This window comes from Zingiber officinale, chromosome 9B (assembly GCF_018446385.1).
Source record: "Zingiber officinale cultivar Zhangliang chromosome 9B, Zo_v1.1, whole genome shotgun sequence".
In the NCBI taxonomy this organism is placed as follows: domain Eukaryota; kingdom Viridiplantae; phylum Streptophyta; class Magnoliopsida; order Zingiberales; family Zingiberaceae; genus Zingiber; species Zingiber officinale.
The window spans coordinates 99,535,264-99,679,442 of record NC_056003.1 but is presented as its reverse complement, the minus strand read 5'-3'; the positions used below and the strand labels follow the sequence as shown (position 1 = coordinate 99,679,442).

The following is a 144,179-nucleotide window of genomic DNA, read 5'->3' as shown; positions in this document are numbered from 1 at the left end:
ATCACAATAAATTGTGATGATTTTGGGCAAACCAGGAATCACATCTTAGTCCATTAGAAAGTTCCTGAGCCATACTGCTTCTTTAGCTGCCTCAGAGGCTGCTACATATTCAGCTTCCATGGTTGAGTCTGAAACGCATTACTGCTTAACACTCCTCCATGAAATGGCTCCACCTCCTAAAGTAAACACATAGCCTGATGTAGACTTACTGTTATCCCTATCTGATTGAAAATCTGAATCTGTGTAACCCACAGGGAGCAGATCGTCTGCTTGGTAAACTAGCATATAATCTCTAGTCCTTCTCAGGTACTTCAATATATGCTTTACCGCAGTCCAATGTCCTTGTCGAGTTACTCGATATCATTGACCATGCCCGCAGCAGTCTGTCGGTCATGTAGCATTGCATACATTAGGCTTCCTTCAGAAGCATAAGGAACCTGCTTCATGTCCTCTATCTCTTTCGTCCTTGGAGACATCTCTTTAGATAGAGCTACTCCATGTCTAAAAGGTAAGAAACCTTCTGGAATCCTGCATACTAAAAACGAGCAGGATTGTATATCTATATAAGCTTGGGAAGACACAACATTCTTTTCTTCGATCCCTTATAACTTTGATCCCAAGAATGTGTGCACAATCTCCTAAGTCCTTCATATCAAATTGTTTGGACAACCATACCCTTACGCGCTCGATAATACCTTGACATTGTTGCCAATTAACAAAATATCATATAGTACAAGAAATACCACCACGTTTCCATCAACTTATATACACAAGACTCATCCGGACTTTGAATAAATCCATATGACTGGATTACTTCATTAAACCAAGATGTTCAAGCTTGCTTTGGTCCATAAATGGACCGATTGAGCTTGCACACTAGATGCTCTTTGCCTTTTCAATGAACCCTTTGGTGCTTCATATGGATGTTCTCTTCAAGACTTCCATTAAGGAAAATCTTGACATCCATTTGCCAAATCTCATAATCCATATAGAAGAATGGATAAGTAGTCTGGATAGACTTAAGCATGGCTCGGTGGAAAGGTTTTCTCATAATCGATTTCTTTCGAGTGTACCCTCAATAAGCCTAGCTTTGAAGGTTTCTACCTTCCGTCCATCCCTCTTTTCTTTTGTAGATCCACTTGCATCCAACGGCTTTTACACCATTGGTTCTACAAGCTCCCGGACCTTATTAGAGTACATAGACTCTATTGATTCATCGCGCTTTTGCCAAGATGCATCTATATCTTGGAGTGCTCATGACTGGGATCAGTTCCATGTTTACCGGGATCAAGTCCGACTCTCCCAAAACATGAATCTCAGTTTCCCACTACGAGCATCATCAGTGTATCATGTGTGACGTGTAGCTCTTGTGGTACTTCATCTTGTCTTGTTGGTCTGAAGTAGGCGTGTCCTCTCTAAGTTCTTCTAAAATAATTTTACTGGGCTTGTGATCCATTATATAGTCTTCTTCTAAAAGCGGGCATTGGTGCTAACAATGACCTTGGTCTTAGGACTATAAAATAAACCTCCTTTCGTTCCTTTGGGATATCCCACAAACACATGAACTTCTGTACTAACTTATCAACATCTGGTTTCAGACATGTGCTGGACTACCAAATCCGAATATGTCTTAGACGGGTTTCGCCCATTCCACAATTCTATGGGAGTAGAAGAAACTGATTTAGAAGGTACTAAGTTCGAACGTCTACTGCTGTTTCCCCAAAACGAATTTGGTAATTCTGAATAACTCATCATTGATCTAACCATCTCCATAAGAGTCCTATTCCTTCATTCTGCTACACCATTCTATTGGGGTGTTCCGGTGCAGACAATTGGGATTGAATCCGGCCTTCGATAAGTAATTCCTAAACTCTCCTAAGAGGTATTCGCCACCACGATCGGATCGTAGTGTCTTGATACTTTTACCTAATCGTTTTCCACATCAGCCTTGTATTCTTTGAACTTATCAAAGCACTCGGACTTCTGCGCATTAGGTAAATATATCCATATCTTGAATAATCATCTATAAAGAGAAAAATATTCAAAACCTCCTCTTGCACGGACGGACATAGGACCACACAAATCGAGTGAACTAATTCTAACACTTCTTTGGCTCTATACCCTTGGCCTTGAGCGGCCTCTTGGTCATTTTACCTTCTAAGTAAGATTCACAAGTTGGAAAATTTTCCAACTCTAATGAACAAAGTCCATCGGCTATAAGCCTCAATCCTACTTAAGTTAATATGACCAAGCTTTAGATGCCAAAGATATACTTGGTTCATTTTCAAGGTTCTTTTCTCTTATTAGAATTAAAAGATGAATTATAAATTTCCATGTTTTGCTTTGTGGAAGAATTTGGATTTAAAATATACAAATTGCCAACTAATGCACCGTAACAGATAATCACTTTATTTCTTTTAATAACTACATCGTTCTTGAAAGAAACTGAATATCCATCTAAAAGCAGTTTAGAAACTGAAATTAAATTCTTTCTAAAACTGGGTACATAAAGACAATTTCTTAAAACCAAATTTCTATTTCTACTAAAATATAAGTAGACGTCTCCCACTGCAACACCGCCACCTTAGTAGCATTGCCCATGTAGACGGAATCTCTCCTTCAGATAGTCGTCGGGTTTTGGAACCCCTGCAAGGAATTGCAAACATGATCAGTGGCTCCGTATCTACACAACGGTGCTGGTAGATAACACGCTAAACATGTTTCAACAACTAGAGCATGAGATATACCTTTGTTTTGGTTCCTACGAGGATCCGCCCAATGTCGTCTTTTGCGGAGATGAAGCATTGCCCTTGACTTCTTCACTCCGACTTTAAATCCTGTACTGAGATTTATTCACTTTGTGAGCGACTTGTTTCTTCTTCTTCTTCCTCTCGGTTTAGAAGTAGAACCATTTAAAGAAAGTGAATTTGAGAATGTGACGAAATAATCCTTCTTTGCTTGAAGTTCTCATCGGTGGTTCCCTAATGAATAAATCCTTTTATTCATATTATAGTTCGGTGGAATCGCTCAAAACTTCTAGGTAGCTTTTGGAGAATCATATCGATCCTGTCCAGAGCCAGCGCTTTGACCTGGCGGCACGCAGTCGATGGGGTGAATCTCCTACAGTCGAGCGAAGCTCCGACGATCTCAGACGAAAGTCTAGCCGGAAGGGGTTCCGGCGGCGACCCTCCGGCCAAGTCAGGTAAGTAGTGGAGAAAGTGGGCCAAATTTGTATTATGCGTACCTTTGGTGAAGTAATAGCCTCTTTATATAGGACGGAGAAGGACCTGATGCCGCCTACGAGGTGCGTACGTGTCAACGACCCATACCACGGTATGCACTTGTCGAGAGAGCTTACCACCACACCATGCACCGGCATGTTCTTTGATGGGATGGCGAACCACCGTTGTCGGACTAGAAGTATGGCATAGCCATACGACTTGCTCGGAAGATGTCCTCGCCTTTACCCACCGTTGTGGGTGTCGCCGGCGACGATGAACGTCGTCGGGCGGCCTTGATTTTCTGCGTCGGCGGCACCTCCTTCCGCTGTCATTACGCCGCTTTATTTGGCCGAACGACTCGGTCCTCAGTCTTTTACTATCAATTTCCTTTCGAGTCACCGGTCGGCTCGCCCTTTTCCCGTGGCCGAACTAACCTCCTCTCGTTGACTCCTTCTTGGGGTTCCGAATTTTACCGCCGGATCACTTGCCTTCTCGAGTCTAGTCGGAGGCAAAGTCCGACCGACCATCGCCCGAACAATGATCATTGCCTTAGGCCACTCGGCCAGCATAAAGATGCTCATCCCATGCGGCGATCATGCGATCGATACTTTGTCCATTGCTTGTACTTTACGGGAATCGATGTCGTTCTCCCCACCATCACGTGCTCGCGCAAGGTAGGGAGCTCATTAAATGCGGTTAGTAACGTCGACACGTGGCGGTCGGCATTTGTCGGTATGGCGGTTGCGTCACTTCCGACGGGACAGCCGCCGTTCGAAACGGACGATCCGATGACAACCTCGATATCGACGACCTGGATCGGACGGTGGAGATCGTTTCCGGGCGGCGATATAAGATCCTTGCCTCCGTTTCCGCCGCATTTCGTCTTCTTCGTTTCCAGACTCCTGTCATTCCCCCTCTCGCCGGCGACCTTGTTCTCAGACTTTCCGACGATCACACGGCTTCTTCCGGTCATCTTCCTCGCTTGTAAGAGCCTTTTTCTCGCTTCAGACGCATTCTTCTTTCTGTTAATAATCCTTTTCAGCCGGTTTTCTTCCATTGCTTGAACCATCCTCTCCTATCCCGCGTTCTGGCCTCTCGATCATGACCAGTACCTCGCAGCCGACCGACGGTGCTCCGGGTCTTTGGTACTCGAACATGGAAAGTCGGTTCGACGAGGAAGACGCCATGCGCCTCACTCGAGCATATGACCTACCGATCGACCACGAAATAGTGTTAGCCACGCCTTCCGATCGGCCTAACGATCCTCCGCCCGGCACTGTTGTCTTCTTCCGGGATCAATTCCTGGCCGGACTACGTTTTCCTCCTCATAAGTTTTTCTTAGAAGTTTGCAACTATTTCCACATTCCGCTCGGCCAAGTAGTTCCCAATTCTATTAGGTTGCTGACCGGAGTGGTAGTTTTGTTCAAACTGAACGGCATTCCCTTAACCCCAAAAATCTTCCACTATTTCTACTATCCCAAGCAAGCCGAGTGGGGCACCTTTGTTTTCCAATCTAGGATAGGCTCCTTTTCGATAATATCCGAGCTCAACAAACACCGGAAGGAGCATTTTTCTCGCTTAGTGGGCCCACTTTCCACCAAGTGGCGGACGGCACTCGGGAGCTCTCGGCAAGTTTAGAGGTGACGACTATCTCCATGCACAACAGCTAGTCGTCGGTGCTATCACATTGACAAGATGCTTCTCGTGAGTAATGCATATATTCGCTTGTCTTCACACCACCGATCGCCTTGTAGCATGAGTAAGCTTCCCTATCTTCCCTTTATTTTGTTCTAACGATTTATTCTCCTCCCCTGGTGGGGTCATGTGGCGGGCAGCCACCGAGAAGGTCAATCAAGGCCGCCTCGATTGAGGCGGTGTGAGGAGCAGGAGGTGGCCTTGCTCTCCCGATCGCCTGCGAAGGTGAGGGGACGCCAACGGTCCCAAAAGCCCCGGACGCCCCTGCCCCTCCCGATGAGGCCACGGGCAATATAGAACCTGCGAGTGAAGTGGAGGGCCGTTCGGCCGATGATGTCCGCTAGGAAACGCCGGCGACCAATCCGCACCTACCTCTACACTTGATGAGCCACAGAGCGAGTGCAGGTGCGTGTCATGGGGCGCCTCGAGTACCCCGACCTAGATTCTCGAGGGCAAGCGCCGCCCTTCCGCCGGACTCGGCCCGACGGCCTTAGCTGAGCTACCCACCTCTTTCCGCGGGCCATCTCGAGGCGGGCCGAGCCGGCTGCCAAAATCGCTGCGCCTTCCCTCGAGGTGTATATATCCGCCGATCAGCCGATGTTTCTGACAGATGATCACCCTGACGGGCCCTCTCGCACAAGCTTGGATAGATGCTCGAGTCGGATACCGTGCAGCTCGGCGACAGCAACCTTCAATCACCACCGGGTATAGCCCTTCCCCCTTCTCTCTCTTATTTGAAGTTTTTACCCTGTTCGTGTTTGCTAGCGGAACTGGGTGGAGCAGATCGCCAGCGGGGGGCGCTAGGTAGTCGACGGCCGCTCTGGAGAAGGCCAAGAAATCGCTAGAAGCCGAACGGAAACGAGCCACTGATCTGGCGAGCAAGGTCGTTCGGCTTGAAACAATGATTAAGCAGCGAGACAAGGAGATCCAGACGGCGACCACTCGGAAGCAACAGGCCATCAACGACATGGACCACATGAAGGTGGAGATCCGGGGGCTGGAGCAACGCATCAAGGACCTGGATGCTCTGCTGGCCACCGAAAAAGAGAGCCGCTCGGCTGATCTCTAAAGATTCGATGGAGACTTGAAGGATCTCCAAGATGCTAGCGACGCTGCCCATGCCGCGCTCAAGGAATATCAAGAGGGGGAGTCGGCCCGCTCGGACGAAGTGAGGAAGGCGTTCCTCCGCTCGGAAGACTTCGGAGAGAAGTTTACCGATAAGATATCCTTCACGTTCGAGGAGGCAATCAAGGCGGCGGTGGGCTATCTGAAGACCAAAGGTCACCTGTCTGCCGAGCTGACCATCCCCCCCGAGGATCTGGCGAGCGTTATGGACGCCATCCCCGACGCTCTTTTTGATTTTGAGGTGAGGCGTTCGTTAAACTTTTGAATTCCCGCCGTTCGCCCCGCTTATGTAATGACTTTTTGAATTGCATATTAGATAATCTTCGCCTTTTTAATTCCGCTTAACCATCTGCCGCTTCAGCCTCGCCTCAAAGGGGTTTTTGCCGGATTTAAGGCCTCCAGCGTGGGCGTATAGATCGGCTCGTCCCTTGATGTTTATCGTTTGAGCGCTCGATATTCCTTGCCGATTATTTACGCCGGCGTTTCTCGACATTTATCGCTCGAGCCTCGATAACTATTTACAGCCGGCCCATCTCGATTTTATTTTCAACGACGGCTCCTGGATTATTTATAGACGCCGTCCTCGATATTTATCGACGCCATTTTGCCTCTCTGGATATTTATAGAATTTCTCGACGGCCTCGATATTTTAACGACCGGCCTGGGTTTCGTCATTCACGCGATTATATAGCCGCAGCCGCCTCTATATTTATATTATCGTCTTCTCGATTATAGCGACGGCTCACCGGCGTCATTTTAACCGGGCCTCGATATTTTTACTTGCCTCTCGGATTTATCGCCGTCGGCGCGATATTTATAGACGCCCGCCGGGTCTCGATTTTCTATTATAAGCGACGGGGCTCTGGCCGGTTCGGTTCACCGGATTATTTATACGCCCGCACCCTCGATATTTATCGCCGGAGTTCGATGCTGGATATTTATAGCCGCCGCTGCCTCGATTTTTAACGACGGGCTCGGCCGGTTCATTCGCTCGATTAGTTTATAGACGCCGCTCGCTCTCTCGATATTTATCGCCGGAGCTCGACGGCGTGGATATTTATAGCCGGTCGGGGCTCTCGATTTTAACGGCGGGCTCACGTCGCCCGTCTTCGATGATTATAGACCCGGCCGAGATAGCTCACGAGCGCTGGATATTTATAGCCGGTCGGCGCGCTCGATTTTAACGACGGCCCGCCGGTTCGTCCGCCGGATTAGCTTATAGACGCCCGCCTCGATATTCATCACGCCGGAGCTGACGGATATTTATAGCCGGCCGGCGACTTTCGATTTAACGACGGCCTGGGCCGGTTCGTCCGGATTATTTAGGCGAGACGCCGCTCGCCTCTATTTATCGTGGGAGTCGACGCGCGAGGCTGCAACCGTCGGCGCGTTTCGACAACAAGGCCTTCGTCCGCCGGATTATTTATGACGCCGCTCGCCTCTCGATATTTATCGCTCGAGTTCGACGCGATATTTATAAATTAGCCGGGCGCTGCTCTCATTTTACGACGGGCCTCACGGTTCGTCTGCTCGGCCGGCTCGATTATATATATCGCTTCCCGAGCTCGCCTTCGACATTTATCACTTGAGTTCGTATTTGAAATTTATAGCCGGTCAAGTGTTTCATTTGGAACCCGGCTCGCCGGTTCGTCCGCTGATTATTTATAAGTCTGCTCGCTATTTATCGGCCGAGCTCGACGGGATATTTATAGCGATCTGGCCGCTCGATTTTTTATAGACGCGTTCGCCTCGATTATATAGACGCCCGCCTGCCCGATATTTTCGGATCGACGGCGCCACGACATATTTACGCCTTCGGCCTGCTCGATTTTTAACGTCTTCACGGGCTCGTCGTTCGGCGAGACGACACCGTCAACTGCCGGGTTGCTCAGCGCTTGGCTTGGAAAGCCATATACCCGGTCGACCGGCTCGAGCCTTCTCATCGAGCGCTTGGCTTGTATATAATCCTCCCCGAGGTAGTCTCGGCTAAAATATACCTGGCCGAGCGGCTCAGGCCTTCGCTCCACGCAATAACCTCCCTTTATCATCCTGAACAATGTAGGGTTTTGGTTTCCTTCCTGCCACACTAGTATGCAGCCCGGCCGAACAGCTCGGGGTCTTCGAGTTCGAACGCAACTTATATTCTATACGCAGCCCGGCCGAACGGCCTGGGGTCTTCGGGTTACGACGATAATGCCTTATATTCGCTTTTTTAACTTTTCATTTCTGCATTTCAAGTATTTAGTCGAAAAAAGTACACAAGATGATTTACATAGGCACACCTTTCACCCTGCCCGGTAAGGCTGGAGGTGGTTCGCGCTCCACGGCCTATCTAGCTGGCGACCTTCCTCATCTTCCAAATAAGCCGACCTGGAACGCTCTAGGAATGACGCGCCGGTTGTAGTTTTGCTTCATCCACTGACGGTACGCCATCAGCCGAACGGACGCCTTTGCCCTCTCCTCTTCTACCAAGTCCAGCTCCATGTTTCTTCGTTCGGTGTTGTCATCATCATAGCTCTGGATCCTGGCTGACTCAACGCCGACTTCGACCAGTATGACAGCCTTCACCGCCATATACCAAATGGAACGGTGTGACTCCCGTCCCTTCTTTTGGCGTCGTTCGGATAGCCCACAAGACGCTCGGCACCGCAAAATACGAAGAATTTCCCGGTTGGCGACTTCACTTGACCGTTGCTCGAGGATAGGCCACGGATGTGAAATGTTGCTCAATGCCGTAGCTTTTGCACCAATCCTCTAACATCTTCCCTGTGAACTGTCGCCCGTTGTCGGACACTAGTCGGCGAGGGATGCCGAACCGACAAATGATGTGTTGCCGGATGAATTTTTAACCATTTGTTCAGTGATCTGCTCGGCCTCCACCCACTTGGAGAAATAGTCTACCGCCACTAAAATTTCCTCTGCCGGTCGCCATCGGAAATGGACCCACAATATCCATTCTCCATTGATCGAATGGACATGAGATGGTTGATGCCTTCATCTCCTCGCAGGTCGGTGGGAGAAGTTGTGATACTGCATGAAAGGCATGTAGATACCGTCAGCATCTGCTTGTAAAGTTGGCCAAAAGTATCCGGCCAAGAGAATCTTCTTGGCCAACAAGCGTCCGCCCGGATGACCTCCGCATGATCCTTGATGTACTTCCCGGAGGATGTAAGCTGAGTCCTCCGAGCTTACACATTTCAGCAAAGGGCGCGAGAAAGCTTTCTTGTAAAGTTGATCTCCGATTAGTGTAAACCGACCGGCTCTTCTTCTGAGGAGCCGGGCTGCATATTCATCTGATGGTGTGGTGCCCGAACGGAGGAATTCTATAATAGGTGTCCTCTAGTCATTTGAAAACGCGAGGCCTTGCATCCGGTCGACATGCTCAATTGGTTGCTGAATGGCGACCAGCGTTATTGAGCTCGCGAGTTTGGCTAACTCATCGGCCTCCTGGTTCTCCGTTCGGGGAATCTTCTGAATAAGCACCTCTCGGAAAGCAGCTTTGAGTTTTTCAAAAGCCTCAGCGTAGAGTTTGAGCCGAACACTGTTGATTTCAAAGGTGCCGGAAAGTTGCTGAGCGGCCAACTGTGAGTCCGAGTGAAGTGTTACCCGACCGGCTCCCACATGCCGTGCTGCCGCAATCCGGCTATGAGGGCCTCATACCGCTTCATTGTTAGTAGCTTTGTAATCTAGCCGACGGATAGGTGCATCTTTTCTTCCCGAGGTGAGAGTAGTAATATTCCGATCCCACTTAAGCCGAGTGGAGGATCCATCCACATATATTCTCCACATAGCTTCCGGCCTTTGCACTTCGGTCACAAAATCAGCCAAGGATTGGGCTTTAATAGCCGAACGGGGCTGATATTGGATGTCAAATTCACTTAATTCTGTCGTCCACTTGATAAGCCGTCCAGATGCTTCTGGATTCAACAGCACTCTTCCGAGTGGACTGTTCGTCCGGACAATGATGGTGTGAGCCAAGAAATACGGTCGAAGGCGCCGAGCGGCTAGAACCAAAGCAAAGGCCAACTTCTCGAGCCCGGTGTAACGAGATTCAGCATCTTTTAAAATGTGGCTTAGAAAATACACCGGCTGCTCTTCGCCGCTCGAGCCTTACAAGTGCCATATACAGTGACTCACCCCCAATCGGCTTGGCCAGTACAGGCAGAGAATTTAGATATGTTTTCAACTCTTCAAATGCTCGGTCACACTCTTCATCCCATTGGAACTTAGTAGCCTTGCGCAGGATCTTGAAGAATGGCAGGCTTCGGTCGGCGATTTTGGAGATAAATCTGGACAAAGCAGTTATCCGCCCGGTTAACCGTTGCACTTCCCTTGTGTTTCTAGGAGGAAGCATGTCTTGCAGAGCTTTCACCTTGCTGGGGTTTACCTCGCTCGGTCACTATATATCCCAAGAAACGCCTCCTCTTTGTGCCGAACAGGCACTTGCTTGGATTCATATTTGCACAGCGTTCGGAAGGTTTCTTCCGTGTCCTGAAGAGATCCTCGGACGGACTTAATAAGAATGTCGTCTACATAAACTTCCAGATTCCGCCTGATAATACCTTGTTCATCAAGCGCTGATAGTAGCCGCATTCTTCAATCCGAACGACATCACGTTGAGCAATAAGTGTCGTCACTGCTTACTTTTCTTGATCTTCCCAAGGCAGACTTGGTGATATCCTCGTAGGCGCCAAGCATGCAAATTAATTCACAACCGGCGAGTCCACCAACTGATCTATCCGAGGCAAGGGATAAAAATCTTTGGGGCATGCTTTAGTCCCGGAAGTCGATGCAGACCCTCCACTTGCCGTCCGGCTGAGACTAATACCACGTTAGCCACCACCGGAACCGACTTCTCGATGTGGCCGGCCTCCGAGTTTCTACTCCGGATGATTGCATTCGCCGCACCGAAATCCCTTCTCCGCTCACAGCCGAGCGTCCCGACGTGCAACTAAAAATTCCGGCAATTCACTGTCGATTTAACACATCATGATTTCGGAGGCATTGGATCAGCCCTCCTCGCTTCTCCTCCATCGAGGCAACAAAGTCGTGGCCTCCGATCGGCCGATGAATCTGCACCTCCTCTTTTCCTCATAAATTAAGGCGGCTTTTCGGTGATAGCATTTACCTCGATTCGAGGCGCCTTCCTAGTGGAGTTGGATTCCGGACCATCTCTATGTAACACCGCCGAGCTGCTAACTGGTCTCCCTGCACCTCTCCCACCTTGTCTTCGACGGGAACTTCATCTTCTGGTGGAAGGTTGAGACGACCGCTCGGAATTTAGCGCCGGTCGTCCCAAAATGACGTTGTAGGACGATGGAGAGTCGACCACCACGAAGTTTATTGTCCCGGTCCTCCGACTGGCGCCTCCCAGAGGTACCGGGTCCGACCGTTTTGTTGCGAAACCCGTGAGCGGGCCATGGAAGCTCGGCTCGATCAATGTGATCGAACGCCTTCTTAAATATGATGTTGACCGAGCTCCCTGTGTCAAAAAATATGCGGTGAATGGTGTAATTTGCTATTACCGCTTTAATGAGCAACGCGTCGTCGTGGGGCACTTCTACTCCTTCTAAGTCCCCGGGTCCGAAAGTGATTTCCGGTCCACTTGCCCGCTCTTGGCTACAGCGGATCGCACGCCTTTCTGGCTCGATTGGAGTCTCCTCCGGTCGGCCCACCAGCAATAACGTTGATCTCACCCCGGGAAGTATTGCTCCTATTTTCCTCCTCCCGAGTGGACGATCGGGACCGTTCTCTGGATGCCCGGCGATTTTCCTGCCTTGGGGATCGGTGCCGATCGGGCGTCTGGTGATGTCGCCTCGACGCGGGTCGTCCGCCATGGGTCCTTTGTCTTGTCGGTGGGAGACGCTGGCTCGCTTTCCGAACGGATTAGCCACGAAGGAAAACTTCGATACCCCTCGTGTTGTGCGATCCGACCGTGGAAGGAGCGTAACATAGGGGTCCACCTCTTCTTTGGTTTGGGCCGATCGACTACGTGCGATCGGGCGTGAGGAGATCGAATTGCTTCCCCTCGGTCCTCCTGGGTGGTGGCGGTCTTTCTTTCCGGATGAATGCAGTGCCCGCTCGGAGCTTCCTTTTTCGGCTTATGCTTCTTCCACATTTATATATTCTTTGGCCCGATGTAGCATGTGATCATAATCTCGGGTTTAGGATGAGCGACCGGAAGAAGTCCCCATCCACAAGGCCTTGCGTGAAGGCATTCATCATTGTCTCCGATGTGGCTGTGGGGATATCCATCGCCACTTGGTTGAATCACTGAATCTAAGCGATTCTCTCGGCTCTTGCTTGATGGCGCAGACACTTGTCTTTGATAACGCCCGACCATCGCGAAGTGGTGGAGGAAGGCCGTCGAAGTCCTGAAGAGATCCATCCGAACCTCCCAACCACCGCTGAGCCGATCCCAGAGGGTGGTAAGGAAGACTCTACACTTTACTCCATCTGTATACTAACTTACCCGGATGATCATCCGGGTCCGTTGTTCCATTGTATTCGCCGATCGTTGGAGGCACGAGTGCTTGGGCAGGGTCTCGTAGGATAGCCTCCGAAAATTGGCGATTGATCCGCTCGGGAGGAGTCCGCCTTCCCCTTCCTGTCATCCCGCCTTGGCATTTCATCCGAGGAAGATCCTCTATCTCTTCGAGCTAGGGGGTGCGAAACAAGGCTCGATGGAATGCGACGGTGGCGCTCGGCCACCGACGCAGATGTTGCTTGTTGCTTCGCCTGCTTTTGTTCCACAAGTTTGGCGGCCCTTATCTCGACAGAGCTTCCGAGTTCTTCCAAAGTTCGTGGTCCTCGTCCTCTTCAGGGGCTCCTCTCCGAGCGACACGGCCAATTTGATCTGTCCGAGAGGCTGGAGCTGGGCACGTGGCACGCCCTAGTCGATGGGGTGAATCTCCGGCTGGTCGAACGAAGCTCCCGATCCTCAAGATGAAAGTCTAGCCGGAAGGGGTTCCCACGACCTCCGACGCCAAGTCGTAAGTAGTGAGAAAGTGGTCGCCAAATTTGTATTACGTACTTTGTAACAGCCTCTTTATATAGGACGAGAAGGAACTGATGCACGCCGAGGTGCGTGACGTCAAATGACCCATACCACGGCATGCACTTGTCGAGAGCTTACCCCACCATGCCGCCACATCCGAGCATGTTCTTTGATGGGACGGCAGAACCCCTTGTCGGACTAGAGTATGGCATAGCCATACGACTTGATGGCTGTCGAAGATGTCCCCGCCTTTTACCCACCGTCACTGGGTGTCCGGCTCCGACGATGAACGTCGTCCGGACGGCCTTGATTCTTTGCCGACCTCCTTCCGCCGGCATTACGCACCGCTTATTTGAGCGTTGAACCTGGTCCTCTGGGTGCCTTTTACTATCAAATTTCCCTTTCTTCTGAGTCCGGTCGGCTCGCCCTTTTCCGGCGAGCCACTGGACCCTTTAACCTCCTCTCAGCGTTGACTCCTTCTTATGGGGTTCCGGATTTTTACCGTCGGATCAATATCGATCTGGGTTTCCCCATTAATTTCTCCTCCAAGGATCTGTATCTCGTTCAGATAAGCCATCATCTTTAGGATATGATCCCTTACAGGAGTACCCTCTTGCATGGTGGCAGTCATTATCTTTCTCATGGCTTCTTGCCTAGAAGCCCTATCCTGATGACCAAAGAGTTCCTTGAGATTGTTCATAATATCATAAGCTGTTGGTAAATCTTTATGCTGATGTTGCAATACATTTGACATTGAAGCCAAAATGTAACACCGCGCCATCTCATCTGCCTTTACCCATCTCTTATGATATTCAATCTCCTCTTGGGTAGATTCACCAGTGGGTTCAGTCAAGACAAATTTATAGCTTTCAGCAGTCAGAACAATGTCCAGGTTTCTTTTCCAATCTATGTAATTTGGTCCAGTAAGTCTATTTTGTTGAAGTATGATGGACAGTGGGTTGAAAGTCATCCTAAGAATCACAAATAACTTTTGGTCAGAACTCTAAATATAGAATAATATTGATTCCTCAAACAATACTATTTTAAATTAACCAACACCTCATAACACCGTGAATTTTGTATGCCACGTTAGTGTGGACGTATACAATTTCATCATTTGTAAAAGGAGGGTTTTAACCCATTAATTTTATTATCTTGTCAACCTAACTTTTTGACAAATAAAATTAATAGTTGATATTATTTGGTCACACAAATAATAGCAATGATCCGCTTGGGAGGATACTATTAGATGTGTCTAAGTGTACACCATTACTTGACACTAAGTCCATTAATAAGATTATGCCCTTCCGTTGGGGAAGATCACACGCCTTAATTAACTTCCTATAGTCATCCAAAATGGAAGTCTTCTAGTGATCCGCAAACAAGCTCATCCGTTATGGAGGAAGGCACTGAGAGCCAGCGCAAGCTTGTTCGCATCACTTACAAACCAAGAATGGAGACCATGGGATTTACTTAAAATCTCTCTCCCACTTAGTTGTTTATAAATGAGGAATTTTAACTATGCTAGCCTACTAAACTTGTAACTAACATGCACACACAATATAAAAGCAATAAATAGAAAATCTAATTTTCAACTATTATGGCTTTTATCTTTAATTGTCCTTCGTGTGTTGTCATCCAAGTTGCTGCCATATTTGGCCACCGCCACCGGGTCTAACTATCGCATCCATCTTGCTCCTAGTTCCGCTGCCCTCTGGTCCTTAGAAGGTTCCACGCTTTGCAAGATTCGATCCATGACATAAATAGAATTTTACATTTTGATCCTATATTCCATAAAAGGAATGTACATGTATCTAGATCAAAAATAAAATCCTAATAAAACTAAACTCCTGCTGTATTTTAATACAATCATGCACACACATATAAATGCCCTTGACATGTCCAAGGTCCAATCACACACATAATAACTAAAAGTCATAATAGTTGATCCTGCGATCCACAAAGTTAGCACATCCTACTATTAACCCGCCTAAATTATGTATGACATGTATAATTAAACTAAATACCAAATACATAGAGACAAAACCCTAGCTCGATACCAATTGTTGGTTGCTACTCGAAAACCTATAGGTTCCACTGTAAAAATTTTGTACAAAGGTTCGAACCTTTTCCTAGCTACCATGTGTTCTTTTAAATTAAATTTTGATCGCCATGAACTTAACACGCTTGATCCAAAACTTAATCTATTTGTTCTTTAGGTTTTGACTTGGATCTCCGGAACTTAACACGCTCGACCCAAGTCTCCTTGTTATTAATTCCATTAAATATTAATTTCCATAAAGGTTCCCAAGATCGACGTGGCGAGGCACATGGCCTTCTTGGATATGGGAGCAACCACCACCGACTAGACAAAACCTTTAATAGAAAGCTAATATTTAATTTCCTAAAATAACTTTAGGTTAACCAAAGAGAACAATCAAATCACAAGGAAAAAAAAAACAAAAGAACACAACTTCGAAAAAACATATTCAAAATTCTAGAACATAAGCCTCTTGTATTTGGTATTATTTCCATAAATAACTAGCATGATGCGGAAATAGAAATTACTAGTTATACCTTGTAGAAAAACCTCTTGATCTTCTACCGTATTCCTCTTCTAACCTCGAACGTTGTGTGGGCAACGATCAACCGAGATGAGAAACCACCAACCACCTTCTTCTCCTCCAAGCAAGGTTCGGCCACAAAAGAAAAGCTTCACCAAGGAGAAAAACCAAAATACTAACCAAGCTCCAAGAGATACTAGCTTTCTCTCCTTCTTCTTCTTCTTCTCCAAGTAGTATCCAGCCACCACAAGAGCTCCAAGGAAGGGAGAGAGGTTCGGCCACCACAAGAGGAAGAGAGGGAGAGGATGGCCGGCCACACCAAGGAACAAGAGAGGGAGAGGAATAATAGATGTTGTGTCTCTTGAAGGCACCCTCACCCCTTCTTTTATATTCCTTGGCCTAGGCAAATTAGGAAATTTAATTACAATAAAATTTCCTTAATTTTCCTTGACATGAATTAATTGAGAAAAATAAAAAAAAATTTCCCAATTAACTTGAGATGGTGGCCACATCATTGGAAACAAAAGAGGACAAGTTTTAATCAACAATTAAAACTTCCTAATTTGTTTCGTAAATTTTAAAAATAAAATTTCTCTTTAAAATCTCTTCATGGTTAATAAAAGAAATTTCTATAATTTTAATTTTATCAACATGTGAATAATTTTTAAAGAAAAATAAAACATCTCTCCAATCTACAAATAAGGAAAGAGATCTAATCTCTTTCTTTAATCTTTGTAGATCTTTTACAAGAGAGATATTTTAATTTTAATTCTTTAAAATATATCTTTCACATAATAATAAAAATTAAAATTAAATTTCTTTATTTATTTTGCCGGCCCTACTAGCTTGGGTTCAAGCTAGGGGCGGCCACCAAATCGCATACCTAGGGCGGCCCTAGCTTGATCCCAAGGTAGCATGGCCGGCCCCTAATGGTGGGTATGAAGGTGGGTATAGGTGGGTATAGAACTCTATAAATAAGAGGCTACGATAGGGACCGAGAGGAGGAATTGGTTTTGGTCTCCGATAAAATTAAGCATCCCGTGTCCCGAACACACAACTTAATTTTATCAATGATAATTCATTCCACTAGAGAACTATCATTGAACTACCGCACCAATCCCAAATTACATTTTTGGGCTCCTTCTTATTATGAGTGTGTTAGTCTCCCTGTGTTTAAGATATCGAATGTCCACTAATTAAGTGAGTTACTAACAACTCATTTAATTAATATCTAAGTCCAAGAGTAGTACCACTCAACCTTATTATCATGTCGGACTAAGTCCACCTGCAGGGTTTAACATGACAATCTTTATGAGCTCATCTTGAGGACATTATCAACCTAGTATCTCTAGGACACAGTTTCCTTCTATAATCAACAACACACACTATAAGTGATACCATTTCCCAACTTATCGAGTTTATTGATTCATCGAACTAAATCTCACCCATTGATAAATTAAAGAAATAAATATCAAACATATGTGCTTGTTATTATATTAGGATTAAGAGCACACACTTCCATAATAACTGAGGTCTTTGTTCCTTTATAAAGTCAGTATAAAAGAAACGACCTCTAATGGTCCTACTCAATACACTCTGAGTGTACTAGTGTAATTGTATAGTCAAGATAAACTAATACTTAATTACACTACGACCTTCTAATGGTTTATTCCTTTCCATTTTAGTCGTGAGCTACTGTTTATAATTTATAAGGTACTGATAACATCATCTTCTGTATGTGACACCACATACTATGTTATCTACAATATAAATTAAATGAACAACTACAAACAAATGTAGACAATTAGACCAAATGTGATTCTTTATTCATAATGAATGTTTACAAAGCTTAGGCTTTCAGTATACACTCCAACACCAATAAGCAAGAGTCAAGCTGTTGCCAACTGATCACAGCCAGTGAATGTTGACGCTCCATTTGCAGCGAAACACAGCAGAAAGAGCACTTGGTCTTATTCTTCTGATGGAGCTTAATTTGAATTTAAGCATTGGCACGACACCTGCAACCTGTAACTCAAAAAGCTTACAGCAGATGGTTAGATCAGATGAATCAGAAATCGCGAGAAAAGAGAAGACAAACGACGTTGTGGATCGGTCGCATCGATCCATAGCCGGACCGATCAGACACATCATCGGCTCGATGATGCCGATCGACCGATCGGCCTTTATAGGTGATCGTCCACGCACCGATCCCCTATTGTTCTTCTTTCACCGAACGGCCACCCGAACAGATCGTCACGAGACCGATCGATAACTATATCGATCGGTCGCTGCATCGATCCAAAGTATCACCGATCAACCAATGCATCGATTCAATGCCTCGCTGGTTTTAGATCACCCTAAACCCTAACGCCTTCCCGGTCGAGAACGAGCTATCGAGCCCTCTCCGACCTAGAACGAGCCACCGAGCCTCTCCGACTTCCACGTCCGGTCGAGAACGAGCTACGAGCCCTCTCTGAGTCCGGAGAACGAGCTGCCGAGCCCTCTCCGACGTCCTACTCCCAGAACGAGCTACCGAGCCCTCTCGACCTAGTCCGGAGAATGAGCTATCGAGCCCTCTCCGACTTCCATGTCCGGCCGAGAATGAGCTACCGAGCCCTCTCTCGACCTAGTCCGAGAACGAGCCGAGTCTCCGACTTGTCCGCTCGAGAACGAGCACCGAGCCCTCTCACCTAGTCCGAGATACCGAGCCCTCTCCGACCTTGCGTGCCAAGTATCCGTATTTGGACTTTTCCTCTCCACATGATCAACCTTGATCATTAATCAGTCCGAGTTTAATTAATATCTGATACAAACTTAAATCGGTGTCAACATCAAACAGACTGTATTAACAATCTCCCCCTTTTTGTTGTTTGACAACACGATTTAAGTTTAGATCAGAAATGTTCATATTTCCCTAATTTTAGGGGAATCAAGATCCTCCTCCTAAGATAGATACAACACCATGTAAGGATAGGGGAATCAAGATCCTCCCCCTAAAGCCAAACTTTCATTTCTCTAAACTTAGTTATCTTCTCCCCTTTGTTAAACACCGAAAATGTGCGAATTAGGTAAGAAAACGTCAAAGGACTCCCCCTTAACCCATACTGTCCTTTTCTTAATCCACCTAGAATGCCCTCTAAGTGTATTATAAGACAGTGATAAAGAAATAAGAGACATACAAGACATGGCATATGAACAGCATATTAATAGCCAACAGGAAGTGAAACATAAAGAGAAACAAGAAAATGAGCAGCATAAATATCTGAAATCAGCAAGTATCCAGGTCAGACATAAGTATCCAACAAACAACATCCAAAACATAGATAATCAAAATGACAGCATAGAACAATGTGTATCAATCAACCTCCTCATCATGAGGAGCATCAGCATCATCAACTGGAGGAGTGGGTCCCTGAGGTGGCATGCCGCTGCTCGAGGATGGATAGCCCGGGAAATACTGTGGAGGTGGGTATCTGGCCATCTGAACGCGCAGCCCGTGGAGCTCAGCAACCAGCAGCTCATCGTGCTGATCAATGCGGCTCTCCAGCTCGGCGATCTGCCAGCGCAGATCAGGATCTGCCTCTCCATCGTCAGCAGCAGCAGCAGGAGGAGCAGCAACAGGAACAACCACAACCTGTGGTGGAGGGGCCCGTGGTAACTCACCTAGTGCTCTCCCATCCTTCCACCGAAGCTCCCCATTCTGTCCTATGATGCCAGACTTGGAAAATGCCCGTTTCCCAAGTCTGCAGTCCTGCCTGACCATCTTGACTATTCTACCCTTAGAGACATCAATCTGAAGGGTCTCAAACCAATCTGTAATTATATGCCCATAAGGCATATAAACAGTGAAGCTGTTTGGCTCACTATAGGAGATGATCGAAGAATAGATGCTAGACATGATGTCAAAGTCGAGACGCCAACGCAATCCATAAAGCATCAGGCAATGATATGGTCGGATCTCAGACAAGGGTTTAGATGTGATTGGCAGAAGGCAGTTTGTGACAATCTTAAAGAGAATGTAATCTGGGACAGATAGTCTCAAGGCTCCAAAAGTAGGAAAATCAACATCTAATTGATCTAGCCCACCCGGTCTAGGATGTCCGAAGAAATACTCATAAATGGAGTCAGATGAGATATCAAAGGGTGAAGGTAAGGGGTCTGGTAAGTCAGGATATATGGAAAAAACATTTCCTGAACACCTACGGCAAGCTAGATAATCAAAGAAGGCTGAGAAACTGAAATCAAGAGTCTGCTTAGCAACTTTTGTTTTATAACTTATATCATTAGTTTGATGAAGATTGTTATAAAACTCAGATACTAAGTCATAATTGATATCTCGTTCCAAATAGACAAGTGAATCAAGTTTATAATAAGCAATGATTTCTGACACAGATGGACAAAATTCGTCCATGAATTTTCGATCCACAGACCTACAAGGGAGCAATTTGAAGGTTCTTTGTTTAAAGGCTTGCTCAAAGTGATGATTTGGAAATCTTCCAGAAACAGATGGTTAAGGTCGGGAGGGAGCCTTAGATTTAGACTTCTCGGACGACTTAGAGGTTCCTTCACCCACTTGTTTCTTCCTAAGGTTTAACAATGTGACACAATGAGGCAAATAAGTGAGCACCGGAGCCACCAACAACCGAAAGCCAAAACAAAATGCACAGATATGGTGAGAAATGAAACTGAAATGCCAAGGTGAGTAGTTCTAGGGAAGTATGGAGTTACCTTGGTGCCATTGAAGTATCTTTTGGCTAGGGCTTTGGCTAGGGCTTCGGCGTGCAAAGAGAAGAGAGGAGTTGAGGTGTAGGAAAGTGTCGGCTAGGGCTTCAGCGTGAAAGGAGAAGAGAAAGGATCAGGAAGATTTAAGAGAGATCGGCTAGGGTCTAGGTGTTGAAGTGATCAGACGGCTGTCCAATCGGGAGATATTAGAAACTTCCTGATCGGTCACCAGTCCGATCAGGGAACCTCCTGATCGGTCTCTAGACTGATCAGGAAACCACCTGATCGGTCTGTAGACCGATCAGAAAATGATCAGTAGCCCTCTCTGCGTACCAGACTGACCTGATCGGTCCCCGGACCGATCAGGGAACTCTTCCTGGCGTACAAAACGAACCTGATCGGTCCCTGGACCGATCAGATTACAAACAGGAGGGTCTGGAGAGATTTTTGGATCGGTCAACAGACCGATCCACCTTCTCCTGATCGGGCTGTAGACCGATCACTGTCTGATACTGAAGTTTCTCCAGTAATTTCAGTAACTGAAATTCGTAGAGGTGTTCGATAATTCATAGAAGTTTCTCCAGTAAAACTTCCAAATTCAGTACCTAGAACCTGAAGAATCTACACGCATAACTATTTCCTAAAGATTATGGTCTGAAATTGTTTATAGCCCAAAAGTTTCAGACATTTAGAAAAACAGACAACTCAAGGCTTGAAAACTGAAATTTTCGACCTTGTTATGTTCAGTTTCAAGTTTGTCAAAATATAACCAAATTGTTATCATCATTTCAAGGACTTGCCCTAGTTTCAATCAAAATCATGAAAAGTATCGATCAAAGGTATCAAACAGTCCATCAACCAAAGTTACATAATTGCTAGGTAAAGGTCCAACCAAGTTTCCTTGGTTGGAATATATGAGTAAGATCTAGGAACCAAATACACATGAATTATATAATGGTCTTCCCCATACTCAATTTATGTCTCTTCAACCTAATTATTCAAGGGATGCATGATACATTTTGAATAATTCGGCTGATCCTAGCATCTCACCCCATTTCTAGCAAACAAAAATAATTTGTTAAACCTTATAGTTTGTGTGAGATGTTCCCAAGTTGCCTAAGTTAATTTCTCTTTTTTTTTTCTTATCGTTTTAATTGTCATTATTGATCATGACGTGGTCCAAATGACCTATTGAGCCAAACACATTCCCAATTCTCTCCTCAAATGACTAAATTCATTTTCCGGAAGAGGTTTGGTGAAAATATCGGCTAGGTTTGACTTTGACTCAACATATGTGAGTGCAATGTCTCCCCTAGCTACGTGATCTCTAATGAAGTGATGACGCACTTCAATATGTTTGGTCCTTGAATGATGGACTGGATTTTTTGTTAGGTTTATTGTGCTGATGTTATCACACAACACTTGCACTCCCTTATATGAAAGCCCATAATCTTCTAGGGTGTAGATCATCCACAATAATTGTGATACACTCTCTCCCATGGCAATGTATTCAGCCTCGGTTGTGGAGAGAGCAACGCAATGTTGCTTCCGACTTGACCAACTAACAAATGATGAACCTAAAAAATGGCAACCCCCACTAGTGCTTTTCCGATCCAATTTGCACCCAGCATAATCGGAGTTGGTATAACCTATCAAATCAAAAGACTCAGTATGAGGGTACCAAAGACCTACTCTAATTGTGCCCTTAAGGTATCTCAGAATCCTCTTAACTGCAATTAAATGAGATTTCTTGGCACATACTTGATATCTAACGCACATGCCCACAGCAAAAAGTATGTCCGGTCGACTAGCTGTGAGATATAGAAGACTACCGATAATGCTTCTATATTACGTTAGATCAACTGGTTTTCCATTCTCATCATTGTCAAGGCGAGTGTTCGTCGCCATTGGAGTGGACACTTCCTTAGAGTCACTCATTTTGAATTTCTTGAGCATCTCTTGAGTGTATTTCGTCTGATGGACATAGATGCCATCTCGAGTTTGTTTGATTTCAAGTCCAAGGAAGAATGTCAATTCTCCCACCAGACTCATCTCAAACTCACTTTCCATGTGAGTGATAAATTCATTCAAATAGCCCTTGTTATTTGAGTCACAAATTATGTCATCGACATACACCTGGGCTACAAATATGTTTTCACCATCTCTACGCAGAAATAGTGTTGGATCTATTTGACCTCTTACAAAACCCTTTTCTAATAAGTAAGTTGACAACCTTTCGTACCATGCTCGAGGTGCTTGTTTAATCCCATAAAGATCTTTCTTGAGCTTGTACACGTGGTTTGGAGCTTCGGTATTCACAAACCCCGGTGGTTGTTCAACATAGACCTCTTCTTTAATGAAACCATTTAAGAAAACCGATTTAACGTCCATTTGATAGAGTTTGAAGCCTCTATGTGCAGCAAAAGCTAGCATTAAGCGAATGGACTCTAATCGAGCCACGGGAGCATAAGTCTCATCATAATCGAGGCCTTCGACTTGACTATAGCCCTTGGCTACAAGTCTTGCCTTGTTTCTTACGACTTCTCCCTTTTGGTTTAACTTATTTTTGAAGACCCATTTGGTTCCAATAATGGTGCTCTTCTTAGGTCTAGGAACTAAGTCCCACACTTGGCTCCTTTCAAATTGACCTAACTCATCTTGCAGAGCTATGATCCAATCAGGATCGTGCAATGCCTCATCAACTAATTTTGGTTCGATTTCTTAGATCAAGGCGACCTCATTAGACTCATTTCTAAAGAATGATCTAGTCCTAACCCCTTGTTGAATGTTTCCCATAATCTGGTCTTGGGGATGACTAGAGGCTATCCTAGATTGCCTTGGTGTTGGCGGTGCATCATGAGTGGTCTCACTAGACACAGGCAAGGGCTCAGTATCAGGCAAAGAATCCGACTGAGCCCTCTCTTGCCTTTGCTCATCATCATCGGAGTCAATTTCGACTCTTTCTATGTTTTGATCATTTAAACTTAGATTTCTAAGTTCAAATTGAATTTCTCCTACATCCCTTGATTGATCATTTGATTTAGGAATTTCTTCAAATGCTACATCCAAGGACTCTTCAATCAATTTAGTCCTATTGTTGTAGACTCGATAGGCTTTGTTGATGAGAGAGTACCCGACTAGTATCCCTTCGTCAGCCTTAGCCGTGAACTTTCCAAGATGATCCTTGGTGTTCAAGATAAACACCTTACAACCAAACACCCTAAGATGTTTAATTGTAGGGGGTTTCCCAAACCAAAGTTCATGGGGAGTCTTTCCTAAAAACCTATGTATCAAGACTCGGTTTTGCACATAGCAAGCGATATTTACAGCTTCAGCCCATAAGTAGCTCGGTAGTGAGTACTCATTAAGCATGCTTCGTGCAGCCTCTTGCAAGACTCGGTTCTTTCTCTCCACAACCCCATTTTGTTGTGGGGTCCTTGGAGTAGAGAACTCATGCCTATATCCTTTTTCTTGACAAAATTCTAAAAATCTATGATTTTGAAATTCTCCACCATGATCACTTCTAATTATTTTAATTGTTGTTGATTTTTCATTTTCAGTTCTTCTACAAAAAGAAACAAAAACATCTATGGTTTGATCCTTATTTTTCAAAAAGAAAGTCCATGTATATCTAGTAAAATCATCAATGATCACTAAGCAGTATCTACTTCCATTCAATGAAATAACATTACTGCAATCAAACAAATCCATATGCAATAAATCTAAAGCAGTAGATGTACTTACAGCGCTTTTACCTTTATGAGACGCTTTTGTTTGCTTACCTTTTTGACATGCATCACATAATTTTATCTTTTGGTACTTGATGCTTGGTAAGTCTCGCACTAATCCTTTGTTGGCCAGCTTTCGAATATTTTTCATATTTACGTGGGCCAACCTCCTATGCCACAGCCATGATTCTTCTTCTTTTGACATGAAACACTTAGCAGAGGCATTAGTAGCACTTTTAAAAAATACTTGATAAATGTTATCTACCCTTGTGCCTACTAGTACCGTGTCAAGTGTGTCAATGTGTTTGACCAGACATTGACTTGAATGAAACTCAATTGTGTAACCCGTATCACACAATTGGCTGACACTTAGGAGATTAAAGGTCATCCCCTTGACTAGAAGGACATTTTTGATTTGAAGACATTCGGATATATGAATATCTCCAACTCCTATAACCTTAAGGCTACCATTATTACCAAAGGACACATTACCTCTATTTTTATTTTGAAGGGTAGTAAAGAGTGACTTGTCCTCGGTCATGTGCTTGGAGCATCCACTATCAACAAACCAAGTTGATAGATGCTCCCCCTTGACAAATGCCTACAAGACACAAAAGATAGATATTTTAGGTACCCAAATCTTGGGACCTAATGCATCTACAATGAAAGACCTAGGAACCCATGCCTTGGTCACACCCTTTCTAGTCTCATGAACCCTAGAAGCATGTGATCTATGAAATTGGATTCTAGACACTAGGGAAATGAAACTAGACTCCTTAGGTTGATATCCTAACCCAGCCTTGTTGTAGACCGCCCTTTGGGCATTTAGAATCATATCTAAGGTCTTAGAGCTAGTTGAAAATTTCTCAAGTATTTTCTTGAGTTTCTCAACTTCATTCTTTAAGGCTTTGTTTTCATCCTCAAGAAGCTCTTGATGTAGGTCATCAACCTCATCTTCCCTAAGAGTCTTCAAGTGTTCTACTTCATCTTTTAATGATTTGATTTCAGTTTTTGATTTCTTAAGCAAAGTAGATAAATGTGTAATAGTTTTATAGCATTTTTCTAAGTGAGGAGAAGTTACCTCTTCATCATCCGAAGATGATGAAGTCGCGGCTGATGTATCACTTCCGGAATCCGATTCCTCCCTTGCCATGAGAGCTAATTGACGAGTGCTTTTCTCCTTCTTCTCTTCCTCTGATGAGCTTGAGGAGGATTCATCCCAAGTAGCTTTGAGAGCTTTCTTCTTCTTGGACCTTTCCTCCTTCTTCTTGAGTTTTGGACACTCACTCCGATAGTGTCCTTTCTTGCTACACTCATAACATGTAACATTAGTCTTATCAACATTTTGATCAATAGACTTACCTTTCTCTTTGTATCTCCGGCTCCTTCTCATGATTCTCCTTACGAAGTTGGCCATCTCGCTTGATGATGATCCACCTTCATCATCGGACTCGGAGGAGGATGAGGATGTAGGAATCTCTTTCTCCTTCTTCTTTTCTTTCTTCCTTATTCCATCCTTGCTCTTTTCTCCTGCAAGTAAGGCAATACCTTTCTCTTTTTGACCCTTGTTAGCAAGTTCATGAAGTTCCATTTCATAAAAGAATTCATCTAATTTAACACTTGAAAGGTCCTTGGAGACCTTGTAGGCATCTACCATAGATGACCACAAGGCATTCCTCGGAAAGGCTTTGAGAGCTTACCTTACAAGATCGCGATTCTCTACGCGTTCATCTACGGAATGAAGACCATTGATGATCTCTTTGAACCTTCCGTGTAGTTCACTTACCGTTTCGTTCTCCTTCATGGTGAGATTTTGTAGTTGGTTTAGGAACAAGTCTCTCTTAGCGATCCGAGAGTCTCGGGTTTCTTCTTGGAGCTCGATGAGCTTGTTCCACAAGTCTTTTGCGCTCACAAATGGACCTACCTTGACAAGTTGATCTTTGGCTATCCCACATTGTAGAGTGACCACCGCCTTGGCATCGGCTTGTCCTTTGCGAGTTTGCTCGGCGGACCACCTTGACGACTCTAGTTCCTTACCTTCTTCGTCCTTCGGGGGTGTGAACCCTTCCTTGACAGAGAACCACATAGAGATGTCGGTCTTGAGATAATACTCCATACGGCTCTTCCAATATTGGAAGTCCGCTCCGTCGAAGTAGGGTGGACGATTGGTGCTAAAACCTTCCTTCATAGGCATCTTCTTGCTCTTTAGGGTGTTAATCCGGATGAAGAGCGCCTCGCTCTGATACCACTTGTTAGGACCTTCGGATGGCTAGAGAGGGGGGTGTGAATAGCCTCCTCTAAAACTCAATTAATCTCCTCACAAAAGTTTGTTAGCACAGCGGAAATAAGCAAAAGGAAAACTGATGCAAGGAAAAGAAACAACCCACCACTAACACAACAAGGATGTACGAGGTTCGGGGATAACTTGCCCCTACTCATCGGCGTGTCCGTAAGGTGGACGATCCCTTGATCTTTCGGTAGATCACACCCCGAACAGATTCTGGCTAAGTATTTCTCCTTCTCGGTGGAGTAACCTCTCCACAAAGTCTCAGAAAAGATTTGAAATGAAGCACAAGACTTACAGAGTTTAGTGGCTAAAAGGAATGAACAATAAACTTACAGCCACGATGAAAGCAAAGCGCAAAGACAGAAGAAGTTCCTCAGCCAAGAGCTCAAAAACACAGCACTCTTGCTTGATCGACAGAGAGTTTTTGAAAATCCTTACCCAAACCTCTCTTCTTCCTTCTTCTTATTCCTCTGCTTTCTCACTGTCTTCAGCCAGAGCCGAATCACTGTCACCTGTATCGAATCACTGCGACAAACTTTGAACTCACACCAATACCATCCATGGTCTTCACTGGTGTCTCTGAGCTCGAACCAATAAGCAAGAGTCAAGCTGTTGCCAACTGATCACAGCCAGTGAATGTTGACGCTCCATTTGCAGCGAAACACAGCAGAAAGAGCACTTGGTCTTATTCTTCTGATGGAGATTAATTTGAATTTAAGCATTAGCATGACACCTGCAACCTGTAACTCAAAAAGCTTACAGCAGATGGTTAGATCAGATGAATCAGAAATCGCAGAGAAACAGCAGAAGACAAACGACATCGTTGTGGATCGGTCAACAGACCGATCCATAGCCCTCTGGACCGATCAGGACACATCCTGATCGGTCTGGGATGATGCTGATCGGTCTGTGGACCGATCAGCCTATAGGTGGATCGGTCCACAGACCGATCCCCCTATTGTTCTCTTCTTACTGAACGGTCACCAGACCGATCAGATAACCCACAGAGAGCTACTGTGTAGTTACTGATCGGTCACGAGACCGATCAGATAATTAAGGTATCACTGGATCGGTCGACAGACCGATCCAGACAGCCAAAGTATGCCTCTGTTGGTTTTAGAGCTTCCCAACCCTAAACCCTAACGTCTTCCTGGTCCAAAGAACGAGCTACCGAGCCCTCTCTGACCTAGTCTGGATAACGAGCTACCGAGCCCTCTCCGACATCCACGTCCGGGTCAGAGAATGAGCTACCGAGCCCTCTCTGACCTAGTTTGGAGAACGAGCTGCCGAGCCCTCTCCGACTTCGTCCGGTCCAGAGAACGAGCTACCGAGCCCTCTCTGACCTAGTCCGGAGAACGAGCTACCGAGCCCTCTCCGACTTCCACGTCCGGGTCAGAGAACGAGCTACCGAGCCCTCTCTGACCTAGTCTGGAGAACGAGCTGCCGAGCCCTCTCCGACTTCGTCCGGTCCAAAGAACGAGCTACCGAGCCCTCTCCGACCTAGTCCGGAGAACGAGCTACCGAGCCCTCTTCGGCTTCGCGTGCCAAGTATCCGTACTTGGACTTTTCCTCTCCACATGATCAACCTTGATCATTAATCAGTCTGAGTTTAATTAATATCTGATACAAACTTAAATCAGTGTCAACATCAAAACAACAGCCAGGTCAGACTATATTAACATTGTTTACCCTTATCGGGTGGATTAATTTCGGAGGTGCCAGCTATTCTGGAGCCTCCTCCTATGTTATTGATTTACGTTTTATTTAAATTAAGTAAATAAAAGGTACTTGATTATAACTTGGTTTGTACTGTTTAAGTTTTACTTTAGATTTATAACCCAAGTCTAGATTTCGTGATTTGACTAAATTATTAATAATCTTCTCTAATTTATCAATTTTATCTTTTAAAATATTATTTTGTATTTCTACTTTTCTAAGAGTTAATTTCTTATTTTTATTTGAATTAATTTTGTGCATTACATTATTAGCATGCATATCTAATTTTGAAGAGAAATCTATACTAGAGCAAGCAGGATTAGTTAAGCTAGTGCGATCATGTGTTGCAAAAACTGGATTTTCATATAATGTAAATGTACTAACCTTGATTTCTCCCTCTGGATTCTTGGGTCTTCTTTCTGGGCATTGTCTTTTGCAGTGCCCCATTAGTTTGTATTTGGAGCATTTGATGTATTTCTTCCCTCTCCTGATCATTTTCTCCTTCTCCTCCGATTGTGCCAGTCGAGTCTTACGAGTGGGGCATTCGTTTCTATAATGTCCTCTCTCCCTACACTTAAAACAGATTATGAGAGATTTACAATTTGAATTTACAATTTTACCTTTTATATCCATGATAGGATCCTCCCCCTTTACTGTTGCCATTTCAAATTCTGACTCAGATTCAGATATCTCGTCTTTGGCCATCAGTGCTATGATATCGGTTTGCTCTGATTCTTCTGAGTCTGGTTCGAAGGTTGACTCTGAGGATTCAATTTCAAATTTGGACTCAGGTTCTATTCGATCTTCTAACTCTGAAGGGATCTCATAAAGCTTGAGCACTTTCTCCCAAAGCTCCTTAGCATTGTTGAACTTTCCAACTCGATCAAGATCTGAATTTGTTAGTCCGCATAGGAGAATGTAAGTTGCTTTTGCATTTGCCTCGAATGTCCTTATTGTTTGTGCATCCCACTTGTCACAGGTGATGGGTACACCTTCTTTGGTGGGGAGAGTGAATCCAATATGGACTATGGTCCATATTTCTGCTTCGGTCTTTAATTGATGCTCCACCTGGTCTTTCCAGTATCTGAAGTTCTCGTCAGACAGCAGTGGTATGCATGTGGAGTTGTACCCATCTTCGTAGGCCATTAGAAGGAATCTCGTAAAATAAACACAATAAAACTTGTTCCAAGACTTAGTCTTGGATTAGTAGTGCGGGAGAGAAATAAAGATAGTAATTCAGGAATTTCGAAAAAAAAATAATAAAAAAATATTATTAAAATAATATTAAAAAAAATATTACCACAAATTTTTGAAAATGCAATATTTCGCTAATTTCAACCAATGGTGAAAAGAAGAAAATTAATTTTTCAAAAGCAGTTTCGGAGGGAAAAAAAACGAAAGACGTAAGGTTTTATTTTTAACCTATACAAACGACAAAGCCACGAAAAAAATGCTTGAATGGTGGTTGCACCAGTTCAAAGCGACCCCGCTCTGATACCAATTGTTGGATCGAGATGTGCTAGAGGGGGGGTGAATAGCGCTCGCAGCTAATTCATTCGATTATCGGAATCGTAAAACGTTCGTTGAGATTAAGGCAGCGGAAATGAAATAGAGAAAACACAGATACGAAGGATTTACTTCGTTCGGAGCCTAAGGCGACTCCTACTCGAAGATCCGTGATCCTTGATCGCTTTCGGTGGGCAACAACTATAAGTTCAGAATAATTACAAACTGAAGTACAATAATTGACAAGAATTAATTATACCGACGACAATTAAGAAATGAAGATTCAGAGCTCCGGGTCGTCGGGTGGTTGTTGCAGCACTTCGGAAGCAATACTTGAGCAGAACACAGCACGAGGAAGCTTTTTCTTTCGTCGTTTTTTACTGCTGCTCGAACCCCTCTTATAAAGGGTGTTCAAGGCGCCTTAAACCCCTCCAAGGCACCTCCAGGCTGGCCGTGTCACCCGCGTGGATCAGAACTGACCTGGTCGAACTTTATCTTGTTCAAGGCACCTTCAGCCTCTCCAAGGCGCCTTGAAGCTTTCTTCGCAGCCAGCTCAGGTTTTGCATTTGAGGCGCCTCCAAGCTCCATGGAGGCACCTCGGACACTATTCATCCGAGGTTAATCTTTGCACTTTGGTCCCTACAAGATACATTAATTCCAAATATACCCTGCAGCACAAAGTTAGCACATAAAGCATAATAGAAGTGATAATGACAGTCTCCGGACTGTCCGAGTCTGACTTCGGGTTTCCAACCGGAAACCCTAGGTCGACCCGACGCCTACTGTTCCCTCTACGGGGAACGCATCCTCACCTACTCCACTCAGGAGATTTACCTGATGCCAGTCCGGTCCTCCAGACCGACTGGACTTTTCGCTTAGGGTTACCGCCCCCTAGGACCTAGGGTTATCGCCCCCTAGGGTTTTTCTCCACCTAGGGTTACCACCCCCTAGGACCTAAGGTTGCCGCCCCTTAGGGTTTTCCTCTACCTAGGGTTACCGCCCCCTAGGACCTAAGGTTGCCGCCCCTTAGGGTTTTCCTCCACCTAGGGTTACTGTAACAACCACCCTTCTTACTACTACTACTCTCTAAGGATGACCGTTACTTAACTACTAACTCTACTTAACCGGTATGATTAAAAATCACATGGAAACCCTACCGAAAAATTTCGACAGAATCTCCCCTGTACCGATGACCATATTCGACAATACATGCAATATATACTCAGCCACAAGCGGCTGGAACATATATCAATCAACCACGCAGTATAATAAATCACAATAAAACCCAAGAAACTACTCTAGCAATAGCAACGACTATAGCACTCCACAAATAATAAAAGAGACTAATTAGACATGCGGAAATAAACTCAACTACAATCCCAAAATTAATATAACATTAAAAGAGAACTAAAAGGAAGTCTTGACAATTTTGCCAGCTACTTCTGGATCTCTAGGAGGAAAGAAAATAAAACTATAAGCGAAAACGCTTAGTAAGTACTAATCTATCTCACAAAAACTTCGAAGTGCATAAAAGAAATGCAATAATACTGAAACTAAAATGCTAAAGCAAAGCTGCATGTACTCATGGTATACAGAAATAAAACTGAATACTAAACACGCTCACTAACTGACAGGAAAGTAATGAAACAACTACTGTAAGCTTAGAATTAAAGAACTAAACTTTTATTGATTCTAAGCATAAACTTGTTTCATTTTCTTATATCCTTATACTAGAAATTAATCTTTTAATTTCTCTTTCACTTTCTTCTTCTTGTTCTTCTTACTTTTCTTATACTAGAAATTAATCTTTTAATTTCTCTTTCACTTTCTTTTTCTTGTTCTTCTTTTCTTTTCTTTTCTTCTTTGGGCCCAGGCTTAGTACCATCTTTATTTTGCGCGCTCTCTAATAGTGACTGAGGTAGCGAGCCTCTAGTCCTATGAGGTAAAGACCTTGGTCTTACCAGGGCCAAGACCTTGGAATTGGTCACCTGGATTTGTTTAACGACAACCTTGGAAGTCGAGTACTAGACTCTTACTTTAGTTTACTTGTTATTTCTTTTTAACTAGACCTTGGTCTCTTTCTTTTTACTCAGTTTTTTCATAATCCTTTATTAGAGTTTATTAGAATCCTTTAGATATACCTAACAAGTGTAGGATTATAATTAACTAAGCATGCTATATAAAAACAATACAAGGGAAACAAATCTAAACTCTCTCTAAGCATGTTATAAAACAAAGCAACAGAAAAGCAAATCTGAACTTTCTAAACATGCTGTAAAACAAAGGAAAAGAAAGCACATCTAAACTTACTAATCATGCTATAGAATAGAGCAAAAGAGAGCTAGCTTGAACTTTTAAAACATGCTGTGATAAGAGCAAAGAAAGCTAATTCAAACTTGCTAATCATTCAAGCTCACTTGTTTGCAAGGAAATAAAACTGCAAAGCTAAAGGAGAAAGCCAGTTGTCCATGCTTAATACTTTTTTTTTCAAAAGAACTAAACTGAATCACTGACCTAAAATTAATCATACTCATTTATTTACCAAAGGGACCACATCTGACACACTAACTACAAGGTTGTTCTTGCTCTTTGAGTTGCAAGGAAAATGCTAAACCATTCTAACCAATTAAAGGGCTGTTCTTGCCTTTTTGAGTAGCAAGAGAAAATGCTACCCCTATTCTAACTAAATAAAAGGGATGTTCTTGGATAAGGAGCTACTCATGCTTATTTAAGAAACTTTCCTACCTAAAGCAAAGCTGTGAAATTCTGCACATGCTTAAAGAAAAAGGCAACTAACTCAAACCTAGCAATACAAATAGCATGTGAAATCTCTAATTTCTCTAGCAATTAAAAGAAAGACTCCTAATAAACTCTTAACAAATTCTTAACAAGAATCCATTTAAATCCTCTAACAAGGTCCCAATCTTCTATGGTTTCGAACATATTTCTATAAACTCTAAACCTGTTACAACAGAAATACATAGCAACCAGCTAATTCCTTTAATCATGCTATAACAGGATTACATAGAAGCTAACTAATCTCTTTAATCATGTTTCATCAGAAAATACTAAACGGTAATGAAAGGTACTCAAACTAAATTCTGCATTTGCTAAGAACATGCTTATTCATAACCAGTAAATTAACACAAACAAGACTAATACTTGCTGAAATTAAAACCCTAATACTTGCTGAAATTAAAACCCTTATAACGCTTGTTTCAATGATATAAACGAAATATCAATCTGCACATGTACACGACTAAATTCAGGACATGCATGCTATAACAGAACACAACCAGCTAGCAAATAAATCCCTTAAGCATGCTATAACCGAACTTAAGCAGGCAACTTCTCTTTTCTACACAGCTTAATCCAAAACAGAAACAAGAAAGCTGATTCCCTAGCTACCCTATTCTATAAAGCATGATCCGGAAACCATAGGAAGAAAATCCGAACAGAATAAACAACCTACAATTCATACCGAAATCAACAGGTCTTAGCAAGCACCCTGTACAACTCAAACCAACCTTAGCAATTCGGCTAGATAAACAGAGCATAGAATAAAAGCCCTAGCTTATAAATCCACTCGGCATAGCAAAATCCGCAACAAAAGGAAACGGAAACCCTAAATTCGGAGCAAGGAAGAAAATCGAAGCTCGGAACAACTCCTACCACAGGTGAGTAGTACTTACCGAGCGTTCTTGGACTTACAACTGAGAAGAGGAAGGAGAAGGCTCTTAGGGTTTTCGGAGGGCTCGGGTTTACAGATTTTCCAGCTTCTTCTTGTGCCCGCGAGCTCTTCTCTGTCGGGATGACCACCCACGGGTGAGGGCTGGCCGGTAGAAAGCTTCGCCGGCGCCGGAGACCCAAAAACCTAGCTTCTTCTTCGTTTCCGCCGAGAGAGAGGGCGCCGTCGCGAGGGAGAAGGAGAGGGATTTTTTGAGAGAAAATGTTTAGGATGTGTTTGGTACATGCGTTTTTCATTTTCATTTTCTGAAAAAACGCGCGTTTTCTAGAAAATAGAAAATGACTTTTTGTTATTCTCTGTTTTTCTAGAAAATGCTAGCTATTTTTTTAGAAAACAAGCACGAAAAACATAAACCAAACATCATTTTTCATAAAACGCGCATTTTCCAGAAAATGAAAATGAAAAACGCGCGTACCAAACACACCCTTAGGTTTTCCGGAAAATAAAAACCTAATTCCTTTTCTTATACTCGGGTTATAATTATAACCATGCTTTAAACCTAATTCTCTCCATATTGGATTAGCAAAACCGTGTAGCTTAGCCGGTTGGGCCGGTTTTGCTTGGGTCAGTCCGACCCGAGGTCGTGGGTTTGAACCTCGTCTTCAACAGTTTTTGTCAAAATTTCTTTCTTTTTGTAAACATACTAAACGACCTCCAAAAATTACATAAAAATACTCTAAAAATTTCTAAAAATCTCTAGAATATTTTAAAAGCATTTCCAAATATTTTTATGGACATTTAGAACTCGAAATAGGGAAAATTGGGTCATTACAATCCCCCATACGCTATAAAAAGTTCGTCCTCGAACTTAGAATAGCTCTGGATACTTCTGTCTCATACTGTCCTCCCACTCCCAAGTGATTTCCTCGTGCTTCTGGTTCTGCCAGACGACCTTCACTAGTGGTACTTCTTTGTTTCTCAATCTCTTGACTACTCTGTCCACTATCTGTGTAGGTCTGCTCTCATAACTAAGATCCTCTTGGATCTGCACTAACTGAGGCTGAATCACTTGGCTCGGGTCATGGAGACACTTCTTTAGCATGGAGACATGAAATACATTGTGTATTGCTGACATGTCTTGTGGTAAGTCCAGCTTGTAAGCTACTTTCCCAATCCTCTCTATGATCAGGTAAGGTCCTACATAGCGAGGACTTAATTTGCCCTTCTTGCCAAATCTCATCACTCCCTTCATAGGTGCGACCTTGAGGAAAACTGAATCTCCTACTTGGAATTCCAATGGCCTCTGTCTACTCTGGGCGGTCTCAATTCTCTGTCTGATTTTCTGGATCGCCTGAGTGGTCTCGTCTATCATCTCTGTCTGAATACCCAACTCTACTTCCATTTCTTTTCTCTCCTTCTTTATCGGTGATGTCGCACCCATATAGTACCTCATAAGGTGCCATCTTGATGGTGGCCGATAGCTATTGTTGTAGGCAAATTCAACTAAGCACAGATACTTGCCAACTTCCTTTCAAATCCAACAGGCAAGCTCGAGCATATCTTCTAAAAGATTCACTCGCTCTGTCCATCACATCGTGGATGGAAAGCTGTGTTGAACTTGAGTTTAGTGCCTAGTGCATTCTGAACGCACTCCCAAAAGTGTGAAGTGAAGTGCCCATCTCTATCAGAAATGATAGATTTAGGAACTCCATGAAGTCTGACTACCTCTTTAACATATAGCTGGGCCAACTGCTCTATAGAGTGGGACACCTTGATGGCTAGGAAGTGAGTAGACTTGGTCAATCGGTCTACTATTACCCATATCACATCATATCCATTGATGGTTCTTGGAAGACCTGTTATGAAATCCATGGATATATCTTCCCATTTCCATTCTGGTATTGGAAGAGGCTGAAGAACTCCTCCTGGTCTTTAGTTTTCTGCTTTGACCCTCTGGCATGTCAAGAAGGTACTGACATATTTAGCAACGTCTCTTTTGAGTCCTGACCACCAGAACCTCTGTTTCACATCTTGGTACATCTTGTAAGAACCAGGATGCATGGAGTATGGTGTGTTGTGAGCTTCTTCTAAGATCTTCTTCCTCAGTTCTTCATCATGGGGCACGCAAATGCGACTCCCTTGATAAAGAATCCCGCTGTCTGTTACTCGAAACTCTGATTTGTCTTCTTTTTGTAACCCTTGCTTGATTTTCTGGATGTCTGGGTCTTCACTTTGCTTTCTCTGTATCTCCTCAAGCAATGTGGACTCTAAGGTCGATGCAGAGAGTTGCTCTTCAATAATTTTAAGTCCAAAATATGACAACTCCTTCTGTAGTGGCAGGGCTAATGATGACAAAGACATCAGGGATGCACTGGATTTTCTGTTGAGTGCATCTGCCACTTTGTTAGCTTTGCCTGGGTGGTAGAGGATTTCACAGTCGTAATCTTTGACCAACTCCAGCCACCTGCGTTGTCTCATGTTTTAGTCCTTCTGAGTGAAGAAATACTTAAGTCTCTGATGATCTGTGAAGATTCTACACTGAACTTCATACAAATAATGTCGCCAGAGTTTAAGTGCAAAAACCACAGCAGCCAGCTCAAGATCATGAGTAGGGTAGTTCTTCTCATAATCTTTGGTTGTCTGGAAGCATAAGTTATGACTTTTCCTTCTTGCATGAGTACAGCTCCTAAGCCCATCTTAGAAGCATCACTGTAGATGTTGAAACTCTTGTCGCTCTGTGGAACAGTCAGAATGGGAGCACTGATCAATCTCTTTTTTAGCTCTTGGAAACTCTGCTCACATTTATCTGACCATTCGAATCTCTTGTTCTTTCTGGTGAGGGCTGTTAGTGGAGAGGCTATCCTGGAAAAGTCCTCCACAAACTTCCTGTAGTACCCAGCTAAACCAAGGAAGCTTCTGATCTCTCTGACGTTCTTGGGTCTACTCCAGTTGTTGACCGCTTCCACTTTGGCTGGATCCACTTGAATACCTTCTTTAGAAATAATGTGACCTAAAAATGCCAACTGATTTAACCAGAACTCGCACTTTGAGAATTTAGCATAAAGCTGCTTTTGCTGCAGAGTCTGCAGTACCTTCCTCAAGTGCGTGTCATGCTCCTCTGGGGTCCTTGAATAGACCAGAATGCCGTCGATGAATACGATGACAAATTTGTCAAGATATTCTCTGAACACTCTGTTCATTAAGTCCATGAAGACCGCAAGTGCATTAGTCACTCCAAAAGGCATGACCACAAACTCGTAGTGTCCATATCTGGTTCTGAAAGCTATTCTGGGTATATCCCTTTCCTTCACTTTCAGCTGATGGTACCCAGAGCGCAAATCTATCTTTGAGAACATTGTTTCTCCTCTTCACTGATCAAATAAATCGTCGATCCTGGGAAGGGGGTACTTGTTCTTGATCGTCACTTGATTTAGAGCTCTGTAATCTATGCACATCCGCATAGTTCCATCTTTCTTCTTGACAAACAATACAGGAGCTCCCCAAGGTGAGTGACTAGGGCCAATGAAGTCTTTGTCAAGTAACTCCTGTAGTTGTGCTTGTAACTCTTTTAGCTCTGCTAGAGAAATTCCTTATGAAGCTTTTGAAATTGGGTTGGTGTCAGGAACCAATTCAATTTCAAACTCCACTTCTCTGTTGGGAGGTAGTCCAGGTAACTCTTCTGGAAATACCTTTGGATACTAACAGACTATCCGAACATCTTCCTGCTTGGGTCTTTCTTGTTATATTTGTCCTTCCAGTTCTGATTACTTGACTGGGGTCTCTGTTTCCCCACTGTCTTGTATTAGATCTTGACTGGCTTGTGTTGCGTTTGTTGTGCCTTGTTGCTATTCAGATAGTGCTCACTAATGCCCTGCTGACCAGCTCTTCACCAATCTATGGTCGGTGAGTTTCACTACTCACATTAGGTGTTATTTCTGGTCTCAGCATTAGGAGCATCAGTCTGACTCATTCTTTCACAATACTTACTAACTCTAGGCAAAGGTGAGCTAGCCTGTTAAATCTTTTAACCGCTTCTTCTACTGGTAGGTCACCTTGTCTGAATTCCATAAGCTCCTCATACTGTTTATTGGTGATCCGTTGACGGAAGACTTCCTCGTAAAACACTATCTTGAAGTCAACCCAGCTCATCTAATTGACTGCTCTCTTACTCTTAACTCGCTCCCACCACATACAAGAATCTCCAGATAGGCAGGAAGAAACACACTTAACTTTCTCGACTTTTGGCCAGTCAAGAAGCTCCATTGTGCTCTCAAGTGTCTTGAACCAAGCCTGGGCATCCCAGGGCTCAGTCGTGCCTGAGAAGCTTTCTGGTTTCAGCTTCAGCCACTGGATGAGGTATGCTTCTTGTCTTCTAGGTGTTGTGGCGATTTCCAGGGCAACTGATGGGACTTCAGTCACCACTGGGGTCTCCACATTAATGGTTAGGGAAGTGGGAGGATTTGGCTTCTGATTGGCCATTAGATTGGCAATCACTTGATGCTGCTCGCTACTTGTCTCTAGAGTTGAGCCACAACTTCAAAAAGATTGAGCTCAGTTGCTCTGGGAACTTCCTTCTCTTGAACTCGGTCCTCAGTACGAACGGTACGGGGACGTCCTCTTCTTGATATCTAATTATGTAGAGGAAAAAAACTAAATAGCTTCTCTAACCCTTCTAATCATATATATATATATATATATATATATATGAATAAATAAAAGGGAAACAAAATCTTCTATCTTACTTAAGCACTTAAAAACAATTACTTTATACTGCAAATAGTAATAAAGGAAAGTAATAAAGAAAGAAATTAAATACTTTCTTACTTGGAGACGGCAAGGATGATGCTGATGTGTGTGTGTGATGCTGGAGAATGGAACACTGCTCTGATACCAACTGTAATAACCACCCTTCTTACTACTACTACTCTCTAAGGATGACCGTTACTTATCTACTAACTCTACTTAATCGGTATGATTAAAAATCACATGGAAACCCTACCGAAAAATTTCGGCAGAATCTCCCCTGTACCGGTGACCATATTCGACAATACATGCAATATATACTCAGCCACAAGCGGCTGGAACACATATCAATCAACAACGCAGTATAATAAATCACAATAAAACCCAAGAAACTACTCTAGCAATAGCAACGACTACAGCACTCCACAAATAATAAAAGAGACTAATTAGACATGCAGAAATAAACTCAACTACAATCCCAAATTTAATATAACATTAAAAGAGAACTAAAAGGAAGTCTTGACAATTTTGCCAGCTACTTCTGGATCTCTCCACACACCTTCATCACCACCCTGTCGTCTCCCTTCATATCTTAGCTTTTCCTTTATCTGCAGTAGGAGGAAAGAAAACAAAACTATAAGCGAAAACGCTTAGTAAGTACTAATCTATCTCACATAAACTTCGAAGTGCATAAAAGAAATGCAATAATACTGAAACTGAAATGCTAAAGCAAAGCTGCATGTACTCATGGTATACAGAAATAAAACTGAATACTAAACATGCTCACTAACTGACAGGAAAGTAATGAAACAACTACTGTAAGCTTAGAATTAAAGGACTAAACTTTTATTGATTCTAAGCATAAACTTGTTTCATTTTCTTATATCCTTAGAGAGTAGTAGTAGTAAGAAGGGTGGTCGTTACAGTTACCGCCCCCTAGGACCTAAGGTTGCCGCCCCTTAGGGTTTCCTCCACCTAGGTTTACCGCCCCCTAGGACCTAAGGTTACCCCCCCCCCCCCTCCCCCTTAGGATTTGTTGGGGTTGCAAGGTTGCAAACATACTCCCACATTGAAAACACATGGAAAAGATCATGGGTTTATAAGAGAAAGATATCTCCATTGGCATGAGGCCTTTTGGGTATAGCCCAAGAGCAAAACCAAGAGGGCTTAGGCTCAAAGTGGACAATATCATGCTATTGTGAAGATATCTAAATTCTTTTCAATCCTACAATTGGTATCAGAGCCCGGACTACCAGAAGGTTTAATCGCCGACTGTGCACAAGAGCTATAATCTGATTGAGCCATGTGGGTACAATATTGACCTCGAACAAAGAAAATGGAGGCTCCTATGCTCGGATCAAGAAGACCAGACATCAGGCAGGAAGTCCTAGTTGCGGCTAGGCAAGGAAGTCCTAGTAGGTCGGGTGGACCGAGGGGCAGGAAGTCTTGGTGGGTCGAGGATCGGACGTGGGAAGCCTGTGGTCCTTTGTTCGAGGGGGGGATTGTTGGGGTTGCAAGGTTGCAAACATAGTCCCACATTGAAAACACATGGAAAAGATCATGGGTTTATAAGAGAAAGATATCTCCATTGGCATGAGGCTTTTTGGGTATAGCCCAAGAGCAAAACCATGAGGGCTTAGGCCCAAAGTGGACAATATCATGCTACTGTGAAGATATCTAAATTCTTTTTGATCCTACAGGATTTTCCTTCACCTAGGGTTACCACCCCCTAGGACCTAAGGTTACCCCCCCTTAGGATTTTCCCCTTCCTAACCGTAGTTAGGACTTTCCTGAAATCTTATTTAACCACGTTAGATAACAAGGAATCTTAACTTTGAATCCCTTTGCCATTATCAAAACTGAGGTTCGATCGTCGGATGCTTACTGCACCAACAGGGATGGTTACAAGATAATGTTTAGTCGACTCAACTAACATTGTCTCCATCGAGTAGCTTGAGACCTTAACCATATGATCATTTTACCAAGGTCTTGATGTTATAATTCAGATTGGAGTGTTCAATCTTTTATCGACATTTGTCGGAAGACATTTACTGATATAATTATGAGATTTGTGGTGATATTCCTTGATGAGTAGACTCTTAGTCAGGAGGTTGAGTGATCCTTTGGATTTTTGAGTTATCATTCCTTTATTGTGGATATTTGAGTATTTGAAAGGATGAGATTTGACACTCTTTGGGTATTTTTGGATAAAATTAGTAGAGTTTTTATACTCATCTTTTGGATTGATTGTATCTCTACCACTTGGAGAGTTGTTGATTATTGATCAGGGAGTCAAGGGATATCCCTTGTATTTCAGTAGTCATATATCTTAGGTGGGATTGTGATATATTTATACATCTTAATAGTACACCAAGATGAGAATTTGTTACTGGAAAATTATCAGATTTGATTAATGTTGAGGATGGTTTGAGGTTTAGGGATATTATGAGATCAGATATTGTGATATGTGGATTTCTAATGATTTATTGGATTAAATGTTGAGTTATGTGGTTGTCTGATGATCCATTAGTGGATATTGGTTTTGATGATCTATTAGTGAGTAATTATTTTGATGATCTATTATTTAGGTATGTTATTGATGGTGACATAGTGAGTGGCATGTGTGATATTTATGGATTTGGTGATATGTCATTGGTGATCAGATTACAGATTCATTGCTAGTAATCTTATGGTGGAGTATGCCTTATATACAGACATTATGAGTTTTTGGTAATGCCATTTGGGCTTATCAATGCTCCAACAGTATTTATGGATTTGATGAACCGTGTCTTCCTGGAGTATCTAGACCGGTTCGTTATCATCTACATCGACGACAATTTGATCTACTCGTATTTCGAGGAACATGCACAACATCTTCGCATAGTCTTGGAGACCCTTCGACGACATCGACTATATATGAAGTTCAGCAAGTGTGCTTTTTGGCTATCCTTAGTTGGTTTTCTGGGACACATGGTTTCTTGCCGAGGTATTTCCGTAAACCCTCAGAAGATTAAGGTTGTCACCAGTTGGGAGCAACCAAAATCAGTTCAGGAGATCTGTAGTTTCCTGGGATTGGCCGGGTATTACAGACGGTTCGTTGAGGGTTTCTCTTGCATTGTCATGCCCTTGACACACCTAACCAGGAAAGGCGTGAAGTTTATGTGGTCAAAAGCCTGCGAAATCAGCTTCTAGGAGCTGAAGCGGAGACTAGTGTCGGCACCAGTTCTGGTTTTGCCCTTTGGAGAGGACGGATTCATACTATACACCGACGCTTCCCTACAAGGTTTGGGCGTTATTTTAATGCAGCACGACAGGGTAGTCTCCTATGCTTCTCGTCAATTGAAGGAGCATGAGAAGAACTACCCAGTACAAGATTTGGAACTGGTCGCCATTATCTTTGCTTTGAAGATTTGGCGACATCATCTGTATGGTATTACATTTGAGATTCTCACTGATCATAAGAGTCTCAATTATCTTTTCACTCAGAAGGAACTCAATCTCTGACAGAGGAGATGGATGGAGTTCCTGAAGGATTATGACTGTACTATTAGCTACCACCTAGGGAAAGCTAATGTGGTTGCCAATGCACTTAGCCGGAAGTCCAGAGGGACTTTTGTTAGAGTGTATACTGAAAGCCTAAGCTTTTGTAAACATTTATTTTGAATAAAAAATCACATTTGGTCAAATTATCTACATTTGTTTGTAGTTGTTCAATTAATTTATATTGTAGATAACATAGTATGTGGTGTCACATACATAAGATAATGTTATCAGTACCTTATAAATTATAAACAGTAGCTCACGACCAAAATGGAAAGGAACAAACCATTGGAAGGTCGTAGTGTAATTAGAAATTAGTTTATCTTAACTATATAATTACACTAGTACACTTAGAGTGTATTGAGTAGGACCATCAGATGTCGTTTTTTTATACTGACTTTATAAAGGAACAAGACCTCAGTTATTATGGAAGTGTGTGCTCTTAATCCTAATATAATAACAAACACATATATTTGATATTTATTTCTTTAATTTATCAATGGGTGAGATTTAGTTCGATAAATCAATAAGCCCGATAAGTTGGGAAATGATATCACTTATAGTGTGTGTTGTTGATTATAGAAGGAAACTGTGTCCTAGTAATCTATGTTGATAATGTCCCCAAGAGGAGCTCATAAAGATTGTCATGTTAAACCCTGTAGGTAGACTTAGTCCGACATGACGATGAGGTTGAGTAGTACTACTCTTGGACTAAGATATTAATTAAATGAGTTGTCAGTAACTCACTTAATTAGTGGACATTCGACATCTTAAACACAGGGATACTAACACACTCATAATAAGAAGGAGCCCAAAAATGTAATTTGGGATTGGTGCGGTAGTTCAATAATAGTTCTCTAGTGGAATGAATTATTATTGATAAAATTAAGTTGTGTGTTCGGGGCGAACACGAGATACTTAATTTTATCGGGAGACCAAAACCAATTCCTCCTCTCGGTCCCTATCGTAGCCTCTTATTTATAGAGTACTATACCCACCTATACCCACCTTCATACCCATGGTGTAGGGGCCGGCCAAGCTAGCTTGAGAACCAAGCTAGGGCCAGCCAAACCTTGGTCCATGGGTGGCCGGCCCTAGCTTGAACCCAAGTTTAGGTGGCCGACCCTATTAAATTAGAAAAGAATTTTAATTTTAAAATTTTCTTATGTGGAAGATATAATTTATTGGAGAGATTAAAAATTAAAATATCTCTTTTATAAGTTTCTACAAAAGATTAAAGAAAGAGATTAAATCTCTTTCCTTATTTGTAGATTGGAAGGATATTTTATTTTTCTTCATTGTAAATTATTCACATGTTGAAAAATTAAAATTATAGAAATTTCTTTTTATCAACCATGAAGGAATTTTAAAGGGAAATTTTATTTTTTAAAATTTCCGAAGACAAATAAGGAATTTTAATTGTTGATTGAAAATTGCCTTGTTTGCTCTCCATGAGGTGGCCGGCCATGACATGATCTATTAGGAAATTTTATTTAATTTTTCTTAATTAATTCATGTCAATGAAAGTTAAGGAAATTTTATTGTAATTAAATTTCCTTATTTGCCAAAGCTAAGGATTATAAAAGAGGGGGTTTTGGGTGCCTTCAAGGTGAACAACCTCTATTATTTTCTCCCTCTTTTCTTCATTGGTGTGGCCGACCTCTTCCCTTTCTCTTCTCTCCATCCTTGTGGTTGAACCTCTCATCCTCCTTGGAGATCAAGTGGTGGCCGGATTCTAGCTTGGAGAAGAAGGAGAGAAAGCATGCATCCCTTGGAGCATTGGTAGTGTTTTCTCTTCATCCTTGGAGGTGCTCTTGTTTTGGCCGAACCTTGCAAGGAGGAGAAGAAGATGCTTTGGTGGTTTCTCATCTCGGAAGATTGTTGTCCACACAACGTCCGAGGTTAGAAGAGGAATACGGTAGAAGACCTAGAGGTTTTTTGTTTGCAAAAGAAAAGGTATACTAGTATTTAATGTCCGCATCATACTAGTTTTATTTCTTTGTAAAAATATCAAATACAAGAGGCATGCGATTCTAGTATTTCGAATTAGTTTTCGATATTGTGTTCTTTTATTTTTCTTTTCCTTGTGATTTGATTGTTCTTTTAGTTGACCTAAAGTTATTTAAGGAAATTAAATATTAGCTTTCCTTAAAAGGCTTTGTCTAGGCGGTGGTGGTTGTTCCCATATCTAAGAAGGCCATGTGCCTCGCCATGCAGTCCTGGAAGCCAATTTTGGAAATTAATATTTAATGGAATTAATAACCTAGGTGATTTGGATCGAACGTGTTAAGTTCCGCAGGAGATCCAAGTCTAAACCTTAAAGAACAAATAAATTAAACTTTGGATCAAACGTGTTAAGTTCCACAGGCGATCCAAGTTTAATTTAAAAGAACACATGGTAGCTAGGAAAAGGTTCAGACCTATGTATTACAAAATTTTTGTACAGTGGAACCATTAGGTTTTCCGAGTAGCAACCAACAACTTTAGCATGCCACCGAGTTTTGGTCACGGACTTGATTCAGGGTTTCTCTGAGTTGGGCCTTGAGGAGCAGAGACAAACAGAGCAGGGTATTCTGGTTACCATGGTTGCTCAGTCGTCGATTAGGATGAGGATTCAAGAGGCCCAGGCCGGTGATCAGTGCTTACAGTTCATTGGCAGCAAGTTAGCTTCTGGGCAGCAGACAGAGTTCACCCGAGATGACGAGGGTATTCTTTATTTCTGAGGCAGATTATGCGTACCTCAATCTCACCCGATCTTGGAGAATCCACTTCAGGAGGCTCATCGCTCTTGATTTGCGATCCATCTAGGTGGAACTCACATGTATCGAGATTTGAAGCGTTCCTATTGGTGGAAAGACATGAAGAAAGATATCGCGAAGTTTGTAGCTAGATGTCTAGTCTATCAGCAGGTGAAGACTAAGCACCAAAGGCTTGCCGGTTTACTTCAGTGGATTCCTATTCTAGAGTAGAAATGGGAGCACATCACTATGGTGTTTGTGGAGGGATTGCCTAGGACACGACGAGGCCCTGCCGCGATTTGGGTAGTCATTGACCGATTAACCAAATCCACACACTTCTTAGCGATTCGGAAGACCGATTCTCTGGATCGATTAGCAGAGCTGTATTGTCGGGAGATCATCAGATTACATGGTGTTCCTTTAAGCATTATATCGGATAGAGAACTACGGTTCATGTCCCGGTTCTGGCAGAGTCTACAGTAGGCCTTCGACACATAGCTCGTTTTCGGTACAACATTCCATTTGCAAACAGATAGACAGTCAGAGCAGACCATCCGGACATTAGAGGATTTGCTGAGGTCTTGCATTATGGATTTTGGAGGTAGAGTTCGCCTACAACAACAGCTATCATTCGGCTATCCTGATGACACCGTTTGAGGCGTTGTAGGCCTTGTCGGACACCCACCCTCTGGGAGGAGGTTGGGGAGGCCCAGCTGTTGGGACCTCCTAGATCTCAGCAGGAGGCAGAGTTGGTCCGCACTATCGGACGGAGGATGTCAGAGGCGCAGGACCGCCAGAAGAGTTATGCGGATCAAAGACGTAGACCCCTGGAGTTCTCTAATGGCGATCATGCATTTTTGAGAGTCTCACCCACGATAGGGGTGAAGAGATTTGGCCTCTGAGGTAAGCTAGCTCCACGATACATTGGGCCTTTCCAAATCTTGGAGAGGGTTAGAGCGGTAGCTTACCATCTGGCGCTACCACCGGCTCTGGCAGGCATTCATGATGTATTTCATGTGTCCGTGCTGAGGGGATATATATCCAACCCAGCACATGTTTGGTCGGATATATATCAGTTCTCATTCATCTAATGTTACCTACGAGGAGATTCCGGTACAGATTCTGGACCACAGAGAGCGTCAGCTACGGAACAAGACTATCCGACTGGTTAAAGTCGGATGATAGTATCATTCTGACGACGAGGCTATCTGGGAGCTTGAGGATACAATCCGAGCTCGATACCCCATCTTTTTACTTGAGGTATGTGGGTTAGAGTTCCGTTCAACATTTCTCTGTTTATCTATTATTAGTGCTTGCCTATGGTAAATAATAAAATTTGGAGATCAAATTTTTATTAGTAGGGGAGAATGTAAAATACTAAACAAAATGAGAATAAAATAATAAGGTTAATGGGTGAATAAAATTATTAGAATTTTTAGAAATTTTTAGGATTTTTTTAAGAATTTTTCGGAGCTCGTATAATGAGTTTAAGGGGATAAAGTTATAGGCTAAGGGGAAATATGTGGATATCTCAATTAAAATGGGAGTTGATAAGTTTAATTAACCTATGGTATATCTATCAAGGTTAATTTTATTTTATTTTCTTCTCCTCTTTTCTTCCTCCCGATCCCTTTCCGCCGCCTCCTCTCTGCTCGATTCCTTTTCTTCCCCGACGCCTATGCCACAAGGGAATTAATCGCCGACGGCTGAGCATCCCTTCTCCTCCACCGATTGCCCGAGTTCGCCCAGCCACACTCGATCTCCCCTCTCTTGGTCGTGGACACGCTGGCAGCGAGCTTTCTTCCATGCCCTAGATTGCTGGATCGCCGATCCACCATCGGCTGAGCGAGCTTCTTCTTCTTTGATCGCCACCATCGTTCACACCTTTTCTTGTTGTTGTTCGGTTCCGAGATGCAATAGACACAATCTTCGAGGGAGGAGACACCATGGATGATTGGGAGAGCCATGGAGCCCCTCCATCGCCGCCCTCTTCCTTAATCCCAACTGTTTTGTGCTCTTTCTACTTTTGATTTCTAGCCGCTGATGCCTCAATTACCAACTAAAGCTGATCCTTCCTCTCCTTCTCCGTTTACGTTCGAGCTGGTGCTCTAGTGTCGTAGCCACCTGGTCGGCCACAAGAAGGTATGAGGTGTTGTTTATCCTTATTCTTCTTCCCTGTCAAACAATCATTACAACTTGTCTTCAGATTGGCACATTCTAGGTTGTAGATTTGTAGCTGTGGCGACCCCATGTTGTGCTGGATTCGTGCCACCATCGTAGATTGGTGATCCTTGAGGTGCTGAGGACTACTGGACAGATTCACCGTCGCTGATAGAGCCGAGAGCTATTGATTTGGGTAATAAACTGAATCTGACTAGATTAAATGTGTTGAGTAATCTATCCCTAGCTAATAGTGTTGGATTGAGTAGGGTTTGTATTGGTTTGGAATATGTGGATCAGTGGTTGAAGGTTAGTTTGAGCAGATAGTTCTTGTACTATGATTAAAACTAAAGGATGATTGTGTTAGTCGAGAACTGTTGATGATGGAGATTTGATTTCACTTTCAATTGTGGATGGATTCAGAATTTAGTTGTAGATTTGGATTCATTAGTAATCATTTATTTGGGGAATTGTTAGAGTGGATTATGTTAACCGAAATTGATTCAGTTGTGGGATAATCTTTTATTAATTGGATTTAGTGGATTAATAGTTGATTGGATGATTGGCTTATTTAGGCGATTTAGATGATTACATGATCGTTAATAAAAAATCATTGAATTGATATTGTGTTTAACTAGGTGGATTTCCACATACGAATTAATGGGTGGAGAGGTGATTAATGGTTTGATGAAATATTGGGATTATGGATTCATTGTTTAGTTGAATTCATTTGTTGAGTTGTTAGTTTATATCTTGTTTGGATAATTGAAGCATGTTAACCAGAATGGTTACATGGATCCATTAAGGAGTTGGTAATGATGAGTAAAATCTAATTCAATCAATGGATGTGGGTGAATTGGTGTTTAATTGAGATCATATTCGATTTGTAGTTACCCTAGATGGGTTTAAAGATTTGATTTAGCTATTTAATTTATATGTAATTAGCTAAATCTATACATCATGGATTTGCAGGACTTTGATTCGAGACGAGTATCTCGACGTGGAGATAGTTCAGAACGATCTACATTTAAGGTAGGTACCTTTGACTTATCTCTTTTGCTATTGTCATTATGATATACATAGTATTTTATAGCTAGTAGTAATGGTTGTGTTTAGCTATCATTGCTATGTCACTACTTGATACCTATAGCATAGATTTGTTTGTTATTATTTGTTATGCATTTAGAGTTATATTCCATGTGTACTTATGATAATATATGTAACGACCACCCTTCTTACTACTACTCACTACAACAAAAACCTTCATAGACATCGGTTTTCCACCGGTGTCTATTTCATTTTCGACCGATGTCTATGAAGCCGATGTTAAAAGTCTGTCATTTTAGACATCGGGTTAAAACCGGTGTAGTATCACTTAACGACATCGGTCTTCGAATCGGTTATTAACCGGTGTAGTATCACTTAACGACACCGTTTCATCAACGATGTAAAACCGATGTAATATTGTATGTTAATAACACCAGTTTTGACAGCGGTAAATGACCGATGTAATATTAGTTAATAACACCGGTTTTGCAGCGGTGGAAAATCGATGTAATATGTATATTTTTTAACATCACAAATTTGATTTTAAAACCGACAATAACAAAAAAAAATACACAAATATTTACAAATTATACAAATATTCTTTATTCAATAATATCCATAAAATACACAAATATTCACAAATTATATAAATAATATTCTTACAACAGTATCCATAAAATACCTAAACATTCTTTTTACATCAAAAGCTAGCTAATAGATATCAAAATCAAGATAGAACATTCTTTTAACAACACATCAAGGTAGAACCGCACTTCAAATGTAATCTAGCATGCATTCCGCCCAATCGAACCGTACTTCATCAATTTCAACTCTAGAGTAGTTGAGATTTGTAAACTGTAAAAACACATAAATAATATATTAGTAAAGATGTAATTTTGAAAGCTGGAAATGGTAAAGATGCAATAATGTAACCTCACTCCAAGTGCCTTCTCCACTGCCGGCCCCAAGCGTCCTCATAGGATTCAAATTTTACTCTAATGATACAATTCTACCGCTTTCTGCCTCCCTCTCTCTCTCTCGAGCCCTCACCACGCTGGCAGAGGGCGGGAGGTGTGGCAGCAAAATTTCTTGATTCAGAGCCACAAGGAACAGGTGGTGGAGGTGGGTCACACAAAATCATATTAATATTTACTCATTAATTATGTGTAATAAACAATGCATCATCAACATACAAGCCACTCGAGAGAAACTTAGCAGTGAAATAAGATTGATTACCTGAAAGATCATTTAAGTGCTTTAGATTAGCAACAAACTTATAGAACGATGGACTCAATCAGCTCCTGCAGCAGGGCGATTTCCTTCTTGTCGATCAACCCAAACTCCTGCGTCACAATAACACGAACATGTCGATTCTCAAATGGGTATGAAAGGTTGACGAAAGCAATGAAATTTTAAGCGGAGGTAGGCACTTACATAAGTGAAAAGAATGAAATGCTTGAAGCAGGTGTTGAGATGTGCTTCTTCCTTGAGGCTCACAATCTTCTGGAAATGAGAGTGATAAATGTGTGCATAAACACGGAACAACCGCTTGAATATTGTCTTCACGACATCTTTGAAGTTTGCAGGAAAAGGTGTTCCTACAAAAAAAAACATCAGATAATGAAGATCAGCAATTTAAGCTCCCTTAGTTGTTGTTGTATTAGAAGAATGATTAATTGAACACTTGGATCGACAGGCTCTACCGAGCTTTTGAGGGAAAATAGATTCATCGTCGAGCTGAACTTCAATCCACTCCATCAGGTACTCAACATACTTTGGCGCTGAGACTTCAATAGGTTTCTTTATTTGCACACCATCCGCCCATCTATATTCGTACCTACAAGTACAAATCTGCAAATAAACATATGATACAAATACAACTCATTGCGGGATCACAGAAGTAAATTATCTGCAAAATTTGATATTTTGCTTCCCTATGATGATATTGGATGAAATATCGTGCAATTCTTCTAAGAAATATGTATGGATCATGACCCACAAAGGTAACTCTGCTAATGATGATTCCTAAGGGAGGTAAAGTATCAGCAACTTTCAATCTGGTTATGACAAAATGGAAAAATTATAACAAGTTAGATTCACTGAAACTAGTATCTTGCAATAAGGAGGCATTAATGGAATTTACTCAAGAGTATTAGAAATATACACACTGAAAATTTATGAATCAAGAAATATATGCAACAAAAGTTTCAATACAAGGTAAACCTCTTGATGCTAAAGAACCATAAAAGAAGCTTTAATAAAATAATAGTTGAATTTAAGTAAAAACTGGACCAACAAACCATATCCGAACTAATTGAGACCAACTGCATACTGAATCTTTACCATTTCCAGCTTTCAAAATTGCATCTTTACCATTTCCAGCTTTCAAAATTGCATATAACTATCTGAAACAACACCCTTGAACAAGTTTAAGTAAGCATATGACTATTCCTACTGCCAGTGTGTATATATTTATGTATGAGCACTGATGAGCTTACATTGCGCTAGACGTGCAATTTTGAGATACAAGATCATGCACTGTAGCCATGGATAAAGGGACTCCACTTAGCTGAGTTGTAGCTTCCACAGACATTACCACAAGCTTCTTCCATCCCATCCTTCGAGACACCCTCGTTACATATGTTTGCGAAAGCTCCCATATACTTCATGCCATATTGAGTGAGCGATCCACAATGCAACTCGAATGCTTGGACCTAAGGTTTTTTGTTAACACATGGTCATGTTTAATAAAATAGATTGTGAAGATGAATACGCTTGAGCACAATATTTACCACTGTTTTCAAGCAAACCCAATCATCAACCAGAGCCTGACCAGATGGCCTCACGGTTTTGAGGACTAAAGGTGCAACATCCGATCCAAAAATTAGATTGCCGATGAGTTCGATCCTTTAGATTGTGATTCTCACTGCAATAAATATAATTAGAAGGTTAGCAATGTCATCATATTGAAAAGGCTCCTATGTTTGGAGGATTTCTACCCTTAAAAACAAGAATACCATTACAAATGGAAGTTCTGGCTCCTTTTTATCTTTTAAATGAGTTAGCACACCAGGCTGTGTCAAAATTAAGAACCAAGATATGACTTTTGCAGCAGTAAAATTTACATTCTGTTATTGTGACAACAGTAACCACACGCTAATTTCTTGACAAAGTTTTTCAAGAAAGACCAAGTTATGGCTTTGAGAAGAGTAAAAGGTAAAAAACATTTAATGTCCGAAGCAAAATTTTCTTGGGGAAATTTTAAACAAATAAAGCTATGTCATTAGCAAGACTTAAAAGTGTAGCTATTCTGTAATGCACTAACATCTTGTAATTAAAACTAAGTTACTAATCAGAAAATTCAACAATTGAACTTGGATTCGATGCTCTAATCCAATTTGTTGTACTTCAGTGCCTCTTTGTTGTTTCATCTCAAAAGAAACAAAATCACTGAAGAAGGAAATACATTTAAAAAAAAAATTCCATAGCGGAACCAAACAATCTAATGTCAGCCCATTAACATGAAAAAAAATAAATAAAATGCAATAAAATGTTTAGACCTTTTGAACTTGACAACAGATATGACTTGTTTAGGTATAAAACTCAAACCTGTCTTCCATCCATGCAACGCTGTACAAGTCACCAAGGCAAGTCATATATTCCGGTGGTGGTGGAGGATCCATCCCAGGACAGTAAGTTCCCTATCTACTTTCAACAGTATTGGATGCTGTTGTCACATATACATTAAGGTCTTCTGGCATTAAACCTTCAAAGATACTACCACTCTCACATGCTTCCACATAAATAATCTAATGATCGATATATTAACATTTGCATTCAGCTAAACAAACCAAACGTTTTATTATGGAATGAGCACTCTCTGTCGATAACATATATAGTGCATATTGAGGAACAATTAGAGAATAATAATAACAATAGAGAATAACACTGGCTGCCAAACTCATAATGTTTCAATAGCTTCCAAGTGATCAGAAGGTTACTGCAACCAATACATAGCTTGACTAAGGCCCAATTTCACCAGAAAAAACAGTAGCGCAATGGTTTTTGGACAAGCATTTTGATGCTTTTTTCAAGATTTACAAATTAGCATCTAGATTTGAAAGTCATGCTTCTCAAGGTTAATGCAAGCAAGTGTAACACATATGAAGTAATGAAATCCAATTATCATGCTTGCGAAATAATTTGATAGGAAAATAATCTCTATAAGTAGAGAAAAGAATCCATCTAGCAGATGGATAAACTACCAGGTGATATAAGTATTAATATAGAAAAAAGGATAAAAGCACAAAAGATAAATGCCACCATGAGACGCGCAGACTTATCTTGCCAGTGAAAAATCCTATTACCGACTAATCCAAGCCACATCGGTGCTCTGTCAGCTGACTATTCTGTATTTGGTGGCAGATCCTTGAGTATCTGAGATCCTACAAACCGTCTTCGTAATCCAGATTATGATAATCCAACGCTTTCTAAGTAGCGCCAGTTGCATCCGTTTCTAACGGAATAATGCCGCCTCAAGCATATGTGGTTCAGAACTTTCAACAAACACAACCTGTTCAAGACCAGGCTGAGGACACGGATGACCTTGTCTTCTTTCTTCAGATACTTGTACCTGTTGCATTACTTTAGAATGGCACTTATAGTTTCTCAATAACTGCATTAATTGTGGATTTAAGAGTGTTCGAACGAATATAAAAATAGGTAAAAGGATGCGTGGGCAATTTAGAAATCTGGATATGGCGTTCAGCTTCAGAGATCATGTGAAAATACTCCTTGACCTCTAGATTCCATGTAACTATAGCGGCGAAAGAAGAGGTGTGATTGGCACCCAACGACAACGTTAATCCATCCTCCCACGGATCTTCGGGACGCTTCAAGGCGTCACATAACTGACTCGTCCTCCCACATGAAAAGATGTTTATTGGGCAAGCGACTGAATCTTCACCGGCGCTTGAGGGAGGGAGGCAACGCGAGTTGGAAGAGGTTTAGTGCCTCCATGAACTCCTTGGTGCTAGACCGTGCGACAAGGTGCGGCGTTCAGCTTGCTCTTGTCGATGAGACCCTCGAACCGGATCTTATCGAGTGCCTGCAGTCACACGATTTGCTTCAGCAACGACAACACAGGGGAAAAAAACGGGAGCAGCAACATGAAAGCAGCGATGTCTCACATCCGAGGCGTTGCTAATCAGCTCGCGCAGGAAGATCTCCTTGTTGGAGTAGAAGGTGTTGATGATGAGACTCAACAACTGGTTGATCTCCGCCTGGAACGCGAAGGTCTCCGTCTCCCCATCTGCACGTCCACCATCACCTCGATCGAAAGAAACCGGTTTCACGAACGGGAACCGGAACGAATGAATCAAGTGCTTCGATGCGATCTCGTCGGCCCCTACCTTAGCCGGGAAGAGCGAAGAGAGGAAGGAGGAGGAAGAGAGGATTGGACGAGGAGGCAGGAATGATTTATGCTGCGATTTTGTTTAGGACCGAAGCAGGTGGTTTTGATCCTAATCGAGAGAGGAAGGGGCATCGATCCAGGAAGGGGAAGAGATCCAAGTAGGGGAAGAGGGAGATGAGGCTGAGAGATGGTCGGAGGTTTAGGTTTAGATTTAGGGTGAGAGAAGGAGCGCGATATTGGTTTAAGTTTGGAGGGAATTTTGCGAAATATTATAAATTTTGGCTGGTGGAAAAATTAAATTATTTTTTTTTGGTTCATTAACACCGGGTTTTAAAAATCGTTGTTAAAACCGGTGTCTATTAATAAAAAAAAGGCGCTCATAGACATCGGTTAAAAAACCAATGTCTATGAGCGAAAATCTGTGCTCATAGACACCGGTTTTTGAAAAAACCGGTGTAAAATACTCAAAGACATCGGTTTTTGCTTAAAACTGTTGTTGTTCCACCGATGTCTATGAGGGTTTTTCTTGTAGTGACTATTACTCTCTAAGAGTGACCGTTACTTAACTACTAACTCTACTTAACCGGTATAATTAAAAAACCACGAGGAATCCCTACCGAAAAATTTCGGCAGAGTCTCCCCTGTACCGGTGACCAAATCAACAATACAAACAAACTATACTCAGCCACAGGCGGCTGGAACATATATTTTCACAACCACGCAGTATAATATCACAAATAAAAGAAGGAAACTACTCTAGCAATAGCAAACAACGATACCACTCCATCAATAGAACCCAACTACAAGTGCGGAATAAACTTAATTACAATCTCAACTCATAATAACATTTAAAGAAAACTAAAAGAACTCTAAACAGAAAAGTCTTGACAATTCCTTAGCAAACTCTTGATCTCCCCATAGTCCAGCCATCACACCTTCATCACCACCACCTTGTCGCCTTCCTTGCTAAATCTTTTCCTTTCCTTTATCTGCAGTAGGAGGAAATGCAGTCTATAAGCATAAAGCTTAGTGAGCGCTATCTACTCACAAAAACTCGATATGCATGTATATAAATAAAAACATGCTAAAACTGAATACTAACATATAAAACTACTCATGCTCATAAATAGTAAAGGAATCATACTAACTGAAATACTAAACATGTAAAGCTACTAAACATGTAAAGCTGCTAAACATGTAAAGCTATTCACGCTCACAAGAATAAAACTATAACTGCATGCTGAAAGCAAATAAAGCTAAACATGCTGAATAATCTAATAGCAAGAAACAAATAAAACTACTAATGCATGCTTCAAATAACAAGAAACTAAAATTTCTAATTCTAAACATATTTGAAGCTTGTTTCATTTGTTTCAAAACTTATACTTTAATACTTCAAAATAATAATAAACTTCTTTTGGGCCCGACATTGTACCAATTTGCGCGCATCCTTAATAAGAGTCGAGGTAGCTAATTCTGAAACTACTAAGGTACTTCTAGGCGATCTTGTGTCTAGGGGCGATCTAGGAGCCCACCCAATGGACCTTGTGTCCTGGACCTTGTGTCCGGTACATGCCATTAAAAAGTAAAATACTTATTTTCTTTTTAACTATTACTTCCTTATACTTGTTATTCTTCAATTCTCTTATAATAAAATGCCTTGGCATTTCTTTGAGCACTTGATATGCTACTGATCCCGATTCTTAAAATTAGGGATCCTATTAAGACCTTGGTCTCTCTTTCTTATAACTTCTTATAAACCCCTAAAGGATTTATTAAAACTCTTATTCTTCCCACCTACAGGTAGATCCTATAGTTTTTATAGAGCAATAGGTTTCTTTAAGCATGTATCAACAGAATTAAGCAAAAGAAAATAAATCAAACTTCTTTAAACATGCTACAATAAACATAAATCAAAGGAAAGCAAACTGAGCTCTCTAAGCATGCTACAAATAAGTCAGACAATCTAAACATGTACAATCACAGAAGCTAATTATTCTTAACTTCAACTTTGGAATGTCCATTTCCACATCACTATACAGATGTATTAAAAGGTCTCGAGTTTCAGTTCAGAACCATATTTGTTATCAAATTTCATCTAGTGACTCCGTGAAGTTGATAACCAACTAGAATTAAATGCACATTCTATTCACTCATGTTTTGCCGAATCAAGATCAGGATAAGGATTTGTACATTAAATCATATCCGAACAAATGGTACACTGGACATGGAAACTTATTCAAAGATCATTTCAAACCGAAGAAACACCACATAAACAGGTAATCAAGCTATCATGAATAAGTAGGCTTTTTTTTTTTAAACACAGGCCTTAAAAGCAAATATATTGTCTTCTCCTATAGGATGACCTGTCTTGCCTAGTCCAGAATCTATTTATCTAATAACAATGACTAAAAAGAAAATGCTCTAGTAAACAAAACTAAACCCCTAATCAACTTCAATAGCTACTAGAGAAACTGAAAGTGAGGTAGATGATTTTATTAATACCAACATTCTAATTGGTACAAAGAAAGATAAATAAAAACAACAAACCATTTACCCCCACCAGTAAAAAGAACAACATTCTTTAAGCTAGCATTCAACGGAACCTACAGATTTCACCATTTAACTTCTAGAATTCAAAATTATCTACAAGCAAACTCTAAGGTTTCATGCAAGGCTTCGGAACAAGGAAAGGAAACAAGGAATAAACTTCGGAGCTATCCCAATGCTGTATACCATGATCCGGAAGCAAAGAAAACAAATTGAACCTCCTTCTTTATAGAATTAAATCCCCACTGCAAGGTCAAAGTTTTCCAAAACCTAACAATTCCCCTTTTATTTCCCTAATGAAACTCACGGCATTTGTACCCTTTTGATCCTCACGGCAAAACTTCAAAAACAAACAAGGGAAAAACTCTAAATCAATGCCACAAGGAGGATTGTTTATGCTCGGCAAGGAAAATGAAGAAGGCAAAATCGCGGAACTACTCCTATTGCAGGTGAGAAGCAACTCACCTTTGTTCTTTAACTTACAACCGAGAAGATGACTGCTAGGGTTTCGGATAGGTGAAGATTCCAGTGATCCCTTGCGGCAACACCTTCTCCTCGATGAAGGGGTCTCGCGAGTGTGAAGATCTCACAGGGAAAAACCCTCGCCGGCCGCCGGAGACGAAGCTAGAGCTTCGTATTTCCTTCGCTCGGGCAGAGGCGGCGCCGTCGCACGCAAGGAGCAGAGGAGAAGAATTTTGAGAGGAAATATTTTGATTTTCCGAAAATCCAAAACCTAATTCCCTTTCTTATATTCAGGTTTAATCAAAACTATGCTATAAATTTAATTCTCTCCATATAAGGTTAACAAAACCATGTAGCTCAGTTGGTTGGGCTGGTTTTGCTTGGGTCAGTCCGACCCGAGGTCGTGGGTTCGATTCTCACCTTCAACGTTTTTTTTTAAAACTTCTTTCTTTTTGTAACCTTACTAAACGACCTCCAAAAATTACATAAAAATACTCTAAAAATTCCTAAAAATCTCTAGAATATTTTAAAAGTATTTTCAAATATTTTTATGGACTTTTAGAACTTGAAATAGGGAAAATTGGGTCGTTACAATATAAATAGTCACATACATCGTCATACTGTGCACATGACTAGTTACTAGACATACCTGACATGTGTACCTAGTTTCATGATACTTAGATTCTTATTGGTTTTCTTTATCTTTTTCGTATATATTATAGAGGTGTCAGGATTTACATGTTGTAGTATCATGCATCATCTTGCATAATTGCATGCTGAGCGATTGCCGACTCCATTGTTGTTGAGCACATCGCCAGTTATATGATCTGCACACACAACCATTCATGGGTTAGTGGTACATCAGGTAGGGTGTGCGCAGTTTGCTCTGTCAGAGCTTCGTTGGTCCGCTCATGGGTAGCGATGACTGCAACATGTAGTGGGTAGAGATCCCTCCCCTTGACCATGATACAGGGAGATGAGAGCTTAGGCTCCCCCACTATGTTTGGGGTAGGAGGATAGGTGTACTCTGACAGCATCCTGTCCACTCGGTCACTCAGGAGTAGTGATGGCAAAGTGCACAGTTGTCATAACCCTACCCACTCGGTCTCACTATCGCGTGTGAGATGACTGACTAACATCAGGGGTGACCATGTCATATTTGCATCATATGCATGGATTGCATTTATTGTTTGTGGTTGCTGCATTTTGTATGTTGCATTTTTGGTGGTTGCATATGATTGACATGCATATAAGAGACATTTTGTGTCTGGTTTGACGACTCTTATATTTAGATAGGAGATCCTGGTGAGTACAGTTTCTTCAGCCTTTCAGTTCACATTTCCTATTATTGTTCGGGAAACTGTACCGCATGATTATTACTGGTAGTTATATTTTACTATACATGTCCGATAAATACCCGCTGAGTTGTTGAACTCACTATCCTTTATTTTTCCTGTTGTTTTTAGGTTATCACATAGATATGTCATGTAGATTGGAGTATCTTGTTTGCTGATCCCACGTCACATTAGAAGACGATTTACCTCGCTCTTGATTTTTTTTTTTTTATATATTCCTTATTTATTTAGCTTTGTATTGGTGTTTAGCCATGTGACTTTTATTGTTTGGGTGTTCTATTTTTGTTTAAGCCGTGCCAACACGCATTGTGTTGTTTTGGTTGTATGGGCTTCTCGTTTGTTTTTCCGTTGTGTTTTTAGCGCAGCCGTGTGAGCTGTTTAATATATATAACTACGTGGTTGTGTTTTTAGTACAGCTGTGTGGGTTGTTTAATATATAACTGCGTGGTTGTGTATATTCTAGCAGTGTGAGCTGATGTATTTTGTTTGTGATGTATTCATGCTTTAGATTGTCACCGGTACAGGGAAGATGTTGTCGTATTTTCCTCTGGTAGGGACTCCTCTGGGGCGTGACAATATTAGTTGGAGTTAATCTATAATTAATCAGAGTTAATTGATGATTATTCGATTAGGGGTTTCCATAATTAGTTTGGGTTTTTGGTTTAGCTGCTTGTTGCATTTGTGATTAGCTAAACTATACATTATGTAATCTGTTGAACATTGATTTGAGATGAGAGTCTCAACATGGGATTATTTAGCACGATCGATAGATAAAGACTGGTACTTTTTCCTTGGCCTCTATAGTTTATTGAACTTTGTACATGGTTGTTCTTAATGGATTAGTTTTCTTTACCTTAAATTTGTTTGTTTGTTTATCCTGCTTGATACTTACGTGCTTGACCTTCAAGATGATCTAATTATATCATATACAGTCTTGGTTTTGAATATCTATACTCTGTAGTGTATATACATATAGAGTATGTATTGTAGGAGATATTTTGTTGACTGTGTTAACATGTTAATTATGCATATAATGTTAGTATATACATGTTTGATATGTGTTATATGAGTTACCATGTTACCTGTCCTTTTGTATATTGAGTGAGCATATATGTTTGGTGTGATTATTGGAGGCTTCTTATTGATTAAACCTATGTGGTCGTGTGCATACGTGTCTGGTATGACTATTGGAGATATTTTGTTGATTATACCTATGTGGTTGTGTGCATATGTGTTTAGTAAGACTATTGGAGATATTGAAGGACCATAAATATGTTGGTCCCTTGGTGGCCGGCAAGAGGGAAGGGGTAAATTGCCCTGTAAAAATAAACTCAACCATTTGTCGACTTTATAGCTTAATTAAGAACACTTGTAATAATAAAAAAAAGAGACTAATTAAAAGGATAAAAACACAAGGAGAATTACTTGGTTTGCAATCAGGAGATTACTAATCCAAAGAAAATGAAGCGCACTTTTCTGAAGATCTTCTTTGGGCGGAGTAGCCTCTTACAACGTTAATAGCTCGCACACAATAGTAGAACAGAGAGAAAATAATTACAAGTTGTTATCTGAACTACTGAAATTAGTGTAATTATATTTATAACACTATTCCGAGCGCCTGGAAGGGTTTCGAGCACCTGGAGTGTGATAGAATTCTATCCCCGATGCGTTGGTCAACGATACATCCAATCTGATAAGATTGAGGTTCCGGGTGCTCAGACCCATAAAAGTCAACATAGTCGATTTTTCAGTCCGAGCCCTTTGCTCCGGTTCTGCTCGCCCCGGTCCGGGTCTTCCACTCCGGTTCTGCTCGGTTTGGGTGATCTCGGCCATCCGGAATAAGGCTCACCCGAACCCAATTTTTGGCCTTCTCCTCGAACAGCCTTCCTCCCCGGCTTCTTGTCTCTCGAACATCGCGTACGTTCTTCTCATCCACTAGTATACTCTTCCGCGGCACCTCGTCCCTCGGACGCACCGAGCCTGTCGGCTCTCTTCCGTGTCGTCCTTCTCGCTAGCCGCGTCTTCCACTCGACTTTTTGTGCTCCTAAGCTCCAGCACACTTAGACACAGGGGTTAAACCAAGTAGTACCTAACTTAACTTGTTTGATCACATCAAAATAACCTTGAGATTTCAACAATCTCCACCTTTTTTATGTGAGCAACCCAAGTTAAGTTAGGGTAAACAAATAAAGTTAAAGTAAAAATAAATTTTTCAATAAAGCACAAAAAGTAGGAAATTTAATTTTAAGCAGATACCTCCCTCTAGACTTAATCTTTGTCTTCTCTCCCTTTGATCACATAAAAATGGGGTTCAATAAAAATCTAAGGGTAACTTTTTATAAAAAAGCCTGAATTTCTAAAAAGATTTTTTCAAGTAAGAGAAAATTTCTAAGTCTAACAATGTAATAATTTCAGAAACATTTTCCAAATAAAAAAAATTCCAAAAAATATCAAGAATTAATTTTTTGTAGAAATTTTGAAAAAATTTCAAAGTAAATTTTTTTTTCAAATTCCCTTTTTGGTTTAATAACCTAAAAAAATTTAAATTAAACACACAAACAAAATTTTAACAAAAAAAATTTAAATAAATTTTGTAAAGACAAATTTCTAAGTGAAATTTGAAAAAAATTTTAAGTGAAGTTTGTAATTTTTAAAAAAATTTAACATATATTAAATCTTTGACAAATATTGAAAACATTTAAATTAATTAACTATTTCATACTTATCAGTTTATCAATTAGATATTCAATTCAGAAATTGGCTTCCAAGCTGTGGCGAGGCACTATGCCTTCTTAGTTATTGGATCATCAACCACTTCTAGACAAAGTTTTTTAATGAATTCAAATATTTAATTTTCTACCTGAAAGCTGTAAGTCTAATTTCTCTATTTAATTTAAGCAAGTTTTTGGAACCCAAAATAGGTTCTTTTCTACAGGGTTAATCAGGTATTTTCTAGGGATATAAGATTTTGTTACTTTTCTGATATGTCCTTTATGAAATCTATTGTACCAGTTTAATCCTCTATAGTTTCTAAAAATAAAAATATTTGAACATGCAACATTTTTCAAGTTTTCTATTTCTTCTTTTAATTTAATATTTTCAAGTTTTACTTTTTCAAAATCTTCTATTAGGCATTATTTTGCTAAAATTCTTTTTCTTTCTAGGTTTTCAATTTATAATTTATAATTTTTATTTTTTAACTTATACATAGATTTTGCCATAAACTTAATATCAAAATAGAGTTGATCAGGAGGTAAGAGGCATACCTCACTTACCATATCAGACTTGAAGTCTGACTCTCCCCCTACTTCGTTGCATTCATCTGAAGTCGCTCCCTCTTCATCGATGCTGACTTCTGAGATGCTTTGCTCTTCATGGCTTGCCATCAGTGCTAGTATGACATATTCTTTTATTTTTGATTCTGATGATGAGGTGTCGTTCCAAGTAGCAGTTAGAGTCTTGTGCTTGTTCTGCTTGGGCATCTTGCCTTTTTTCCTTTTTGAGTTCTGGGCAGTCCTCTTTTAAGTGTCCTTCCTTTTGAAACTGGTAGCATTGAACCCTTCTTCTATTTCTTTGATTTTTCCTGTTATGCATTTCTTTAAATTTGTTAGATCTAAAGAATTTTCTAAAATTCCTTACCATGTAAGCTTCTTGATCTTCTTCTGAGTCTGACTCGGGTTCATCCCTCTTGGTTGGTTTTAGTGTCATAATCTTATTAGGATGTATACTATAAGCCTAGCTTTTATATGAACATCTGTTTTGAAATATTTTGGAATGAGAATCACTTTGGTCAAATGTTTACATTTTATATTTATATATATGTCAATGCAGTTATCCATTTAATTTATATTATAGATAACATGATGTGTGGTGCCACACAAAAGATTATGTTATCGATTCCTTATAAATTATAAATAGTGGCTCATAACCAAGATGGATTGAGACAAACCATTAGAAAGATGGATTGAGACAAACCATTAGAATGATTGTAGTGTAATTTGGTATTAGTTTGTCTTGGCTATAAAATTACACTAGTACACTATGTGTGAATTGAGCAGGACCATTTGAAGTTGTTCGATTTATACTGACTATATAAAAGAACAGAACCTTTGTTATTATGGATATGCGTTCTCTTAATCCCTATATAATAACAAGTACGTATACTTAGTATTTATTTCTTTAACTTATCAATGAGTGAGATTTTTTCATTAAATTAATAGACCCGATGAGTTGGGAAATAGTACTATTTATATGGTGTGTTGTTAATTATAGAAGGAATCCATGTCCTAATTATTTAGGCTGATGATGTCCCCTTGAGAAGCTCATAAGGATTATTATATAAACCCTGTAGGTGGACTTAGTCCGGCATGATAATAAAGTTGAGTGGTACTACTCTTGGAATCAGATGTTAATTAATTGAGTTGTTAGTAACTCATTTAATTAACGGATATACGATATCTTAAACACAGGGAGATTAACACACTCATGATAAGAAGGAGCCCATATTGTAATATGGGATTGGTGCGGTAGTTCAAAAATAACCCTTTAGTGGTATGAGTTATTATTGATGGACTTGAGTTGAGTGTTAGGGCCGAACACAAGAAGCCTATGTTGGTGCTACTTGGAATTTCGTACTGTTTCCCTTGTTGAAAAATTTGTACAAGAACAGAACTTTTCCTAGTAGCCCATGTGCACTACAGAAGTTAAACTTGGATTGCAAACGAAACTTAACATTATTAATCCAAGTTGTTCTTCAGAAGTTAAACTTGGATTGGAAACGGAACTTAACATTTTTACTCCAAGTTCAACCCATGTGTTCTTTAGAAGTTAAATCATATTACAGAAGTTGATTAAATATCTTTTTCAAAGATTAACTTCCAGGTTAAATATGGCGAGACACTCGGCCTTCTTGGGTATGAGATCATCCACCACTTCCTAGACAAAGCCTTTCAAAGAAAATGAATATTTAAACTTCTTACAGTAACCTTAGGATTAACTATAGAGACCACAATAGAAACACAAAATCGAAACATAAAATCGATAGCCTCTTGTATTGGTATTTCAGGATCCATACAAAGAACACAAACTAATTATGCAGCGGAAATAAAAAATTAGTTATACCTTTCTTTGTATCTTAAAGACCTCTTGATCTTATGTTGTATTCCTCTCCTCCTCTTGGACGTCGTGTGGACTACGATCTACCAAGATGAAATTCACCCGAACCTTTCTTCTTTGCCTACAAGTTTCGGTCACCCAAGGAATGCGAAAATAGGAAACTTCCTTCTCTTCTTCTTCCCCTCCAAGCAAACTGGCCACAAGAAGATGGAGCTTGATGTGTCGCCATCCTCAAGAGAAGAAAACAAAGGGAGAAGAGAAAGAGAGAAGGGTCGACCACCAAGGAAAAGAGAAGAGGAACTTTAGGTTGTGTTGTTCCATAAGGCACCATCTACCTTTCTTTTATAATCATTGGTGCATGCTAAAAAGGAAAGTTTTAAACATAATTTGTTGGATCGAAAGCGCTAGAAGGGGGAGGGGGGGGGTGAATAGCGCTCGTGGCTTTCACTTTTCGTTTCGGAAATCTTACGAGTAACGCAGCGGAAATAAATAAAACAACCAGCACATAGAAGACTCCAAGATTTACTTGGTTCGGAGCCTAGGGCGACTCCTACTCCAAGGCCCGCGATCGTTGATCGCTTACTGTGGGCAACAACTATATCGCACAAAAGTTTGTACAACTGAGAATTACAATAAGTGCAAATTAAAGTAAACTCAAACCGACGACAAAATCTTAGAGTCGCAGAGCTCCGGGTCGTCAGAAACTTGTAGCAGCACTTCAAGGGTGTTTTTGAGGCAGCGCGTTGTAGCTTGATTGCTTGGAAGATGATCTTCTGAGCCTCTGCCTTGAACCCCCTTTTAAACAGTGTTGGAGGCACCTCCAAGCCTGTCTGAGGCGCCTCCAGGCTGCAGAGTCCTATGGTTGGATCAGCTCTGATCTAGTCGCGCCTTATCCCACTAAAGGCGCCTCCAAGCTGGTTCAAGGTGCCTCCAACACCTGGTCCAAGGCACCTCCAGTGACCTCCGAGGCGCCTCCAGCGTCTCTGGACAGTTGGCTTCGGCTAGCACCCGAGGTGCCTCCAAGCCCTATTGAAACATCCCGTAACCAACCCTCAATTTTTTTTTTTTTTTTTTTTTTTTTTTTTATAGAGTGCATCACCCACCAAACACAAACCAAGCTTATACTTATGACACGATACCAAATCAAACATTCTGTTTTATCGAAAGTAAAAATCAACATCTCTCACAAGGTATGACAAATAAAATTCCGTTCAAAAACCCTTGACCTCTCCGAAGCAAGGACCCTTCCCGTGAAGCACCTAAACTCAGCACTCCTAATATCCGGACAACGCCATGCGTCCATCTCGCCTCCTCGCCTACTCCGTCCGTAGGCCCTCCGCCGTGTCCGGAGACACGTCCTCACCTGTAATGTAGGCATCATGAGTCTACAACCCAGCAAGTATAATCTCATGTGATGGAACATGATATCCAAAAAGTAGTAGAGATAGGAGTTAAACGATAAAAACATATTTAAAAGGGTTGCATAATAGAGAAGGAAAATGCGGTAAATAAAGTTCCTACACAGCTCAATAAGATGAATATGTCACATATCCGGTAACCACAATTAGAGCCAGTCAATCCAGTCCCATGATCCTAGAGGTACCTCCTAGAGAACATGCAGTCATATAGCCGAAGCTAACATAAATTCCAGTATCAGTCAAATTTGGATGGGCCCTCCCCGGAGCTCATCCCGGGTCACCCATCCCGTACTGCTACCCCATATGCACATATTCAACCATCTAGCCACATAAAACTTAATCTACCTATATATATATCAGAGACATAACATTAACTCCATCAAATTCTGTAACAGATCCGTTTACCATATTTATATGTAACCACAACATATTTGTAACATAAATCCAATTTCATTAATCTTCAATAAACATGTCAAATTGTCATACTCAATCTGCATATAACAAAATAAAGAGGTAAGCAGGTATATAAAACCCATATAAATTGAGGGAACAAATATATGGCAATAATAGACAATTAACAACTAACTTACAGTACGAGTCTAAATATTTAAGGAAAGGAAAGTCAATAATCATAGAAATTATCAATTACCTGTAATCAATTCAAGTTTATCCACTAAGTGAAATTTGCAGAAATAACAATTCATTCTAAAGGTTCGCATCAAACCGTAACCACACCAAGAAATCCAAACAATAATAAATCTTCAAGAAAGAAAAGAAACTTGTTATTAATGCTGTTAAATCTCATAATCAACACCAGAACACCTCCTCAAATAGGCCAATGAAGATCTTCCTACCACTTTATAAAAAAAACATGAACCAGTAGTAGTGCAGATCTTCTAAACTAAAATTCACTGTATCGAAACCTGTACACCATATCATGCAGCAGAGGAATTAAACCGTATGAAATTCGCAAAGGTTTCAAAACAAAAATACCCACAGAGTCACAATTTCAACTCTCAATTCTCATAGAAATTCCTCAAACCGAATCCAAAAACGCCCAAAGAACAAAAAAAACATAATAGGCAGCTCTATCTAACATTTAGACAAACAGGTAACGCACAATCCCATTGAACTTGTCATCACGGAAACACCACCCAAAACCTCCAGAAGAACATGCGGTGAAATTCGAACTCCATCAAAGCTAGAATCACTATAAAAATTCGTAAACATGTACGAACCAGACAACACTTCCGGCAGAAACCTCGAACAAAACCCAACACTACAAAGGCGAACCAAATCCAAAGCATCTACGAGGGAAAACCGATTGAATGCATCCACAAGATGAAAAACAGTCGAAAGCATACACAAGAGGTGCCAATCGGAGCATCTCCAAAGGAAAACCCATCAGAACATCTACAAGAGAAACAATCAGTCCAAATCCCTTCCAGCTCTCACCTCTTTTAGGTTTCCATTCCCCTATACCCCTCAGATCTCAAGTTATCACAGTTGATACACTTGCCTGCCCTTTCGCGCTCCTCCGATGAAGCCCTCACCCGTCGCAACCGAGTCGCCGCTGGTCTGGATGAAAGACCTCCCCGCCCGCTCGCCGATCCCTGCAAGCTCGACGAGATGGTGTGACTCCAGATCGCGACCCACAGCTCGGTGATGAGTCTGTTCGGAACCCGCAGAGACGAACCGGGAGGTTGAAATGAGAAGTTTCGGCGATGCACAGTGATAACGATGAGGGATTATTGCGGCCCGCTTTACCCTAGGTATTTACCCCTTTATACCTAGGTTGCAATGCTCCCTTGACAATTAATCCTAATCTAAGGTGATTAGGATTAATAACTCTCCTCTTAAATTGAGGATTGTATATTTTCCCTATATTAGTTCAATTCTAATCCCCCTTAGACTATACCAGTACAGTCTATTTAAAAAAAAATCTCCTTTTTTTTTTTTTTTTTTTCATTTGCGAGTGCCTAATTGGGTATTATTATGATTTATAGCAAGTTTCTTAACCAACGCTTAGGGAGACCTTACAATTCTCCCTCCCTTATAAAAATTTCGTCCTCGAAATTTAACTTACCAAATAATTCTGGATAGCGATTACGCATATCTGGTTCGGTTTCCCAGGTGGCCTCCTCCATCGTTTGATTTCCCCATAAAACCTTCACCATCTTGATCTCCTTGTTCCTTAGATTCCGGACTTGCCGATCCAGGATTTGTTTTGGTCGTTCTTCGTAGGATAGATCTGGCGTCCACTGCACTGTCTCATGCCTAATAATATGAGAAGGGTTAGAGAGGTACCTTCTAAGCATGGATACATGGAACACATTATGAACTCCCGACAGGTTAGGTGGTAGGGCAAGTCGGTATGCTCGGGTCCCAACCCGATCCAATACCTCAAATGGTCCAATATATCTCGGACTGAGTTTCCCCTTCTTCCCGAACCTCAGCACCCCCTTCAGTGGAGACACCCTGAGAAATACATGGTCCCCCACTGCAAATTCCAGGTCCCTTCTTCTCAGATCAGCATAACTCTTTTGACGGCTTTGTGCTGCCTGCATTCTGTCTCGAATCTTGACCACCAAATCCACAGTATGGTTTACTATATCCGGACCCAGCACTGCCCTCTCGCCGACCTCGTCCCAATGCAAGGGTGTTCGGCACTTCCTTCCATATAAGGCTTCATACGGAGCCATTCTGATCGTGGCCTGATAACTATTATTGTAGGTAAATTCTATTAAAGGTAGTTTTGCTTCCCAGTTCCCTTTAAAGTCCATCATACATGCCCGCAACAGATCCTCCAAAATTTGGATCACCCGTTCAGACTGGCCATCTGTCTGGGGATGAAAAGCGGTGCTAAAAGTGAGTCTTGTACCCAATCCTCGATGCAAGCTTTCCCAGAATCCAGAGGTAAACTTTGGGTCTCTGTCTGACACAATCTGAACGGGGACCCCATGTAGTCGTACTATCTCCCTTATATATAGTTCTGCATACTGTGTCATTGTGAAGGTGGTTTTTACTGGTAAAAAGTGAGCCGACTTGGTCAATCGATCCACAATCACCCACACAGCGTTTGATCCTCTAGGAGTGGTGGGTAACCCCACCACAAAATCCATGGCAACCTCTTCCCATTTCCAGACAGGGATCGGGAGTGGCTCCAACAATCCTGCCGGTCTCTGATGCTCGGTCTTTACTTGTTGACAGGTGAGACATTCGTGCACTACATTGACTATGTCTTTTTTCATACCCGGCCACCAATACAGTAATTGCATGTCCTTGTACATTTTTGTGCTTCCAGGATGGGTGGAGTATGGAGTATTGTGCGCTTCTTTCATGAGATCCTCGCGGAGAGTCCCTGTTCTAGGCACCCAAATGCGGCCCTTGTAACGCACCACTCCACCCATTGTTGTGTAAACAGCCTGCCCCTTTTCCTCGTCCCTCCGCTTCCATTCCGCTAACTGTTGATCCATCATCTGTCCTGCCCGAATTTGATCCAGTAAGTTTGATTTTATGGTCATTGCTGACAATTTAAGGTGCTCCTCCGGCGCTACCACTTCTAGACTCAACCGTTGAAATTCTGATATCAATTGCTGCTGGGTGGTTAGTTGCGACAACATTGCAGATTTGCGACTCAGTGCGTCTGCCACAACGTTAGCCTTGCCCGGATGATAGCTGATACTACAATCATAATCCTTCACCAGCTCCAGCCACCGCCTTTGTCTCATATTCAATTCCTTCTGTGTGAAGAAATATTTCAAACTCTGATGGTCTGTAAAAATTTCACAACGTTCTCCATAAAGGTAATGTCTCCAAATCTTTAGTGCAAATATAACTGCCGCTAGCTCTAGGTCATGGGTGGGATAGTTTCGCTCGTGCACCTTCAACTGACGTGAGGCATACGCAATGACCTTCCCATTCTGCATCAATACAGCTCCTAGTCCGGTTTTGGATGCGTCAGTGTACACCACAAACCGTCCAGAACCGTCCGGTAACGCAAGCACTGGTGACGTCGTCAATCTTTCTTTCAACTCCTCAAAGCTTTTCTTGCACTGATCTGTCCATTCATATCTTACCCCCTTCTTAGTCAGCGAGGTCAGCGGCAAAGCAATACGAGAGAAGTTCTGGATGAACCTCCGATAGTAACCTGCCAAACCCAAGAAACTCCGTATCTCGGAAGCAGTCTTTGGCGTATCCCAATTCCGGATTGCTTCAACCTTGGCAGGATCCACTTCTATCCCGTCCCCTGAGACGATGTGCCCTAAAAATGGAATCTGATTCAGCCAAAAGTCACACTTGCTAAATTTGGCATACAACCGATGATCCTTCAATGTCTGCAGCACCGTGATCAAATGCAAGCGATGTTCTTGGTAATTTCGAGAGTAAATTAATATATCGTCAATGAAGACGATAACAAACTGGTCCAAGTAAGGGTGAAATACCCGATTCATCAAGTCCATAAATGCTGCTGGGGCATTAGTAAGTCCAAATGGCATTACTAGGAACTCATAATGCCCGTATCGGGTTCTAAATGCTGTTTTGTGCACATCCTTCTCCTTTACCTTCATCTGGTGATACCCTGAACGCAAGTCGATTTTTGAAAACACTGTTGCTCCTTGTAACTGGTCAAACAGGTCATCGATCCTGGGCAATGGGTACTTGTTTTTGATTGTCACTCGATTCAACTCCCGATAATCAATGCACAGACGCATAGTCCCATCTTTCTTTCGTACGAATAACACCGGTGCTCCCCATGGTGACACACTTGGTCGAATGAAACCCTTGTCCAGCAATTCCTGCAACTGTTCCTTCAACTCTTTCATTTCGGTAGGCGCCAATCGGTATGGTGCTTTTGACACCGGCATAGTCCCCGGTACTAGTTCAATTCCGAACTCCACCTCCCGATTCGGAGGGAGTCCTATAACATCCTCTGGAAACACCTCTGGGAAGTCTCGTGCTATATCCACTTCCTCCAAACTTGGTCGTCGTGCCTCCGATTTAACCGAGATGTGGACTAAAAGACCCTTACATCCCTTGCTTAGCATTCTTCGAGCTTTACACATGGAGATCATGTGGGGAATGGCCAGTTGTGAAGCTGCTTGAAAAATGAGGAGTTTTTCATTTGGTAGCTTCAACTTAACCGTCCGTTGTTTGCAATCTATGACTGCCTCATGCTGAACTAGCCAGTCCATGCCAAGGATCACATCAAATTCTGTCATTTCCAACACGATGAACCTTGCGCCCACCTTATGGTTTTGCATCATCATCTGACAGTTCTTTACCATCCTGTTGCTATGCAATTCCTCTCCCGATGGTAATAATACACTATATCCCGCAACCATTCGTTCAGGTATAATGCCCAGTTTTGTGAGATATGCCTCAGATATAAAGGAATGTGTAGCTCCAGAATCTATTAATGCATGGGCTGGAATATTGGCAACATAAATCATACCTGTGATAATAGCCGTGTCCGGATCCACCGCTCTTGAGTCATCGCAAATACTCTCCCTTTGGTTGGCTCCCTGAGCGGTGGGCATTCCCTCGCGAAGTGTCCTGACTTCTTACACATAAAGCACGCATCTGTACCTGTTAAGCACTGCCCAGCATGAATCTTCTCGCACTTGAACTGCCTGTGTCTTCTGAATTTGCTGACGCGGCTGTGCTTGCTTAAACGACTGCTTTCCTGAATTCTGACCAGGAATTGTCTTCTTCTTCCCCGGCTCCTGCTGATCCCGTCCTTGATAACTCAGTCTCTTGTTCTGAGCTTCCTTGATCAAGTCATTTCTGTCTCTTTCGGACATCAGTGCCTGGTCAACGGCTTCTCGGAATGTGGTGACCCGACTCAGCCTGACATCATGGCGAATAGCCGGCCTCAAACCTTCTGTAAAGTGCTTCAGCTCCTCGACTGGTTAGCTAGTAATCATAGGTACAAAATAGCGCCCTCTCTCGAACCTCCTGACATACTCCGCCACTGACAAATCTCCCTGGCGAAGCTCCAAGAATTCCCGTGCCAGCCGTGTCCTGTTGTCAACTGTGAAATACTTTCCATAGAATACCTCCTTGAAATCAGTCCAAGTCAAAGTAGCCAGATCTACGGTCAGTCGCGCACCCTCCCACCATACTCGAGCATCATCCCGGAGCATGAATATCGCACACCTGATTCTGTCCGCATCTGTGAGCTGCATGAAGTCAAATATCGTCTCTAAAGACCGAATCCATCCCTCTGCAGCGATCGGGTCCGTGGTGCCTTTAAACTCCGTCGGTCCAAGCTCCCGAAACTGCTTGTAGACCGGTTGCGTGCTAGGTGCTGAACGTCTGGGCGTGCTGCCCTGCTCCCTAGCCTGCAGTATTTGTTGAATTTGTTCCCCATGAATACGGTTCTGCTCATGTAGGAGTGCTGTAAGTCCTTCTAGGAACTGGTTGTTCTGACCACCCATCTCTCCGTTATTGTTGTTCCTTCTCCCAGCCATAACCTGTACATTTCCGATTTAATCTTATTTATATCCCATATCAGTATATCAATCATAGTGTGACTAAGTTATCACATTAAATACAAAGCTTAAATAACGTAAATCTTACAAACTTGTTGACTGGAGTAGTCGAGTTCCTGACGAGATGGCTGACGCATGATGTCCCTTAGGAGTGTGGCTCTGATACCAACTGAAACATCCCGTAACCAACCCTCAATTTTTTTTTTTTTTTTTTTTATTTTTTTATAGAGTGCATCACCCACCAAACACAAACCAAGCTTATACTTATGACACGATACCAAATCAAACATTCTGTTTTATCGAAAGTAAAAATCAACATCTCTCACAAGGTATGACAAATAAAATTCCGTTCAAAAACCCTTGACCTCTCCGAAGCAAGGACCCTTCCCGTGAAGCACCTAAACTCAGCACTCCTAATATCCGGACAACGCCATGCGTCCATCTCGCCTCCTCGCCTACTCCGTCCGTAGGCCCTCCGCCGTGTCCGGAGACACGTCCTCACCTGTAATGTAGGCATCATGAGTCTACAACCCAGCAAGTATAATCTCATGTGATGGAACATGATATCCAAAAAGTAGTAGAGATAGGAGTTAAACGATAAAAACATATTTAAAAGGGTTGCATAATAGAGAAGGAAAATGCGGTAAATAAAGTTCCTACACAGCTCAATAAGATGAATATGTCACATATCCGGTAACCACAATTAGAGCCAGTCAATCCAGTCCCATGATCCTAGAGGTACCTCCTAGAGAACATGCAGTCATATAGCCGAAGCTAACATAAATTCCAGTATCAGTCAAATTTGGATGGGCCCTCCCCGGAGCTCATCCCGGGTCACCCATCCCGTACTGCTACCCCATATGCACATATTCAACCATCTAGCCACATAAAACTTAATCTACCTATATATATATCAGAGACATAACATTAACTCCATCAAATTCTGTAACAGATCCGTTTACCATATTTATATGTAACCACAACATATTTGTAACATAAATCCAATTTCATTAATCTTCAATAAACATGTCAAATTGTCATACTCAATCTGCATATAACAAAATAAAGAGGTAAGCAGGTATATAAAACCCATATAAATTGAGGGAACAAATATATGGCAATAATAGACAATTAACAACTAACTTACAGTACGAGTCTAAATATTTAAGGAAAGGAAAGTCAATAATCATAGAAATTATCAATTACCTGTAATCAATTCAAGTTTATCCACTAAGTGAAATTTGCAGAAATAACAATTCATTCTAAAGGTTCGCATCAAACCGTAACCACACCAAGAAATCCAAACAATAATAAATCTTCAAGAAAGAAAAGAAACTTGTTATTAATGCTGTTAAATCTCATAATCAACACCAGAACACCTCCTCAAATAGGCCAATGAAGATCTTCCTACCACTTTATAAAAAAAACATGAACCAGTAGTAGTGCAGATCTTCTAAACTAAAATTCACTGTATCGAAACCTGTACACCATATCATGCAGCAGAGGAATTAAACCGTATGAAATTCGCAAAGGTTTCAAAACAAAAATACCCACAGAGTCACAATTTCAACTCTCAATTCTCATAGAAATTCCTCAAACCGAATCCAAAAACGCCCAAAGAACAAAAAAAACATAATAGGCAGCTCTATCTAACATTTAGACAAACAGGTAACGCACAATCCCATTGAACTTGTCATCACGGAAACACCACCCAAAACCTCCAGAAGAACATGCGGTGAAATTCGAACTCCATCAAAGCTAGAATCACTATAAAAATTCGTAAACATGTACGAACCAGACAACACTTCCGGCAGAAACCTCGAACAAAACCCAACACTACAAAGGCGAACCAAATCCAAAGCATCTACGAGGGAAAACCGATTGAATGCATCCACAAGATGAAAAACAGTCGAAAGCATACACAAGAGGTGCCAATCGGAGCATCTCCAAAGGAAAACCCATCAGAACATCTACAAGAGAAACAATCAGTCCAAATCCCTTCCAGCTCTCACCTCTTTTAGGTTTCCATTCCCCTATACCCCTCAGATCTCAAGTTATCACAGTAGATACACTTGCCTGCCCTTTCGCGCTCCTCCGATGAAGCCCTCACCCGTCGCAACCGAGTCGCCGCTGGTCTGGATGAAAGACCTCCCCGCCCGCTCGCCGATCCCTGCAAGCTCGACGAGATGGTGTGACTCCAGATCGCGACCCACAGCTCGGTGATGAGTCTGTTCGGAACCCGCAGAGACGAACCGGGAGGTTGAAATGAGAAGTTTCGGCGATGCACAGTGATAACGATGAGGGATTATTGCGGCCCGCTTTACCCTAGGTATTTACCCCTTTATACCTAGGTTGCAATGCTCCCTTGACAATTAATCCTAATCTAAGGTGATTAGGATTAATAACTCTCCTCTTAAATTGAGGATTGTATATTTTCCCTATATTAGTTCAATTCTAATCCCCCTTAGACTATACCAGTACAGTCTATTTAAAAAAAAATCTCCTTTCTTTTTTTTTTTTTTTTTTTTCATTTGCGAGTGCCTAATTGGGTATTATTATGATTTATAGCAAGTTTCTTAACCAACGCTTAGGGAGACCTTACACCTATGGAGGCGCCTCAGACACTGTTTGTAATGACCCGGCCCTTTGGCCTCTTGGGCGGCCCTTGCGACTGCCCACTGGCGGCCCCTTATGTCGTCGGCCCATTTGGCGACCTCTAATGTCGTCGACCGACGACCTTTGCCCGTGCCGTTACTCACTAGGTCTTTCCACCCCTGGCAGTGGATTTTTGCCTTTCCCAAGATTCGAATGGGCCGACGACATAAGGGGTCGCCAATGGACCATCGCAAGGGTCGCCCAAGAGGCCAAAGGGCCGGGTCGTTATAATAAAAAGGCGCATCTCACTTGGTTACCAGGATTCATAAACTCTAATACTTAAGCCTGGAGGTTTAGAGTTCGAATCCTGGGGGAGGCAAAAATCCACTGGCCAGGGGTGGAAAGACCTAGTGAGTAACGACACGGCCAACGGTCGTCGATCGCCAAATGGGCTGATGACATAAGGGGCCGCCAGTGGGCCGTCGCAAGGGCCACCCAAGAGGCCAAAGGGCCAGGTCGTTATAATAAAAGGCGCATTTTTATTGTAACGACCCGACCCTTTGGCCTCTTGGGCGGCCCTTGTGGCGGCCCACTAGCGGCCCTTATGTCGTCAGCCCATTTGGCGACCTCTAATGTTGTCGACCGATGACCCTTTGGCCGTGCCGTTACTAACTATGACTTTCCACCCCTGGCAATGGATTTTTACCTCCCCCAGGATTCGAACTCTAGACCTCCATGCTTAAGTACTAGAGTTTATGAATCCTGGTAGCCAAGTGAGCGGATTCATAAACTCTAGTTCTTAAGCCTAGAGGTTTAGAGTTCGAATCCTGGGGGAGGCAAAAAAAATCCACTGGCCAGGGGTGGAAAGCCCTAGTGAGTAACGGCACGGCCAAAGGGTCGTCGGTTGACGACATGAGAGGTCGCCAAATGGGCCGACAACATAAGGGCCGCCACAAGGGCCGCCCAAGAGCCCAAAGGGCCGGGTCGTTACACTGTTCATCCGAGGTCTAATTTGCTCCTTTATTCCTGTAAATTGTGTTAGTCCCAAACACAAACCCTGCAAATCAAAGTTAGCACAGAAACAATATGATAGATATACTTGACAGTCGTCGGACTGTCCAGATCTGACTTCAGATTTCCAACCGGAAACCCTAGGTCAACCCGACGCCTACTGTTCTCTCTAAGGGGAACGCGTCCTCACCTACTCCACTCAGGAGATTTACCTGATGCCAGTGCGATCCTCCAGATTGACTGGACTTTTGCTCAGCGTTCGAAGCTTTTGGACTTTCTGCTAGACTTCCACTTCCCGGCTGGTCCAGTCTTTCACCTGGTTCGCGACACCAGGACTTTCCACCTAGGGTTACACCCCCCTAGGACTTTTGCCTGAAGCTCCCAACCCGCCAAGACTTTCCGCATAGGGTTACCACTCCTATGACCTAGGGTTACCACCCCCTAGGGTTTTCCACCTGCCTAACCGCAGCTAGGACTTTCCTGAAACACTCAATTAAGTGCATTAGATCACAAAAGAACTTAACTTTGAATTCCTTTGTCATTATCAAAACAATGGTCGATCGTCAAATGCTTCCCGCACCAACAATCTCCTCCTTTTTAATTATGGCAACTGAAATTCAAAGCTAAGTAAAATAGATGCATACAGTTTAAGTAAGCAAGCTTAATAAATTTTAAATGCACGCATGGTTAAGCTAAAACTTAAACTTTGTCAGGCCCCCCCTTAATAAAGGCATTCTTTAAAAATTTTCTTTATAAATTTTTGCTTTTGAATTCTGAATTTCTTTACTGTCCCCCTTTGCCATTTATCAAAAAGAATGACACGTTTGAAAAAATCTTAACATTTCACAAAAATTTTAGGACAAAAGAAAAAAAACTAAGTAAGGAAACTTTAAGACACTTTTTTTAAAAACGATCAAATCGCTAAGTGAAATAGTTTGAGTTCGAGGTTAGTTTTCTAAAACTTTATCAATTAATTTTGTTAGAGAAAGATTTTTCTTTTGTAGCATAGCAAAAGCAACTTTAGTTTTAAGCAATTTAGTCAAGATTTTGAAACATTAGGATTTTAATAAGGGACAAAGTATTTCGGTAACACTTGGCTTTTTATAATATTCTTTAGCTAATTGAAACCAAAGTCTAAAGAGCAATTTTCTTTCAAAAAAAAGTTAAAAAGTTGACTTTTTAAAAATACTTAGTTAAATTTTCAAAATACTTAGCTTTTAAAATGACCAGAATTTTGAAAGCTTAGTCTAAAAAGTATAGAAAAAATGACTTTTGAAAGTTTAAAGTTTTGAAAACTTAGCTAAATTTGAAAGAATTTTTCTTTTAGACAACTAATTAATTTAAAGCTTTTGAGGGCAAGGGAGGAGCTTCAATACTTAATGTCCAAGCATGAGTTAAGTTAGATTGATTGTAAATTAGCTAATTTCTTCTTTAAGTAAGGTATCAGAGCCTTAATGTTTATGCCTGAGTGAACTCAAGAGGTTTAAACATCAAGCACGTAGGTTCATGGCCACATGTCTAACCATTTAACTACTAGCTGATTACCTAGAGGGCAACAACTTTCACTTGTTTAGTCAAGTTAAGTCAATAGATCCAGTTAGATTTGACTAGTGCTGGAAGAGTTGACTTGATTACTGTTAACTAGGTGTTTAACGCCCAGACTCATATTGATGCACAGATATAAGCATTCTTGAGTCCAGGCTGTACCCTATGCATCTCACGCCATTCTATATTTTTCAAACACAAACAAGGTAAGCCTAGATGTTTGTGAGATGCTCTGCTGAATTCTAGGGGAGCATGATTTCTAGGGTAGAGCCTAAGCTAATTCCATGTTTTGAAAATCTAGTAAAATTGGAAATTTTAAAACCAATATTTTCCTAGAATTTTTAAAACATAAGATGATTTTAAAACCTGTAGGAAACTGATTTGAAAATTAAAAACTATTCTACCCAACATATTACCATTTGTACAGATTGTAAACAACTAAAACTCATAAACATAGATAAGTAGAGGTCAACCAAATACTAGTACAATCAGAGAAGACAACTAGGTGTCTGTCTAAGATACATCAAGTGGTAGTGTCAAAAGGCAGGATCATCGAAAGCAGGATCATCAGCTGGAGGGTCGTCAGTTGGAGGTGATGCAAGAGGCTGCTCGGGTGCAGGCTGAGGCTGTCCCTAGCGCTGTATCTCACCTCGGAGAGACACGAACCCTGCAGCTATCTCGGATCGAAGAGATCAGAGGAAGCGATGGCTATCTAGCACAGCCCATCGTGTCTGAATAGACTGGATCTCGAGCTGAGCGAGTCTGTCCTTAACGGAAGGAGGTGCCGAAGTCGAAGGGCCGGCTGATGTGGAGGGTCCGACAGAGGTGGAAGGATGTGTGAAAACCTCCTCTACTATGAAGTCGGGCCACTCCTCACCCTCACCTGGTACGTCCTCGGCCTCTAGAGCACCAGGAGCAGCGACTGGCAATGGTCGGCCCTTTCAGGCCAGAATCCCCTCGGCAGTGACCTCTACACCCGCTAATCTAAGACTACGCTGACCTAACTCATCATATATAGTAAGTGGGATGAGTGTCCCTCTAGTAGTGTCTATCCTAGAGGTAGAGAAAATCTGGGTCAGGATGTGGTAGTAGGGCATATGGATCACTCCAGTCTTGACTGTACTAGATGCATGAATGATGTTATGAAACATATGCAGTGTAATGTCTATATCTAGGCGTTGGCTAAGAGCGTACAAAAAGAATGAGTGGGATGATCTCATCTTCGAGACGTCTCGAGATGTGATGGGCAGGATGCATGTTGTCAGGACTCTGTACATAACATAGTCTTGAACTCGAAGAAGAGTAGACCTGAACTCGGTCAGGCCAAAGGGTCTATCCTCCCCAAAAAAATGCATGTAGATGTCGTCTAAGGTAATATGGGAATAAGGATCACCGAATGGTAGATCCCTACTCGGAAAACATAAGAATGTACACGGAGACTCCCTAAGCTCTAAGCTAGTGCGAAGAAGGGAGGGAGTGAACTGAATGTCAGTTCCACCAACTCTAGTGGAATATGTGCTATTATCAACCTTTTCAAGGTTGTGATAGAACTGGACACACAAGTCTTGATTCACTATGGTGTTGCAGGCAACTAGTTTACCTATGTGATAGTAGTCTATCATCTGAACTGCGGGGAGACAAAATTGGGCAAAAAATGCCCTACCTATATACCTAGGTTTAATGGACTCAAAGGTAAACCTAGCAAAATCTATCCTATGCTGTTCCGAGGGGAATCTAGGGTCCATAGAAGGGGCCCTAGAGGGTGTAGGATCAACAATGCGACGTTTCCTATTTTTGACAATATATATAAAAAGATGCAGAATAACTACAAGTAAGGACAATAGGGAGGTTTGAGATATACCTAGGAGGCATCGCTAGGAGTAGAGGATAAAAAGGTGGGTTGAAGGCGCCTTTGAGGACGAAATCGTACGCTGTTGAGAGGGGATTGCGGACAGAAGAAACGAACAAAAAAGTTTTTGTTCGTTTCTGAAATCTCGAGTTGATGGCGCCTTATACGGTTTTTAAGGCGCCTCCATTGGGAAGTTAGAGGCGCCTCGGAGACCATCCGAGGAGCCTTTAGTTAAGGCGGCGGGAAATTTCCCGTCGTGATTAAGGGCACCTCCCTCGTGTGGGAGGTGCCTCTGCTGGGCACCTACGTGTCCCTTTTTTTTTTGGTTAATTTGTTTTAAAAGTTAGGTTTAATTGAGAAATAAGTTAATTAATTTTACGTTAGTTAAATTTTTTAAAAATAATTTTAAGTTAATTGATTTTTGAAAAATAATTTTAAGTTAATTGATTTTTGAAAAATAATAATTTTAAGTTAATTAATTTTTGAAAAATAATTTTAAATTAATTAATTTTTGAAAAATAATTTAAGTTAATTAATTTTTGAAAAATAATTTTTAGTTAATTAATTTTTCAGAAATAATTTTAAGTTAATTAATTTTAGAAAATAATTTTTAGTTAATTAATTTTTGAAAAATAATTTAAGTTAATTAATTTTTGAAAAATAATTTAGTTGAAAAATAATTTTTAAGTTAATTAATTTTTGAGAAATAATTTTAAGTTATTTAATTTTTGAAAAATAATTTAAGTTAATTAATTTTTAAAAAATAATTTAAGGTAATTAATTTTTGAAAGTTAATTAAATTTGAAAAATAATTTTAAGTTAATTAAAATAAATTATGAATTTTAAATTCAAATTTCGAATTTTAATTCTGATTTTGAATTTAAGTTTAAATTAATTTTAATTACGAATTTAATTTTGAATTTGAATTAATTACGAATTTAATTTTAAATTTGATTATGAATTTTGAATTTGAATTAATTTTAATTACAAATTTTAATTTCGAATTTAATTATAATTACGAATTTGAATTTCAAATTTGATTCTCTTTTAAATTTATATTTCTTAGTAATCTCACCCTATCTAAATTTTCAATCAGGTAATCCTACAATATATGTGAGATGAATTTAATTCAATTTTAGGGTTTGGTTTAACTTTGTGTTAGATTCAGGTTTAGTTTTGGGTTCAACAAGTAGACGTTCTTCAGATAAACTTCTGGGCTATGGTGAGTCACAAGGACATCATTAAAGTAATCATGTCTTCGAGATTTTCCAAATAGTCTTACCCATTGAACTTAATACAAAACCTTGGTCTAACTGGTTAGGATTCATAAAGGGTAGCTTCGGTCAGTTCCACTTGGCCAAATGCACCAGGTCGAAGCCATATCTTCCTAGACATGCGATGACTAAGTTTCCCCAACGTACTATCATCCAATATTTCACCAGTACCGTAGGTCAAGTTAAACCTAACTCATTTTAATCTAACCTTAATTATCCTGTCGGGTAGTCTACTATTGTTTACCCTTATCGGGTGAATTAATTTCGGAGGTGCCAGCTATTCTGGAGCCTTCCTTTGGATTTTAATTTGATTTAGTTTGAATTTAATTTGATGTTAATTTAATTTAATTTGAATTTTATTTGATTTAATTTGATTTTTATTTAATTTAATTTAATTTAATTTGATTTAATTTGATTTTTATTTAATTTAATTTGAGTTTAATTTGATTTTAATTTAATTTAATTTGAATTTAATTTAATTTAATTTGATTTGATGTTAATTTAATTTATTTTTAATTTGAATTTAATTTGAATTTAATTTAATTTAATTTGATTTTTATTGTTTTTATTCTTACTCCCCCTGGATCATAGCATCGATATGGTCTATCGAGGTAATGTATTTGATCCTTGGGAACCCAATATTGTCCAAGTACAACTTGATTGATCAGGTTGGACTTGGGGACACATGCTTGGACCATTTTTCTATTTGTTCTTTGTATAAGTGATAAATACGATTTATATTTATTTTTCGATTTGAATCCTAGTCCAGTTCTATTGTAGATTGCCCTTTGTGTTCCAAGAATAAGGTCAAGGTTCTTGAAACCCAAAGAGAATCGTTCTAATGTTTTCTCCAGATCCTTGACCTGAGTTTTCAGGCTGGAATTCTCTTCATCAAGTTTTTGGACTTGAGTCGAGTTTCCAGTCTGAACTGGTTCAGTCAAAGATTCGAAGTTAGTCACTTCTTTAAGGATAGCTACTTCCTTTAGAAGTGACTTAATTCAAAGATTAGACTTAGCTAATTTTCGTAACAAGTAATTGACTAGATTGTTTAATCGAGGGATACTTATAGAGGGATTGAGCCCTTCGAAAACGGATACGGATCCGTGGCTTCTTTCTGATTCTGCTTCCGACTCGCTCTCGCTCTCAGACACATCGATCTGGTCTCGGGCCATCAGGGCAAGAAGGCTCGTCTGTTCAAGCTCGTCATCGGTATCCTCTTCTGAAGATTCTTCAAAGGTTGCTTTTAGCACCTTCTTCTTCCTTTGCTTCATTGCATCCTTCTGATTGAGGTAGTTGGCCTTGATGTGCCCCTTCTGGTTGCACCCATAACAGATCACCTCAAACTTGACCTTTGAGCCGGGTTGAACCTCCTTTGATTGTACGACTTTCTTTAGGTCTCTCTTGTTGAATCCCTTTTTCTTCTTGTAGAGCTTCTTCACAAGATTCACGAGTTCGGAGGTCAATTCGTTGTCTTCATCGTCTGAGTTAGGTTCAACTTCAGATTCAGTTTCAGTTCTTCGTCGTGATCTTGGTTCGCGTGTTCGACTGGTACGTGCAACCAAAGCAATACCTTTCTCTATTGGCTGTGTATTAGTTTGTTCATGCAATTCGAATTCTGAAAACAATTCATCTAGTCTAATGGAAGTTAAATCCTTGGAGACTTTGTAAGCATCTACAATCGATGCCCACAATGTGCTCCTCGGAAAAGCATTAAGTGCATACCTTATAATGTCCTGTTCTCGACCTTTTGCCCGATAACGTGGAGGGAATTGAGGATGTCTTGAATCCGTGCATGGAGTTGACTTGCTGTCTCTCCTTCCTGCATTTTCAGATTATATAATTTATTGAACAAAAGATCTCTCTTGCTTACCTTGGTGTCGGAGGTGCCCTCGTGGAGTTCGATCAGCTTCTCCCAAAGCTCTTTTGCACTGGAGAACGGTCCAACTCTGTTGAGTTCCTCCTTGGTCAATCCGCACTGGAGGGTGCAGGTCGCTCTGGCATCAGCTTCCACCTTCTTGATTAGGGTCGGTTTCCATTTTTCGCAGGGTATCGGCTTGTCGTCTTCATCGGTTGGCAGTTGTAGTCCAGTCTTGATAATCATCCACGTGTTGAACTGTGTCTTGAGAAAGGTTTCCATTCGCCCCTTCCAATATCCGAAGTCTTCTCCGGAAAAAAGTGGGGGCGAACGGTGCTGAAACCTTCTTGTTGGGTCATTAGCGATATGCAAAAACAATGACAAAATAGAAATGTCCCAAGACTAGGTCTTGGATTAGCAGTGCAGGAAATAAAGTTATGAAATAGCGAACTCGAGTGGTGTTGCACCAGACTCGAGCAAAAAGCGATTAAAAAAAATAATTAGAATATAGCTATTAAGCTGATTCTAATTGACTCCGTAAAACTAAAAATACCACGAAAAGATTACGTGATTGGTGGTTGCACCAGATCAACGCGACCCTGCTCTGATATCAATTGTTGGATCGAAAGTGCTAGAGAGGGGGTGAATAGCGCTCATGACTTTCACTTTTTGTTTCGAAAATCTTACGAGTAACGCAGCGGAAATAAATAAAACAACCAGCACATAGAAGACTCCAAGATTTACTTGGTTCGGAGCCTAGGGCGACTCCTACTCCAAGGCCCGCGATCGTTGATCGCTTACTGTAGGCAGCAACTATATTGCACAAAAGTTTGTACAATTGAGAATTACAATAAGTGCAAATTAAAGTAAACTTATACCGACGACAGAATCTTAGAGTCGCGGAGCTCCGGGTCTTCAGAAACTTGTAGCAGCACTTCAGGGTGTTTTTGAGGCAGCGCGTTGTAGCTTGATCGCTTGGAAGATGATCTTCTGAGCCTTTGCCTCGAACCCCCTTTAAGCCGGAGGCGCCTCAAGCTGTCCGAGGCACCTCAGGCCGAGTGCACTGCGTGATTAGCTCGATCTAGTCGCTTTATCCCAAGGCGCCCAAGCTGCTCAAGGCGCCTCAATGCATGGTCAGGCGCCTCCGGTGACCTCAAGGCACCTCCAGCGTCTCTAGACACGTGGCCGGCTTAGCAGAGGCACCTCAAGTCCCATGGGCGCCTCGGACCTTATTCATCAGGGTCTAAGTTGCTCCTTTGTTCCTGCAATGTGTTAGTCCCAAACACAAACCCTCAAAATAAAGTTAGCCGAACAATATGATAGATATACTTGGCGATCGTCGGATGTCGGATCGACTTGAGTTTCAACGAAACCTAGGTCGACCTGAGCCCCTCTTATTCCCTCTACGGGGAACGCGTCCTCACCTACTCCACTCAGGAGATTTACCTGATGCCAGTGCGATCCTCTAGATCGACTGGACTTTTGCTCAGCGTTCGAAGCTTCTGGACTTTCTGCTGGACTTCTGCTTCCCGGCTGGTCCAGTCTTTCACCTGGTTCGCGACACCAGGACTTTCCACCTAGGGTTACTTCCCCAGGACTTTTGCCTGAAGCTCCCAACCCGCCAAGACTTTCCGCATAGGGTTACCACCCCCTATGACCTAGGGTTATCACCCCCTAGGGGTTTCCACCTGCCTAACCGCAGCTAGGACTTTCCTGAAACACTCAATTAAGTGCATTAGATCACAAAACAACTTAACTTTGAATTCCTTTACCATTATCAAAACAACGGTTGATCGTCGGATGCTTACCGCACCAACATAATTAAAACTTCCTTTTAATTCCAATCATGGGAAATTTTAATAATAATTAAAATCTCTTTCTTTTAAATTTCCTATTGTGATGACTACAAAAGAAAAGTTTAAAATTAAACTTCTCTTTTAAATCATGGTTAAAAAAAAAGAGAAAGTTTTATCAAAATTGAAATATCTCTTTTTTAAACCAATATAGATGGCAAAAAAAAAAGGAAAGATTTTAAAATTTAAAACTCTCTTTTAAAACCATGTGGATGACTTCAAAAAAGGAAGGATTTTAAAAATAAAATCTCTCTTTTAATCCTTTGTAGATTGCTACAAAAGGAAAGATTTTAACAAAAATTAAAATATCTCTTTTTATTACTTTACTGGTTGGCCCCTTGCTTGGTCACCAAGCAAGGCTTGGTCGGACACATCTTGGACATCAAGATGGGCTTGGCCAGCCCCTTGCTTGGGCACGAAGCAAGGATGTGGCTGGCCCCTAGCTTGGGTAAGAAGTTGGGCTTTGGGTGGATAAAAAACTTCTAATAAGAGGCTACAACAGGGACCTAGAGGAAGAATTAGTTATGGTCTCCTGATGAGCTTGAGCTTCCTATGTTTGACCTGAACACCCAACTCAAGTTCATCAATAATAACTCATACCACTAAAGAGTTATTATTGAACTACCACACCAATCCCATATTACATTATGAGCTCCTTCTTATCATGAGTACATTAATCTCCCTGTGTTTAAGATATCGAATGTCCATTAATTAAATGAGTTACTGACAACTCGCTTAATTAATATCTAGTTCCAAGAGTAGTACCACTCATCTTCATTATCATGTCGGACTAAGTCCACCTGCAAGGTTTACATGATAATCCTTATGAGCTCCTCAAGGGGACATCATCTACTAGATAACTAGGACACAATTTTCTTCCATAATCAACAACACACTATATAAATAATATTATTTTTCAACTTATCAAGCCTATTGATATAACGAATAAAACTCACCCATTGATAAATTAAAGAAATAAATACTAAGTATATATGCATGTTATTATATCGGGATTAAGAGTACACACATCCATAATAACAGAGGTTATGTTCTTTTATGCAGTCAGTATAAAATGAACAACCTCAAATGATCCTGCTCAATACGCACATAGTGTACTAGTGTAATTTTATAGTCAAGATAAACTAGTACTAAATTACACTACAACCTTTCCAATAGTTTGTCCGAATCCATCTTGGTTGTGAGCTACTATTTATAATTTATTAGGAACTGATAACATGATCTTCTGTGTGACACCACACACCATGTTATCTATAATATAAATTAAATGGACAACTGCATTTAACTAAATGCAGACATTTGACTAATGTGATTCTTATTACAAAATAAATGTTCATACAAAAAACTAGACTTTTAGTATACATTCTAATAATCTCCCACTTTTACTAAAAGACTATGCTGCTATATATACTGCCATACATCTGATTCCCATCCCCTCAACATGCCTATTAAAAGCTCTCGTCGGAAGAGCCTTAGTGAAAGGATCTACCAGGTTATCTTCTGATGCAATCTTAGTGACAACAACTTCTCGCTTTACGATGTCTCGTATCAGGTGGTACTTGCGCTCAATGTGTTTACTAGCCTTATGGGCTCGTGGTTCCTTCGAGTTTGCTACTGCACCACTATTATCACAATAAATTGTGATAATTTTGGGCAAACCAAGAATCACATCTAAGTCCATCAAAAAGTTTCTTAGCCATACAACTTCTTTGGCTGCCTCAAAGGCTGCCACATACTCAGCTTCCATGGTGGAGTCCGAAACATATTTATGCTTAACACTCCTCCATGTTATGGCTCCACCTCCCAAAGTAAACACATACCCTAAGGTTGACTTACTATTGTCCCTATCTGATTGGAAGTCTGAATCCGTATAACTCACAGGGAGCAAATCATCTGCCTGGTAAACTCGCATATAATATCTAGTCCTTTTTATATACTTCAATATATGCTTTACGGCAGTCCAATGTCCTTGTCCTGGGTTACTTTTGTAAGACCGTTAGATTCGATAGAGGGGGGGGTGAATATCGATTCGAAAATCTCGAGTTAAAACGCAGCGGAAAAGTAAGGAAGTAAAGAGATGAACACGGTTGATTTTTACTTCGTTCGGAGCCTGTGACGACTCCTACTCGAAGGCCCGTACTCCTTGAGTACTTTCGTTGGGCAATTCACTAGCAATTCGGATAATTACAATTTACGTACAAATATTGCTAATGAAAGAAAAACAAAGCTATACCGACAAATAATGAATTAAAAGAAAACCGGAGTGAGTCGTCGGAGCTTTGTGAACGTCGTTGGAGCGCAGAGTAGCAGAGTGATTGAACTCAGAGTTCTCAGAACACAGATATGTTGAAGCTCCTGCCTGGGGCTTCTTTTATATCTTTTCCGGTGCACGGATCCCTTACCGGCGCACGGAATGTGACGTAACACTCCCAACCAGCATGCTCCAGTGTCAGCGTTGTCTGAGGATAAAACTTGCCTCGGGCGCTGGATACCTTCCAGGCGCCGGTCAGCGCCGGATCCTCGGCGCCGGACCTCTTCTCGAGAAAGTCCTTCTCCTGAGAAAAGGTTAGTCAGAGGCAAATGTACGCAACAAAGATTGTTAGTACAGTTTTATAGATAAGCAAAGTATGACTTAGATTTCGTCCGAGGCCGGAATCTAGTCACGATCTCGACAGACATCCGAAATGGATCTAAGCGGATCGACGCCTAATGTCCCCTTCCCGGAACGTCTCACAGTCACTCCCCTCCGGTGACTTACCTCACTTACCTGGGTCAGCCCGTCGACCGTCTGGACTTCTCGCCAGCGTCCGGTCAGGTCGACCGCGGACTTCTCGCCGACTATCCGGTCCCCGTCGACTTTGGACTTCTTGCCAAGCGTCCGGTCGGCCCGTCGACCCGCTTGGACTTCTGCAATCCGGTCAGCCCGTTGACCTAGCTGGACTTTTCCTGCACACTTGATCAAAGTGTCAGACAACAACACAACTAACTTAACCTATTTGTCATTCATCAAAACCTGGGTTAGACCGTTAGTGCTACCCGCACCAACAATCTCCCCCTTTTTGATGGAATGACAACCTGGTTAAGTTAGTGAAAGCATCTGTACGAAACAACATGTATTTGTGTGGTTTTAAAGTTAGTTTGTGTTTTCAAATTGGTTTAGCTAACTTAACCACCTAACCCTCCTCCCCCTTTGGCATTCATCAAAAAAAACAAGGGAAACAATCATAGTGTAGAGTTACTGAAAATAATAACACTTAAAAAAATAACTGAGTTTGGTTCATAATTCAAGGAAAAAAAATACAATTTTTAAATCCAAGAGAAGATCAAGTTGATTTGGGGGAGTATAAAGTTTTGAAAACTTGTATAAAGCAGTAGCTTTTAGCTTTTAGAAAAATTGCTAAGTTTTAATTTTCAAACATAAGTATATAAGGTCTAAATTTCAAAATATTTAAAACAAGTTTCAACTTTGAAACGCTTTTTAAACATAAGTTTTCAAAACCAAAATTCCAAAACTAAGTTTGAAAAAAATCTATTTTTCAAGACTAATTGCAATTTATTTTTCAACACTAAGTTTGTAAAAGATTCAATTTTCAAAATCAAGGAAAATGAGTGTGAGAAGCTTAGTTTGTAAATTTAACCTTCAAATCAACATGTCAAAATTAAGTAAAATCAAATTTTAAGAATTAGATACAGGACAATTTTCAAAGTAAAGTTAAATTAAATTTAAATCTTTACTTTTTGGTTTGCAAAGGAGTTTGGTAAAAGTAAGAACATATTTTAAGAATGTTTTTGTAAAATTTGTTTTTCAAAATCAAATTTTCAAAGTTTAAAAGTATTAGATTCAAAACCTTTCAAACTTTCAAATTTTTGTAAAAAATTTCATAATTTTAAACAAGCTGTTTTTAAACTTTGATTTTCAAAATTAAGTTTAAAATTCAATTTGGAAAACTAAAGTTGTTTTATTTCTCCCCCTGAATTTGATACTTAACTTTAACCAGCTGTCTAACCAATTAGGTACTAACTAACTATCAAAAGATAGTAGCTTTCACTTGGTTAGTCATATTAAGTTAATTATAATTAGTCAGTATTTGACTTGACTGATGAACTTTTAATCTGATTAATATCTGAATTATATTTAACGTCCAGACTTATGCTGATGCACTGAAATAAGCATCTTAAGTCCAGACAGTTGGCCTATGCATCTCACCCCTTTCTATGTTTTTCAAACACAAGCAAGGTAAACCTAAGGTGTTGGTGAGATGCTCAAAACTAATCCTATGGGTACATGCTTTCTAAGGATTCAAAAACTAATCTAAGGCCAAAACTGTTTTTGAAAATCTAAAAATGGAAAGTTTTGAAAACAGACAAGTTTAACCTATAATTTGATAAAATCATTTTGACAGTATTTTGAATTATCCTAGTCTATGGAGCATATTATCAATGTAAGTCTAGCAGAAATATCACTAGATAAATTCAAAATAGTTTACAGGTGGTGTAGCTACAGAAGTGAGTCATAACTAGATCTACTGAGATGAAGAAGGGGGTGGTCCAGATCCCAAGGATCGGAGAAGTGCCATCAGCTCAGTATGTCGGGTATCCCCGGCAGCTCGTAGCTCGGCAATCTCTCGTCGTATGTCCCGATGAAAATCAGAGTTCTCCTGCTGGAGACTCGCCATAGCTCTCTCTAATCCGGTCATACGGTCGGACATAGTGCGGGAAGCGTGACCTCGTGCTCTAGCTGGTTGTGGTGGTGGAGCCGGTGCGGCTTCCTCTGGAAATAGTGCGAGCATGAACTCGTCCACCTGTGCGTCTGGATCGGGCTGATGCTGTGCCCCCCTCCGCCAAGACATAGTCCCGTCATCTCTATCTATATGGACACCAGCTTAGGAGAAGTTTCGAGCTGTGATAACATCGAACTCGGTCATGTTGGCAATGGCTCCTCTAGTGACATCAATGTGCAATGAGGACATATAGGCTGTCAGAATGTGACCATATGGCATATGGACTCGTCTATCAGTCACGAATCCGGCCGAGTAGATAATGGTGGAAAAAATGTGCAGGCTGATGTCAATTTCTAACCTATGGATCAGGGCATAAAGTAAGAACGAATGAAATGGGCGCATCACAGCGATGCCTCGAGTAGTCAGTGGTAAAATACAAAGGACTACAACCCTATAGAGAGCGTAATCCTGGACCCGTAGCTCTACTGACCTAAACTGTGTCACAGTGGGATCTCTCTCTCCTCCAAAGAAATACGAATAAATCGTATCGAGAGTAATATGTGCGTAGGGATCTCCGAACGGTAGATCCCTCGGAGGGTAGCACAAAAAGGGACAAGTAGACGGACGCAACTCTAAGAACTCTCGGATAGCGGTAGGGGAAAATGTGATATCAATGCCTGCCGCCCTAGTGGTATAGGTGAGATTGTCTACTTTTACTAGGTTATTGCAAAATTCGGCACACAGACTTATGTTTATAGGACTAGTACATTCGACAAGGTTCCTTAAGTTATAGTGGCCTATAACCTCTAAAGCGGAGGGGCATGACCTTAGAAAAAATGATCTATCTATGCAGGTAGTTCTAATGGCCTTATAGATAGTTGACTCAAACTTAATCCTAAGTTCATCTGTGGGAAACCTAGGGTCTGTGCTAGCATTGGAGGGTCCAGCACCAGTGTTTGTTCGTTTCCTACTGTATATATAAGAAAATATTCTAAGAACAAAATAGGAGGACAAATTCTAATAACATTTTAGGAGGGAAAGAAATTTTACCGAGGAGCCATCGACAAATAAAGATATGACGACCTCGGTTGAATCGCAACAGCATCTTCACCGCTAGAAAATTTTAGTTAAAATACTTTTGCGTGGAGGTTCGGAGTGAACCTTGGCAAAAGAGAAAAGTTGGTGGTGCAAAGGTTGGGGGCGCCTGCTGCCCCTTATTTATAGGGGATTCCGGGCGCCCGGATCCTTTCCGGGCGCCCGGGGCGCCCGCCCCTGGTTTTTGATTTTTTTTTTTTTTTTTTTTAATTAGGTTTGAAGTTTAAGTTTTAAGTTTTAAGTTTGAATAAAATTTTGAAATTAAGTTTAAAGTTAAAATTTTAAAATTAATTTTTAAATTAAAATTACAAATTTTGAAATTAATTTTTAAGTTAAAATTAAAATTTTGAAATTAATTTTTAAAGTTAAAAATTTTGAAATTAATTTTTAAAGTTAAAACTAAAAATTTTGAAATTAATTTTTAAGTTAAAATTAAAAATTTGAAATTAATTTTTTAAGTTAAAATTAAAATTTTGAAATTAATTTTTAAGTTAAAATTAAAATTTTGAAATTAATTTTTAAGTTAAATTTTTAAGTTAAAATTAAAATTTTGAAATTAATTTTTAAGTTAAAATTAAAATTTTGAAATTAATTTTTAAAATTAAAATTTTGAAATTAAATTTTAAGTTAAAATTAAAATTTTGAAATTAATTTTAAATTAAAATTAAAATTTTGAAATTAATTTTTAAGTTAAAATTAAAATTTTGAAATTAATTTTTAAATTAAAATTAAAAATTTGAAATTAATTTTTAAGTTAAAATTAAAATTTTTTAAATTAAAATTAAAATTTTGAAATTAATTTTTAAATTAAAATTAAAATTTTGAAATTAATTTTTTAAGTTAAAATTAAAATTAATTTTTAAGTTAAAATTAAAATTTTTAAATTTTTAAAGCCTTATTCATCTCACCCGAACTATATTATCAATCAGGGAATCCTATGATTTTGTGAGATGAAATTGGTTTGATTACAGACTTTTGGTTTAACTTGTGTTAGATTCAGACTTAGCTTTGGTTTCCACAAATAGGCATTCTTCGGATAAACTTCTAAGCTTGGTGAGTCACAAGGACATCATTAGAAGTAACCAACCTTTCGAGGTTTTCCGAATAGTCCTATCCACGGAACTTAGTACTAAATCTTGGTCTAACTGGTTAGGATTCGTTTAAGGGTAGCTTCGGTCAGTTCCACTTGGCCAAATGCACCAGATCGAAACCATATCTTTCTAGACATGCGATGCCCAAGTTTCTCTAACGTACTATCATCCAAAAATTTCACCAATACCATGATTCGAGTTAAACTTGGTCTCTAATTCTAATTGCCCTTCCGGGTTTGTTAGTTTTGGGTTACCCTGTCGGGTAAGTTAGTTTTGGAGGTGCCAGCTATTCTGGAGCCTCCCCCTGAATTATTGGCCATTAATTTAAGTTTTAATTTTAGGCTTGTGTCGATTCTTTTTATAGTTATAGTTAACTTGGTGATAATTTTGTTGTTTCTTAAACTGTTTAGATTTTGAATTTGATTTAGGTTTGTATTTTGGATTTTGGTTTGGTTTATTTATATAATGTATTTTTTCTTTAGGTATATAGAATTGATTAAGTCCTACTTGCGTGGTTAAGCACGCTTTCGGGACCCAAGCTTGTTTAGTTGCTTTGTGTTGGGTTAATAATGATTTAAAGGTTTTGTTTGAGTTTGACTTATATCAAGTCCGGTTTTATTATAGCATGCCTTTTGGTTATTTAGAATTAAATCTAAATTTTTAGATCTTGTTGTGAATTTTCCAACATTTCCTTTAACTTATTAAGTTCATTTTTAATGATAAATTCTCCTCCTCAAGTGTTCGATCTTGAGTTGGATTTCAATTTTTAATTGTTCCTTGAGGTTTGATTTTCTCAACAATTATATTTTTATTTTCCAATTTAACTAATTTTTTATTCACACACGATAATCTAAAGAATTTTCGATTTAAGTTTAGGTATACCTCTTTGGAACCTTGGAAGCTAAACGGACTCGTGGCTCGATTGGTTGGACCGTCTTCGATTCCTCGATTAGTCTTCGTTTGACCGCGAGCCATCGTGTGAGGTGACTTTGGTGCTTTTCTCCTTCCGATTCGGAGGAATCGTCCCATGTTGCTTTGAGGGCTTTCTTCTTTGTTGACTTTGGTTTGTCAAGTTTCAATCTTGGGCATTCGTTCTTGTAGTGCCCCTTTTTGTTACATCCGAAACATGTGACATTTCTTGAGTCGGCTGGCGAACTGATCTTCTGAAGATCCTGTTTGCTGAAGCTTCTCTTTTTCCTGTTGAACATTTTCCTTACCGGGTTCACCAGGTGTTCTTCGTCATCAGAGTCTTGATCGGAATCTTCTTCAGATTCGGGCTTGTTCTTCTTTTCTTTAGAGGAACCTGCAAATAAAGCTACACCTTTCTCGACCCCGGCGTTAGTTTGCTCATGAAGTTCTAATTCACAAAAGAGTTCGTCCAATTTTAATTTAGATAAATTTTTTGAAATTTTGTAGGCATCTACGATTGATGTCCACAAATTGTTTCGCGGAAAAGCATTTAACGCGTACCTGATTAAGTCTCGGTTCTCCATTTGGTGGCCTATCGCGTGGAGACCGTTGAGGATATCTTTGACCCTCGCGTGGAGCTGACTTGCCGTTTCTCCTTCCTGCATTTTTATATTAAAAATTCTATTTAACAGCAAATCTCTCTTTGTTACCTTCGCGTCGCTTGTTCCTTCGTGCAACTCGATCAGTTTATCCCAAAGCTCCTTAGCGTTTTGATGCGGTCCGACCCGGTTCAGTTCTTCTCGTGTTAGTCCGCAGTGTAGAGTATTGATGGCTTTGTTTTCAATTGATGCCTTTTTCTTCACATCATTTGTCCAGTCTTCAGGGTCTAGTATGTTCCCGGAGTTGTCTACTGGAATTTTGTAAGCCCTTGTGACGCTCATCCATTGGTCGTAGTCTGTCTTTATGTAGACCTCCATTCTCCTCTTCCAGTACGAAAAGTCATCCCCGTTGAATAGAGGAGGACGTACTGTGCTGAAGCCTTCTTGTTGAGACATCATAACCTACACACACGAAATTAACTGGAAAAATATCCCAAGACTTCGTCTTGGATTAGCGATCTGGGAGAAACAGAAACTCTAAGTTGGTGTTGCACCAATTTAGATTTTAAATGCAAAAAATCTTCCAAAAGATAATAATATCGGTTTAAAAAATTTCACCCTATCTGTTGGTGGTTGCACCAAATCGGGCGGAACTTTCTCGATACCACTTGTAAGACCGTTAGATTCGATGGAGGGGGGATATCGATTAAAACTCGAGTTAAAGCAGCGGAAAAGTAAGGAAGTAAAGAGATGAACACGGTTGATTTTACTTCGTTCGGAGTCGACTCCTACTCAAGGCCCGTACTCCTTGAGTACTTTCGTTGGGCAATTCACTAGCAATTCGGATAATTACAATTTACGTACAAATATTGCTAATGAAAGAAAAACAAAGCTATACCGACAAATAATGAATTAAAGAAAACCGGAGTGAGTCGTCGGAGCTTTGTGAGCGTCGTTGGGCCTGAGTAGCAGTGATTGAACTCGAGTTCTCGAACACGAGATATGTTGAAGCTCACCTGGGCTTCTTTATATCTTTGCCGGGCGCTGGATCCTTAGGCGCACGGAATGTGACGTACTCCCAACGGCATGCTCAGTGTCAGCGTTGTCACGGGATAAAACTTGCCTCAGGCGCTGGATACCTTCCAGCGCCCACCTCCGGCGCGGATCCTCCGGGCGCGGACCTCTTCTCGAAAGTCCTTCTCCTGCAAAAAGGTTAGTCAGAGGCAAATACCTGCAGCAAAGATTGTTAGCACATTTTTATAGATAAGCAAGTATGACTTAGATTCCGCTTTCCGAGACCGGAATCACGATCTCGACTCAGACATCCGAAATGGATCTAAGCCGGATCGACGCCTAATGTCCCCTTCCGGAGCGTCCTCACGGTCACTCCCTCCGTGACTTACCTCACTTACGCCAGACGTCCGGTCGGCCCGTCGACCTACCGCCAGCGTCCGGTCAGCCCGTCGACCGCTTGGACTTCTCGCCACCTATCCGGTCAGCCCGTCGACCTGTCACTTGCCAAGCGTCCGGTCAGCCCGTCGACCCGCTTGGACTTCTCGCCAGCTATCCGGTCAGCCCGTCGACCTAGCTGGACTTTTCCTGCACACTTGATCAAAGTGTCAGACAACAACACAACTAACTTAACCTATTTGTCATTCATCAAAACTTGGGTTAGACCGTTAGTGCTACCCGCACCAACAACTTTGATATTTGCTAACCATGCCCACGGTAAAATAGATATCCGGTCTCGTACATAGCATCGCATACATTAGGCTTTCTACAGCCGAAGCATAAGGAACTACCTTCATGTCCTCTATTTCCTTTGATATTTTAGGAGACATCTCTTTAGATAAAGGTACTCTATGCCGAAAAGGTAGAAAACCTTTCTTGGAGTTTTGCATGCTAAAACGAGCTAGAATAGTATCGATGTATGAAGTTTGGGATAAGAACAACATTCTTTTCTTGCTATCCCTTATTACTTTAATCCCAAGAATATGTCCACATTCTCCCAAATCCTTCATATCAAACTGCTTAGACAACCATACTCTTACGTCTGACAACACTTTGACATTGTTGTTGTTGGAGTGTATATTAAAAGTCTAGCTTTTTGTATAAACATATAAGAATCACATTGGTCAAATGTGTACATTTATGCTAAGTGTAGTTGTTCATTTAATTTATATTGTAGATAACATGGTGTGAGGAGACACACAGAAGAACATATTATCAGATCCTTATAAATTGGAAACAGTTGCTCACAACCAAGATGGAATGAGACAAACTATTGGAATGGTTGTAGTGTAATTAGATATTAGTTTATATTGACTAATAAATTACACTAGTACACTATGAGTGTATTGAGTAGGACCAATTGAGGTAGTATCTTTTTATACTGACTATATAAAAGAACAATACCTCTGTTATTATGAAAGTGTGTACTCTTAATCATGATATAATAACAAGCACATATACTTAGTATTTATTTCTTTGATTTATCAAAGGGTGTGATTTAGCTCGTTAAATCAATAGGCCCGATAAGTTAGGAAATGATATTATTTATATTGTGTGTTGTTGATAATAGAATGAAACTGTGTCCTAGTAATCAAGGTTGATGATGTCCCTTGAGGAGCTCATAAGAAGTGTCATGTAAACCCTGTAGGTGGACTTACTCTGATATGATGATAAGGTTGAGTGGTACTACTCTGGAACTAGATATTAATTAAGTGAGTTGTCAGTAACTCATTTAATTAGTGAACATTCAATATCTTAAACACAGGGAGACTAACACACTCATGATAAGAAGGAGCCCATATAGTAATATGAGATTGGTACGGTAGTGCAATAATAACTCTTTAGTGGAATGAGATATTATTGATGACATTGAGTTGGGTGTTCGGGGCGAACACGGGAAGCTCAAGCTCATCGGGAGACCAAAACAAATTTCTCCTCTCGGTCCCTATTGTAGCATCTTATTTATAAAGTTTTATATCCACCCAAACCCAACTTCTTACCCACCTTAAGGTGGCCGACCAAGCCAAGCTTGGAGCCCAAGCTAGGGTCGGCCAAACTAAGGTTAGATGGGTTCAAGTTGTGGTCGGTCCTAGCTTGGAGCCCAAGTAAGGGTGGCCAGCCACATTGAATTCAAAAGGAAGTTTTATTTTGTAAATCTTTCCTTTTATAGAGATCCATTAAAAGGATTTAAAAGTATGATTTTAATATAAAACTTTCCTTTTTTAGATGAGTCATAAAAGAAAATAAAAGGAAGTTTTTATTTTGTTGAAAACTTTCCTTTTATGTTGGTTTTAAAAGAGAGTTTTAAATTTTAAAATATTTTCTTTTATAGCTTTCTACAAAGGAATAAAAGAGATTTGAAATCTTTCCTTATTTATAGTTATCTATAATGTGAAAGAAAGATTTTAATTTTTTGATAAAACTTTCCTTTCTTGAAATCATGTTTTATTTTAAATCTTATATTTTATAGATATCCATAAAAGGATTTTAAAAAGAGAGAGATTTTAATTTATAAAATATTCTTTTAGAACTATCCACAAAAGGGATTTTTAAAAGAGAGATTTTAAGTTTTGTTTCAAATCTTTCCTTGCTTGGAGAACAAGCATGTGACCAGCCATGACAAGAAGAAAAGGAAGTTTTAATTTTTTATTTTAAAACTTTCCTTTTTAGTCATTGACAAGGAATATAAAGAAGTTTTAATTATGTTTAAAACTTTCCTTATTTACCAAGACTAAGGAATATAAAAGAGAGGGAAGAGGTGCCTCACCTCACAACAATACATCTTCTATTCCTCTTCTCTCTTCCTTGGTGGTGGTCGGCCCTTACTCTTTCTCTCTTTTCCTTTGTTTTCCCTCTTGGTGGCCGGCGGCATATTGGAGTGGAGATCCATTGATGCTGGATGCTTAAAGGAGAAGAAGAAGAGAAGGAGGTTCTCTTGTCTTACATCCCTTGGAGGAAAGTTGGTGGCCGAACTTCATCATCTCTTGGAGAAAGTTGGTGGCCGAAACTTGGAAGGAAGAAGAAGGCTTGGGTGGATTCTCGTCTTGGTAGATCGTCGCCCACACGACGTCTGAGATAAGAAGAGGAATACAATAGAAGATCAAGAGGTCTATAAGATACAAGAGGTATAACTAGTTATAAGTTTCCGCATCATAACTAGTGCATCCTTTTGTATAGATCTTGTAAAACCAAATACAAGAGGTTATCGATTTTAATTATCATTTTTTTTTCAATATTTGTTTCGATTTCATGTTTCGATAATGTGTTTCTATTGAGATCTCTATTGTTAAACTTAGTTTACTATGAGAAGTTTAAATATCTGATTTCTTTGAAAGGCTTTGTCTAGGTAGTGGTGGATGATCCCATACCCAAGAAGGCCTAGTGCCTCGCCATGTTTGACTTGGAAGCTGGTCCTTAAAATAGATATTTGATCAACTTTTGTAATATGGTTTAACTTAGGAAGATCACATCGGTTGGACTTGAAGTAAGAATGTTAAATTTCATTCTCAATTCAAGTTTAACTTCCAAAGGAAAAATTTGGATTAATAATTTTAAGTATCGTTTGCAAACCAAATTTAACTTTAGTAGAACATATGGGTAGCTAGGATAGTTCTATGCTTGTACAAATTTTTGTACAGGGGAACTAGGATGGTATTCCGAGTAGCAACCAACAATTGGTATCATAGCTAGGGTTAGCCTCTGTGTGTTTGGTTTTAGTTTAATTATGCACATGTCATGCATATTTTAGGCAGGATAATAGTAGGATGTGCAAATAGATTAACTCTGTAATTACAAGCTCCAACTATTATGACCTATTGTGATTGTGTATGATTGGACCCTCGGACATGTTGAGGGCATTTTATGTGTGTGCATGATTGTATGTATTAAATATAGCAGGAGTTGTATTAGTTTTAGGATTTTACTTTTTGTTCGATCTAGATTACATGTACATTCCTTCGTGGAATATAGGATTGATAAATGTAAAATTCTATTTTTGTCATGGATCGTATCTTTGCAAGGTGTGGTGTTATTTGAGGACTAGAGGCACAGTGGAAAAAGAAGCAAGATAGATGCGACAACTAGACCCGATTGCGGTGGCTAAAGATGGCAGCAGCTAGGGTTTGCAGCACACGGAGGGCAGTGATGGAAAGGCCATAATAGTTAGAAAATTGTTTTCCCATATTTATTGCTTTTATTTGTTGTGATGTGTGTGTGCATGTTAAAATCCTCATCTTAAAAAAACTAAGTGGGAGAGGGATTAGTAAATAAATTCCACGGTCTCCATTACTGGTTTGTAAGTGATGCAAACAAACTTGCGTGTGGGCTCTGAGTGTCTCCCTCCACAACAGATGAGTTTGTTTGTAGATCACTAGATCAAACTTCCTAAATGGAGGATTATAGGAAATTATTTAGGAGTGTGTGATCTTCTCAAACTGAAGGGGCATAATCCTATTTAATGGACTAAGTATCAAGTAATGGTAAACACTTAGGCGTATTTAATAGTATCCTCCCCAACGGAGTCACTGCTATTATTTGTGTGACCAAAGGAATACCAACTATTAATTTGTCATAAAGCTAGGTAAACCTCCTCTTACAAATATCTGAATTAGTATACATCCACACTAACGTAGCATACAAAATTCACGATGTTTGAGGTAATTTTATTTGTCATAAAATTAGGTTGACAAAATAAAATGGGTAAAACCTCCTCTTACAAACAATTGAATTTGTATACGTCCACACTAACGTGGTATACAAAATTCATGGTGTTTGAGGTAATTTAAGGTTGACAAGATAATTAATGGGTAAGACCCTCCTTTTACAAATGTCTGAATTTGTATACGTCCACATTAACGTGGCATACAAAATTCACGGTGTTTGAGGTGTTGGTGAATTTAAATGATATTATTTTGAGGAATCAATATTATTTTAAATTCTAAAGTTTTGACTAAAATATTTGATCGAAGACAAACCAACTATTAATTTTATTTTTCATAAAAATAGGTTAACAAGATAATAAAATTAATGGATAAAATCTCCTCTTATAAATGTTTGAATTTGTATACGTCCACATTAACGTGGCATACAAAATTCACGGGGATTTTGAGGTGTTGGTCTTGACCAAATATTTTTGTGATTCTTAAGATTTAAAATTTTTTTCAATCCCCTAGCTATTATACTATAGAATAGACTTAGTAGTCCCAATTATAATGATTTAAAACAAAACTTGGACACAAAGGTGGACTGTCATCTCAGAACTGAGAACAATCAAGGTGTATTTTATCCATTAGTTGTTGAAACATGTTTAGTGGTGTTATCTACCGGTACTTGGTGTGTAGATACGGGAGCCACTGATCATGTCTGTAATTCACTGCAGAGGTTTCAGGAAATCCAACAACTATATGAAGGGGAAATCACCGTCTACATGGGCACTGCTACAAAAGGAGCAGCTGTTGCAGTGGGAGATGTTTATCCTCTGATAAGAATAAAACATGGATTTTAAGAAATTATCTTTACGTACCAAGTTTTAGAAAGAACTTGATTTCAGTTTCTAAACTATTCAAGGAACTTGATATTCTGTCTCTTTTGATAACAAAGGTGTTATCAATAAAAACAGGGAAGTTGTCTGTTCTGGTACGTTGGTTGGCAATTTATATAAATCCAATAACTCCCACGATGCAACAGATGGAAATTAATAACACATCTTCTAACTCTAATAAGAGAAAGCAACCTTCAGAAATGAACCAATCATATCTTTAGCTAGGTCATATTAACTTGAGTAGGATTCAAAGGATAATAACCGATGAACTTTTGGGTTCATTGGTGGTGGAAAACTTTCCAACCTGCGAGTCTTACTTGGAAGGAAAAATGATCAAGAGGTCTTTTAAGTCAAAGGGGTATAGATCCAAAGATGTGTTGAAATTGGTTCATTATGATTTGTGTGGACCTATGACTATCCAGGCAAGAGGTAGTTTCAAATATTTTGTTTCTTTTATAGACGACTATTCGAGATACGGGTACATTTACTTGATGTGCCGCAAGTCTAATGCTTTGATAAATTCAAAGAGTACAAGGCTGAAGTAATAACTATGGAGTACAGTCTCCTAGACAAAAGTTGCAAATGCATAATAAAAAAGGGCTGAAGGGAATTGTACTCACCAGGGCCTCCTATCAGAATAGTCAGGTCGTCAGACCAAGAGTATCATAAATCTTGTATGCATGTCAAGCATATGCATCCATCCAAATGCAGCATATAAATGCAACAAACACAATCAGTAAATGCATCAATGCATATGATGCCAATGACATGGTCACCCTTGACGCCAGTCAGTCATCTCACACACGATGGTGAGATCGAGTGGGTAGGGCTGTGACAACCGTGCACTCTGCCGTCACTGCTCCTGATGAGTGACCGAGTGGATGGGATGCTGTCGGAGTACACCTATCCTCCTACCCCAAATCATAAGTGGGGGAGCACAATACTCTCATCTCCCGGTACACAATGACGGGGAGGGATCCCTGACATGCTACCACGCTGCGTCACACTACCTATGAGCTGACCAACGGAGCACCGACAGAGCAAAACTGACGTGCTACCACGCTGCATCACGCTACCCATGAGCATACCAACGGAGCACCGACAGAGATGAAACTGACGATGTGCTCAACAATAATGGAGCAGACTATCGCGCAACATGCAATTATGCGAATGATGCATGACACTAAGCATGACAGAATCCTGAACAGCATAGCAATATCCATATATATATAAAATGTGTACCATAGGACAATGAAACAAATCAAAGGTACACATACCAGATAAGGTATAAAAACCTAGATCCTGAACATAATAAACACATGGTTGTGTCACTACCCCTATAAGCATGTATAATCAGGTAGGTACTAACATGAAGTGCATAATAGGTAAACAAAACAAGCATGTAACAAGTATCGGGTAGTGACCAACCGAAGCAAAGACGAACATAATCATTACTAAAGGTTATAACCTACTAAACATATCAACATGACATTATCAAAGATAAGTCAAGGTACCCGCCTCCAATGTAGATCGAGCTAATCAACCTCTATGTCGAACTGCTCGTCCCGAATCCGAATCCTATAATAAATCATACAGTTTAGCTAAGTTTTATTATAAACAAAATAGCTAAACCAAAATCCTCATTCACCAGGAACCCTAATTCATTCATTAACCTCGATTAGATTAGATCCATCAGTTAACCCTAATTGGATCATCTAACTCAATCACATCTTAACCAATCCATTCAAATTTGGACTTGCAATAAGCATAATCCATCACAACAACTTAAACTAAACAAATTCATAAGAACTCACCCAAATCCAAGATGATCGTTGATGGCTCACAGTCGAAAGGGTTCCCTGCCCAAAATAGAATGACCGGTGCTGTGGATCGCCAATGAACAATGCTGGCCAAGCTACAAAGGCTGGTAGACTAACAATCACAACGGAGCTGCTGGAATACTTCACAGCAGTGCTTGTTGATCTAGAGCATTCAGCACTGGATACCCTTCGTGAGCAAGAGATAAGAATGCTCAGTCACATAACAATCTCAACATCCATATAGAACATGAAATTAACCTAATACCCACTAAATCTTACCGAAACTAGATTTGTAACCTCCTCCCCAAAGCTACTGTAGTGGTGAACCAGAGCAGCGAGTAGCAGTGAGAGAAGACCGGTTGGTGTCATGATGAAGAGACACCAAGAGTCGGCGATCTAGGGCACAGAGGGAAATTGGTGTTGGTTCGAATCTGGTGGCTGGCGACAGTGCTAGGGCACAGCGCGTCCTTGCCGACGAAGGAAAGAATAGAGATCCACCTGCACAGCGACGACTCAGGGAGAGGGGAAATCGGACGGAGGCGAGGGCTCGGGTGGCTAGCGATCAGCCGCGACGGCTGTAGCGTCGGGTGTCACGCCCCAGAGGAGTCCCTATCCGAGAAAATTTCGGCAGCATCTCCCCTGTACGGTGGACAATCTGAAACTTTTCTACAAGCACTAAATACCTCAGCCACATGCGACTGGAATAATAACAATAAAATAAACCATCACCACGCAGTTTATATAAGTAAACAGAAGGATAATACCCTGACTCGAAATCAACCCTACTCCACTTCACTCGTAAATCTCAAATCCGATGAACTCACCTATTCTGCCGTCCAGGCAGGCATGTAGTAGAATAAATCCAAACCCAAATCCATCGACATAATAAAATCCATACAATGTCCATAAGTAGAATAATCCAAAACATAACAAGTTCAAAACAGTCTAGAACAGAAAAGAAACCAAAAGAAAACCGATCATATCCTCGAGGTCTGCAGGGACCAGCAACTGGAACTTTCTCCTGACAGCATCAACCTGAAAATATCAACAATGGAGGCGGGGTGAGTCCAACACTCAGCAGGTACAACTGATATACAAAGTAGGGAAATAACACCTAGTACTAATCATGCGTACAGTCTCCTGATATAAGAAAGATAAAATGCAACTGAAGTAAACAGGAGAGAAACTGTACTAACCAGGACCTGAGTATAAGGACAAACAGTCTGAGTGGTATAGGAATCCTGTATGCATGTCAAACATAGGTATCCAAACAATATGCAGCATATAAATGCAGCAAGCACAAACACAAGCAATAAATGCATCATGCATATGATGCCAATGATGCGTCCTGGTCACCCCTGACAACATAGGGCTGTGACAACCGTGCACTCTGTCGTCACTACTCCTGATGAGTGACCGAGTGGACGGGATGCTGTCGGAGTACACCTATCCTCCTACCCCAAATCATAAATGGGGGAGCGCAATGCTCTCATCTCCCGGTACACAGTGACGGGGAGGAACCCTGCCGGATAACACGTTGTGTCACACTACCCATGAGCGGACCAACGGTGCCTAACAGAGTCCCTGCTGCAACACACTCTGCCTGAATCGACCACTAACCCATGAGTGGTGGTGTGTGCAGATCCATGTAACTGACGATGTGCTCAACAATAATGGAGTGGACTATCGCACAGCATGCAATCATGCAAATGGTGCATGACACTAACCACAAAATATCCTGACCTAATCCACATATATATAACAGTGCATCATAGGTCAATGAATCAAATCAATCCAAGGGTACACAGAAGGTATAAAACTTAGGTCCTGAACATGGCAAAGTATGGTATATCACTACCCCTATAAACATGTATAAGCAGGTAAAATATACATGAGATGCAAAACAAACAATCAATCCAAACAGGTATTGGGTAGTGACTAACCGAAACAAATAAGGAACATAATTAATGCAACATGTTAAATTCACTACTATGTATATCAAATGACATAAGTCAAAAGTACCCGCCTCCGACAAAATGGTCCAAATCTGACTCCGAGATACTCGTCTCGCGTCAAAGTCCTGTGTATTAAACATAAAGTCTAGTTTAGCTAATTCTATCATACCAAAATTAGCCAAATTAAATTCTAATCCAATTTAAGAAGTTATAAATTGGATCCAACTAATCCACCCAACACAATTAACGAACCTTAATTAAATAAAATCAATTGGTCAACTAGGGTTAGTTCCTTAACCCTAATCATTTCTTATCGCCCCAATAACCCTATCCTTTTCATAGCTAGAATTAAATCTAGTTCGTATTCAAAATTACGTCCTCCACTTACCTAATTCTGAAGCCTCACCCGATAACGTTGCTGCCGGAACAGAGGTAGTTGCTGGAACCCAAGAAATAACCTGTGATTCACGATCCATATCAAAAATGGAGCTCAAGAAATCATCACACCAACGATAACCAAACTCTAAATCAATCTCTGCTCCTTACCTCTATTCACATCTAAGAGTGGCGGCTAGAATAGGGCTGCCGGCTACTGCGAGTCAAGGTAAACAGCTCTACGGTGGCAGCAAGCAGCACAGAAGCTAGTAGTGGCACTAGATCCAAATAAGTGGCTCGGCAGAACCTGATGGCCGGCGATGGTCAGAGGCGCACTGTGGGTTGCGGCCACCAATCGGCTGCAAGGGATGAGAGTGAAGTCGGCTAGGGCAGGGCGGAGTCTCGGTCGCGTCTACTGTGGGGGCGTCGCCGCTGTCCCGTGTGGTGGCGGCGGCAACGGAGCGACGCTAGGGAAGACGACAATGGGTCGGCAGTGGCTCACGCGACGCCAGTGCATGGACAGGAAGGAAGAGGAGAGGAAGTAGATTGTCTCGGTGGCTGGCGGCTAGGGCTCGTCTAGGGAAAGGCCGTCGTCGATGGAGGAGGTGAAGTGCTCGGTGACGAAGAGGAAAAGAAGAGGGGAAGGAAGGAACCGTCGGATGGTTAGGGCATGGCACGCGCGGGTTCGGCGAGAGAAAAGAAAAAGAATTTAAAAAGGAAAAGGAAAATCAATTTTTCTTCACTTAAATGGGGTAGCCTAAACAGGCTTTTCCGGATCCCGTTTTATCCCCGTTAACTCGTCCGTACGAGCTCCGAAAATTCTCGAAAAATTTCTAAAAATTCCGAAAAATTCCCTCCTTAATATTCGCCTATTTTCCGGTATTTTACATCGGGAGTGGGGTGTCGGCACTAGGGCAGAGGGGAGTCTCGGCCTTGTCGGCTGTGGCGACAACAACGGTGCTAGGGCTCAGATGCCGGTGGATCGGGGTCAGCGTCGCGTCGACCAGAGGAGAGGAAGAGGAGAGGGGAAAGAAGAAGAAGATAGTCGGCTGTGGTGGCGGCGACGCGATGAAGAAGATGAAGAGAAGGCTTGGCATCACGGAAGAAAAAAAGGAAGGGGAAGGAACCGTCGTGTGGCGGTTTTGGCAAGGGGTCGGCGGCTTGGCGCAAGGAGGAGGGAGGTTAAGGCACGCAGGTGGTTCAGCGAGGAAGAAGAGAAGGAAAGGGGAACGGCTCGACGTGTGGATTCGGAGGGGGAAAAAGGAAACGAAGGAATAAAGAAAAAGGAATTAAGAAATAAACATTTCCTCGCTAAAATAGGGTTGCCCAAACAAGCTTTCCCGGAAGCCAAATTTTATCCCCGTAACTGAAGCCATACAAGCTCCGAAAAATTTCTAGAAAATTTTCAAAAATTTTGAAAAATTCTCTTATCATTATTCGTCATTTTTTGGTATTTTACAACCAGAATAGGGCTGCCAAGCAGGAGGCCATGAGAAACTTAATGACAACCACCATGTAACGACCCAAAATTCCTCATCACTATATAGGTATGAACCGGGGACCTAAGCCTGGGGAGCTTGCCAATTTATGTTCTGGGATGGTGGTATGATCCAGGGACCTAAGCCCGGTGAGCGCGCCAGAATCAAACAAGATGTGTTCTGGGATGGTGGTATGATCCGGGGACCTAAGCCCAGTGAGCGTGCCAGAATCAAACAAGATATGTTCTGGGATAGTGGTATGATCTGGGGACCTAAGCCCGGTGAGCGCGCCAGAATCAAATAAGATATGTTCTGGGATGATGGTATGATCTGGGGACCTAAGCCCGGTGGGCGTGCCAGAATCAATTAAGATATGTTCTGGGATGGTGGTATGATCCGGAGACCTAAGCCCGGTGAGCGCGCCAGAATAAAGGGGAACTCCGGTCCTAAGTTCGGACCCCTACCAACCTAGCGCTAGAGTAGTTGTCTGATCAACAACTTATGTTACGGTACTACTAAGTGCAACTAGGCCACCACAATAGTATGTTTATAAGTATGCATGCAAGTATGTTCAAGTCATGTTCATGTTTATGCCTATGCTTACATTTATGTTGTCATACTTATGTCACTGGTTATGCTTATGTTCATTGTATGTAGGTTAGGAGGTCCTAAGATACCTTTGATGTGGTTTTCCTTAGTACATTAGATTATGGACGCTAACTAATGCATGTACAAGGTAGAGAACATGCTATAGAAATATTCTAGGGATTTTTAGAAATTTTTAGAGTATTTTTATGTAATTTTTGGAGGTCGTTTGTTATTTTTACTAAACGAAAGAAGTTTCGACAAAAAAATGTCCAAGCCGAGATTCGAACCGGAGACCTCCGGCCGAGCCAACTCTTAAGCGAATCCGGCTGACCAAGTGTTCCAGCGAGCGTTGCTGATTAAAAGAAGCATGAAATGTATTTAAGTAGTAGAAGTTAATAACGGGAAATAATAGGAAGAAAAGGGTTGTAGCCGAGATTTGAACCCACGAGCCAAGCCTTAAGCAACGCACGGCTGACCAAGTGTTCACGCGGGCGGTTCTGTTTAGAAAAGGTAGCAAATTTATTTAAGATAGTTAACAGAATATTGGAGTTATAAGAAGGGAACTTAGGGCTTGATAATTTCGGTGGCCGAAACCCTTCCTCTCCTTTTCTCTCTCACTCGCGATGGCGGAGCTCGGGCGGAACCGAAGGCAGCTAGGGTTTCTCGTCTCCGGGGCCGACCAAAGATCAATCCGAGGTTCCTTTGCAGCCTCAAGAACCTCTCGTCGAGGAGAGCTCGGGGGCACGAGGAAGAGCTGGGATCTCAAGCTCGCCGAATCCCTAGAAGTTGTTTCCGATTGTGAGTTAAAGAACAAGAGTAAGTTGCTACTCACCTGTAGTAGGATAGCTCCGGGGTTTATTCCTTGTTCCTCTTCTTGTTTCTGAATCTTTGCATTGTTCCCTTTTTGTTTCATTGCCGTAGCACAGGGTATAAGGAATAATTGTAGTAGCAAATTGTTTTCCTTGTGTTTCAGATCATGTTATGCAGAGTAGTTGCAATTTGGGTTCCTTTTTGTTTAGTTGCCGTGTAAGTCATTGATAAGGGTTTGCTGCCATGAGTTCAAAGAAAGATCAGGATAGGTAAAGTTCAAGCATGTGGGTTTTATACCTCAATCTTTATAGCTTGAATTCAGATTTTGTTATTCTAGGCAATGAGAAATCTCTTTTTGGTTCCTTGCTGTGGGCTGAAATTTGAGTTTACAGTGATAATTTCCTTTTGGTTCCTTGTCGCAGTACTGAACAGAAGGGTGTTAGTCTTATTGGTATATGCAGTAGGCGATGAACATGAGATAGTTTGGGATAAATCTTGAGCTTGTAGCTTGTTTTCCTCTTCACTGTTAGCTTTCGATTTTGTGTTATGAAAGGGAGATGAACAACTTTTGGCTTGGGATTTTGGGAGCATTCGGTTAGAACCTTTAGTAGAGTAATTAGTTAGTAGAGTAATTAGACCTGCAGTTTCGTTTCTGTTGCTCTATAAAAGTACAAGTTTAAACCAGTTTTACATAGGTTTGTTTAAGATTCCAGCAAGCTTCACAAAGGCTTTAATTCCAACAAGTTTCAATTTGGTTTGTCCCACAAAAGGGACATAAACAACCTTGGAGTTTACTGTTTTGGTTTTAGTTATGTTTAGTATTCTAGTTTTAGTTTTGTTTGGTATTGCAGTTTTCCAATTGTATTGTAGTTTTAGATTGAAGCATTCAGTTTAGTTTGTCATAGATTTATTAAGCATTTTAGTGCAGTTTTGGTATGAGACATTCTTTTATTAGAGGTATTAACAAGTATAAGAAAGATAAAGAAAAGAAAGAAAAAGGCCAAGGCCTTAAGTAGATCCCAAAGTCAAGACTTTAGGGATTTTGACACACAAGGTGCTAAAGAAAATGCCGAGGCATTATATATTAGAAGTAATAAAAGATAATAAGTATTTTACTTTATTTAAGAGGCTAGTACCCGACTTCCGAGGTTGTCGTTAAACAAATCCAGGTGTCCAATTCCGAGGTCTTGGCCCTGGTAGACCGAGGTCTGCTCTTTTAGGATTGGTGGCTCGCTACCCCAACCTATTAAGGAACGCGCATAAGATGTTACTATGCATGAGCCCAAGAAGAAAGTTTATTATTATTTTGAAGTATTAAAGTATAAGTTTTCAAACAAAAGAAATAAGCTTCACTTAAGTTTAACATTCAGCAAGTTAGTTTCTTTTAATTCAAAGCATGCAGTGTTAGTTTTATTGGTTTCCTGATTAGTTTATTGAGCATGATTAGCCTTGCTTTCCAGCATGCAGTTTTATTCTTGTATATCATGTGTATGTAAATTTTAGTGCTTGCTATTGAATATGCATGAGTAGATTTATTTCCTAGTTTCAGTACTTTTGACATGAGCAGCTTTATATGTTTTCTTTTAAAGTATTCAGTTTCTAGTTCTTCTCGTATACATACACATTTGAGTTTTTGTGAGTTAGATAGCGCTTACTAAGAAATTTTGCTTATAGTTTGCATTTCCTCTTACTGTAGATACAGGAAAGGAAAAGTTTTAGCAAAGGAAGGCGACAAGGAGGTGTTCGATGATGTGTGATGCCAGGACTATGGGAGAGACTTGGGAATTTTTAAGTTTCTGCGTTTTAGTGATTTAGAAATATTGGAGATTGTATTTTAAGTTCCATGTCATTTGAGATTATTTTTTTTAGTTTGCATGCTAAGATGAATTCAGTATAGTATGAACTTTTGGTGTTTGACACTTATTTAACTGCGTGGGTGTTTGATATATGTTCTAGCCACCTGTGGCTGATGTATACTATATATGTATCTCATTTTATGGTCACCGGTGTAGGGGAGATGCTGCTGAAATTTTTCGGCAGAGACTCCTCGTGGTTTTAATCATATCGGTTAAGTAGAGTTAGTAGTTAAGTAACAGTCACCTTTAGAGAGTAGTATAGTAAGTAGGGTGGTCGTTACACACCATGACTGAGGGGACACCCATGAGGGATCATATCCTCAAGATGATGACTCATTTGAATGAGATGGAAGTCCTTGGTGTAAAGAAATAGGTTGCTAAACACACAAATGCGCAGTGGAAAAACTTATTTCCTCCAGAAGATCCATGCGAAAAGAGAAAAAAAATATACTAAGTTTACATAGGAACATGAGATATTATACCTTTGTAGCGTGTTCATGGACTCCCGACAGCTCGGGTCACAACACGATCTCACATTCGTGCCTTTATGGTATCCACACGAACAAGCGTCCATTTGTCTCACAAACTCACAAATGAAGATAGGTTGTGCTAGCAACCTTGAGAATGGATTTTCGGCCAAGAGAGGAGAAGAGCAAGGAGAATGAAGAGCTAAGACAAAATGAAGAGAAAAACACTTAAATATTTTCATCCAATGAAAATACTTAATTAGCATTAATAGCCTTTGATCCTGTCCGAACACTGAGTAGATGGACGCTGGGCACATGGCACTCTCCGAACTGATGATGCGGATCTCTGACCGACCGTATGAATCTCCGGCGAACCTGCAAGGAAGTCGAGCCGGGAAGGGGTTCCCAGCGACGACCCTCCGACGCTCAAGTCAGGCAAGAGGAGAACGATGAAGTGGCTCCAAAGATACGAGATCGCGTACCTCCGGCGAAGTCTGAGGGCTCATATATAGAGCTGTGGGGAGGCTTGTGCACATCTACCGAGGCGTACACGTGTCCTATACCATGCCTTAGTATGGGCTTGCCAGAGGAGCATGCCTGACACCATACTGCTACAGTCTGAGCACCTCTCTGATGGGACAGTAGAACCTTCCGTCGTACGATTCTGCATTTGGCCTGGTCATCGAATATGCCTGCTGTCAGAAGATAATGTTCCCCAATGTCACCTTGTCCTTGTCTCCTTTCTCCCCGAGCCGAGCGTCCATCTGCTCGGTAGGCATCGGTCCGACCGGGCGTAGGTATTAGTCCGACCAGGTGCTCGGCTGAGATTGTTCCTTCACAGCATTGATGCTTTACGCCTAGGCCGAGCGGGCTACCCGCTCGGCCCGGCGACCCTGTTCACCATGAGCGTCGGAAACCCCACTCCCCGTCGAGTTGTCTTTGATTCCGCCCGGACCCGATCGGCCGGTTGACCCGACCCTTCTCCGATCGGATGGGCCTCATGCTGACCATTTTGCCTTTTGACCTCCACGTGGCGTTGACTCCCCTCCAGAGGGGGTCCCCCTACCTTACTGCCGGATCAGCCTTAATGAGCATTTACATTCCATTAAGGACCACACACTTGTAACTCCTCATTTCAAATTTAATTTCAAAAATTGAATCAAATGAATCATTGAATTTCGAAATTTAATGAATATCTCATTAATCCTCACTTGAGTCTAACTCAAGTCTAATTCAATCGAGTCTTACTCAATTAATCTCATACAATTCAAATTCAATGAATCACATTTCATTAATTTGAATTGACTCCTTGAGTCTAGTTTGAATTGGGCTTAATTCAACAATTAGATCCAATTTAGTCTAACTCAATAAACTCAATTCGGATAAAACTTAATCCAATGATTCATCATATGAACCCATCTCCAAATCTACTTGTTCTTTGTGTGTGACCCAATAGGTTCTCGTAATGTTGGCAATGTACCCAAATCAATATTTAGATACATAAGCAATGAGTGACATCTAGCAAGGCATCATTGCTACCCAAGTGATGAGAAGGTCAAGATCCGACCTAACTTGTCCGTGGCTATTATCTTGTATGACTTGGTCCCTCTATCCTTGATATCTAGATTGATCAATGAGGCATAACCGTGTCATCCTCTTATTAACCTTTGTGTTTCTTGATCTCTAAGTAGACACACTCAATCAAATAAGCTCAATATCTCATATTGACTCATTTGAGCATGGTCATGCTTTCTTTGTGTCATACTAATCAAGGGGCCCACAGATATCACTTCTGTCATATGGAAGGGATAGATCTCATCTACATCACTCGCATCCCTTCGCATAATTCATTGCATACCTAGTGATCGACTTTATTGTCCACTTTGTTACAGGTGATGTTTGCCGATACCAAAGTACATAACTTCTTATGTAGGGAACCGTAGTGACTTCAGGTCTAAGGACTATTCATACCAATAGTCACATAAGAATGTTTATAACACTCATATAACGATCCATGAAACATTCTCATGGCGGGTCATTCAGTATATATTCTCTAATATATACCCATGTGTCAACCTGATATCTCATATCCATGACTTGTGAGATTAAGTCATCCGTCGACCTACATGCTAGTCTTAACGTATTAATATTGTCCTTGTATATTAATGCTCAACTAGGAATAGTTAAGAGTAGTGTTCTCTACAATATCTCACTATCAATTCAATCAATTGATATACTGTAGATAAGAACCTACTACCTAAGGACATTATTATACTTATTCAATTGGCAATGAACTGAAATAAATATAATAACGAACTATGTCTTTTATTAATAATGATATATGATACAAAATGACCCCTTTACAATCATCTCATAATTGGTACTAGGGTTAATACTAACACTAGGAGCTGAAATCGATGGGGAAACCCAGGTCGAGATTATTCTCCAAAAGCTACCCAAAAGTTTTGAGCAGTTCCGCCTGAATTAGAACATGAACAAAAGGGTTTATTCATTGGCGGAACTATTGGTGCAAGGTGCACCAGAATCAAACCTGAGTTTTGATGTTGTCAAAGGTTCAAGTTAAGTCTTGTTATGATCTGATGATTTAGCTAAGTGTGCAGGTTATTTACTTAATCGGGAAAGCCCTAGTCATGACCAGACAGTAAAGTCCAAACAGGTCTGGAGGACCTAACGTTTGGCAGGTAGGTTGAGGTAAATAACTGGAGGAGCGACAATGAGGTCGGGTTCCTGAAGGGAACAACCTAAGGTCGCTGATTCAACTGAAGAAACCGGGAAGGTTTCCAAGTTGAGATCAAGATAGTCCTAACTGTTATACTCATGCATATTACTACTCATGTATTATAACTGTGCTAACTTTGTTTTGCAGGAATATTATTGTTATATCGAACTAACTTTGTGTTGCAGAATCATATGACCCCTGGGACTTCAAATGGTCATAACTTTTGACTCAGAACTCAGAATCAGGTTCTGTCAGCAGCCACGCGACCAGCACTCAGAAACCTTCAATTTACCAAGGGTTCAGTCAACTGAACAGGAGATTCAGTCAACTGATCAAGGTATTTTATCAGTCGACTGAAAAATGGTTCGGTCGACCAAACAGGTAAATTTGGCAAAACAGTTCAGGCTCGAAAACATGGTATCACAGCATGATTAGTCGGCTGAAAATGAGGTTCGGTCGACCGAACCAATAAAAGCATTAATGGAGCATTAAGTGTGAATCTCAGCGAGAAGGGAAATTCACCGTTCGGTCGACCGAACCATTAAAGATCAGTTAATGCTCGAAGATTAGATCTCAGCAAATCTCAGCACAGAAGGAATGGAGCGGGTTCGGTCGACCGAACCCAGGGATCGGTCGACCGAACGTTGACGGTTCTTATAAAAGAGAGCTCGAGGTCCAGGGCTGGATAGCACTGTTCGGGTTCGAAGTCAATCTCTGTGCTAGCTGCTATTGTTCATGCTACTGCTCTACAACTCTTCTACACGCAAGCAAGTTGTAAGATATCGCAAAATAAATAATAAATATTACTGGACGAAAAATCTTATTGGATTTTTCCAGAATTTTTAGAAATTTTTTGGGAATTTTTCGGAGCTCGTACGGAGGGTTTTGAGGGGATCGATCGGAGGGTGCGGATAAAGCCTATTTGGGATACCCGTTTAAGTGAGAAAATGTTTTCAATTATAAATTCATTTTCTTTTCTTTCTTTTCTTTTTTTTTTTTCCCAAAATTCGCCGATTCCCACCCCCTCTTCCCCGATCTCCTCTTCCTCGACCTCGCGCCCAAAATCCCCTTTCCTCTCCGGCGATTTCTCCTCTCCTCCTCTCGGTGTCGCCGGCGCAAGCAACCACCGGAGCTTTGAAGGGAAAACAAATGGCTGGTTCTTCTTCCTCAGCTCTCGGTTTCCTCTCTCCCGATTGCTCTCTCTTGCGGATGACCCGAAGTCGACGGAGGACGACTCTTCCTCGATGGTCTCGGCCTCCTCGCGTCGATTGAGGACCATCACCGAAATCTCGAGGGAGCTGATGTTGTCCAAGCCTTCTCCAGTGAACTGATCACTACCGCGACAATTTCTTGCAGGCGATCGATTGCGGGCGAGAAATGGTGGTCCGGCGGAGTTAGGGCACAACGAGATTGGGATTGCGTCGCCCCCTAGCCGGTTGACCTCCTTCAGTTCTCTTCTTGGATCTGATCACTGGTGCATGCTCTGTGCCCTTACCTCAGATGGATTGAAGCGGGCGATCGGGTTAGGTAAGTTTCCTTTGGACCCTAATGGATTCAAAGGTTTTATTGTTGTGTGATGTTCTTCCTGTTCTGTATTGGAGGAAGGCGTCAGATCGAAGTATTGGAGGATTGCACTGTTGCTGATCACTGCCACTCCAATCCTTGAAGCTGTGGAGGTCACGGGTGAGAAGGTAAGGGGTTGTTGAGGTGAGTTTGGTACTGTGAATTCGGGTTTCAACAAATCCTGTGCTATATGATTGGATTTATGGTTTGATCTTGGAAGAAATTCGTGTAGGGTTCTTGGTAGCGGTCAGCAGAGGTTCTTGTGGGCTGTGAGATTCAGAACTTGCTACCGAAACCTCACGGTAAGTGATTTCCAGAGAGGTATCTCTGTTATTTGCATTAGTAGGGGCTAAATTAGGTTTTATAAGGGGTTGTAGGGTTGTTCTTACTCAGTATGTGTTGTTGAATCCATGTTGATATTGGACTAGGGATTTTGGATTGGAAATTATGGATATGGGTGAGAATATAAAGGTGAATCATGTTGGAGTTTGTGATTGATGATGCTTTGATGATTTGGTTGATAGGTTGAGTGGATGATTATTGAATTGGGAGGTATTGTTATGTATTGGATAAAATTGGATTATTGTTGATTTGGAGGAATTTTAGAAATGTATCATGTATAACCTAATCTAAGTAGGTTGTATTATGATTAGGGATTGTTGGGGGATTAATCCATAACCATATTTGATTAGGGTTATCCTAATTAGGTGGGGGAAAGTTGTTTAATTATTTACTTCATATGTAATTAGCTAAATATACTATATGATCGCAGGATTTGGATTCGGGACGAGCGTCTCGACGTGAGATTTATTTTGGACACGATCTACAGATAAAGGCGGGTATTTCTTCCTTGACCTCTTTATAGTTTCTTTGAAACTTAGTGCATGGTTATTATTGGATGAATTAGGCTGCTTTATCTTATATCATGATCGATTGTTGTTCTTCCTGCATGATACTTATGCTTGACCCTTGTGATGATCTATTTAATTCATATACAGTCTCAGCTCTTGATATCTACTCTGTTGTGATTACACGTGTAGAGTAGGTCTCGTAGGGATTGTCGGGCTGTTAGTATTACCATGCTGATTGGGTACATAATGTGGATTGTATGTAGCTTGGTATGTGTTTTAGGAGACATCATGTTGACCGTACATTTGCATGTTGTATGTACACACGTGTTTGGTTATGTACTTTTGGAGGAGTTACGTTGATTGTATGTTTGTGGTTTATACACGTGTCTGATGTGTTTATTATTGGAGGATACATGTTGATTGTATTTACGATCTGTGCATATGTGTCCAGGGGGATTATTGGAGATTTTTGGTTGATTATACGTGTGTAGTTGTGTACATGTGTTCGGTGGGATGTGTGGATTTATCATGACGATTATATTCATGTTGTGGAGTGCTTATATGGAGTTAGAGTTTGCATGGATGATGACGGTGTCTGTATCATGATTATATATATATATCATGTTCATCATTCATTGCATACTGACGACTATTGTCTCCCTTGTGGTGAGAGAGTTGTCGGTTGTTTATAGCTGCCCATTCGGCCATTGTTGGAGAGTGGTAGCTAGGAGTGGAGCTAGTCCTATCGTGCTCATTCAGCCGCTCAGTGTTCTGTCAGCCTCGACCACTCTAGAGCAGTGGGTCTTGAGGGTACAGTAGTCAGAGGGCTTGAGTTGTGAGTGGTCAGGGACCCTTAGCTATGTAGTTATATAACTACTTAGCTGACCGTCCGCTTCGACCGCCTATAGCAGTGCATGTACTGGAGGCTAGTACGGTTTGTCACGGACCCAAGCCTCTCGGCCATACAGGGGTCGTGGTGTCTAGAGAGGTGGCGGGGGTGACCATGGAGCATTCATGCACATTTGCATTTGATGCGCGGTGCATCGTTGGAGATATATTTGCATACATGCCTAGTAGATACTAGTTGCATGTGTTTCTGGTATGTTGCATTTGATTGAGATATGGTTGTTGCATTTGGTTGTCATGCTGCATATATGTCATTTATTTTACATGTATATGCAGTCGTATTTATATTGCATAGGTGTCACGGGTATATCTGTTGCAGATCCAGTGAGTTTACTGATCTTTGTACCTTCCGTCGATTCCAGATTGGGTATGTATCTGTCATTGTGTTAGTTGTGGTTTGTATAGTTTATATGTCAGGTGATTATGTCAGATATGTTTAGGTGCATTGATTATGATAGTATGATCATGTTCTTTATTCCCTACTGAGACTGTATACTTGTGATCTCCATGTTGTTTATGGACCATGCACTATCTTGTCTATTACCCGCTGAGTTACCTATACTCACCACCGCATTTGTACATTTATGTTTTCAGGTAGCCTGTAGATGGTTGGTGTCGCTCGGAGTATCCTGTCTGCCGGGTCCTACGTCACATCCGAAGACCGTGCTTGTTTTCTTTTGTATGTTCTTTTCTTATTTTTGGCATTGTATTTGTGTATAGTCATGTGGCTATCCTATGGTTTTGGTGTTGTATTTGTGTTTAAGCCGTGCCGGCATGCATTGTATTTATTTGTGTTATGTGGGCTTTGCTTCGTTTTTCCGCTGTGTTTTGGTACAACTGTGTGGGCTGGTATATATATAACTGCGTGGTTGTGATTGTTTCATTCTAGCCGTGTGGGCTGTTATTATAACTGCGTGGTTGTGTATATAAATATTCCAGCCGCATGTGGCTGATGTATTTTGCTTGTAGTGATGCTTCAGATTGTCACCGGTACAGGGGAGATGTTGCCGGATTTTTGTCTGGCAGAGACTCCTTTGGGGGCGTGACACAAGTGCCGACCGAGCTTCAACTTTCACATACTGTCGGTATACTTTACTTTTGTATTGCACTTAAACTCATATAAGATAATATGCTTGTAACTATCTTATATTATTGTATTTTGTACGCATTACTTCTTTCTGAGGTTTTCGGGAAGAAGAATCTTAGTGGATTGCTCATCGGTGTAGTCAAGGACTGCGAGCCTTCGAGTAGGAGTCGAGCTAGGCTCCGAATGAAGTAAAAAACCTTGTCTCTTTTTCTATTTCCGCTGCACGACTTTGGTTTCAAAAGATTAAAAGAATAGTTTTTAAATGCACGATATTCACCCTCCCTCTCTATCGCTTAAATTGATCTATCAATTGGTATCAGAGCCTAGTAGCTCTGAAATTACTTAACAATTTTTCGAGCAACTTTAAAAACTTTTTCTTTTTCTTTAAAAGTGTTTTCCTTAATTCTTAAGTAATTTTTTTTCTTTTATATCTCGCACTGCTAATCCCAAGACAAGAGTCTTGGAAATTATTTTTGTTTCTTAATTTTTTGGTGCAAGAACAAATGACACAATCCGAGGGATATTCGACCGTGCGTCCTCCGCTATTCGATGGAAGCGATTTCCCATACTGGAAAAAGAGGATGGAAGTTTTTCTCAAAACAGACATTGATCAATGGCTCATTATCCGATGCAGCTACACATCACCAGTCAACAATCCAGAGGAATAGACAGAAGAAATAAAGAAGAAAGTACAAATCGATTCAAAGGCACTCAACATTTTACAATGTGGATTATCAAAAGAAGAATTAAAACGAGTCGGCCCCTTCAACAATGCAAAAGATTTGTTGGATAAGTTAGTCAAACTACATGAAGGGACAAATGATACAAAGGTAATAAAGCGTGATCTTTTATTAAATTCATTACTAAATATTAAAATGATAGATGGTGAGTCGGCAAGCCAACTATACATGAGGATTAAGGACATCCTCAATGGACTACATATCATCGACCATCAACTTGAGAATCGTGATATCATCAGGTATACACTTAACTCATTCCCTCGAAAATCCTTATGGGTATCTATTATAGATGCTTACAAAGTTACGAAGGATCTTTCCATTATTAAATTAGATGAACTATTTTGTGAATTAACATTACATGAGCAGACTAACTTGAGTCAAACCAAGAAAGGGTTAGCTTTGTATGTAGGACCAAACAAGGAAGCTAAGCCCCAAACAAAACCAGAACCAAAGCACTTGAGTCATATAGCATTTATGGCAAGGATAGAAGAGTCCGAATCCGAGTCTAAAGATAAGTACGAGTTAGAGTCCGACGACGAGTCCGAGATCGACATCGAGTCTGACAAAAGCCACGGATCGGAAGATCCAAATATGGTAACGATTTATTCTAAGTCTAATCTGCTTAAAGTAGTTAAGTGTTTGTTTAAAAATTTATCAAAATTGGAAAAACAAAATAACTTGTTACTTAAGGAAATAGAAAACGTTAAGCAACAAGTTAACTTGACTGATTCGACTAACCAAGTTCAAGTCGGAACTTCAACTCAAGTTGAAAAACTTGAGGAAGAAAATTCCGACTTGAAGGGTCAAGTCGAGCGACTCAAGAAAATGTTGGAAAAGTTCGAAGTGGGATCCAAATTCTAAATATGGTACTTGGATCGCAACGAGCCGTGTACAACAAATCAGGACTCGGTTACAAACCCAAACAAACAAACAAATCATTTTTATCTTTAATCAGTCAAAATGCTAGAAGTCAAGCCCAAGCATGGGTTCAAACACAACTTTTAACCAAACCAATTGAACCAAACCTATACTTAATCCCTAAGAGTCAAATCCATTACTTAGATAGACCTTATCTAAGATATGACTCAGGGGGAGCAAGTAGAAAAAAAATACAACCAACTTGATTAACCAAACTCAATACTTAGGATTAGGTTTATTTTCTGCTTAGAACGGTTAGATGAAAAAGGTTTACCAACCATACAACATAGCATCGGAATGGATTGGGATGATAGTACGTCAAGGAAACTTTGTCGAAGGCATGTCTACGCTGAATATAGAATTCTACCTGGTGCACTAGACTTAGTGGATTTGACCGAAACTACCCCAGTCAAACATGGGCTAGTTAGACCAAAATTTAGTATTAAGTTTTTTGAGCGGAAACAGTTTGGAAAGCCTTCAGCAAGTGGTCTAATGATGTTCAAGTAGGTCGTATGCCTCGCCACTGAACTGAAAGTTTATCCTTAGGAAGTCTGCTTGATCAACCCAAAGCTAAGTTTGAATCTAACATGGGTTCAATAACCTTTTTCAAGTTCAATCTTAAAAAATTAAATAAGCAATTTAATTAAAAATTATTTAAAAATTAATTAAAAACTAAATTAAAATTATTTTTAAATCTTAATTAAAACTTAATTAAAAACTTAATTAAAATTATTTTTAAACTTAATTAAAAAAATTTTAAACTTAATTAAAAATTATTTTAAAACTAAAGTAAAATTAATTTAAAACTAAATTAAAACTATTTTAAAACGAAATTAAAATTATTTTAAAACTAAATTAAAATTATTTCAAAACTTAATAAAAATTATTTTTAAACTTAATTAAAATTATTTTAAAACTTAATTAAAATTATTTTAAAACTAAATTAAATTATTTTTAAACTAACCTAAAATTATTTTAAAACTAAATTAAAATTATTTTTAAACTAAATAAAAATTATTTTAAAACTAAATTGAAATTATTTCAAACTTAATTAAAATTATTTTAAAACTAAATTAAAATTATTTTAAAACTAAATTAAAATTATTTTAAAACTAAATTGAAATTATTTTAAAATTAAATTAAAATTATTTTAAAACTAAATTAAAATTATTTAAAAACTTAATTAAAAAATTATTTTAAACTTAATTTAAAAAATATTTTTTAATTATTTTTTTTAAAAAAAAACTTAAATTAAATAAAAACTTAATTAAATTATTTTAAAACTTAATTAAATTTCTTGAAATGTTAATTAAATTTCTTTTAAAACTTTATTTAAATTTAATTATATATTTTTTTAAAAAAACTTTGTTAAAACTTAAAATCTAAAACTTAAAGGAAAACTAAATCAACTCTAAATTCATAACTCAATGATTAATCAATTAATTAAACTTGAAATCACTAATTAATTAATTAATTCTCTTTAACAATTAATCTTGAAATGTCTAAACTAAAACATAAATTAATAAATGAATTTATTAATAATAATAATAAACATAAATTAATTAAAACTTAACTTAACTAAATTCAAGATTAATAAATTAATTCATTAAAACTTAAACTAAAATTTAATTTAAATCGTAAAAATATAAACTTAAACTAAAACTTAAAGTAAAAAAAAAAACTTACACAACATAAAATTTAATTAATCTTGACCTAAATTCCATACTAAAGTTTAAAACTTAATTCAAATTTAATTAAATTAACACTTAATCATCTCAAAATTAAACTCTAACTTAAAATGATAATAATTTTTTTTTGAAAAGAGTTATAACTAATATAAAAATTATAATCAAATTAATCATGTTCACTAACTTGATCAATTAATCAAATTATTTTAAATCATATTAATTATTTAATAATAAAAGTTAAATTATGTTAATCAATTAATCTAATAAATAAATGAATCAATTTGTAAACCTAAATTAATTATGTTTTAAATAATTAACTTAAAAATAAAAGATAAAGCAATCCTTAATTAATTAATTCTAAATAATTATACAATAAATTATAAATTAAATAAATCAATAAATTTTTAATTTCAAACCTAATTTATTTTAATTAAAATAATAATTAAATCTTTAATTAAATTAACCTTAAACTTTAAGCATAAAGTAAACTTTAATTAAGTATTAATTTAACCTAATTACCAAAATAATTTAGTCGTATGTCTCGCCACTGAACTGAAAAGCTTATCCTTAAGAAGTCTGCTTGATTAACCCAAAGCTAAGTTTGAATCTAACATGGGTTCAATCACCATTTTCAAGTTCAATCTTAAAAAAATTAAATAATCAATTTAATTAAAAATTATTTAAAAATTAATTAAAAACTTAATTAAAATTATTTTTAAACTTAATTAAAATAATTTTAAACTTAATTAAAAATTATTTTAAAACTAAATTAAAATTATTTTAAAACTAAATTAAAATTATTTTAAAACTAAATAAAAATTATTTTAAAACTAAATTAAAATTATTTTAAAACTTAATTAAAATTATTTTAAAACTTAATTAAAATTATATATATAACTAAATTAAAATTATTTTTAAACTAAATTAAAATTATTTTAAAACTAAATTAAAATTATTTTATAACTAAATTAAAATTATTTTAAAACTAAATTGAAATTATTTTAATCTTAATTAAAATTATTTTAAAACTAAATTAAAATTATTTTAAAACTTAATTAAAATTATTTTAAAACTAAATTGAAATTATTTTAAAACTAAATTAAAATTATTTTATAACTAAATTAAAATTATTTAAAAACTTAATTAAAAAATTATTTTAAACTTAATTTAAAAATATTTTTTTAATTATTTTTTTAAAAAAACTTAAATTAAATAAAAACTTACTTAAATTATTTTAAAACTTAATTAAATTTCTTAAAAAGTTAATTAAATTTCTTTTAAAACTTTATTTAAATTTAATTATATTTTTTTTTTAAAAAAAACTTTGTTAAAACTTAAAATCTAAAACTTAAAGGAAAACTAAATCAACTCTAAATTCATAACTAAATGATTAATCAATTAATTAAACTTGAAATCATTAATTAATTAATTAATTCTCTTTAACAATTAATCTTGAAATTTCTAAACTAAAACATAAATTAATAAATGAATTTAATAATAATAATAATAAACTTAAATTAATTAAAACTTAACTTAACTAAATTCAAGGTTAATAAATTAATTCATTAATACTTAAACTTAAATTTAATTTAAATTGTAAAAATATAAACTTAAACTAAAACTTAAAGAAAAAAAAACTTACACAACATAAAATTTAATTAATCTAGACCTAAACTCAATACTAAAGTTTAAAACTTAATTCAAATTTAATTAAATTAACACTTAATCATCTCAAAATTAAACTCTAACTTAAAATGATAATATTTTTTTTTTAATAGAGTTATAACTTATATAAAAATTATAATCAAATTAATTATGTTCCCTAACTTGATCAATTAATCAAATTATTTTAAATCAAATTAATTATTTAATGATTAAAGTTAAATTATGTTAATCAATTAATCTAATAAATAAATGAATCAATTTGTAAACCTAAATTAATTATGTTTTAAATAATTAACTTAAAAATAAAAGATAAATTAATCCTTAATTAATTAATTCTAAATAATTATACAATAAATTAGAAATTAAATAAATCAATAAAGTTTTGATCTCAAACCTAATTTATTTTAATTAAAACAATAATTAAATCTTTAATTAAATTAACTTTAAACTTTAAGCATAAATTAAACTTTAATTAAGTATTAATTTAACCTAATTACCAAAATAATTTGAATCATCTCACACAACTATAGGTTTATTTAGTTTGATAACTTAGAAATGGTGAGATTAATTAATTAAATTAAAAACTATTCCAAAATTTTGATCTAACATATATTTTTCATATCCCGCTTGGACCTTAGGATTATTTAATTAAGTGGAGCCTTAACATCATTTAAAAACCAATCTTTCCTAGAATTTTTTTTTAAAAAAAATATTCATGTTTTCAAAATTTATTGGTTTAATATTTCTTTTAGACTAATGGATTTTTAAAATTCTCTTTCCAACATATTTCAAAAATTATACACTTATTTTCTTGAAAAAGTATAAATGTTCTTAATTAGAATATTTTGCTTCAGCCTTTCTAAACCTAACTCTTGAATCAACGTTTTTTTTAAAAAAAATTCTAAAGATTAATTTCAAAACTTAGTTCACTATTTTCTCTTATAAAATTTTCTAAAGTTTTCCTTAGAAAATTTTTCTATCAAATCATAAAATTTATACTTTCTTATTTTTTTAACTTACACTTATTCATGATATTTTTAAGTTGTTCTAAAAACATTTTAAAAATTTTAACTTAATTCTATTAAGTTTTTATGAAAATATTTTATGATGTTTTTTTTTTTTAAAATACTATTATTTTCAAAATCACATAACTTCTAACTTATACTTAGAGAATCTTTATTTTTTAAAAGAAAAAACAAATACTTTTTCTAACTCAAACTCTTAATTTTTTCTCTTGATTTACTTTAAATATGTTGGTTAGTATTACCCCTATTTTTGATGTGTGTCAAAGGGGGAGAGATAGTAAATTTAGCTCTCCCTAAATTTAGGGAGAATCATATGACCCCTTGGACTTCAAATGGTCATAACTTTTGACTCAGAACTGAGAATCAGGCTCTGTCAGCGGCCACGCGACCATCACTCAGAAACCTTCAATTTACCAAGGGTTCAATCGACTGAACAGGAGGTTTAGTCGACTGAACAGGAGGTTCAGTCGACCGATCAAGGTATTTTATCAGTCGACCGAGAAAAGGTTCGGTCGACCGAACAGGCAAATTTCACAAAACAGTTCAGGCTCGCAACATGGTATCACAGCATGATCGGTCGACCGAAAATGAGGTTCAGTCGACCGAACCAATAAAAGCATTAATGGAGCATTAAGTGCGAATCTCGGCGAGAAGGGAAATTCACCGTTCGGTCGACCGAACAAGGTTATCGGTCGACCGAACCATTAAAGATCAGTTAATGCTCGAAGATAAGATCTCAGCAAATCTCAACACAGAAGCAATGGAGCGGGTTCGGTCGACTGAACCCAGGGATCGGTCGACCGAACATTGACGGTTCTTATAAAAGAGAGCTCGAGGTCCAGGGCTGGATAACACTGTTCGGGTTCAAAGTCAATCTCTGTGCTAGCTGCTATTGTTCGTGCTACTGCTCTACAACTCTTCTACACGCAAGCAAGTGCTGACCGAGCTTCAACTTTCACATACTGTCGGTATACTTTACTTTTGTATTGCACTTAAACTCATATAAGATAGTAGGCTTGTAACTATCTTATATTATTGTATTTTGTACGCATTACTTCTTTCCGAGGTTTTTGGGAAGAAAAATCTTAGTGGATTGCTCATCGGTGCAGTCAAGGACTGCGAGCCTTCGAGTAGGAGTCGAGCTAAGCTCCGAACAAAGTAAAAAACCTTGTCTCTTTTCCTATTTCCACTGCACGACTTTGGTTTCAAAAGATTAAAAGAATAGTTTTTAAACGCGCGATATTCACCCCCACCCCTTCTATCTCTTAAATCGATTGATCCTGTCTGAGAAGCTTAACAAAATGAAGAGCTAGAAGGAAAAAACCTACTACCTTTATGAAGAATAATACCTGACTGAATGCCAATCTGTGAAACCCAAAGCGGATTGGAGAGAGTAGAATCACAGAATGCCTTCCTGGTGCAAAGCCCCAATGGAGAGAAGGAAATCCAACAGAAGAAACCCCAGATCCGGAGCTTCCAAGGTTTCCTGCGTACAAGAGACCGACCAACACTATCGTCAGTGACTTAAGACCGGGGTGGTAATCCCTGGCTAGGCCCTCCGACGCTCAAGTCAGTGATCTCTCTCAGTGTTGAAGGAGGAAGAAGAAGAAGAAGATGAGCAGTAGTTGAAAATTAGGGTTATGAGTGTGCGCAATGATGTGAACTTACCTTGCCAACGGAGAGGATTCCCTCTTTTATACCACTTCATATAACCTCCGTAGTCATGAAGTGGACCCCGGTTTGTTAGAGTTTGTTATGAGATGACGTAAGCTGCATACTTATGGTAAATGACTTTTAAGGAATCTTTTTTGTAACCTAGATGTACCTTCTTTGTCGTCTAATACCTGCAAAATAGTCTAAAAACACCTTTCCCGCCAAACATATAACACCTGTTATACAATCACATACAAATGTCTTTATCAACTACTTTATTTGAAATATTTACTTCTATCCTGTCTCACAAGTCCTTTTAAAGTGTTTCTATCGTTCCTACTCACCACTCCTGCTTTTGTTATGTCATAGATAGCTTAATATAGTAATGTTCCTTGTATCGGTCGAAGCTGAGCTTAACTAGGTTTGGTCAATTATTATTACCTCTCATGAGGTTCCCTGGGCAATGCCCGTCTGTGCCCCTCTATGTCTATTATCCTAGCCAGCACTGGGCTATATTTTATCAAGTATGTAATTTTTATCAAGTATCTTTTCAAGGTATTATTCAGCCCTGCCGATATTGACCTTCCTCCTTGAAGGTATATCTCGATCGATACTGGCATGCTTACTTGGAAGTATATCCCGACCGATATTGGCCTTCCTTCCTGAAGGCATATCTCGATCGATACTAGTCTTCTTACTCGGAAGTATATCTCGGCTGATCTTAGCCAACCTCCTTAGAGGTATATCTTGATCGATATAGGTCTGCCTCCCTAGAGTCATATCCCGGCCAATATTGGCCTTCCTTCCTGAAGGTATGTCTCGATCGATATTGGCCTGCCTCCCTGGAGGCATATCCCGACCGAAATTAGCCTACCTCCTTGGAGGCATGTCTCGATCGATACTGGTCTGCTTACTCGGAAGTATATCCCGACCGATATTGGTCTTCCTCCTTTGAGGTATATCTCGGCTAATCTTAGCCAACCTCCTTGGAGGTATATCTTGATCGATATGGGTCTGCCTCCCTGGAGTCATATCCTGACCGATATTGGCCTTCCTTCCTGAAGGTATGTCCCGGCTGATCTTAGCCCATCTCCCTGGAGGTATATCTTGATCGATATGGGTCTGCCTCCCTGGAGGTATATCCCGGCCGATATTGGCCTTCCTTCCTGAAGGTATGTCTCAATCGATATTGGCCTGCCTCCCTGGAGGCATATCCCGACCGATATTAGCCTACCTCCTTGGAGGCATGTCTCGATCGATACCGGTCTGCTTACTCGGAAGTATATCCCGATCGATATTGGCCTTCCTCCTTTGAGGTATATCCCGGCTGATCTTAGCCAACCTTCTTGGAGGTATATCTTGATCGATATGGGTCTGCCTTCATGGAGGCATGTCCTGGCCGATATTGGCCTTCCTTCCTAAAGGTATGTCTCGATCGATATTGGCATGTTCAGTTAGAAGTGTATCCCGGCCGATATTAGCCTACCTCCTCAGAGGCATATCCTGATCGATGTTGACCCATCTACTTGGAAACATATCCCGGTCGATATTGATTTATCTTCTCAACTCGACTATCTTCTTTCCCTTCCTCACCGGAGATCCATGAAACCTAACCCATATCACTAGCCTTCCCTCTAAGTCTAGTCGAAGGAGGTGTAGCCGACTGACTAGACATAGGTCTGATTTTGTTTTTTCTTACCCGTGACTCAGCCACGGGTACTGAAGTGACCTTACAAATTTTGTGTACAGTTATCTTATGAACCTGAGTACAGTGATCCCGTGAACCTTAGTACAGTGATTCCTTGGGTCCCTTGATCCTTTAAATAGGGCTACAACCCTCTCTTCGTTCATCACCTACCTCAGTTCTTTTCCTTCCTTGCTAACTTTTTCCACTAAGAGTATGGCCTTGGATCCCCCTCTTTGGGGGCGACTCTTGTTGGACAAGGCGAGATCTATGCATGAGTTTATTCAAGTTTTTGCTTCGGCTAACTCTAGGGTTCGAGAAACTATCCCGAAAAATGACGTTTCTCGAGATTTAGAATCTCCAACCGAAGGCGCAACTGCTCTGGAGACTCAACGAGCTTCAGAAGAATTCTCCTTACTTACGGAGGACCAGCAAAATAGCCCATGGATGTCGCTATGAATGCGCAACCCATGTTGTCCTTGGGCTAGGATTGGTCGCTCTGGAAGCAGAGCTCTAGGGTTCAAACAGGGGAGAGACTCTTTCAGTCACCTTTGTACCACGACCTGAATGGCTCTGTCCCCTTCCCCTTGCCCTTGAGACCACCCTGCTTCATAGTTTTCTTCATCCCGGGTAAAATATTGCCACTTTTGTTGCCCGGACAAGCTTCCTTCGTGCCAGGTAAAATATTTCCACTTCTGCTCCATGGCAAGTTTGACTCCAGTGGGACTGAAATTTTCTAAGCATCCCGAGAGCTTATGTTTGTAACTTTTGTTAACTTTTCGAGGTTTAATGTTTTAAGGGGAAATGTAATGTTATGTATCTGATCAGATTCTAAATATAAAAACAATCTTTTGAATTGAATCGAGTGACTATATTGAATCCCATTAATTTCTAAGAATAGATGTGATGTTGTGCCCCCCAATATTGTAAGTAAAATTATTTCGCTCAATGCTAGTTTATGCTAAATAACATTAATTTGGACCAGGCTTTATGTCTAAATAACTCTCATTATTTTTCGTCCTTAACCTGGATTTCGTCAAACTCAATCCCTCTTCCTTTATTACGCCTAGTAAACCACGTCTTCTCTTCAGAATCTCCTTGTTTGTGATTGGTCTTTCACTAGTAAGATAATGTAGGAGACGCATGATGAGGTGTTACCAATCCCAGCATGATTCGATTTGTCGCGTCTGACATAAATGCTCCTTTATGATTATGTAACACATATCTTCTCTCTCTACCACGTCACATGCACGTTTGCTCTCTTTCTATAATCCTCAACGTCTATTGAGAAAAAGGTGTTCTGATCTAACGATGGTTGTGTATCTTCTAAACCCTAAACCCTTCATCTTCTGATCAACTTTGTCCCTTCCTTTCTTGCTTTAGCATTCTTTTCTCGTTGTAGTCTTTGATCAAACCTCAAGCTCACCGCTTTCCGACGATCTTCTTTCTTGCTTCCAGTAAGTAACCTGCTGTTTCCCCAACCTTTACTTTTATCTATGGCTGAGGAAACGATTGCCCCTTGGTATATCCAAATATCTTCCTCTTTTGATAAAAATGCTAGGCTCGCCATCCGCCGTCAATATGAAATCCCCAAGGAATATAGTATCTTAATCCCGAAACCAGATGATCGTCCTCATCATCCCCCCGCTAATTGCGTGACTTTTTTCAAGCATCAATTGATAGGGGGTTTAAGGTTTCCCATTCCTCCTTTCCTAATCGAAGTGAGTCAGTATTTTGATATTCCTTTGCAGCAATTTGCCCCTAACGCCTTTCGTTATCTGTGTGGAAACTACATGCTATTTTGTTTATTAGATATCCCTCCTACTCCTCAAAATTTCTTCATGTTTTCTTACCCCAAGTGTTCGGAACCTGGTGTTTTTCTGTTCCAATCCCGGACTAAGATGGTCCTTTTTGAGGATATGCCCTCGTCTCTTAAAGCTTGGAAATCTCGTTTCTTCTTCATAAAGTTTCCAGGACCCATTCCTTGGTCTTATGCTTGGAAATCCTCCTTACCTCCCTTGCCTAATGTCAAGGAGTTTCATCTTCATCCCTCCCTTCCTATTTACTGTGAAAAATTGTTATGTTATCGGCTTTCTATCCCTAAGTGGCTGAGGGTCGATCTTCTATACTTATTTGGTCTAAGTCCCGTCAAACCTGCTACACAAGGCTCTTTAGGTAAAATTCTGCTTCTTCCTTATTGATTTTTATTAACTAAATTATTTTTCTATCTTTGTAGTGGACAATTTTTATTCCGCTTTAATCGACGAAGAACTGCGTCTGGAAGAGGATGCAATTCGCAAAAGAGAAAGAGCTTCTTGCGGCCGTTACTCCGCCGCCTCCAGTTGAAGATCCGACTCCTCTGGTTGAAGTTTCCAGCTCTCAGGTGGTTCCTGAGGCTCCCGAAGGTCTTCCCGCAGAAATCCCTGTTGTTTCTTTGCCCGCTGTTACTTTACCAGTGGCTGCTGCTACCTCATCAGCTACCCCCCTTCCTATCATTGAACTCACGTCTCCTGGGAGCTCTGGTAAATCGATAGCTGAAGTTGCTGCCAGCAAACGCCCAGGGCGCAAACTTACTAGGGCTCCTCCTCCCAAAAGGAGACTTATCCTTCCAGCCGATGAACTTGTCTCAGAAGGTTTTGTTCATGCCGACCTTCCTTCCGACGAACCTACTTTGGCTGAGCTCTATCCTTCTCTCACCTTCTCTGCCTCACCCTCTTCCAGCACTAGTGCCCCTGGTGATGTTTCTTTCACCTTTCCATTGTCAATTCCCGAACTCGGATCCTTACCTTCCTCACCCTCTTCTTATTTAGTCTTTGCTCCTCCTTCTATTCCTACTTCCTCTTTCTCCGCAGGTTCTTCCACCATTCCCGTCCTCCCCATATTGCTAGGAGGTTCCTTTGCTAATGCTTGGGAGAAAGTTCGTCCTATTTTTGAAGAACTTACCACTCCCGAAATAATTGATCGTTTTTCCCATAGTGAGAATCAGGTATGTTTATTAACGTCTACTTTTTATTCATCAGTGATTATGTCATAATCCTTTATTATATTTCTAGCGATGGATAGAAAATATGGGCTTGTCTCGGCTAATGCACAATTTATACAACGAGAACAAGAAGCTGATATCTGAGAACGACAAGCTGAAACAACAAGTTACTGAGTTATCTTCTGCCACATTTTCCATTGCCTCCAAGAAACAACTTGAAGTCCAAATTGAAAGTCTCCAGACATAGTTCAAATCAGCTACGGATCTCAACAAAGAATTAACTTCCAATTTGGAGAAATGGACAGCTGAACTTGGCAAGTTAAAGGCTGATTATGAATCAACATTGGCTGAAAAACTTAAGGCCTTGCAGATGAAGGATGACGAAATAACTTCCTTGAATACTTCCCTGAATTCAACTAAAACCGAGGTCTCCACCAAAGAAGCCGAACTGAAGACTTCCCAAATGGCTTTAGTCGTCTACAATGCTAACGAAGACACTCGCTACAAGGAAAGGGCCACCCTCATGATTAACTCCACTGAGTTCAATAGGCCAATTGTGAAGTCAATCTTAGCGGCCTTCAATGATGGAGCTGAAGGGGCGGTGCGACAATTGCGAGAGGAAAACTTTTTGTCTCGCGATCCTCCTCCCAACTTCCTGAACCGTCGCAAACTTCTCGAGAACATGCCTCCTGATCTGTTTCCCCAGCTGACCATAGAATGATTTTCTTCCTTGAATCCAAATCCTTGTAAGGTGGGTTAGGATTTTGTGATGACAATCTAGTAAATTTATGTAAAGTTGATCCTCCCTCTTCATTGTTAAACCTGTTCTTCCTCATGACGATTGTTTGTTTTGTTTAAATATGTTGAATGTCACCTGGCTGGCCACCATAAAACTTCACTCAACATATTATAATGTCCTTTATTTCGACCGTTCTATCGTAACCGGTCGATGTATATCAACACTGACAAATATCATCCAATATTTTATAGCTAATTGTGTCTCGTTCGATTTAGTACAGTCCTATTGCAATATTCTCAATATTGGTCGATTTGTTATACTCGATTAATTTATACTTGTATTTATGCATATCATCTTATGTATTATACTTAACCAAATTTCATATGGTTTTATCATGGTGGATGTCACCTGACTTACCATTATAAACCTCTGATCGACATATTAGAATAGTATTTATCTCGGCCGGTCTACTATGACCGACCGATTCATATATCTATGAATCCCGTCCGATAATTTCTAATCAAGTCCCGTTTGCTGTGTTAATTTTGACATCCATTAGTTTACTATACCTGGTCGATATATCCTTATGCGGGAATATATCGACTAATGCCTCATACTCAACTTTCGCCCGGCCTATTATGCCCATTTAGGTTTGTTGTTTTATTAAACAAATAATTTGAACTTATAGTACTTGACTGATTTTCCCTGTATTTGTTTGATTCTCTTAAGAATCAAGCTCATATCAAGAGAAACTTGGTCATGTTTTCCGAGGAAGATGGCCCAACTTAACATCTTTGTCTTGGGATTCATCCTTCTTTTTGAATTCGATTTTATCCTACTTATGACGATTAGGATTCTGAGTATTTTTCCTTTTTCTACTCTCGCTGCTGTCTTTAGTTGGGGGTTTTGGCATAGGCTCGAAAGGAAAAACAAGGGTTTAAGAAGTTCTCCTCCACCTCTCGACTCTCTTCTTGCCTTCCCTGATTCATCTTCCCTCTACTGTTCCACCATGGCTACTTCCTCCCCTGTGTGGTTTCTTTCGTGTGCTTTTGACCTCACAGAGACAGAGGAAGTGGATTTAAAGGCGAGCTATAGTTTTCCTTCCTATATAGTTCGTCCTACTCCTCAGAATGGCCCTCATCTCCCTCCTCTTGGGTGCATATCTATTTTTCGGGATCAAGTCCTACAAGGTTTTCGATTCCCTCTTCATCCCTTTTTTTTCTGATGTTAGTGTATACTCCAATATTCCCCTTAACCAGCTTGTCCCTCAGTCTTTGTCTATCCTTATGGGTTTTGTTGGGGTGTCGAAACTGCTAGATTTTCCTTTATCCCCTCATCTTTTTCACCACTTCTTCGTTCCTCATCAAGTAGATATTGGTGTTTTCAAGTTTCAATCTCGTCCTAAGGCCATTTTGTTCAACCGAATTCCCCCTTAAGGGGAATGGCATCATAAATTTTTCCATATGCGTATCCCTTCTCCTCCTCCTTTTCCTATCCAATGGATATACGATTTACCTCCAGTTCCTAGTACCAATAATCTCCTTGGTGATCCCTCTGTTGCCTTTGCTTTATCTAAACTAAGGGGAGCAAAATTCAGCTTGCCGCATTTAATTGTAGAGGGTTTGATGTTTCCTTTTGGGAGAAGCAACATTGACACTCCCTTGGATGACTCCTTTGGTACGTATAAACATTTCGCCCTACGTTTACTGATTGGTATATCTCCTTTATAATGGTGCTTAATTCCTGTGTGTTTAGCTGATGCTCTTCTTCCGGCTTTCATGTACAAGAACAATACTATGACTAAGTCCTTTGTGAATAATCTCGGAGAAGAATGGCTGCGAACTCGCCGAGCTAATCCCAATTCCTCTACCCTGGGTCTACTATCTGAAGAGGAGCAAAAAGTAGAAGCTATCATAGCTATGGAAGAGGATAAAGAACAACCCTTCATTACCCTGGTCAAGAAACCAAGGCTTACTGACGATGTTCCTTTTAACGATCTTTTTAGTACTTTTGTGCAAGCTCCTCTTGTTCCGACGCCTATTTCTCTTGAGAGAGGTAAGGCACCGATGTCCCCTACCCATATTATCTCCAATCCTACTCTTAGGATGATGAGACTTGCTCTGCTCATCCCCTATTCTTCTGCTATTGTTTCAGCTCCTTCTGCTTCTGCTTCTGAGATGGTCGTTATCCCTTCTATGTCTTCTCAACCTCTTGCATTGGCCTTGCCTCCTTTGGCTTCTGGGCCGCGAGCAAAACGAATACCTTGCCGGAGATCTTCTCCCAGTGCTGGGCTCTCAACGATTCATGTTTCAACGATTGAGTCAGCACCCCTTGCATTGCCACCTTCCATCCCCTTTAGTTCTTCTTCTGCCGCCCTTGTTTCTAGCACTTCTTTCCCTCCTATTGTGTCTTCTTCCTCCTCACCTTCTTCTTCTTCAGTTCCCTCACCTTTATTCAGACAAGCCTTAGGTCTACCTTCCTAAATGGGGCAGACCTCTGATCCCCCTAGTTATGGTTCTCTCCAGTTACAAGGTTTGTTAGCTGAATTTTGGCTACACAGCCAAGAGCAATTAAGGGGCATCAATATTTCAGATCGGGCTGACAATCACAATCGTCAAGCTATCGCCGTACATATTCTTAGTTATAGGTTACTATCTACCTGTCATTTTTCCTAATCCTCATTATTGTTTTGTTTAGTTTCTTGCTTCAAGTATCCACATAGACCAGCTACTTATGGCTCGGGGCCGGGAGAGCAATAAGCTAAAAGCTCAAATAGAGACATTGAAAGCTACTCTACCTCCTTCTCCTGATGACCTGACTCAGTTGCAAGAGAAAGTGCCCTTGTAAGATTGCCAACTGAGGGTATTGAGGTAGGAATTACAGAAGTCACAACAATTATTGAAAGACAAAAAGCTTGCAAGAAGAACTTTGGAGCTACAGGTGGACCGATTACATTCTGGTCTTCGACTAGAAATTGCTTTAAAGGAAAAAGTTCTCTCAGATGCTTCTCATAAAAGCTTTGTTTTAGAGAAAGTAGAGAGGCTTCATAATGTTTGTCTTTCTGAACAAGCTCAAGACCTAGCCTCTCATGATTTTGCTATCCTACAGGAACAAGAGCAAAGAAAAGCTCAAGATGCCGAGCTGACACTGCTCCAAAAGGAATTGGAACAACTCAAATTGGAGAAAGATGCTTTAAAAGATCAAAACACTAAACTACAAGCAGATTTTCAGAGTTATAAGGAGCAGGAGAAGAACCGCTGGGAAGAATGGCGCCTAGCTTATCTAAAGTCTCCGACATTTGTTAAGGAATATGTTCGTCTGATGGTAAGAGCTTTAAATCATTCTGTGTCGGAAATTCTTCAACAACTAAGAGAGGGTGGTTATCTACCTAGGGAACCCCCTTCTTCATTCATAAGCCGTCGCAGACTTAACAAAGACCTACCCGAAGATTTAATGAGCCATTTTAAGTAAGCATGGCTATGTATTCAAAAAGATTGGCAATGAAAGAACTTGCAATTAAAAGATTTGTAATGAAAAGAATTGTTACTGAAAACTTTGTAATTAAGTGATTGCAATATAGGGGAAAGTTTTGATACTTACCTGTTTCCTTTTCCATCTTGTGTTAGCTTGAAATTGCTTCCTTTGAAATGCTTCCGGGTATTGAATATAAGTGCTATTTTATTCAAGAATTCCTTGCTTATTTTTTGAAGTTAAATCTTGTTTTAATAAACTCCTTTGCTGATAACATCTTCCCTGACCATATAACTTTGATCAGTAAAATTTTCCATGATCTCCCTGCGTTTCACTCAGGTAGGCATGTGCCAAGTATGCTTCATACTTCAAAAGAACGAATAATCCTGAGAGATTTCATATAAGGAACTTTATAGGACTCCTGAGCTCTGAGTTGGGTATAATATTCCGGGTGATTTTAAATAAAGAGCTCCATGTAAACGGGCCTCCAGATAGAAAATGTAATGTATGTATATATGTATAGAATCCCCCTCGAACCTTGGCTTTTGATTCAGTGTAGAATGTCAAATGATTTTTGTGAAGAAATCTGTATAACTTTGTATTTACCTTGACAATATGAGCTTGATCAATTATGTTTTGTGATAATTTAAAGTCTCCGGTTCCTCCCATGAAGACCCGTCCGAGTTACTTCATGAGATTTCCTGATCGACTATGTTCTGTGATAGTTTAAAGTCTCCGGTTCCTCCCATGAAGACCTGTCCGAGTTACTTCATGAGATTGCCCGATCGACTATGTTCTGTGATAGTTTAAAGTCTCCGGTTCCTCCCATGAAAACCCGTCCGAGTTACTTCATGAGATTTCCTGATCGACTATGTTCTGTAATAGTTTAAAGTCTCCGGTTCCTCCCATGAAGACCCGTCCGAGTTACTTCATGTGATTTCCCGATCGACTATGTTCTGTGATAGTTTAAAGTCTCTGATTCCTCCAATGAAGACCCTTCCGAGTTACTTCATGAGATTTCCCGATTGACTATGTTCTATGATAGTTTAAAGTCTCCGGTTCCTCCCATGAAGACCCGTCCGAGTTACCTCATGAGATTTCCCGATCGACTATACTCTGTGATAGTTTAAAGTCTCCGGTTCCTCCCATGAAGACCTGTCCGAGTTACTTCATGAGATTTCCCGATCAACTATGCTATGTGATAGTTTAAAGTCTCCAGTTCCTCCCATGAAGACCCGTCCGAGTTACTTCATGAGATTTCCTGATCGACTATGTTCTTGTGATAGTTTAAAGTCTCCGGTTCCTCCCATGAAGACCCGTCCGAGTTACTTCATGAGATTTCCCGATCGACTATGCTCTGTGATAGTTTAAAGTCTCCGGTTCCTCCCATGAAAACCTGTCCGAGTTACTTCATGAGATTTCCCGATCGACTATCTTCTGTGATAGTTTAAAGTCTCCGGTTCCTCCCATGAAGACCCGTCCGAGTTACTTCATGAGATTTCTCGATCGACTATATTTTGTGATAGTTTAAAGTCTCCGGGTCCTCCCATGAAGAACCATCCGAGTTACTTCATGAGATTTCTCGATCGACTATGCTCTGTGATAGTTTAAAGTCTCCGGTTCCTCCCATGAAGACCCGTCCGAGTTACTTTATGAGATTTCCTGATCGACTATGTTCTTGTGATAGTTTAAAGTCTCCGGTTCCTCACATGAAGACTCGTCCGAGTTACTTCATGAGATTTCCCGATCGACTATGCTCTGTGATAGTTTAAAGTCTCCAGTTCCTCCCATAAAAACCCGTCCGAGTTACTTCATGAGATTTCCCGATCGACTATGTTCTAAGGCAGAATTATAATGCTTGCACTGACCTTGAAATGGTTCTAAGGCTTCTGAGTTTTTTTTAAGGAAGTTGGGTAGATCCTTAGGGTTCCCAACTGCTGATCATTCAAATAGATTATAGAAGTTCGGCCAATGATTGTCAAACTGTTTGAACCGCATTTATTTCTCGGGTGATGTGTGTCTTGCATTGTATCTATTGAAAGAAATAGAATACATACTATAAGCATGCCTGTCTTCAATTAGCCAGGAATCTTGCTTCAACTAATTCATATTTGTTCTTTCAGATATACTCTTGAATAATATAATCTAGTTAGGTTCGGTAAGGCTGTAAGTGATTTGCACTCCAGGGACGCTCAAGAATTCTTTCTTCAATATCCTGAAGATAATATGAACCCGATGTGAGCTTCTCTATTACTTTGTAAGGTCCTCCCCATTGTGATGCTAACTTGCTGACATCTCCAACAGGTTTAATACGCTTCCATACCAGATCTCCCACTTGGAAAAATCTTGGGATAACTCTTTTGTTATAATTTTACCTCATTCGTTGTCGATATGAGATGAGTCGAGCTGCAGCCTTGTCTCTAATTTCTTCTATCAAGTATAACTCCATGAGTCGTCGTTCAGCATTGTCTTCGGCATATAGTTGTTTTCTATCAGATTCTACTCCCACTTCTATGGGAATTATTGTTTCTCCTCCATAAACTAATTGAAAGGGAGTAATTCCTGTAGCTTCTCGAGGTGTAATATGATATGCCCAAAGAACGCTTGGTAATTCATCTACCCAGCTACCTCCGACATGATCCAGTTTGGTTTTTAAACCTCTTATAATTTCTCTATTAGTTACTTCTGCTTGACCATTACTCTGCGGATAAGCTACAGAGGTGAAGGCCTGAATAATACCATAACTGTTGCACCAATCTATGATTCTATCTCCTTGGAATTGTCTTCCTTTATCAGAAACTAACTTATGAGGAATATCAAATCTGCATATGATATTTTTCCATACGAATTTAATAATTGCATCTTCGGTAATCCGAGCAAGTGGTTCCGCTTCTACCCATTTAGAGAAATAGTCTATTGCTACTAATAGAAACCTTCTTTGTGCAGCTGCCATAGGAAATGGGCCTACTATATCCATGCCCCACTGATCAAAGGGACAGGAGACTATAGAGGTCCTCAATAATTGCGTAGAATGATGCAGAATATTTTGATGTTTCTTACAAGAAATACAGGTTCTTAACAATTTATTAGCGTCTTCGTGTAGAGTAGGCCAAAAATATACTGCTAATAAAATTTTGTGAGCTAAGGATGTTCCTCCTGCGTGACTACCACACGAGCCTTGGTGAACCTCCTGTAAAATGAATTGTATATCTTCTCTGCTAACACACTTTAGCAAAGGTCTGGAGAAAGCTCTCTTATATAACTATTCTCCTATCATAGTATACTGAGCATCATTTGGAAGAATACCTTGTTGTAGATACAATATAATTTGTGCTCTCCAGTCGCCTTGTATTTCTGCATCAGCTTATCTTTCGATACAAGATATTAACAGAGTTTGTTCCACTGGCCGATCCAAATTCCATGGTGTTATAGCGGAGGCCAGCTTAGCCAATTCATCGGCTACCTGATAGTTGTTGAGCTGCTAATTGAGAATTAGAATAGATGAGGACTCAAGCTGCTCCTATATGCCGAGCGGCTTGCAATCCAGCTATCAAGGCTTCATATTCTGCCTCATTGTTAGTAGCTCTATAATTCAATCTGATAGAGATTTGGAGTCTGTCTTCCCTTGGAGATATAAGAAGAACACCAATTCCACTATCTTGTCTGGTTGAGGAGCCATCCACATAAACTTTCCAAATATTTTTTTCCTCAGGGCCTTGAACTTCTATAATGAAATCTGCTAGAGCTTCTGCCTTGATGGCCGAGCGAGGTTGATAGTGTATGTCATATTCACCAAGTTCAGTCATCCATTTGATCAGCTGGCTTGATGCCTCTTGGTTGAGTAGCACCCGTCCGAGGGTACTGTTGGTCAATACTGTTGGAACCCCGAGGTGTTTTGATGTGATTAAACAAGTTAAGCTAGGTCCTGCGTTGTTTAACCCTTGTGTCTAAGTGTGCAGGAGCTTGGGAACACAGGAAGTCAAGCGGAAGACGCGACTAACGAGAAGGACGGCACAGGGAGAGAGCCGACGGGCTCGGTGCGTCCGAGGGACGAGGTGACCGCGGAAGAGTACACCGGCGGACGAGAAGAACGTGCACGGCGTTCGAGGGACGAGAAACCGGGAAGGAAGGCTGCTCGAGGAGACGGCCGGAACATGGGTTCGGGTGAGCCCTATTCCGGAAGGCCGAGATCACCCAACCAAACGGAGCCGGAGCGAACAGACCCGGACCGAGATGAGCTGGATCGAGACGAGCTGAACCGGAGTCGAAAAGTCAACTTATGTTGACCTTAGGGCTCCGGGCGCCCGGAACATTCCCGAGCCGGGCGCCGGAACCCTTCCGGGCTCGACTTTTCAACAGGATCGAGTTTTGACTCGATTCGACCGTTGGGGATAAAATTTATCCCCCCAGGCCGGAACCCCGACCAAGACTATAAATATAGCCTTGGTCCAGAAGCAATTATCAATCAAGAACAACTACTTGTAATCCAGTGCTTTCATTTGTGTTATTTCTTTCTGTGCTTTCAACGCTGTAAGAGGCTACTCCGCCCAGAGGAGAATCAATTAGTGCGCTTTCTTTGCCTTGGATTAGCAATCCTCTGATTGCAAACCAAGTAATTCCTCTGTGTCGATTTTCTGTTTTAATTAGTCTCTGCCTTTTTAATTACAAGTTCTTTTAAGTTAGTTGAATATCCGAGAAGGGTTTTTTGTTTTATTTTGTAGGGCAATTCACCCCTCCCCTCTTGCCAGCCTCCAAAGGGACCTACAAGTGGTATCAGAGCAAGGCGCTTCAGGAGGACTAACCGCCGATCGAAGCAACAAAGATGGCCGGACCAAGCATTGTTCCACCAAAATTCGAGGGAAACTTCACAGACTGGAAGCGTCGTATGGAGGTATTCCTAAAAACAGATTTTGAAATTCGGTTTATTATGAAATATGGTTTTGTAGCTCCAATAGATAAAGATGAAAAAGAAAAAGAAGAGAGCGATTGGACAAAGAAGGAGCAGAATGAGTCGGTAGCAAACAACCGTGCGGAACATCACCTGCTGAGCGTGTTGCCACCTCAAGAGGTCAACCTCATCGGAAACTATTTATCTGCTAAAGAACTTTGGGAGAAGTTCTTGGAAATCCACGAAGGCACGTCCGAAGCAAAGCTCGCTAGAAGGTACATCCTCCGCAACAAACTGATGAACATCCGTCTGGAGAAAGGTGAGAAAGTAGCCGGTCTACATGCAAAGGTAAAAGAACTAGTTACTGGTCTCGAAAACCTTGGTGAAACGGTAACAAACTGGGACACTATACGCTACGCGCTCAACGCGTTTCCAAGAACTCCGGAGTGGACATCAATCGTCGATGCTTACTACATCTCAAAAGACTTGGAGGTAAGTACTTTAGAAGAGTTGTTTTCTACCCTTGAATTACACGAAACTAGATATGCAGAGATATCAAAGGACACAACCCAGACTATGGCGCAACCAACAAGGATGAACCCGAGTCAGACTCCGAAGACGATCAAGAAGCGTACATGGTAAGAAACTTTAAAAAGTTTTTTAGATCTAATAAATTTAAAATGCAGAATAAAAAGAATCAAAAAGGTAGAAGAAAGGTACGATGCTACCAGTGTCAGAAGGAGGGACACCTAAGGGAAGACTGCCCAGAACTCAAGAAGGTCAAAATGAAGACACCCAAGAAACACAACCTAAAAGCAACTTGGGACGACACTTCTTCATCCGAATCAGAAGCTCAAGAATATGCTGGGATAGCGCTGATGGCAAGTTACGAAGGGAAAAGCTCATCAGAACCTAGCATCGATGAAGGGGGAGCGACCTCAGATGAAGGCAGCGAAGCAGGGGGAGATTCAGGCTTCAAGTCCGATATGGTAAGTGAGGTATGCCTTTTACCCCCTGATCAACTTTATTCTGGGATTAAGGCAATGACTAAATCCATGTATAAATTAGAAAATGAAAATATCAAATTAAAAAATGAAATTTTGGAAACAAAAAGAATTTTAGCAAAATCATGTCTTATAGAGGATTTTGATAAATTGAAAATTGAAAATGAAAAACTAAAAGAAGAAATAGAAAGATTGAAAAAATATAAAAATTCAAATATTTCTACTTTTAGAAATTATAGAGGTTTAAATTGGTATTATAGATTTCATCAAAGTCAAATTAGAAATATATCAAAAATCTATGTACCTAGGAAATACTTAGTTAACCCTGTAGGTAGGAACCTCTACTGGGTTCCAAAAACCTGTTTAATTTAAATTTAAACTTAGCATTTTCAGCAAGGAAATTAAACGACTAATTTCATTATGAGACTTTGTCTAAGGAAGTGGTTGTTGCTCCAATAACCAAGAAGGCCTAGTGCCTCGCCACGACCTGGAAGCCAAGTATCGAAATGAAAAGTTTAATTGACTAACTGAAAAAGCATTAATTTAATTTACCTAATGCTTTAAAAGAGTTATTCAATTTGTGTTAGAAAATATTTAAAATTAATTTATAATTAAAAAAAATAATTTTTTTGGAAAATATTTTTTTTTTAATTGAATTAGAAAATTTCTGAAAATTATTGACTTAGATATTTTTTAATTAACTTAGAAATTTTTCTATAAATATTGTTTTATACATTTTTCCTTTTGAAAATTGCCTTAGAAATCTTTTATGAAAAATAACTTAAAATTTTTTCTGAATATTGACTTAGAATTTTTTTTAATTAAACTAGATATTCTCTTTTGAAACATTGCCTTACAAATTAATATTAATTGCCTTAGAAATTTTTTTTGAAAATTCACTTAAAATTTTGTTTACCTTAGACTTGTTTAAAAAACCCCTATTTTTAATGTGATAAAAGGGGGAGAAGAATGTTAAGTCTAGGGGGAGGTATATAAATTTTTTTTATGAAATATCTTTGGACTTAATTGCAAATAAATTGTTTTTATTGCATCTGTTTTTCCCTAGCTTAACTTGGGTTGCTCATATAAAAAAGGGGGAGATTGTTGGAACCCCGAGGTGTTTTGATGTGATCAAACAAGTTAAGCTAGGTCTAGTGTTTAACCCTTATGTCTAAGTGTGCGGGAGCTTAGGAACACAGAAGTCGAGCGGAAGGCGGCTAACGAGAAGGACAGCGCAGGGGAGAGCCGATGGGTGGGTGCATCCGAGGGCGAGGTGACCAAGAGTACACCGGCGGATGAGAAGAACGTCTTGGCGTTTGAGGGCGAAACCGGAAGGAAGGTCGCCGAGGAGAAGGCGAGATCACCCAAGCAGAGCCGAGCGAATGCGAGATGAGTGGATCGAGACAAGGTGAACCGAGTCGAAAAGTCAACTTATGTTGACCTTAGGGCTCGGGCGCCCGGAACCCTTCCGGGCGCCCGGAATCGACTTTTCAACAAGATCGAGTTTTGACTCGATCCGACCGTTGGGGGATAAAATTTATCCCCCCCAGGGCGCCCGAAACCCTTCTAGGCGCCCGGACCAAGACTATAAATATAGCCTTGGTCCAGAAGCAATTATCAATCAAGAACAACTACTTGTAATCCAGTGCTTTCATTTGTGTTATTTCTTTCTGTGCTTTCAACGCTGTAAGAGGCTACTCCGCCCAGAGGAGAATCAATTGTGCGCCTTCTTTGCCTTGGATTAGCAATCCTCTGATTGCAAATCAAGTAATTCCTCTGTGTCGATTTTCTGTTTTAATTACAAGTTCTTTTAAGTTAGTTGAATATCCGAGAAGGGTTTTTGGTTTTATTTTGTAGGGAAATTCATCCCTCCCCTCTTGCCGGCCTCCAAAGGGACCTACAAATACAACAATTTCATGTGCTAAGAAATATGGGTGCAACCTCCGAGCAGTCAACACTAATACATAAGCCAACTTTTCTAGTGTAGTATATCTACACTCAGCTCCTTTTAATAAATGGCTAGAGAAATATATCGGTTGTTGTTCCTTCCCTTCTTGCCTAACTAATACAGAGCCTACAGCATTCTCGTTAGCTGACAAATACACCCAGAGGGTCTCTCCTACTATAGGCTTAGCTAATACAGGAAGGGTAGACAAGTAATCTTTTAACTCTTGGAAGGCCTTATCACATTCCTCGTTCCATTGAAATTTGTTTACCTTCCGGAGTATTTTAAAGAAGTAGAAGCTATGATCGGCCGACCTGGAAATGAACCTAGACAAGGCTGTAATCTGGCCAGTAAGTCTTTGAGCTTCCCTCATGTTGCGCGGAGGCTCCATGTTCTGAAGTGCCTTGACTTTGCTCGGGTTGGCCTCTATTCCTCGCTCGGACACCATATATCCCAGGAATTTTCCCCCTTTTGCTCCGAATAAACATTTGCTCGGGTTCAGCTTGAGCCCATATTGCCTCAATGTCTTGCAGGTCTCCTCTACATCCCTGCACAGATTAACAACTTGAAGAGACTTAATTAAGATATCATCGACATATACTTCCATATTTCTTCCAATTTGCTTCTGGAAGACCTTATTCATAAGCCTCTGATAAGTTGCTCCTGTATTTTTTAGTCCGAAGGGCATAACAATATAACAATAAGTACCTTCAGATGTTATAAAACTGACCTTTTCTTGATCCTCCTTAGTTAGGGGGACCTGATGATAGCCCTGATAAGCCTCTAATATAGAGATGTATTCACACCCAGCAGTGGAGTCTACCAGTTGATCGATCCTGGGTAACTGATAATAATCTTTTGGACAAGCCTTGTTGAGATCCCGGAAATCAATGCATACTCGCCATTTGTTTCCTGGCTTAGAGACTAGAACCACATTAGCTAGTCAGCTAGGAAATTGTACCTCCCTGATGTAACCAGCCTCCATGAGTTTAGTTATTTCTTCCTTGATTATTTGGTTTTGCTCCGCGCTAAAATTTCTTTTCCTTTGCATGACCGACCGGGCATCTGGGAAGACATACAAAGAATGCTCCATGACTGCAGGAGTAACGCCCGAGACCTCTTTGGGCGTCCAGGCAAACACATCATTGTTCTTCTTCAGGCATTGCACCAGTTTAGCTTTCAGAGTGGGATCAAGATCAGCTGCAACATAAGTAGTAGCTTCAAGTCGCCCGGTCTGAATTTAGACCTTTTCCTTTTCTTCATAAACCAGCACAGGCATCTTTTCCTGAATGGCATTGACTTCCATCTTTTGAATTTTTTGGACAGCATTGGCTTCAATCCGAACGATCTCTACATAACATTTTTGGGCTATCTTCTGATCACCTCGCACTTCCCCGACCTGGTCGTCAACAGGAAATTTAATTTTTTGACAAAAAGTAGAAACGACCACCCTAAACTTGTTTAGGGCCAGTCGACCCAGTATCACATTATAAGAGGACGGGGCATCCACCACCATGAAATAAGATCTTCTCGTTCTCATTAGGGGCTCTTCCCCTAGAGATATGACCAACTTTATTTGACCGAGCGGTTGTACTTCATTACCCGTGAATCCATATAGAGGAGTTACCATCTGTTGAAGTTCGCTCGGGTCGATCTGTAATTGATCAAAAGCCTTCTTAAAGATAATATTGACAGAACTACCAGTTTCAATAAAGGTATGAGAAATAGTGTAATTGGCTATCACAGCCTTAATTATCAATGCGTCATCATGGGGTATTTCTACCCCCTCAAGATCTCTAGGTCCAAAACTTATTTCGGGACCGGCTGCTCGTTCCATGCTGCACCCCACCGCATGAATCTCAAGTCTTCATGTGTGTGCTTTTCTGGCCCTATTAAAATCCCCATCAGTGGGCCCACCTGCGATCATATTGATATTGCCCCGGGCGGCATTACTCCTATTTTCTTCTTGTCGGGTTGTCATGGTTTCAGAAGGAGCTTTCTCCGACATTGGCTTGTACCAGCCGGGGTGGGTAATGCATCCTGCCGAGGCTCGACCGGGCGATACTCCAATTTAAGCGGACTTTGCTGCCTAGGGTACTGCTGTCGATAATAGTTTTTCCTTTGGTATCGCTCCCTATTGACTCTTTTATTTCTCAAAACAAAACAGTCTTCAGTATGATGACTGCTAGTTTTATGATAGGTGCACCATCTTCTGGGCGCCTCTGGCTGTATCTCCACATGCTGTACTGCTTGCGGGCGATATTCTGGATGACGATGAGGTGGATGAACTGCCCGAGGTCCTCTAGGTGGAGGAACAAGAGTAGGAGCTTTCTCCTTAACTAGAGTAGGAGAAGAAGTAGTGCCCTCTTTCCTGCGGACAGCTTGAGCTTCTTCCACATTAATAAATTCAGTGGCACGTTCAATTAAAGAATCAAAATTAGCAGGAGGATTTCTCACCAGATCTTTAAAGAAATTATTATCATTTAATCCCTGAGAGAAAGCGCTCACTAAGATTTCAGTAGTAGCATTGGGTACATCGATAGCTACCTGATTAAATCTTTTGATGTAGGCTCGGATGGACTCTTTGGATGCTTGCTTAATTGAGAATAGACTCCAAGGAGTCTTGTGATACCTTTTGTTACTAGAAAAGTGATGTAAAAAAACTTTCTTGAAGTCCTTAAATTTTCGGATGGATTTTTCTGGCAGTCTCTTGAACCAGCGTTGTGCGGCTCCTCCGAGTGTAGTAAGAAACATCCGACATTTCACCCCATCAGAGAATTGTTGTAATAATGCTACATTCTCGAATTTCAATAGATGATCCTCTGGATCTGTGGTTCCAGTGTACTCGCCTATCTGAAGATTTTGATACCGCTTAGGAAGCGGATCATCCAGTACACTTTGAGAGAATGGAGAGATGACTTTTTCTGGTGAGCTATCACTAGTCATCATTTTAATCTTACGCTTTTCTTTATCTGGTGCTTCGTCAGAGGATTCTTGAAACACGGGCCTTCGACCCCCCTGATCCATGGGAGTGCGAAGAAAGACTCGCGGACGCCTTGTCGGAGAGACCGTAACTAGAGGAAAATATGCATGTTGTTCCTCTTCTGGCTCCTTTCCTTTCCGGTGTTTAGTAGTTGAAATTGTTGGATTATGAGCCATTTGCAGAGTGGCTCTAGTATGAGCCTGTTGTTGTTGTTGTTATAAAGCCTTCTGCACATGAGTGTTGATGAGGAAATCCAGATCCTCGCGGCTAATGGTGAGTAGATTTGATTTTCCAGCCTCTTCCATCTTGTAGTCTCAGATTCAGGTGAAGTTCCCACAGACGGTGCCAAATTTGATCCTGTCTGAGAAGCTTGACAAAACGGAGAGCTAGAAGGAAAAAAACTACTTCCTTGATGAAGAATAATACCTGACTGAATGCCAATCCGAGAAACCCAAAGCGGATTGGGGAGAGTAGAATCACAGAATGCCTTCCTGGTGCAAAGCCCCAATGGCGAGAAGGAAATCCAACAGAAGAAAACCCAGATTCGGAGCTTCCAAGGCTTCCTGCGCACAAGAGACCGACCAACACTATCGTCAGTGACCCAAGAACGGGGTGGGAATCCCTGGCTAGGCCCTCCGACGCTCAAGTCAGTGATCTCTCTCAATGTGGAAGGAGGAAGAAGAAGAAGAAGAAGAGCAGTAGTTGAAAATTAGGGTTATGAGTGTGCGCAATGATGTGAACTTACCTTGCCAACGGAGAGAATTCTCCCTTTTATACCACTTCATATAACCTTCGTAGTCATGAAGTGGACCCCGGTTTGTTAGAGTTTGTTATGAGAAGACGTAAGCTACATACTTGTGGTAAATGACTTTTAAGGAATCTTTGTTGTACCCCAAATGTACCTTCTTTGTCGTCTAGTACCTGTAAAATAGTCTAAAACCACCTTTCCCGCCAAACATATAACACCTATTTAACAATCACATACAAATGTCTTTATCAACTACTTTATTTGAAATATTTACTTCTATCTTGTCTCACAAGTCCTTTTAAAGTGTTTCTATCGTTCCTACTCACCACTCCTGCTTTTGCTATGTTATAGATAGCTTAATATAACAATGTTCCTTGTATCGGTCGAAGCTGAGCTTAACTAGGTTTGGCCAATTATTATTACCTCTCATGAGGTTCCCTGGGCAATGCCCGTCCGTGCCCCTCTATGTTTATTATCCCAGCCAGCACTGGGCTATATTTTATCAAGTATGTAATTTTTATCAAGTATCTTTTCAAGGTATTATTCAATCCGACCGATATTAACCTTCCTCCTTGAAGGTATATCTCGATTGATACTTGCCTGCTTACTTGGGAGTATATCCCGGTTGATATTGGCCTTCCTTCCTGAAGGCATATCTCGATCGATACTGGTCTTCTTACTCGGAAGTATATCTCGGCTGATCATAGCCAACCTCCTTGGAGGTATATCTTGATCGATATGAGTCTGCCTCCCTGGAGTCATATCCCGGCCAATATTGGCCTTCCTGTTGGAGGATCTTGCGGCCGGCTTGAAGGGGGGTTGGATAGACGGCACCCCCAAATCGTTGCTTCCTATGTTGTTAGTGCAGCGGAATACAAACAAACACAAATAGAAAGCTAAACACTAAAAACAAGAATGGAAATGCAAACCGCTAACACGTTCGTTTACGTGGTTCGGAGATAACTTGCTCCTACTCCACGGCGTGTCCGTAAGGTGGACGATCCCTCAATCCGTCGGTGGATTAGTCCCCGGTAAACTCCGGCTAGCTCAACCTCCTTGTGGGTGGAGAAACCTCACCACAACACTCACCAACAACACTTGGACACAAGGGAACCTTGAGCACTTTGGTGACTACTAATTAGGCTTTAACCAAGTCTAATTTCGTCGCCTTGGCCGGCCATACCAAGCTCCTTCTTATAGAGCTTGGAACAAATCAGAACCTGATTTGCTCGTTACCAGTCGACTGGTCCTTGCACCAGTCGACTAACACAGTCGACTGCTACAGTACGCTACAGTAACTGCTACAGTGCGCTACAGTAACTGCTACAGTGCCGCTACAGTACACCCCTAAAACTAGAATTTTACTCCGAGTACAATCTCTCATGCACTAGTACCCTCACGACTCAATTGACTCTTCTTTGCAGCCTTGACCTCTTGCCTTCAAGCCTACTTCCTTTGGCTCTCGTCCCTCGGATGCATCCAAGCCCGCGGCTTGTCTCCAATGCCATCCTTCGCGTATGCCTCGAAGTCGCTTCCCTCGGCCATTGTCCTTGCTGCCTTGTCCACGGTCCCTCGGATGCTCCATCTTTCACCGGACCCGAAGCCGTCAACCTGAGTCACATGTGTCACCTGCAGTCCTGCACAACTCAAGTACACATATCAAATAACAAGGGTAAACCTAACTTAAACCCTTTGCCCAAACACCAAAACACATGGTCCCACGAACCATTGGGATTGCTCCAACAATCTCCCCCTTTTTGGTGTTTGTTTAAGTTAGGGAAAACAAATAGCAAATAAACATGCTAATACAATGGACTTACGATGCCAAGGCTACACACTTGGACTTACACCGCCGAATGGACTTACATTGCCAAGGCTACACACTTGGCAACCGCCGAAACAAAATGCAAACATGCATTGGAACCTATCTCAAGGCTCCCCCTAAACCTACGCTCCCCATTGAGCTAGGATTTTATCACAGGGCTTTTTAAGAACCTATCCCAAGGCTCCCCCTACGCAAAGGCACTAAAGGTTTTCCCAATTTAAACCTTACTTCTCCCCCTTTGCCTAACATCCAAAAAGTTCTCCAACAATATCCCAATTGTTGAAAATTTCTCATCCAAACTGACCCTAAACTCATGTATTAATCCCCCTTGGATCCCATACATCTAAGTGAGTTGGCATGGTCAAGAACAGTGCTGAAAAACACTTTCAAGATGGTATCAGTCGACTGCCCCAAGTGCCAGTCGACTGCCCCCTTCGACAGAACCTTACAGAAGCATTCTGTGGTTGGTATCGGT

The 144,179-nt window shown here is 40.5% G+C and overlaps 2 protein-coding genes and 3 long non-coding RNA genes across 10 annotated transcripts; 2 read left to right on the top strand and 3 right to left on the bottom strand.

The window, feature by feature from the left end:
* Positions 1-45,859: 45,859 nt before the first annotated feature.
* LOC122025102 lies at positions 45,860-106,198 on the top strand. Of its 4 annotated transcripts, none has more exons than XR_006123602.1 (4): positions 45,860-46,412; positions 46,477-46,626; positions 47,403-47,462; positions 57,369-57,676. It is a non-coding gene; the product is annotated as an uncharacterized LOC122025102 (long non-coding RNA). The 4 variants fall into 4 exon arrangements; XR_006123604.1 differs by lacking the exon at positions 57,369-57,676 and adding an exon at positions 105,972-106,198 and having other exon boundaries at positions 45,861-46,412; positions 46,492-46,626; XR_006123603.1 differs by lacking the exon at positions 57,369-57,676 and adding an exon at positions 57,766-58,042 and having other exon boundaries at positions 45,861-46,412; positions 46,492-46,626.
* LOC122025101 (MOB kinase activator-like 1A) lies at positions 48,617-49,389 on the bottom strand. Its single transcript, XM_042583862.1, has 3 exons — positions 49,181-49,389; positions 48,912-49,075; positions 48,617-48,820 (listed from the first exon to the last, which is right to left on the bottom strand). The coding sequence occupies exons 1-3, from the start codon at positions 49,233-49,235 to the stop codon at positions 48,752-48,754; spliced, it is 288 nt and encodes a 95-aa protein (XP_042439796.1). The 5' UTR covers positions 49,236-49,389; the 3' UTR covers positions 48,617-48,751.
* Positions 63,504-69,411, bottom strand: LOC122025103. Its single transcript, XR_006123605.1, has 2 exons — positions 69,246-69,411; positions 63,504-63,735 (listed from the first exon to the last, which is right to left on the bottom strand). It is a non-coding gene; the product is annotated as an uncharacterized LOC122025103 (long non-coding RNA).
* On the bottom strand, positions 69,475-72,777 carry LOC122025100. 3 transcript variants are annotated; one of them, XM_042583859.1, is made up of 2 exons: positions 70,377-72,342; positions 69,475-70,266 (listed from the first exon to the last, which is right to left on the bottom strand). In XM_042583859.1, exons 1-2 carry the CDS (start codon positions 70,572-70,574, stop codon positions 69,703-69,705), a joined length of 762 nt encoding a protein of 253 aa, XP_042439793.1. In that variant the 5' UTR covers positions 70,575-72,342; the 3' UTR covers positions 69,475-69,702. The 3 variants fall into 3 exon arrangements, 2 of the variants coding, with proteins under 2 accessions (XP_042439793.1, XP_042439794.1); XM_042583860.1 differs by lacking the exon at positions 70,377-72,342 and adding an exon at positions 72,361-72,777 and having other exon boundaries at positions 69,547-70,266; XR_006123600.1 differs by having other exon boundaries at positions 69,706-70,266; positions 70,373-72,342.
* Positions 106,199-110,382: 4,184 nt separating the features above from the next.
* On the top strand, positions 110,383-111,204 carry LOC122025649. The gene is made up of 3 exons (XR_006123794.1): positions 110,383-110,865; positions 110,944-111,045; positions 111,134-111,204. It is a non-coding gene; the product is annotated as an uncharacterized LOC122025649 (long non-coding RNA).
* The last annotated feature ends 32,975 nt before the right edge of the window (positions 111,205-144,179 follow it).

What these genes read in the sequence shown, in the direction of transcription:
- LOC122025101 (XM_042583862.1), bottom strand. Translation starts at nt 49,235, where the DNA reads ATGGAGTGGATTGAAGTTCAGCTCGACGATGAATCTATTTTCCCTCAA. An exon ending in TATTTTCCCTCAAAAGCTCG is followed by an intron (nt 49,076 to 49,180) that starts GTAGAGCCTGTC and finishes TTTTTTTTGTAG; the next exon opens with GAACACCTTTTCCTGCAAAC. An exon ending in ATTTCATTCTTTTCACTTAT is followed by an intron (nt 48,821 to 48,911) that starts GTAAGTGCCTAC and finishes ATTGTGACGCAG; the next exon opens with GAGTTTGGGTTGATCGACAA.
- LOC122025100 (XM_042583859.1), bottom strand. Translation starts at nt 70,574, where the DNA reads ATGTTTGATTTGGTATCGTGTCATAAGTATAAGCTTGGTTTGTGTTTG. An exon ending in TCGACTACTCCAGTCAACAA is followed by an intron (nt 70,267 to 70,376) that starts GTTTGTAAGATT and finishes GGAAATGTACAG; the next exon opens with GTTATGGCTGGGAGAAGGAA.